The sequence below is a fragment of the Anabrus simplex genome, chromosome 11, assembly GCF_040414725.1.
Source record: "Anabrus simplex isolate iqAnaSimp1 chromosome 11, ASM4041472v1, whole genome shotgun sequence".
NCBI classification, from domain to species: domain Eukaryota; kingdom Metazoa; phylum Arthropoda; class Insecta; order Orthoptera; family Tettigoniidae; genus Anabrus; species Anabrus simplex.
Window position 1 is genome coordinate 71621152 of NC_090275.1, and position 144179 is coordinate 71765330.

General features: G+C 39.9%; 1 protein-coding gene across 3 annotated transcripts; it reads left to right on the plus strand.

Annotated features, from left to right (window-relative positions):
* Positions 1-7683: 7683 nt before the first annotated feature.
* On the plus strand, positions 7684-96430 carry LOC136883523 (myosin-11). 3 transcript variants are annotated; one of them, XM_067155887.2, is made up of 5 exons: positions 7684-8870; positions 27375-27807; positions 38255-38432; positions 57384-57559; positions 95491-96430. In XM_067155887.2, the coding sequence occupies exons 1-5, from the start codon at positions 7898-7900 to the stop codon at positions 96113-96115; spliced, it is 2385 nt and encodes a 794-aa protein (XP_067011988.2). In that variant the 5' UTR covers positions 7684-7897; the 3' UTR covers positions 96116-96430. The 3 variants fall into 3 exon arrangements, with proteins under 3 accessions (XP_067011988.2, XP_067011990.2, XP_067011989.2); XM_067155889.2 differs by having other exon boundaries at positions 38276-38432; XM_067155888.2 differs by lacking the exon at positions 95491-96430 and adding an exon at positions 84352-85217.
* Positions 96431-144179: the final 47749 nt, after the last annotated feature.

Genomic DNA, 144179 nt, shown 5'->3' on the forward strand with positions numbered 1-144179 from the left:
ACTATTAATTTAGACAGAATATAATTGATACTGTGATATTCCGTCAGTGTCTATGTGCTTCAAAGTGTCGAGTGATTTAGATGGAAGTGTATTTTACAATAATCTGCGCTTTGCCTTCGGAAATGTTTGGCTGGATCTTGGAGTATAACAAAACTTATAAGTGTGACAGATTGAGCAATCTTTATACTGTTGTCTGTCTGTCAAGTCATCAGCCCAGAGGCTGGTTGTACACAGAAGAAATAGTGCCTTAGAGGGATTAGCTGGGTTTGTAACGTAGGGTTACTAACAACACCTTCCGATTAACGATAATTGATACTGTGATATTCCGTCAGTGTCTATGTGCTTCAAAGTGTCGAGTGATTTAGATGGAAGTGTATTTTACAATAATCTGCGCTTTGCCTTCGGAAATGTTTGGCTGGATCTTGGAGTATAACAAAACTTATAAGTGTGACAGATTGAGCAATCTTTATACTGTTGTCTGTCTGTCAAGTCATCAGCCCAGAGGCTGGTTGTACACAGAAGAAATAGTGCCTTAGAGGGATTAGCTGGGTTTGTAACGTAGGGTTACTAACAACACCTTCCGATTAACGCTGTGGTTATCTGTTATCAAGCAGACAGCGCCGAACTGAAGCTCGCCCATGTGATTGTTTAGGCAATAGAGTTTTTGCACTCATGTTCTTTAATGGGTAAAAACCTATAATATCTTTAGTGTCTGAACGTTTCATTACTAAGGTTACTATCATTGTGTGAAGTGCTGCTATGCCATATGTCAGCATTATGTTAATATTACCAGGTCCGTTACTTGGGTTAACATAATCATTTCGGGTGTACATGAGCTGAGTGACTCAGACGGTTAAGGCGCTAGCCTTCTGACCCCAAGTTGGCAGATTCGATGCTGGCTCAGTCCGGAGGTATTTGAAGGTCCTCAAATACGTCGGCCTCGTGTCGGTAGATTTACTAGCACGTAAAAGAACTATTGCAGGACTCAATTCCGGCACTCAGACGCCTCTAAAAACCGTAAACAAATGTAGTTAGTGGGACTTAAAGGCAATAACATTATTATTTCGGGTGTACTTTCCTTTCATTCGTTGCTGAATTTAAGAAATTGTCCACCACTTCAAAACGAAGGCAACAAATTATGTTTCATAGTTCTCATGAGAACGAATAAATCGAGGAATTTCGCAACTTAATTTATTTTGAAACATTCAAAATGATGTTAGAAATATCATTTAATAGTTCTATCATGCATTTTCATCTATCCAGCGAAGGGAAATCTAAGAGAAAACGTAATTTGACGAATTGAATTTTCTAAATAATCAGCTTGTTGGTCTCTTTTTTAATAGAATATAATATGTGGTTCTAGTTAATTATATGTGGTGCGTACTTGTTCGCGAAGCGTTTTCGTGCGTGTAAAAGTGATTTTCACTAAGATGTTACATTTATCATGTTAAATTACCGTCGTTTATATAATATGCACGTGATATTTTCGTGTTAGCCCATATCAGCAATCCGGCTACTTCGGCCGCCATGTTTTTCTTATATTACGGTCTGAGGATTGGAGTCGGTCTTGGTGATTCTAGTTGATTATATGTGGTGCATACTTGTTGGCGAAGCGTTTCCATACGTGTAAAAGTGATTTTCCCTATGATGTTACATTTATCATATTAAATTACCGCCGTTTATGTAATATGTACATGATATTTTCGTGTTAGCCAATACCAGCAATCCGGCTACTTGCGCCGCCATGTTTTTTATATTACGGTCTGATGATTGGAGTCGGTCTTGGTTATTATTATTATTTCGTATGGCAAAACAAGGATACATTATAAATACATATTTCTTAAATAAGTATGTGATTTACAGGCCAGCATTCAAAACTTAATGTCCATACTTTTCAGCCAGTCCACTGCTTCTGTAAAGGCACTATGTAATTCTTGAACAGATCCCTATAATTTTCTTTTTGGGCAGTCCATAACAACGTGCTGGATGGTCTGAGGCACATTATCACAGTCGCAGAATGGGTCTTCAGATTTTCCCCACTTGTGAAGCCAGAATTTACACCTTCCATGGTTTGTCCTGATTCTGTTTAGAGATGTCCATTCCCTTCTCGGTAAATTGAAACCAGGAGGAGCTCTACAAGGATGGTGGATTAAACCCAGGTGGTCAGGATTTGAGGAGGTCCATTCATCACGCCAGATCTCATCAGCATCAAAATGTGTTTCCAGGAGCTTCTCGCCTAACTTCCATGATGGGTTTCCGGACTTTAATCTCTTCGGTTTCTGAGGGTTTCAGTCCTGATGTAAGGGCAGTTGAGGATTACTGCGATATTTCTGCCATTCTCTTACAAGAGCCAGTTCTCTTCGTATGTGATGAGGGTGGATGTTGGATAAAACAGGTAACCATTTTAGGGGTGTCGATTTGATAGTGCCTGAAATTGTCCTCATGGTATCATTTAGTTGTGTATCAACTTTTGAAGTATATACACTGTTAAGCCACACAGGGCAGCAGTATTATGCAACTGGATAGATCAAGGCAAGAGCTGATGTCCGTAGTACCGTCGCGTTTGCTCCCCATACTGTTTCACTGAGCTTGTGTAATATGTTGTTCCTTGTTTTTATCTTGGCTGCAGTGTTAGAGAGGTGTTGCTTGTATGAAAGTGTCCGATCCATTGTGACGACCAGATACTTTGAATATGGGTTATACTTAAGTTTTTGGTGTTTGAATTCGACTTGAGGTACATAGTTGGCTTTTTGATTGTCTAGATGGAAGCAGCTTACTTCAGTTTTCTTCAAGTTAGGTTTGAGTCGCCATGTACTGAAATATTTGTTCAGGTTATGGATATCCTTTGTGAGTATAGTTTCTGCTGTTCTGAAGTCACTCGATTGGGCAGCCAGAGCTATGTCATCTGCATATATGAATTTCCTGGAAGTAGTTTCTGGAAGATCTGCAGTATAGATGCTGAACAGTAGAGGAGCAAGAACTGATCCTTGGGGTAAACCATCGTTTAGTATATAGGGCTTACTCTTATTGCCGTTTAAATGTATTTCGAACGCTCTATTGCATAGCATGTTGTTCAGCAGTGTTGCAAGATTCTTACAGGGAATGATCTTCAAGAATTTCAAAATCATCCCTTGTCGCCATACTGTGTCATAAGCTGATGCCAAGTCCACAAAAACAGCGATGGTCTTCTTCTTGTCTTGAAATCCGTTCTCAATGTGGCTGGTGAGTGCCAAGACCTGGTCACAGCAGCTTTGGTTAGGTCGGAATCCTGCTTATACAGTTGGTATGTGTTGGAAGGCTACGGTTGAGATTCTGTTGTAAATCATTCTCTCCATTAACTTGTAGCAAATACTTAACAGTGCTATTGGCCTGAAATCTTCAGGACTATCTCCACTTTTTCCGGGCTTTAGAATGGCAACTATTTTAGTTCTCTCAAGCAAGGATGGAAGCTTATCACTTCTTAAGATGTCATTAAAGAACATAAGTAACCAGTGTAGAGTTCTAGGTCCACAATGTTTCAGGAATTCTGGATATATCCCATCCACTCCTGCTGCTTTGCCTGGTATTATTTCTTTTAGAGCTGTTGAGATTTCTGCAGTTGTGAATTCTCCTGAGAACTGGGGGGTTGATTCAGTCGGGGATATCCTTGTTTTTAGCTCTTTCTTGAGTTCTTGATTCATCTTTATTGACATTTTCTGGTATTTTGGATAGTTTAATGATTCTTTTAGCTACATCTACTGGAGATACCTCTGAGCTCTTATTAATCTATTTGGGAGTACAACTACCAAGTTTTCTAAGAAGAGTCCATGCTTTTCTCCTCGAGTGTTGGAAATTCATGCTTGCTGTCATTGAGTTCCATTTGTCTTTTCTGACAGAATCTAGGCAGAGCAATAGTTCATCAGCGACTTCTGTTCTGTTGCTGATTTGGTATTCTTTGTACAGCTCATCACATCTTCTATTCCATCAGACCGTAATGCTACTATCGATTGGGAGAAAAATGGCGACTTCGTAGGCGAGCGCTTGAGACATGTGTTTGGTTCATATCTGTGTTTACATTCTCTTAAAGAGTGTTTTTTTGATCGAGTTATTGAAGTATAAAGTATATGTTAGGTAAAATAGTAATCTATAGCGGTTTATTAGTATGGTGTTTTGTTAGGAGTTTATATGATGGTATTTTATGTATAATAGTGTTTATATTGCCGTGCGGTTACATTTCAGAAAATGGGTCGTTTCTGCTGCGTTCGTGGTTGTAGATCTAATTATACCGTTGCTGAAGCTTTTAAATTTACTGAAGATAGATCTATACAGGAGAAATGGATAAGGAATATTCACCAGGAAAATTTGGAAATGAAAGACCAAACTATCGTAGGTTATGTGTGTACCCAAAATTTGTGGTTAGAGAAGATATCTTTCCAACCGATAATGGTGAGCCTATTCGTTTTTGTTTTCTTATTCAGTCGGAGTAATTTCGTGTAAGTTGCCGATAAGTATTGGTTTCTATGTAGAATATAAGTGTGTGAGTGTATTTATATGTGGTAGCGGTCACTAGGATCTGTAGTTATACGCAGTCATGTGTGCATATGTTTGTTTTGATCGTGTTGTGAACCGGATTTAAATCGAACTATGTCAATGCCTCTCATACATTTATTCTTAAGTTATATAAGGAATAAAACATTAAGAGAGAAGTGGATTAGGAACATACATCGTGAATATTTCTACAAAACAGTAGTGTAATAGGTCATTTGAGAGTAAGTCTGAGATTAGGGAAGAGTAATTTTTCTAATTCTAAATCGTGGACCTATTCGTATTCCTCGAAAAAGCAAATCATTTAGATAGATGATAACTGATATGGTGGTGTTCCTTCAGTGTGTATGTGCTTCAAAGTGTCGCGTGATTTAGATGCAATTGTATTGTGAAAGAATCTGTGCTTGCCTGCGGGAACGTTTGGATAGATCCTGGTGTATAACAAAACTTATAGTGTAACAGATGGAGCAATCTGTACACGGTTACACAGGAGAAATAGTGACTTGCAGGGATTAGCTTCGTTTGTAACTCAGGGATTTTATTGTACCAATACCTTCCGATTCATGCTGAGGATATCTGTTATCAAGCAGTCTACACCAAACTGAAGCTCGTCCATGCAGGTTAAAGACATCATTGTTTAGAGTCAATAGAGTTGTTTTACTCATGTTCTTCAATGGGGAAAATCCTATTATATATTTAGTGTCTGAACGTTTCATTGCTAAGTTTACCATCATGGTTGGAAGTGCTACTATAACATATGCCAACACATGATTTAAGAGTTTCCAGTAAGAAAGGCTTAACATCACCGGGGCTGTTCATTGGGCTGGATTAACCATTTCGGGTGTACTTCATTTTCATCGAGTGCTGAGCATTAGAAATTGTCCACCACTTTGAAACTAAGGCAACACGTTATGTTTCGTAGTTCTCATGAGAGCGAATAAATCGAGGAATTTCGCACCTTAAATTATTTTTAAACATTCAAAATGCTGTTATAAATCTCATTTTAACAGTTTTATGATGTATTTCCATCTATCCAGCGAAGTGTAATCTATTAGAAAACGTTATTTGACTAAGTGAAATTTCGAAATGATCAGCTTGTTGTTCTCTTTTGCTGTGGGGCTGTCCATCTATTCTAGCAGAATATGTGTGGTTCTAGTTGATTATATGTGATGAGTACTTGTTCGCGAAGCGTTTTCATTGGTGCGACAGTGATTTTCCCTATGATGTTGCATTTATCATGTTAAATTACCTACCACTGTTTGCAAAATATGTACGAGATTTTTTCGTTATTTCTGGCGGATTGAACCCGATATTGTGTTGCTCTTTCAGTGGCATCAACACAAGTAATTTAATGTAACGCCGGGCTGAGTGTCTCAGACGGTTGAAGCTCTGGCCTTCTGACCCCAACTTGGCGGGGTTGATCCCGGCTCACTCCGGTAGTATTTGAAGGTGCTCAAATACGTCAGCCTCGTGTCGGTAAATTTACTGGCAGGTAAAACAACTCCTGCGGGACTAAATTCCGACATCTCAGAAAATCGTGAGTTGGTTTATGGTCGAAATGAAGTGTTTGCGTGCTACCCTAACCTTCAGTCGGCAGGTACTGTGCCCACGACGTCCACCATCTTGGTTTGGCTATTACGGTCTGGTATATTGTAGTAGGTCTTGTACTAACAAAAGAAGACTATCTAATACAAGAGATCAGAAATAAACTCCTTCTACCTTCAACGGACGCGTTTAAGCAAACATTAAGAAGACGAGAACAAAAAAGAATTGATATTTGGTGGGAATTTTACAGCACTGACGCGATGACGAAAAGGGACTGGACCCAGTCAAACTACGAGTTGAGACATGTGGTCACCAGTTTTGCATATCATGGTTTCCATCGTGCAGTCTGCATCAATAAGCGATTTCATGAACCGTGTGATTCGTGTATATGTGAACTGTGTGGTGAAAGTTGTGGAGGATACCACTAGCGGTTTTGCAGAAAGAGATCAAAATTATTGTGTGACTACGTTAAACAAACGTAATACACATTGTGTGCACTTCTAAATTATTATTATTCTGTGACAGGAAGTTTGCTATCTTGACAGATAATGAATTCTCTGGAAATCTATAGTATCTTTGGCTTGTAAAGCTTCTTTGATGTATTATCCAGTACACTGCCTGCTCGATCTGCATCCGATGGCTGCTTATACTGTCTGCTCATTACAACATTTTAACATGGCACTAAATGAAACACTCCGTTTACAAATACCCACCGAAGGTGGCAGCACCAACCGGCTCCTGAACTGTCGGAATGAAATAGCGGGAAATAGGGTAGTACTGTATTTGTAGAATTCTGTAATCCGGTATTTTAATGTCCACCGATGTTGCTAACGTTATCCATAAGCAAAATACAAAACTTTCTGCCTCAGGATCGCCTCCCGGACTTGACGAAACAGAACCAGTGATGCCCGCTGAGTATGTACTTAATTTGCTGAAAGATGTTCGTGAGTCCCCTGAGTCGGTGTGTGTCACTTTGGAAACTGCTTCCCATGCATTAGTGTGTGATTATTTAGTGCGTGTAATCGAAGAAAAAACAATGCAGCACGTGCTTGAGTAACGTTTCCCCGTTGATGAACTTAATCAGACAGTCGGATAGAGGAGGACTGCGCTATCCCCAGCAACGATTTATGGGGCTACAGAAATTTGTTGAGGCGGCTCTACCGTACTGCAAGAAATCTGCAGGTCTGCTCCAGACTATAAAAAACTATGTTCTACCCTGTTTGTGCCAATGCAAGATTTTAAAGGGTTTCAGTAACAGTAAGCACCAGGAACTTGTGTCAGAAACTGTGGTGGCCAAATTCGTGAAACCTCTGCCTGGTCATATAGAGAAGTACCATACAGACAAAGTTTCCAGGTTTTCTTGTTCGTCGAAATCTCTTTCCCGAAAAGTCCTGAAGCTAGCACTCCCTAGAGCACCACTTTATGCGTATAATTCTTGAATTTTTCTGTTCCTTTCAGTTTTTATATTTTGCTTGTTTGCTTATCTAGCTGTATTCACGCGATAACTGGGTGAGTCTGGTGCTGCGATCTAGCGGCAGATTGTTTGTAAGTCGTATTACACGTTTGAATATGGAATGAGCAGGCAGTATAAGCAGCCATCGGATACAGATCGAGCAGGCAGTGATCCAGTATATTTTCGGCGTGCGATTGTCTTTTCCAGTCTTTTTCAAACTATATACAAATCTACAGGCATGAGTTTTGTTAGTATGTATGTCACGTAATCACACTAGCGGTAAACGAAGATAGTTTCGAATCATTTATTTAGATTTTCTAAATCTGTAGTGCGTAAAGGCTAAAAGTGACTATCTGCAAATGTAAGACCTAACCTATGTCAAGTAATAATTGTCAAACAAATATCAGGGAACTTGATAAAGACTTCATCGACTGCGAAAAATATTTGAATAGGGTCCTAAAACGGAGAATAGACAAGCCGCGTCCGTCTACTAATAAATATAAGAAAAATGATAACCAGGGAAGAGCAGTTAAAGTTTTTCTTACTGGGCCATCTTCGAGGCCACACTCTTCTTCAGCCGGATTGAAGGTTGGTACTGTCAGTGAAATTCCAAGCAGTGAGAGAGTTATACATAAGGAGATCATGGCAAACAACAAAGCTACAGTAGAAGTTACAGTAAAGTCTAAACAGAAGGGCAAACAACGTACAAGGTCTCTCAGTTCAGGAAGGGCTGATTCAAAAGGTGAAAAAAACAATGAAGCATCTAAACAAACTAACCTGGTCGACCCGAGTCGAGTATTTCAGAAGTCAAACCGAAGTAAAACGCCACCCATCAAACATCTACCATGGTCAGAAGTGTTAAAAGAAAATACAAATCCTAAGTCCCAAGAAATTGCAGTGAAGGTTAAATGCCATGATTCTCAAGATCCAGCACGTCATGTTAAAAGTCACCATGGAAATAAAGAATCAGTTCGATCAAAACCTGTTTTAAAATCTAGAACACAAACGCTAGAACAGCACCGTAAGAAGTATATCGACAGCCTTGAAACTAAACATGTGAACTCTAAGGAGACAACAATCAGCGGAGAGAGTTCAGGCTTCAGTTCAAGTATGGACGAAGTTGAATGTGTTGATAAAGGTGTCCAGTGTTGGATGCCTCCTTCCAGTGCATTAAATGGAGATTCCACTACAACTGTTTCATCATCTAAAATTGCCGAAGAAGTAAATGTGAAGATACCAGACTTGGGTCCTGGTGCTACTAGTCTAATGATTGATACATTCTCTATGTTTAATCCTGTACGAACTCTGAACTTCTTAATTAAAGAACTTCATGGATTTGTAAAGAAGAGTAAGTATCATCTATCTAGAAAATAGAGTAGCTTATAGTCTGTTAGTTTTGTCTTATTGTGATCCCCAACACAGCTTGTAATGTAATATGATAAGTTATTTGTATGATCAGTTCACCACGGTAATCACATATTGTGTCATACAGAGGAAAAGCAATGGATTTACGGTACATTTCTTTATAATATTTTCACATTATAAAATTCATATTATTTTTAATTTTGTTTGAAATTATATTGGTAGTCTTGTTTGCAGCTCTCATTGTGTTTTATTACTACTGCTATTACTACTACATATATGCATTCAACAGAGTCTTCTGCTATAACATGGATTCAAACCCGGCAGAGGTAGTCGGATTTTTGAAGGGCGGAAAAAAGTCCATTCGACACTCCATGTCATACGATGTCGGCATGTAAAAGATCTCTAGTGACACATTTGGTGTTTACCTGACAAAATTAATTAAATCTCAGCCATAGACGCCCAAGTGAGTTCCGGTTTACTCGGTCTGCCATCTAGTGGGCCTAGAGTAAAATGGAACGTCGAAATTGACGAGCAGACAGCCAGATGGCGTCAAATTGAAATGTCTGCACATGGTAGCTGAGGCCATACGATTATTATTATTATTATTATTATTATTATTATTATTATTATTATTACATGGTAATTGCAGCCTATGGCCTGCACTGTCATCTTATAATTTACACTTTTAACCTTACAAACCAAATGCTGCTGCGAAGGAATTATTTGAACAACTGCATTTTGTAGTGTTTTCTCCTGAGCATATGGAGTTGTTTAATTAGGTACTGTACTCACGATGTGTGCTCAGGGTTGCAGTGTTGGTCTTAAGAGAGCCGGCCTGAGTGGCTCAGACGGTTAAGGCGCTGGCCTTCTGACCCCAACTTGGCAGGTTCGATCCTGGCTCAGTCCGATGGTGTTTGAAGGTGCTCAGATACGTCAGCCTCGTGTCTGTAGATTTACTGGCACGTAAAAAAAACTCCTGCGGGACTAAATTCCGGCACCTCGGCGTCTCCGAAAACCATAAAAGAGTAGTTAGTGGGACGTAAAACAAATAACATTATTATTATTATTATTATTATTATTACTATTATTATTATTATTATTATTATTATTGTCTTAAGAGTGTTTATATGCAACAGATCCATTTTGTTGGAACAGCCTTTCAGGACAAAATTCTGACATTCAGTATGTTTCACAAGATGTGTAGAATTTGAAGGGATCTTGAACACATTATTATCATGGGACTAGGATTAGCATTTTCAAATGCAGGACACTTTTTCAGAAAATGCTGGACTTTTGATTAAGAGAAACGGTACAAATTATATAGGCTAATACAGTAGACTCTCAATTATCCACTGTAATTGGTTAAGAAACAACAGATAATAAAAAAACCATGTATAAATCGCAAATGAGCAGAAAATAATGTGTAAGAAGGCATTTGTTGCACAAAAATTCTGTAAAGTTTAATCATTTGATTTAGAGAAACATTTATATTATCGATTCTAATTCAAATAAAGTTACAGAAGATCTACACTACTTACGGTCATCTCATGCAGTGTGGTATTCAAAGTGTGGTACGCATGCCGCTAGGGGTATGCAGGGTCGTCTCAAGGGGTCCGCAAATTTATTGTAACTTTTAACTGATCTCAGTGAGCAGTTCAGAAAAGAGTTGATCCTGCTCAGTTTCGATAAAATCCTGTTTTGTTGTAGTGTTTTTATCTACCACTACACAGGGTCCCCTTTCTGAACTCTAAAATATGTCAGTTTGTACCTCCTGATTACTTATGCTGCATTGTTTTTTTTTTTTAATTGTTTGTATCAAAATCCACTCATTCACTTCAGTTTTCTCAGTAACAGTGTATACAGTACAAGAGTATTTGTTTCATTAATAATAATACTCGTGTTTATATCATTGCTAGGAAATGAAAACCTGGTAATTCCACTCATGAAAAAAAAACATGTTTCTCCATCTCTCTTGTGAAGGCTTGCTGCGTTGCCTGAGAAGGGAACAGAAAACTCCAGTGGTCGAATAACTGGGTTGTCATTAAGCGATGAAAATGCCAAAAACAGTTCTCCGGCCATTGCTGACTGCTCACTTTTGAGCTTCTTCTGTAAACTTTACTCCGAAGGAGTTACGAAGTTCCTTTTTCCGAGCGACAGTTAGGCTATATATACAATATACTATTGTTATAATTGGAGAACAGGGCGGTGTAGCAACTTAGCTGTTTGCCTTTCATCCCAGTGACTGTGATTTGATTTCTGGTGTTGCTGGGGTGGGATTTTGAATCCCGTGGTGTCAGGAAGGGCATGCAACTTTAAATCCCTGGCCACAACTTTTTTCCCACCTCAGTGCGTGCAGGGATCCTGAGCAAGCAGGACAAGCTGTGAAAGATGATTATTATAGTTAATGTTATTTGGCATTCAGCGAGAATAATTTATTTCTGGTATAATCGCAGTATACTCGTACCTCGGGGGTATGAAGGGAAAACAATTGGATTTTCAGGGTACGCCAACCAAAAAGTTTTGAATACCACTGATCTGATCTAATCTATGCACAGTGCTCACAGTTTCTCTTCATACAATCAGTTAATGTCATTAAACTCAATTTAAATATCTTGGAGAAGTAAGAACACATGACCTAAATGGAAAGAATCTCAATTCAAACAAGAACAAATAGATTAGCTAAAGCATAAAAATTAACATGGGATATCTACAAAAAGAAATGTCTATCAATAAATGCAAAAATAAACACTACAACACAGTTATAAAACCGGAAGCTACATATGCAGCAGAAACACTTTTTCACCTGAATAAACAATCAAAGACTGGCAGACTTCAGAAAATTGAAAGGAGGATTGGAAGAACCTGCATCAACAAAAATTACCAGAGAGATGGACAGTGGCGGATAATGTGTAACAAAGTCGTGTACGAAGAACTAGAACTTATTACGGATACTATGCGTAAGAGGAGACTGGGATTCTTTAGACATATCATGAGGATGCAGGATTCGAGACTTCTGAAACAACTAGTACAACACAATCTCATCTCAAAAAGTACCACAACAGGATTAAATGGATCAGAGAAGTAAGAGAGGATGTGAAGGAAATAGGCCTTGCAACAGAAGACACCACAAATAAGATAAAATTGAATACAAAACTCAAGAATACAAACCTCCGCTTTACCCTTTCACGAAACAAACCAACAACACGCATATTTTCAACTGGGGAAAGGGCACGAAGATCGGAGAGTCTGAAGTACTGGGAGGACCGCAAAGCCTGAACAATCCCTTCAAAGAGACCTGAACGATGGACTGACTAATGTGATCCTGTGTGGTCATAAAAGAATAATAATAATTAAAAAATAATATAAACATCTTTTCTTTTCTTCTCAGGTGCCAATAATAATAATAATAATAATAATAATAATAATAATAATAATAATAATAATAATAATAATAATTGTACAATCCCAGCTACCAGAGGTTTTATGCTGGATGCCCTTCCTACTGCAACCCTCCCCATTTATGTAAGCTTGGGACTGGCTCTGTGATAGACTGGATTGTCTACCCTTGGTGGCTGGATTCACTGCTGTTGTCAGTGTGTAAATAAAGTTTTTTGGGGCCTTAAATCTGTGTTCAGGCACTACCTTCAGTAGTCCCCTCATTCGCAGTAGAAATGCTGCGGCTTTACCTTAATTAAGTCCACAGCTGCTTCCTTCCAACTCCTGGGCCTTTCCTATCCCATCGTCACCATAAGACCTATCTGTGTTGGTACGACTTAAAGCCACTAGCGAAAAAAAGCATTTGCAGTAGAGAAGCCCGAGAGTAGACAGGATTAACCGAGCTTTCACCAAAAATGTTTCTGAAATAATAAAAGCAAAATACTATCTTATTTGAATTTAATATACTAGTGAAAGGCACATGCAAGGCTAGTCTGTATAGTGAAGACAGTAAGTTGTTTTTTTTTGTCAAAGCACCAGGGCAATACTGGGGTAAACGAAGTGAGCTCAACCTCAGTTCCTCTTTACTCGAGCATCAGTTACTAACTGATGTTGATCACTGAATGATAAAACCTTGTTAGGATATGTAGCCATTGTGTGTATCCTAGGAGAACATTATCACATCTTATCTGTGGTTCTTGAAGATCATTTGTCTTCCCCCTCCCCCCATCCCGTGGGATTAATGCATAGGATATCTGATACACTCATGTCTTTCAATTCTTTCAGCATTTTCTACATGTCCTCTGGGTATTCTGCAAAGAGCATATTATCTACAAATTTCAGGTGCAGAGTATTCTGCGGCAAAGAAACAAAGCAAAAACAGGTGTTCAGAGAACATTTTGGCTGTGCCGCCCATGTAGTACTCAAGAACCTCATTTATCTGGATTAAGTGGGACTAGAAGTGATCCGGTTTATTGAAAATCCAGATAATCCAGAAAAATTAGAAAACGAAGACAGTAACTTACAGGTTATATAATCTATTAACATAAGTTGTACAGTAATACATTTTTTCAATTGTACAAAAAAATATAAGAACACTTTTCTTACATTTACGATTCTGTTTTATGCACTAAAATAATGTATGAGTTTTTTCCTGTTGTATAGCGTTTGCACGCAGGATGATCACGAAGATATTTTACTAACAGCAGTTCTGCCGGTGTGTTTTCAGTCTGGGATTCTAAATAGGCCATCAGTTTGTCCAGCTGCATTGTTGCCTCTCCATGAGTCATTGTTTCTTCTGATGGAGTGCCGGTTTCATTTTCGAATTCATCAGTGAATTAGTAGTGCATTGCATTCAGAAGAGCATGGGTTCGAATTCCACCTCGGCCGTCCTGGGAATGGTTTTCTACGATTTCCCATTCTGAATTCCAGGTGAATGCCGGGACGGTACCTTCGATAGACCGTGGCCGAATTACTTCCAATTCCTGTCCTTAACTATCCTCGGCGGAAAAGACAGTCGAGAAGAGTCGACCCAGTAAAAGAAATACAGTACCAATAAAAATAAATTTTTATTATTTTCGATCCGGTTCTTGTGTACTGTTTTCTTTACTTTTTTAATAAATTATCTTCCACCTAATTAATACATAGTTTGTCATCGAATAGTACTAGCTTCGGCTGTTCGTTGCTGCCATCCTCAGCTATTCATACATTATTAGAAGGGCACAGTATCATTGAAATCAAATGGGGTTGAATCCTTTAAGTTCAAATTACAAAATGCCAAAACAAATACACATTTAACACTTGGAGTAACGGTTTTCTGGATTTGAGTTCCAAAATGAGACTGTAGTTGGTCACAAAATTCATGTAACTTGATATTCAGAAAATTCAGTGTACCTCCTCTCCTGTCTCCTTTGCTATGCCATAAGAAGTTCAAAGCTACTGTCGTTACTGACAGCTGTATGCTTTTTAAAACATTGGGATCATGATCATTTCACAGTTCCAGTTTCCTGGGTACTGTTAATGAGCCTCCTCCATTCCATTCATGTAAGTCTTCTCCACGACGTCTGCTATTGTTGATCCCCGTCTTTGATGTCGATCTTAACAATATCCGTCCAACGGGTTCTAGTCCTTCCCACCATTCTTCTTCCTGTCACCTCTCTCTCTAGGTTCAGCCTGGCCATTCTTTCTGGTTCCATCCTCATCATATGTCCGAAGCACCGTAGTCTGGAATTGCTGACTCGATCTGGTAGCATTGTCTTTATACCACTTCTCTTTCGCACCTCCTGATTCCTTATCTTGTCCAATTTGATTTTTTGTATAGTGGACCTCGGGAACTTCATCTCTGAAGCCTGTAGCCTTGACAAGTCTCGCGAGGTTAGGGTGCATGTCTCAATACCATATGTCTATATTGGTACAAAGTAGCTGTTGAACACGGTTAATTTTGCCTTCTTTGGAACTTTGGTATCCCAAAGAAGCGTCCTCACTTGTTGGTAGAAACAGGAGCTCTTTTGAACCATGTTGTTTATCTCCTTTGTGACTAGGCCATCGCTAGAGATTATGTTGCCGAGATAGCTTTCTACACATTTCAGCAGTTGATCTGCTAGTGTGATCTTTGCTGAATGACCCTCTCTGCTCACTACCATCACTACAGTCTTAGTCATGCTGATCTTGAGGTTGAATGCTTCGAACTTGTCTTTCCAAACATTTAATTGATTGAACCTCCACCTCTGACTCTCCCCAGATCACATCATCATCTGCAAAGACCATGGCTTTTAATTCACCTAATGATGTTTCTTTGATGGTTTTCATTATTTCATCCATCACAGTGGTGAACAGTAGTGGTGACAGTGCACTTCCCTGTTGTACTTCACTCTAGGTCTGGAACCAGAATGAATAACCACTGCCAACTCTCACACAGCTTGTACAGTCCTCATATAATATACAAATTTTCCTCACCAATCCTTCAGGCACATTTCTCTTTCTTAGACAATCCCAGATCTTTTCTCTTTTGTCACGCTGCCATATGCTTTCTTGACATCCAAGAAAACCATGAAGAGATCCTGGCCTTTCTCCCAGTGTTTTTCTATCAACATTCGGATGCTGAAAATTAGGGCCGTTGTTGACCTATTAGCTCTGAAGCCATATTGCTCTTCTTCTAGTTGCTCCTCTAAAATGATCCTCAGTCTACATTTAATGACTTTTTTCTGGATTTTCAGTCCATGTGATAGGAGAATTATTCCTCTGTAGTTTGTACATTATAGCCTTTTTCCTTTCTTGTATAGTGGAATGACTACACCCTTGTTCCAGTCTGCAGGTATCTTATCGTCATTCCAGACTGCACCGAGTACTCTAGGCAACCACTGTAGGCCTTGTATCCCTGTTGCTTTGATCGCATCAGCGCTAACATCATCATATCCTGGTGATTTTCCAGTGGGCATTTTCTTTAAGGCTGTTATCAGAGGTTCTTCGGTGTATTCTTCCACGACTGATTGTGTGTTCTTCTCTTCTGTTGTCCCATTTAGCAGATTCTCAAACTGATTCCTCAAGACCTCCCTGATACCACTCTCTTTCCTGATCACATTTCCATAGCTATCTTCAAGACCCTTTATGGTATCCATTGGTTTTCTTCTTTGTTTGACCACTTTGTACAGCAACTTCATGTTTCCTTTGCTGTCTTCCTCCAGTTTCTGAGTGAAGTCATCCCAACATTTCAACTTTTCCTCCTCAATTATTCTTTTGGCTTTCAGTTTCTTATCAAGGTACACTTGTTCAAGGATTCTGATCTTCACCTCATCCCGTACATCCTGTGACTTTAGTTTTTCACAGTCCTTTTCTCTCCTAGCCAAATTTCTATGCTCTATGGCTGTTTTCACCTTTGTGTTCCACCAGGGTGTTTCCTTCTCTCGTACTTTTGCGCTTTTCTTCCCACACACCTCAATGGCTTTCTTCGGTACAACGTTCTTCAGTCTGGTCCATTCTTCTCCGATCTTCATTTCATCAGTTGGTAGCTGTCTTTTTATCCGATCTTGATACTCAGTTCTCTTTTCCTTGTCAAGGAAGTCCCATACTTTGATTTTTGAATGCCTCCTTGTTGTTACCTTAGGTACCTGGATGTCTTTCAGGTCTGCCACTAAGAGCCGGTGGTCGCTTTTAAGGTTCTCGCTGGGAATTGCCTTGACATCTGTTATAAGACTTTTCCTCTAATCTGTAATGACATAATCAATAACAGACTTGTCTTGTCCGTTCCAACTATACCTAGTAATTTTGTGAGAGACTCTTTTCTTGAACCAGCTATTTTTCACCATCAGACCATTCCTCATGCAGAATTCAAGGAGATGCTCTCCCTCTAAATATCGATTGCCATAGCCATGTGGTACCAACACCCTCCCATAACCATTCCTTAAAGTCCCAATCTGAGCATTCAAGTCTCCAATTATCACTGCCTTCTCGCCATCAATGGTCTGTTCTAGGTTCTCCAGGAATTTGTCCTTATCGTTCTGGCTGCAACCAGTCTGAGGTGCATACACCTGTACCAGTGTCCACTTTTCTTTCCCTAGATGTATTGTTGCTTTCATTCTCATTGACATCTCAGTAATACTCTCGAAGTCTTTTGACACAATCAACCCAACTCCATTCCTCATTTGCTTATTGTTACCATGCCAGTAAGGGGTATAGTTTTTCCTGAGTTCTTTTTACCCTTTACCTTTCCATTTGATCTCACTCAGGCCAAGGATAGATATTGGTCTCCTTTCCATGTGATCTAATTCCTCACACTTTCCAGTTAGACGAATTATGTTCATAGTCCCTATTCAAGTTTGTGGTCTTTTCTGTGATGTATGCATCATCACATGGCCCATCTGTTATTTTTCGGTATGAGGCTCTTTCTATTCTACAACTACAGTTTTATTCTTTATACTGATTAAGTGTCGATTTTGAATGCAGCTACACTGAATTATTTTTAAATATCAAGTTATATGAATTCTGTGACCATCTGTAGCCTCATTTTGGAACCCAAATCCACAAGACCGTTACTCCACGTGTTAAATGTTTGAACTATTTTAAATGGGTATATATATGTGTATTTGTTTTTGTGTTTTGTAATTTTAACTTACGGGATTCAGTCCAATTTGATTTTAATTGATACTGTCCTTTTAATAATTTATTGTGAATAGCTGATGGCTGCAATGAACAGCTGAAACTAGTACTATTCAGTGATATAAACTATATTAGGTGGAAGAATGAATTAAAATTTGTAAAAAGAAAGGTAAATCATTTCCATGCCTAGCAATGAAATTTATTGCATACACTTACTGTTATCCCTCGTTATAACACCTTCATTTATTCAGAGTGTAGTTGGCACAATAAAGAGGGTGGCATTAAATCAAGGTCATGTTTTAAAGCATTAATTTGATTGACTTATGCTACATTGTGATACACAGTGCAAGGATTTTCTGGAGCATTAGTATATAATTCTACATTAATGTAGTGTATGTAGGTACTTTGTATTCGTACAATACCGTGACAGATGATACATGCAAATTTTATACTCTGCATCAAGAAACGCCTATCTTCCCGTGTGAGCGAGCATTACCTCCAGTTCCTTGGCCACATTTTAAGACGAGACGGAGAGAACTTGGAAAACAAGGCAAAATTGAAGGCAGTAGACCTCGAGGAAGAACAGCAAGCAGATGGATATATCAGGCGAAGAAAATCACTGAGCTACCACTTCAGATTATATTAACGAAATGTGAAAACCGCTCGGGATGGAGACATCTTGTCAAGGTTGCAACACGGAAATGATTGAGTTATGAGGTCACAACGCTCAGTAATGAGCACGACGACTAATGATGATGATCATATACACAGTAAAGTACATTTATTCTTGTTTGAAAAATGATTTGAATGGAGTATGCAGTCTTATTCTTATTCTTCTTCCACCGCTTTTCCCACTCCTGTGGGGTGACGGGTGCAAACTTTTGTTGCACATGTGCATTTGCCCCTGTTTTACGGCCGGATGCCTTTCCTGACTCCAACCCTATGTGGAGGGATACAATTACTATTGCGTGTTTCTGTGGGTGGTGGTGTGTTGTCTGAATCTGAAGAGGAGAGTGTTCGGACAAACACAAACACCCAGTCCCCGAGCCATAAGAATTAATCAGACATAATGAAAATCCCCAACCCAGCTGGGAATCGAACCTGGAACCTTCTGAACTGAAGGCCTCAATGCTGACCATTCAGCCAAGGAGTCAGACTCGGTGGAGTATGCAGTACATATCTGATGTACATACAGCACTGTACCTGGACATTAAATCCTTTTGAAAATGAATCAGTTTTGGATTGAACTTCACAGATCTCACTGTGAGCTGAATGAATGGCAATGAGGTGATTGTACGTTTCAATTGAGAAATAATTCTGTTCAATATAACCCGTCATACGTGTACTGTTATCCTTGTTATAACACCATCGTTTGTTCAGTGTGTGGTCGGCCCAATAAAGAGGGTGGCATTAAATCAAGGTCATGTTTTAAAACAGTAATTTGATTGACTTATGCTTCAGCTTCTGTAGTAGTGATCTTCTCATGTACCATTTCAGATATATCTTCACTTTCATTTTCACTGTCACTTTAAATTTCTGATGGTTTCACTAATTAAACAATGTCATCAGTGGAAAGATGCTGAAACACTGGCTATCGTTGTTCTGCTCACATTAATAAGAAATTAAAATAAAGGTCCACTTATTCAGTACCATTTAATATGATATCAAATCACTTATACAATGGGACCGGTTTTGACCCCATTATGGATCATCTTCAGCCATGTACTAAAATTGATAATTATATAGTGCAAATAAATCAAATTAACACTGTAAAAATATTCTGTACATATTACAAATACGAAAGAGGCAAAAATCTCTCATATAATACTATAATTGGTGGATTTAAAGTCCACTAGTCGAATTTTATCATGTGCGACATTGCCATTGGTATTAATCTAAAATGAACAGTTAAAATACTAAAATTGGACCTGAGCTCTTACACATACAGTATTAAAATGGAGCTGAGCTGTTACACTGGTGTTGAAAATTAAAATAACCATCTTGTGTGCCTAGTTGGTAAAAGTCTGCCTTGCTGAGTAACATGTATTGTACATATATCGTACGAGTTGTTCTGCTGTGAGACTTATTTGCATTGCGAAGACGGTCAAGAGTTTCCTCTAACGCTTGGACCGATTAGTCTTCCTCAGATGAATCAGCTCCGGTAGTGATTCAAGATCCGGGAGATAGTGGGTCTGAATCCCACTGTCGGCAGCCCTGAAGATGGTTTTCCGTGGTTTCCCATTTTCACACCTTAATTAAGGCCACGGCCGCTTCCTTCCCATTCCTAGGCCTTTTCCTGTCCCATCGTCGCTATAAGACGTATCTGTGTCAGTGCGACGTAAAGCTAGTAGCAAAGTGATTCAAGTGTGAGTATAGCAGTTCCTTCTTGTTGTTTCTGTAACTTTTCCCCATGCAACTTTGATGTAGAACGTTCTGAGAACTAACAGCAGGATACTGTTCTTCATAAGCATATTCTCAGAAACAGTCCATGGTGATAAGCCGTGAGGAAATTTCTATTATGTGCCATGATCATTCCTTCAGAGCATGTACAGTAAATCCCTTGTGCTACATCACTCGAGATAATGAGCCACCAGTGAGGGTTGGTAGCATCCATCTTGCTTCTTTGGAGGACTGTGTGTACACACGATCATTTTGCTTGTTAAACGACTCTTCCACAGTGAATATTTTTTCATCTGTGAATAGGATGTCACGATACTGGCTCTCCCCATACGTCGTTAACAAAATCTGGGATCGAACCTGGTGTAGTCTCCTTTAATTTTTCAGATAACAATTGCCATGTGTATCTTTTATTTGCACAAACACGTAAATCATCCTTCAAAATACATGACATAGTTTGTGGAGATATATACATTTCACGGGACAAAATTGTTTGTTTACACAAAGGACTACGTCAAATCCTTGCACAAACAGCATTCACAACTTCTTTTCTGCGTACACACCTAGGACGGCCCAGTCTGATGTGATCAACAGTTGCACCCGTTTGTTTAAACCATGCTATTGTCCGAAACACAATTCGTTCATTGATACCAAGAGGTCTCAGCATAGAAAAAATTTCCTTGGCTCGCTTTCCACAACGAAATAACGCCAATACAGAGATACGATTCTCATACACTCTCCACTCAATCTTTCACTGCTGCCTGCTGTCGGCACACTGCAAGCTGGTTGCTACGGACCTTGTGGACGACGGCACAGAGCGTTGCCATGTTTCTTCATTTTCAATTACCATATTATAGAGTGCGTTTAGATTTTACTGACAGAACTTACAGCATTACTGTGTAAAAAGTACAGATTAGAAAAGGAAAATGAAAACTATAGGTATGAAAACCATGTATTCATACTAAGAATGTCCATCTTGTCCATACATCTATTGCATCATGCAGTGGCTACAATAGTCTTCAAGGCTCTTTTTAATCTGTCAGTATTAGCATGGGTGATGTGCATAAAAGTGAAGTGTTTACTCGGAGTTCCTATTTGCTGGTGTAAGAGGGAAACACTCAAGTGATAAATGGTATGCATAACGTCTTGCTGCGCTGCTGGAGTCTTTACTCAATGTTCCGAGTGTGAACTGACGCTCACTGACACACAGCTTGTGGGAATTTATTTGCAGTGAGGTAGGTCACAACAGTGGGTTATGATTTCCAGAATAATTTGAGTGTCACCACGGAGCATGACAGTGCTGAATTTCAGGTAGGTTTCGCAGATATACACAACCCATCCTATTTTTGAAATCTTATCTACCAGATGTTCAGTCAAAGAAGGCAGCGGCATTGCAGGTGATCATCCAGGGAACAAGGAATACATTAGGCATCGAATTATCTGAAGGCGAAGTGTCAAAAATAATTCAAAACATGAAAAGCCAAATTAGTATAAACAGCCTTGAACAGAACAGGAAACAAACCAGTCCACCTAAAATCACAGGAAAAGAATTACTGGATATAATGGAGAGCGATTCAATTCCATCGAAAAACAGATTGCAAGTTAAGAAAAATGTCATGAAACAAAATAATTCTACAAAAATTAAAATATATATAATTACTGTACAACATGAATTATAATTGCATTTGTGAATATTTCTAATAATATTGCAGAAGGCAAATCAGCAGTGGTGGTTTCTTGATCAACACATGACCTAGGTACATCGGTAAGTCTTCCACCAAAACCACCCCTAGAAATCTGTAGTAACGCACCTACAACACACCCAGGGTCTGGCTCCATGGCTAAATGGTTAGCGTGCTGGCCCTTGGTCACAGGGGTCCCGCGTTCGATTCCTGGCAGGGTCGGGAATTTTAACCATAATAGGTTAATTCCACTGGCACGGGGGTTGGGTGTATGTGTCTTCATAATTTCATCCTCATCATGACACGCAGGTCGACTATGAGCGTAAAATCAAAAGACCTACGTGTGGCAAGCTAAACTTGTCCTCGGACACTTCTGGCACTGAAAGCCATACACTATTTCATTTCAACACCCAGGAACAGGAAGGAGGGGAAAAAAATGGGTGCGGAAATGTCATTTGCAGAGTTGCGAAAACGAGTGCTAATAAAATAGTTCCGAGTTTTGAATTGAAAGAAGATAAATTATTGTAGGAAATGGAGAAAAGCGAGCAGAGAAAAATGTAGTGACAAAATATTAAATGTGTTCAAACAACATTCAAATATGTATTTGTGTTATTTTTCAAATTCATTGATTTTATGTTTCCCTTTCTGAGTGAAGGTCCTATAGTCCTGGCAGGTTTTATTTTTGGCAGTAGATTAAATGGTGGAATTCTGCTCTGTTCTCCACTTTTCTTCCGTGTCAGTATAAGTAAAAAAAAAATAGCTAGTTTTCTGGACAGGGATTAGTAATTTTAAATGTAACAGCATTAAATGTAAATTACTAAAAACCAATGTATTTCAGAAAATAGTTTTTTCAGTAATGGTTTTCGCCTGCTCACTTTAAAAATAAAAAGGAAAGATTTGTATTATTAGGACCCAGATATAGAATCAAGAAATCTTAAGCCTTGGCACAAAAAATAGTTTGTCACTTGTTAAGAGCATGGTTTGAAGGCCATAATTATATGTATAACAAAATACTTCACCACAAATGCAAGACTAATATAGGATTTAAAATGAGATGACTGAGCTTTGTATTATAATTAACAAAAAATTATTAAAAGGAACACATTCGGCAAGTACTTAAGTAAGATTACAATCCTTGTAGTAGCCTTGCCATTTCATCCCTTCGGTGTTGTTCTCTCTCTCTCTCTCTCTTTTTTCTTCTGGCCATCATCAAATTGTAAAACCTCTTCATCTGCATTCACAATTTCGAGAATTTCGTGACCTTCGTCCCCGAGATATTTTGCAGAAATAAACACTAAAATAACTAAAGGTACTTTCTCCGTGGCTATCATATTTTATTCTGAAATATTGGAAAGCGTTGTTTTACCTATCTGAAACATCTATTATCACCCTCTCTTTTGTTATATAGTTATTGTAGGGTGTTTATTCTGCGGTTTCAGGATTTCGGTACGGGAACATAAGCCATGGTGCAATGTATAACCTGCATCCCCAAGAAGGGCATTTGCACGATTGACTGTCATTACTTTGCAAGCATCAAAGTTTCATCAGATTTGGGAATTGTGCACTGAACCAGGCGAAGTGACGTCCACACTAGTAAACTCTTCATTCACATTGCAAGTGGCTTGAACATTTATGCTGGGTACCCCTTTCCTAAAGGAACAAGGAAATCATCTTCGTATTTTTGAATTTGTAAAAAGCTTGTGATACAGTTAAGAGAAAACATGTATGGGAATGCCTAGTGAAAAGGAATGTACCAAAATCATTAACTAACAAGATAAAAATGTTATATCATGAGAGTAAAAGCAGTGTACAAGTAGGGAGTGGTGACTGAAACATTTTATACCAAAAAAAGGTCTCAAGCAAGGAAGTGCACTGTCGCCATTATTGTTTATTATATTGAAGGATGAAATCATAAAACATGTAAAACAGAGTATCAGTAGTGAGAAGTGAATGCTTTGGTATTTGCAGATGATGTGGTGATTTAGGGAAAGGGAGAAAATTACAAAGGAGACGGGACATTTGGAATGAAAATCTGAAGGAGTTTGTAATGGTAATTAGTAAAAATAAAACTGTAGTCATGCACTGTGGAAAAGGGAAGAAGAGAACCCAAGTGAACATAGATAGAGAACGGTTAGAGAATGTAGAACAGTTTACATATCTGGGTAGTATTATTAATGGGAGAAATGAAATCAACCCTGAAATTAATAACAGACTAAGTAAAGGTACACCATTTTATCAAGTCAGAGAGCTTTTGTGGGATGACAAAGTACCCAAGAGAATGAAATTAACATGATATAAACAGTATTTCATACCAATTGTAACATACGGACTAGAAACACTGGTAACTAATAAGAGACAAGATAGTAAGATCCAAGCAGTAGAAATGAAATTTTTAAGAACATTGATTCAAAAGACAAGAGATAGAATTCAAAATATTAAAATCAGAGAAGAGCTAAATATAGAACCGTTAGTACAGAAGATACAGAAAGCAAGACTGAGATGGTTTGGACATGTAAAAAGAATGAAAAAAGAACAGGTAGCAAGGAGGGAATTGGAAAGAGACCAGTTGGAAGGCTGAGAAGAAGGTGGATGGATCAGATTTGGAAAGATATTAGAGAAGCTCGATTGGATGAGGCGGAATGGAGCAGGAAAGGTGGAAGGAGAGAAAGGACTGGAGGAGGCTTGTTAACCACACCCGGGCGACTGGAGTGGGACATTGATGATGATGATGATGACCACTTTCCTAGTAATGTATTCATCACCATGCTGATGTGGCTTTTTTTATATATATGATAGTGTGTACAGTCAACAGCCCCTATAGCAGGAGGAGAATTATACCTTTCCTGCCACTGAATTTTGGCAGGCTGTAGAGCTTGGATTGTCACTGGAAACTTTATCCAGAAATTAACTTTTTCTTTAGTTGCAATCAAAACTTAGGAAATTGTATGGAATACTGTACTTTGATTAATAACTAAATCTTCAGCCATGCCACTCTGAAAACCAGGATCGCCATCGTAGCGCAAGGAAAAACCTTATCTTTTCTTCATTGCTAAGAGTACCACCTCTCTTTTCATCATTTTCGTCCAGAAAATACTGTGCCATTCATTTCACGTTTTCCTTTTCAAACCTATAAAGTTCTTTATAATTAAGGATATCAGAGTCTCGGCAAGGTTTATAGGTCTTCCTTCTTCCTGGAACATTGCTGTGCGCGTAGCCCTTATAATTCTTCATGAGTCAACTGCAAAGGTAACTCGCTGATTTCTGAGTATAAACTATCGCCACTCGATTTTATGCATACCACTCTGGAGCAAGCACTCCCGGATATGAGTGTCTGCTTGCCCCTGCTCCACTGGGTGATGTCACACACTGAGTGTTGAATGAGTGGACTTCTCACTCGTTCTTATGCATGCGACTGTGAGTTAAAACTCCAAAAACGCGAGTGGAAAGTACTTAGTTGTCTTTATGCGTATCACACAATGTCTCCTGTTGCGTACTGTTTTCGCAAGCACTGACCACAAGGTGAAAATCAAAGGATAGAAACTGGACTGCCAGATGGTCAATCTGCAATGGAAGTGAAGTCAGGTACATCACAGCAATTCTTAGAGATCTTGGCCTTGAGTGCTGGGGCAGAGTCCTGTTGAAAACTCCAATTCTGTCCCATGAACAAAGTTTGATTTAAAGACATTACAGCAGGACATAGCACTGTGTTTTGATACACTTCAGAGGAAGCTTTGTCACCTTCCTCACAAAAGTGAATGTCCAAACACCATCGTCATCAAATGATCAGTGATGCTAAATGATGAGCTCTCTGACATTTTGGCATCACCTGACAAGCTGTGACTGCGTCTGACAAGGAGAGGCCAGACCTTGCATCCAACCGATTTCAATGAGCTTCAATGTACCTGTTGGGGGACACTGAACAGTAACTCGTATATAAGGATTTAGGTCAGTACGGTTTCGTTTTAGAAAAAGATGACGTCAAACGTAATGACGCAGGATCTGCTTCGGACCAAGTGGAGGTGATAGATTTAGGAAAAGGCTAGGAAAGCAACAGATAGGGAATCTGCCACCTGGGCGACTGCCCTAAATGCAGATCAGTATTGATTGATTGATTGATTGATTGATTAAACATGTCAGGTCTGCAACCTAATAATTTCTGAAAAATTGATGAATCCCCGATTCCAGTGTAATGTATATATACTGTACTTCGAGGGCTGCACCGTAGTCAACCGGAGTGGTGGCCAAGTGGTCATTGTACTTGTCTTAAAACCATAAAGACTTGAGTTTGAGTCTCATTGCAGCTATATTTCTTGTAAAAAATAAATTAATATTTGAGGGAATGTGAAGATAAAAATCGGAGCAAAAATATTATGCAATTTGCAGTACACTTTATTTTCTGCTTGAAATTAATATAGGCGTAAACATCTTCACAGTTGCTGCTGTCTCTCTCTCTCTCTCTCTCTCTCTCTCTCTCTCTCTCTCTCTCTCTCTGTGTGTTAATTTGAGATAGGAAATATAGTCTCCAAGTATATTGTATAGGCCTATGCGTTGTATTGGAATCGGGGATCCATCAATTTTTTGGAAATTATTGGGTTGCGGACTTTTCACGTTTAAGTAAAATGTGTTCACCTTTTAGTGTTCTATCACCTCCACTTGGTCCGCAGTGGATCCTGCGACAAGACATTTGACCTCTTCCCCCCCCCCCCGCAAACGAAAGCGTATTGACCTCAACTCTTATACACAAGTTAATGTTGAGTACCCCCCAACAGGTACATTGAAGCTCTTTGGAATCGGCTGGACACAAGGTCTGGCCCCTCCTTGTAAGGCATAGACATGATCATTTTGACAGTTAAAATGATGGCAGAAACTTTCTCATCGGTATATAGAATTTTCCAATAACAGTTTTGTGTGAGCTTAGCATTTGACCTGCCTCTGGTTCTTCAGTTGTAATGTTAGAAAGTGTCCAGGACTGTGATAAAGTGCTTTGAGACCAAGATCACGTATCAGCACCATGGATATTGTTCATCTCGAAACGTTCATCTGTCATGCCATTATCTTTTGTTTTTGCATTGGATTCTTCGTTTCATGTTGATGAGCTGTGGTGTTCTATCAGACCCTGGATGGGCCAGGTGAAGGCACGCAGACATACTCCCCAATTGTACCAAAGCATTCAGTTGTTTGTTAGACAAACAGTCTGCTTATGCCGTCCGGCTTCATGGCTAAATGGTTAGCGTGCTGGCCTTTGGTCACAGGGGTCCCGGGTTTGATTCCCGGCAGGGTCGGGAATTTTAACCACCATTGGTTAATTCCGCTGCCACAAGGGCTGGGACATGTCCTGGGACACTCCCGGCACTAAAAGCCATACGCCATTTCATTTTTTTCTGCTTATGCCTTCAAATGTGTCTGAAGGCTGTCTTCCTACCTTGTACATCATTATTACCACTGAACAAGTGGCCACGCAGTTTAGGTCACGTAGCTGTCAGCTTGCTTTCAGGAGATAGTGGGTTTGAACCCCACTTTCGGTAGCTCTGAATGTGGTTTTCCGTTGTTTCCCATTTTCACACCAGGCTAATGCTTTCATAAACACCCCAATTCATAATTAAGAGGCAGTGGATGCTACTGAATCACTTTGAAGGTTAATGCACACTTCATGCCACCAGATGGTGTCATGGAAAAAATGGGGGAACTTGATGGGTAATTTGTAGCAGCATTTATGGCCTTATTATTTACTGTAATGAAGATATGTATATATTTATATTCTTGTAATTTCTTTATAATGTTTTCATTTTATGATAGTTTTTCTGAAGTAAATACTGCTTCTTTTTTTCCCCCTCATATTCCCAACCGTAAATGAAGGTTAAACTTTTTTGTCCCAACAGCTAATGATAAGAACTTAAGAAGAATCATCATGGATATGGAAAAGGCTCTACTTCGTATCCCTCCAGATCAGCATGGCGGAGATTTTCCTCTGAATTTTATACCATGTCCTGTGTCAGATCCAGACACAATGAAAACATCTGAAACTACAGGTCACACACTAAAGCATGCTGTGCCTCTCACTACTGAATCTTTTGCACGGACATTGGCTTCGGTGCCTGCCCTGGCACTTAGGGTGGACTCCAGTCTTCTTTCAAATTTCGACAATCGCAGTGGCAAGACATCTGTGTCCCTTGGAGCAGCTGTCCATTCAGATAACAGTGCTGTAGTATTCCAGAAGCAATTAGAAGAAAGTTGCATGAAGTTGGAAACCATGTGCCAAGAGATGGAGACCAACAATACCGAACTTCGTAATCAGAGGGACAAACTTGAGGAGTAAGTTATTAAAACATGACTTTATATCTTACTAGGTGTTGAACCCATCCTTGACGGACAGTTATTTTATATATGCAGGATTACATTTTTGTTGACCATTTATTGACCATTCTACACATAATTCAATTAGGTCAGATTACAACAGAAAGATACATTTACAGGGTGCTCAAAAAATGTGAACTGGGTATATCAGTGGCCATGCTGATAAATGATTTAAAAGAAATAATTCAGTATCTCAACCATTGTTATAGATATGGATACCCATAGGGAACCTGAAATATTTGTCTCGAATGAGTAAATTTATAATACCGATATAATGGGTCCATTATTGGACATTATACATTTTTCAGCTAACTCATTCCTTGTCGCCAGTGTTTTGCCCCAGTGTGCTAAGTTCGGCTCATCATTTGGTATATAGCACACCTATCAGGACACATGGCTAGTGCATAACATGGAGGCTACTACTAAAATATTTTCATTCCTCCCCTGAATGGGGAGGTAGGTCTCCTAGACGGTAACGCTGTCTCCCAGGCCGGGAGATTTGTGACGGTGAAGGAGATGCTCGGAGAAGGTGACGGGGTTGGCAGTGATGGCTTATACTAAGAACTGTCCCGGCATTTGCCTTAGTGCAGGAGAATGGAAAATCATTCTCAGGACAGCTGACGGTTGGGACCAGGCGAATGCAGAGGCGTAGAGCCGCGGTCAACCCTCCTCTGCTCGGTTAGCTGGTCGGAGTGCAGAGCTGTTGGACCACGGACCAGCCATGGCCACTTGTGGGCCAAGACCCACTCTGCATCCACCGACCCCGTAGAGGGTACTGCGTAGTGTACTTGAAGCCACCGGCAGTGCCAATGCAGTATGAGAAACTTTGTCTCATTTTCAAAATTTGATGCCTGCCTGGTCATCAGATGATATAGATGTTGATTCCCATAGGGAACCTGGAATATTTGTCCGGAATGAGTAAATTTATAATACCAATATAATTGGTCCATTATTGGACTTTATAACTTTTTCAACTAGCAACCAGATATGAGTTAGCTGGAAAATGTATAATGTCCAATAATGGACCAATTACATTGGTATCTCACACCGTTATGAATTTATCAGCTGCTGAAGTTAGTCAATCAGATCACTTTTGCCGGTGAATTCAAATGGGCTTTGCGCGGCACTGTTGCTAAATTTGTACGTGGTTTAAGACCAGCATGAGAGTACCAGTTGAAGAATGAAACTTTGCCAGGGGAGGGGTTTGAATACAGACTTCAGAGTTGACTGGATCGCGCCAAAGCATCTACGCAACAGTGACAATGGCTGAAACCAACGGTGTGTTTGTGTCTGAATCTGATTTCTCGGGATGGCTCTCGAGCTGCTCTTTCTTTTTTTTTTTTTTTGCCATTTTGCTTTACGTTGCACTGGCACAGATAGGTCTTATGGCGACGATGGGCCTAGGAATGGTAAGGAAGCAGCCGTGGCCTTAATTAAGGTACAGCCCCAGCATTTGCCTGGTGTGAAAATGGGAAACCACGGAAAACCACATTCAGGGCTGCCGACAGTGGGATTCGAACCCACTATCTCCCGGATGCAACGAGCCGCTCTTAAGTCACGAGCGGAATTAGTAACGGTGCCAGAGAAAGCCCAGTCGAATTCGTCTGCAAAGCAATCTGATTGCCTAACTTCAGCAGCTGATATAATTTATAATGATGCAAGAGATCATATTATTTCTTTCACATTATTTTATCAGCATGACCAACCCTCTAAAACTCATATACCCGGTTCACATTTCCAACCACCCTATATGCTCATCTATGGTTCTTACCTAGTATTTATGATTGCTACAGTAATTAGCTCATGTTGTCTTTCAAGTAGCTAGTAATATTTTCATTTGATGACCACAGAACACTTCTGAATATTAAATCTACTGTAACTGTGAAAAGAATTTCAGAAATGTGTATTTGTTAATATTTGGGAGGATTCTGTACCAAATACAATATAGTAATATTAAAAATGAAGTTAGCACATCTTGTTATCTTTGAATTGAGGCTTTCATCTCTGCCCTCCTTCCTTTTCACACTGCAAAATTCCAGTTTTAAACCTAAACATTAAATATTCTTAAAAAATGACAGGCAGATGTATAAAACCTTTAAAGTGTTGCCAGGATGATCACTATAGCAGCTAGTTATCAGCTCTTATGTCAACTTCACACAACTGACACTGATGTATTGGAAAAGAGATATACAGTGAAATATCCGTACGATTACCAATACAACGATCACCTCTGTAACGATAAAATATTCAAGTCCTGGCATTAATTCCATTAATTCAATAAAATCAACTCCATTAACGGAGATGGGGACACTTCTTTATGTGCGGGGCTTGCACTTTCTCCATCTGCCGTCCACGAATTGTAGCAACAATTTTTGGAAAATAAATAAATAATAATAATAATGTTAAAATTCACCCTGATTTAAACTTTTGATAATGCTGAATCTTTCTATTAACGAGCTTGATAGCTGCAGTCGCTTAAGTGTGGGCAGTATCCAGTATTCGGGAGATAGTGGGTTTGAACCCCACTCTCGGTAGCCATGTAGATGGTTTACTGTGGCTACCCATTTTCACACCAGGCAAATGCGGGGGCTGTACCTTAAGGCCACGGCCACTTCCTTCCCACTCCTAGCCCATTCCTGTTCTATCGTCACCATAAGACCTATCTGCGCCGGTGCGACGTAAAGAAACATGTAAAAAAAAGTTCTATTACAATTGCTTTCTCAGACACCACGGACATGATTTCCTCCCGGTATTACGAGAACATAAAACGCGAGTCAGGAAAGTATGTCACCATCATTAGAAAAGCAGGAATAACTCCCTTAATATCTGCCCTATCAAAAAGAGTAAAATGACTCTAGTTTTTCCCGTTACCCACCTTGAAGTGACGTGCACAAGAAGTCCCATGGGACTTGGACTAAAAGTCCAATTTTTTGTAATCATCTGCGTTACATCTGCCTCCATAGCGTAACGGTTAGTGTTAATAGCTACCATCCTCGGGGGGGGGGGGCTGGTTTCGATTCCCGGTACTGCGAGGAATGTAAAAATGGTAGGAGGACTGGTATGTGGTTGAAATAGTACACGCAGCTCACCTCTTGGAGGTGTGCCTGAAAAGAGTTGCACCACCTCGGTATGAGGTAGCGAGTTTTTGAATTTGTGTAATTATCGGTTTTTCGATAAATACATACATATTATAATAATATTTGTGATATACGTCATCTTCAGTACGGAACCAAAATGAGGATAGTTACTTGTAACTGAAATACATACATGGCATAAAGAAACGGAAATAACATAAACGTTTGTTATATAAAATCTTTTGATAGACCTAATGTTAACAAAAATATTTGAGAATAATCTTCTTATAAATGCCAACACCATGTGACTACCATGACATTGTATGCACCTGATAACACAATCCTAAGTGAGTAAATTCCAAATACATAGTTTGGTTGAAATAAGTCCAGCAGTTATCCAGTTTAGGAATATACAAACAGATAGATAACCAGATGGACTGACACCAAAGGGAAAAGTTCTACATCATGTTTCCTTGGTGTTCTGTAATATTAGGTGGGGTTAATTTTCAAGCTAAGGAAAATGTTATGCATCCTCTGATTTTCTCCTGTTATGTATCCTTCAGATAACTGTAGGTCTGCGAGGGTGTCAGTCACTTACTGCAGAGCATGAAGTCCATAGAAAATAGTAATTTTCTTTGTCATATGAAGAGTGGAATCTATAAACTTGACCATATTAATGGTCTATATTGGTCCATATCGACTCTTCCAGTGATAAACTTATTGCATTGGAAAAGCAGGAGATAAAGAATCTGCCTTGTCAGTACGATTAATTTATGTTTTTCTCTCGTTTAAGGCCATTAGAGACCATGTCAAGTAACTATAACACATTTCTGGAAGCGATTTTTGCAGCCTCCTCAAAAACACTTCTGAAAAAAGGTGCTCGTTCTAAATGGGAATATCCTAAGATGAAGCGAATCTACGAGAGACCGCCCCAAGGAAGAAAATTAACAATTTACATTTACAACCAAAAAAGGAATTGAACATTTTACATTTTAACACAATTTAAGAAAACAAAAGAAAAGGGAACTGCCTCTTAACAAACATGATGTGACTCGCCGCAAGTGCTAAGTCATTTTAAGTAAAATTTGACGACTGAGAGAAAAGCGGATAAGCTCCGGCATTAAAGAGAAATTAAACTGAACACTACATTTGAAGATTACTACCAGAAAAATGAAAAAACAAAGTGCTTACCTTATAGGGGGGGCCAAGAGACCCATCACCTGGAGAAGGCAACCTCTCCCTTTGGTGGTCAAACAATCAAGATGGCTTGGATGCGCTCGGCTCTCGCCAAGAACTCCTCTGCCGGAAATGGTGAAATCATGAAACAAACAATGAGCTCCCCATATTTCTCGCGTTTGCCTATTGCAAATAGTCTTATTGTGGCCAGTGAGGGCCGAGAAAAACAACGCTTACAAAATACCTCGTGTAGCATTGAGAAATTTCCAAACTGATGCAGCCGGAAATCCCTCGAAGCATCCTACCTGATCTGGCACGTGTGCCACTGTATGTCCCACAAGTTTTTCATCTTACCTTTAACGTTCCTAAGACCAAATAACATTTTTTCACAATAATTAAATAATTTTGAATTAATGTCACAACCAAATAATACTAGATATCTTAACACACAGAAAATATTTAAAAAACAACCAATAAATAAACACATGAACATACAAAATTCCCCACAGGTTTTCAAAGTTCAAACAAATATTGTACAATCACTACAGATTGATTGATTTATTGAGAATGGAAGCCTATTGATTCGATGAGCATGGTCACTACAGTGTTAATTAAGGTACAATTCCAGCATTTGTTAGGTGTGAAAATGAAAAAAGCATGGAGAACAGTCTTCGGATCTGCCGGCATGACAGTGGGATTCCATCCCTTGAATGCAAGCTCATAGCTATGTGACCCAATCCATGCTACAAACATGCCCATCAATGAATAAAGAAACTAATGATATATTATGAAAATTATCGTTACATAAAATTTAATATTTTGTTGAATTGAATGAGAATACCTAAATAAATTTAAGATCTTCCAGTTTTTGTTCATTTTCTTCCTTAAATGATCACACACTATTTTTTATTCATTGATATGGTGAATTAGGGTACAATACTTCTTTAAATTGTAAGGAAAAACAAAAGATGGTGTTATATTGTTTTATTCCTTGAACTGACCTCACTCATGAAGGGAATGGATGATTTTCCTGAAACATGTATGATAAAATAAATAATTTTCTACCATTATAAGGTGTATTGACAAGGTGGATTCAACATAAATAACTATTTTAAATAGTTTAGTTCACACGACCATTAACATGAAACCAGGCCTCATCCAAAAAGACCACAAACCTACTACGCTGGCGTAGCAGGGGGAGAGGTGATACTCCCACGTGGCGTGTCCCAGGTGGCGGATAGGGGGGTCCTAACCGGCTTGCCGGCGGACTTGAGGGAAATAAAATACCTCTCGCGGACCAAACACCCAACCCCCTGCGGGTGGGGGACGCAGACAAATACACCCACGGTATCCCCTGCCTGTCGTAAGGGGCGACCAAAGGATGATTGTCTTGGAACATGAAACTACTTGTGATTAGTACCACCACGCGGAGAATACCATGGGTCGCTTTTACTTGCGCGTAGTACCACTATATTAGGTACCGAATAGGTTTGTGATTAGTAGCACACAGGAGCACCATGTGGTCGGCTTTTGCAGTACCTGTGATTATTACCACCATATGAGCAGGACTATGGGATGATAGCTACCATGGTTCTGCCTTGCCTATGATTAGTACCCACTATATGAGGAACACCACGGGATAGGGGAAGGTCCCTGTGGTTAGTACTCTTACGTGATGAACACCATAGGTTTGCGTTGCCCATAAATGGCGCCGCAAAGTGAGAAAAACCATAGGTCTGTATTATATGTCGCATTTCATAACCTCTGAGTAGTACCATAATGTGTGTAATACCGCGAGTCTCTGCTACTTTTGATTCGTACTGCATTTTGACATATACCATGGTTCTACTTTCCTAGCGATAATTACCTTTATGAGGAGATGATAACTTGGATTTTAGACTCCCTTTAGACTGCAAGCATCATCGATTCAGTGTAATGCTCTAGCAGCAGTCCCTTGGTCAGTAATCCCATTGTTTTCCGTCAGTTCCTGTGAATGTAACGCATTGCGGGTCGCATCCACTGATTGTTTTAAATTCATGTCCATCCATTCATTCTTCGTCTCATTTCGTATCATTAGGGGCCGATGACCTCGATGTTAGGCCGCTTTAAACACCATGCATCATCATCATCCAAAAAGAACACAAGCTGTGGGTTGAATAAACGATCATTCAATGATGCAAGATACCACTCGCAATATCTCACTTGTGGCTGGATCAGCAGGTTTTAAACGATGGGCCCATGTAAACTTGTACGGTTTGATGTCTAACAGCTTTGTAGCTCTGTGCGAAGAAGAAACCGAAACCCCTACTTGTGTTTATTTAGCGAGTGATTTATTCTGTGACTGTTCAAGATTCGCATTGGTATCATCTACCTTTTCCTCTGTTAAAACTGCTCGTGTGTGCACATGTGTTTTATTGAGCACTGAGCCAGTAGTTTCAAATTACAATTACGTGAATGTGTGCTCTTGAAGGTGGCACTTTAGCAGGAAATTGCTGAACAAATGCATCGCATACCCATTGAGCCGACTCGTACTTAAAATTACTTTTCCGTACAAAAATATGGTTTTGCAATGATAACTGTCTCGCCATGTTAACGGCTGAGATTCAGATTGGCAAGGTCAAGAACTATGCGCGCGTCTCCCATACAGCTGCTTAGTGTTATAGCAGAAAAAACGTTTCTGCCATTGGGCCCTTGGTGTTGTGAAGTTGCTGCAATGAATTAATTGCATTATTTGCATGCACTCTTATCTGACTTAAAATCAAAACATGCCTCAGAAATAAAAGTGAAAGTCTTTTAAATATACTCAATGAATTATGATGACAAATTTGAAATCCTTGTTCTTTAAAAGACCTTTAGCCATGATTCCGTCTTCACCTTTCCTTTCAGAAATATTCTCTAAATGCACCACTAGGCATTCCCAGTCTTTGACAACTGCATGCAAAGCATTTAATTTGCTTGCTGCCCATCTAACTTGGTGTAAGTACTCCAATTTAGATATTACATATTCCAGCAACACCAGCGTTAAATAGCTTCAGAGTTCGCAGGCTTTGATGTCTGATGCTACATTACCAATTTTCCATAAACACACATGAATAAAAACAACCATATTTAAAAACTGCAAACCTTTCAATACCAAGAGGCTGTAATTAAATTAAAAGTTTAAATATTGTTTGGTGAAAATACAAGAATTGATAAACATGTCATTCCGTATGTTCTAAATGCAAAGAATGAATTCCATGGGAATTTATCAGCACTGCTTTGACGGCAATAGTTGAAGAACGGCTAGTCACGGGAAGGAATGCGGTAATGTAGTTATTTGTTGAAATATTTAACGTAGTAGTTCTCTGCATTTCTCGACAACTCTGGTCTGATCTTTGTACTCGGCTACCGATAGCTGGTCATCCATAATGGAACTCGATGTGTTTCGATATGTCCACATGAAATGTTACTTGTTTGACGGGTTTCAACAATATCTCCCATAACCGTTAGGCAGCTCCCACGCAGAACTGAAACGTCCAGTTCCAAGGTACGAAGAGCAATTTCAGAATTCAAGACTCTGCCAAGAGCACTGAAAATGTTTATTGCACATATTAGAATATATGAGCTACAGAAAAAAGGAAAAAAAGAGTGAAACACCACACGACTTGTTACTTTGTAAAGTGATGGGAATGTACATGTACATTTCAAAAAATAAATTTTCAAAACCGAATTTGAAAATTAAGGCGCCAGGTAAAAATTTTGAGGCGCCATGGCGACTGGGCGCTCGGTATCTTTCGACCCCTGCCAATAACGGACCAACTATATGGCTATTATGACTTGATTTGTCACTTATTTATTCCTTTCTATTACTTACATTGATGAAACTAAACAACAAGTTCCAAGACAGCACTAGTTATAACTAGGGGGCGGATTTCTATGACAAGTCATATTTTTTCCCTTAACATTATATCTTATAGTCTTGTATTTTCAACACGTTTCCAAGCATGATAATCAAAATTAAACAGGTTTTATTGGGCATATAAATGCATATTCAAGCTTTCTTAAGTTTTATGGCATATTTTGAACAAAATAACATTATAACGGCATATTTTGGTAATTTTCGTTTGAATTTTGTTTTATAAAAATCGGAATAAGCTCTAGAAATTCTTTTTCAGGATAGACTGGAATATACTACTGAAGAACCATTCTAAAGTAGTGTATGGCATGTTTCTAACAGGTAGGAGCTATTGTTTGCTAGCTGGGTCAATTTCTGGAAACCGGGCTATTGTTTACATGGAAGCAGAGGTAATTCTGCAGTTATTTGTCATTCTTATCTCTCTCCTTCGCCCTTCCCTCTTCCACCTTCAACACACTGAATGACCTTGGTCATTAGGGAGCTTCAGTCATTCAGTTCCTTTCAATATGCCTAAAACGAAAGTCTTAATTTGTGGGAAGTTGCGAAGTTTTGTTCACGAGTTCGGTGAAAACATATTCAGTACGGATGGAGTGATATTATATTATTCTGTAAATTGTGAGAGGTAAAAAGTTACTGCCAAAAACGCTTCTCTGTGCAACAACACTGTAATACTGTAAAACATAAGAATTGTGTAACTAGATATTCTGCACTTGAAAATAGGCAACGTCTGCTATTTGAAACCCCAACATCAAGTTCACAGTGTTCACAATCTTCACAAGATCTCTGCAAGATAATGGTTTACTCTAATATTCCTTTAAAGAAACTTAACAGCCGAAGTTTCAGACAATTTCTTGATAAATATACAAAGCATCCTGTTCCCAATGAATCTACTCTCAGAATGGACTATCTGCCCCCTTGTTATGAAGAGATGTTGGATATAATAAAGCGTGGCGTGGAAGACAGTAAGATATGGGTTTCAATAGATGAGACCACAGATGTGGATGGAAGATATGTAGCAAATGTGATCGTTGGCACGTGAAGGAAGACCGGTCTCGAGATACATTCCTCCTGACATGTTAAGTGCTAGAGAAGACAAACCATTCCACCATTGCAGTTCTCTTTGACAATTCCATGAATCTGTTGTGGCCAAATGGGTCAAAGAGAGAGCACATTTTTCTATTTGTAACTGATGCTGTTCCGTATATGGTGAAGGCAGCCAAGGGACTTAAAATGCTACACCCGAAAATGATACATGTGACATGTCTTGCACATGCCTTGCATAGGGTAGCTGAAGAAGTTAGAAGTAACTACCCTGAAGTTGATAAATTAATATCGAACTGTAAGAAATTGTTTGTCAAAGCTCCACTTCGTGTTCAGAAATTTTAAGAAGCACCTTCACTACCCCTACCTCCCAAGCTAGTTATAACGTGATGGGGGGGCTTGGCTGGATGCCGCAGTGTACTATTGCAACAACTTAGATGTCATGGAGAAGATCGTGAAGTCTTTTGATCCTGCAGAATCGTCCTCCATAAAAACCACTCAAGATTTATTTTCAAGCACTACATTAAAAGCGGACCTGGCTTACATAAAGTCCAATTTTAATTCTTTATCTGGAGCAGTCATGCAACTGGAAGTTTCAGGTGCAGAACTAAGCTTGATGTTGTAAAGTGCACTGAACAGGAATTAAAGCATGCGAAAGGAACAATAGCATCTAGGGTGTGTAGAAAATTAGAAAATGTACTGGAAAAAAATAGCGGGATAATGGAGACTAGATCAGGTATGAAAGTTTCATTCAAATAGCATATGTTTTGTGTATAAATTAAAACTGATTGAATACTGAACAGTGAAAGTAACTGTAGTGTTTGTCTTCCACAGAGTCCGTCCTTGCCTAGGAGTATGCAGTGTAACCTTAACGAGTTCATGAAATATTCATCATTTTAGTTGATTTTGGGTTAAAGATTACAAGGAATTAAAACTTTTTTAACCCTAAATTAATTGCAGCCTGTAGCAATCGTAATTAATGTGTTTCTGTGTAATGTAGATGCTATTCATTAAGTCATATTTTTATGTTTTTTAGGTCATAAATGCATACATATTTCATACATTTTTAGGTCATAGAAATCCGCCCCCTAGTTATAACCATGGAAAACATTATTGTTTTGGTTGTAAAATTGCATCTTAGTAAGTAGTGTATGTTATAGAAATGTATATTTGTGAATATTGGAAACTAAAAAGTGTGTCAGATCTTAATTTTACATAGGTATTGTGAACACTTTTCCAGAGAATTAAAACTAAAAAATCAAGAACTTGATGCTTGGCTGGCTAAAGAACGGGATTACATGCAGACAATATCCACTTTACGTACAAACCTTGAGAGCTCTGGACGTGCGATGGCTGAACTTACAAGTCTGACTGCTCAGCTCCGTGAAGAAAACAAGGTAAATATGAATAGTTGGGATTTTACAGTCTTTTATTATTTTCTTTCTTACTAATTACAGAAATGGTGACATTGTCCAAAAAGCTGGAATAAAGAGATCCATAATGAGGTTGTTATACTATTAAAACTCCCACACACCGCAGTATGTGAGTACTGCCTTCATCAGAAGCAAGAAGCAGCTGATATAATAAAACAAATAGAATGTACAGTCAGATGTTATTATTTTAGATGCTATGTCTTCTTCCTGCTTGTGGCACTACTGTGACATTTGATTTGTCACTTATTTATTCCTTTCTATTACTTCCATTGATCAAACTAAATAACAAGTTCCAAGGCAGCACTAGTTATAACCATGGAGAACATTATTGCTTTACTTGTAAAATTGCATCTTTCTGCTTGTGGCACTACTGTGACATTTGATTTGTCACTTATTTATTCCTTTCTATTACTTATATTGATCAAACTAAATAACAAGTTCCAAGACAGCTCATTGTTATTGTTGTTTGAAAAGCAGTGAATAAGAGTTAAATAATTTTTCTCATCTTCTGTATTGTGTAAAGTGTTTTAGAAAACATTCTTAAGTTGAGCGTGATCTAAAATATACCTAATACAGCTTACTGATGATATCTAGTGTTAAGTGATGTGAAAATGCCAGGACACTGTTTTGTTCTTAGCTGCAAATCGGGTCATAACAAGGAGAAACAGGAAAAGTGACATTTCCTTTTACTACCAAAAGATTAAGAATATGTTTTTTAAGTGATCAAAAATCTATACCATATCAAAATTCGCTTGTAACCAAAAGAACCAACCCATAATTAGTGTCACATGTGGATTAGGCTGCGGAAATGAACATGTGCTGGATATAATTCCAAAACTTATATTTTGCTACATAAGATGTCTGTTTTTCTTTCAAAACAAACAACTGAAGAAGGAAGTTCAAGCCAATAAATGCTCTAAAGCAACCCAAAAGCTCTCCAAGTTTTCCATTTTACTGCTTATTATCACCCAAGAGTGTGTACCGTGGTGACTCTGCAGACTCTTTGATTATCTGTCAGTTACCTCATAAACTTGTACATTTCATTTACATATGTGGGATTATTGTAATGTTATAATGCCATACGATAAATACATAAATATGGGAAAGCCGGGCTGAGTGGCTCAGGCAGTTGAGCGCTGGCCTTCTGACCCCGACTTGGCAGGTTCTATCCTAGCTCAGTCCAGTGGTATTTGAAGGTGCCTCGTGTCAGTAGATTTACTTCCACATAAAAGAACTCCTGTGGTACAAAATTCCGGCACCTCGGTGTCTCCAAAATCCTTCAGAAGTAGTTAGTGGAATGTAAAAAACTATAAATTTATTGTTAAATTTTATAAGATAAGGAGTAAAAATATATCAATAAATTATGCATGCATGTTCTTAGCACATTTTATGTGCTTGCTGGTAGGATGATAAGCCCTGCCCTAGTTTAAAAGCAAGTTTTTATTATGTTGTGACTCTGTGGTGACCATGATCATTAAGGCATCAAAGCTTTAATCATAGTGTCCGTATTCTGGGAAGTCAGGGGGAAAAAAATTTGGTCAGTGAAATAGACAAAAATCTGGAAAGTCAGGGAAATCTTCCCCAATGGTGGATTTGAGGGAATATTTTCAGGCTCTAGTCTGTTGTAACCCAGGCTGTTGTAGCATTTCTTTTTCAAGTATTTTTCACAAGAAGTGCGTAACAATTCTACAATTTTTGTTGTGCCCTAGTGTCATTTCTTTCAACCATTTTTATGTTATTCTTTTTTATTTCAGTTCTAGGATGCTTTCTTGAAACTCATGACAATGGTTAACAAGCAGTGTACATTTAATAAACGTCAGCTAGACAGTAAAGTGTTTCCTGAACTGAGTGGTTGGTTGAACATATTGGTAAATTATGCAACTTGAGCATATTGTAAAGTGTGTTGTAAATCATTCACACTTAGTAATATGGTCAAACAAGCAGTCACTTCATGCTAAAGCACCTACTCATATAAAATACATGAAAGCTAAGTCTTCCCAGCCAACAATGTCTTTCTTTGCAAAGACTAGCACTACATCCACAGGTACAAAGGAATTAGCAGTGCCAGGAACATGTCAAAGGAGTTTAAAGACGTGCAGTGTGAATAAAGATGTTTTATCGGCTGAAGCCATATGGGCTCTCCAGGTTGTCACTGGAAAGATGTTCTCAACTCTTGTGATGAAACCTCCGCAGCATTCAAAACAATGTTCCCAAACAGGAAAATTGCTCAAAACGTTACTATGGGCAAGACTTCCTATGTTACAAATAATGGATTAGCCTCATATATTAAAGAAAATTTGCAAAATGACTTAAAACAGTGCTCTGACTATGTTTGTTTTGATGAATCATTAGACAGATTTGTCCAAAGAGGACAAATGGACTTGTGCGTATGGTTTAGGGATGTAAATCTTCAAAAGTTGCAACAAGGTATTGGAATAGTGTATTTTTAGGCAGGGCAACTGTGGATCACTTATTAGATGGATTTATACATGGACTGTCCTTACCTTTAGGCAATATTTTGCAAGTCTCAATGGATGGGCCGAATGTTAACCTCAGTCTTATTTAAAAACTTGAAAATAAGGTGGTGTGATGGCCTTGGGCTGTTTTTCCTGATTTGGGCTCGGACCATTAGTTCTGGTTGATGGCCCAATGAATGCAGGTGTTTACTGTGGCAAAATTTTGGAATCGGACCTTTTCTCTATGAACATGATAATGCTCCTGTCCACAAAGTAAGGACTATTGCGTTGTGGTTCGAAGAAAATCAGGTTAGATGTGCTGGACTGGTCTGCTCAAAGCCCCACCTGAACCCCATCGAACATCTTTGGGATGAACTGGAGCGTTGGCTACGTGCCAGGTCAATTCCCTCAGCAACCTGGCAACAACTATTCACCATGCTTCAGGAAGAACGGACACTAATTCCACCTTCAGTGCATCAGAACTTTATTGAAAGCCTTCCGCAAAGATTAAACTTAGTAATAGTAGGAGTAGGAAAAGGAAGTCTTACACATTGTTAGTTACATGGCTGGCATCTTTAGAACGAACAAGAAGGGGTATCCGGGGAATTTTGTTCACATAGTGTAACTTCATTTCATTAGCACAGGTAGGCTTACATATATTTCTGTCAGTCAGTTTGTTGCTGAAGTTGCTTTCACTGGGAACTGCAAATTATTTACTTTTGTCTTATGTTATTCATTTTTGATAAAGAAACTCTGTCGTGAGTTGATTCGAGGATAAATTGTGACAAAGACATAAACTCCAAGGAAACAAGGACATTTTAATGTATTTATTGACCATGCAAGTGGCTGCATGGTTTGGGTTGCATAGGTGTCAGCTTACATTCAGGAGATAGTGGGTTCAAATCCCATTGTCGGCAGCCCTGAAGATGGTTTACTGTGGTTTCCCATTTTCACACCAGGCAAATGCTGGGGCTGTACCTTATGTAAAGCTGCTTCTTTCCCACTCATAGCCTTTTCCTATCCCTTCGTCGCCATAAGACTTATCTGTGTTGCTGCGATGTAAAGCAAATTGTTAAAAATACTATTAAAAAAAACATGTATTTACTTAAATGCGCTGTAACCGACAACTTCACATCTCATTTATTACTTATATTTGTAATTAGCTGTCAGCGATTCTAGTACCCCATAACAGTAGGAAAACACAAAACAACCTGTCGGCACTTTCTCTACTAGTAATCATGCTTATAATGTTCATAGAAAGGAAAACTTCACTTTGATGATTGTTTATTATTATTTCCCCCATAAGGACAAAGTATTACAAAAAAAAAATGTCTTTGAAAGTCATTGGTAAAAATTAATAAAATATCTTGGATAGAAAAATTTGAAAGGTCTGAAATAAATAAGGAAATACAAAATGACAGAAATATAAGGATGTCAAATGCTATAGAAATGCAGACGTGCAAACTCTCCCAATTTAAGAGGGAGACTCACGATTTTTCATCCTTCCTCTTACTTTCCTTATCGCGGAGACTGATCACCCAAGCAAATTCAGTATTCTTATATTGCTTAAATAGTTCCACACTTTACCCCTGTTCTATCGATACGGTAGCTGAAAAAAATTGATCTTTGATGGGCATTAATAGGTGTTTTTAAATATAACAGATATTAAAAACTCTCTAAGGCGATGCGTACAATTTTAGCGGCTCCTTATAGGAATACAAAGAGTGGGACAATTTAAAAATTTACATTACATTTAAATTTACGAAATTTATAAATAATAAAAGCCCCAGCATTTGCCTGGTGTGAAAATGGGAAACCACGGAAAACCATCTTCAGGGCTGCTGACAGTGGGATTCGAACCCACTATCTCCCAGATGCAAGCTCACAGCTCCGTGCTCCTAACCACACAGCCAACTCGCCCGGTATCGTCTCATTAGTACCTAATAGCATTCTTCTTCTTTTTCTACCGCTTTTCCCACACCTGTGGGGTCGCGGGTGCAAACTGTGTCGCACATGGCGATTTGGTCCTGTTTTACGGCCGGATGCCCTTCCTGACGCCAACTCTATATGGAGGGATGTAACCATAATTGCGTGTTTCTGTGGTGGTTGGTAGTGTGTTGATATGGAGAGGAACTCTTGGGACAAACACAAACCCAGTCCCCGAGCCAGAAGAATTAATTAGAGACGATTAAAATCCCTGACCCGGCCGGGAATCGAAACCAGGACCCTCTGAACCGAAGGCCTCAACGCTGACCATTCAGCCAATGAGCCAGACAATAATGTGCACTAATAATAATGATGTTATTGGCGTTACGTGCCACTAACTACTTTTACCGTTTTCGGAGACGCTGAGGTGCCGGAATTTAGTAATGCACTAGATCTTTTATGTGTCAGTAGATCTACCGACACGAGGCTGGCGTATTTGAGAACCTTCAAATACCACCAGACTGAACCAGGACAACTTGGAATCAGAAGGACAACAGTCTGAACTACTCAGCCCGGCACACCTTATTAGTGCAATTGCATCAATGTACTTGAAGATATGTGCAAATCATGCTGTAAGAAAGTGAATGGAAACAGATTTGATCATAGATCGGTCTATAACAGGCTGGCTATTTTAAAGCTTTGTAAATTGATATGCCAGTGTTTCTTTTTTCTTTTACAATAAAATAAAGGACCTAATAGGTCTAATTAATCAGTAGTATTGTTATTTCTATGTGCTTTTAATTATTTTAATTATCTCCTGTCTATTATTCCCGTTTCGGGCACTGTTTTACATTAATGCATTGCGGTAGTGTAGTGACGTAAGATGGCAGCAACCCCACGCTTCCGGCTTCGGAATAGTGCTGCTCATTGCCAGTCTAGATCTACAGGGTGGCGCACGAAATGTCATACACTGGAAATTGTTTATAGAAAATGTAATATACAACATATTGAATACAAGATGGCGTTACACCATTCACTGACATGTGCATGGTTAGTCCGTGTGCAGGACATGTTCAATATGTCCACCTTATCGGTGTTACAACAGCTTTGAGATGAACCTGCATGTTCGCGATCACTCTACGACACAAGTCCTCACTCAACCCTCGGAAGAAAGTCACAGTGGCCGCTTGCAATTGCTGTACATTTTCTAGTTTATGGCGGTAGATTGTCTCCTTCAAATATCCCCACAGGAAGAAGTCGCAGGGATTGAGATCGGGGCTATGCGGTGGCCAGATTGAGCCGCTCTGAAAACGCTCGGGATATTGATGAGACATCACAGGGGGCCCGAAATGTTCATTCAGGAAGTCCAGAACATTTGTCGTTTTGTATGGAAACACGTCAAGGTTAGACTGCAGTATTCTCTGAATTGACGAACGAGAGATGCCCAGCTGAACACATGCATTTCTGGTGGATTTGGAGGGGCTCCGAGCCATAGCCGCTCTCACAGCAGCAACATTCTTCTCCAGCGAGCGGACCGGCTTGAGGCGGGGCCATTTTCTCTCCAGTATGTTGCCTTCTGTTTCAAATTGCTTGGCCAATCTGTATACCGTCTGCCGGCAAGGAGCCCACCGAGTACGGAAATGAACACGAAACCTTTCCTGGCTCCGAGCTACGCTCTTGATTCAGCATAAAACAACACTATCTTCGCCTTCCGTTCACGAGTTAATCTCCCTTTGTCCGCCATGCTGTATAACTGGCAGCCGGTACGCATGTGCGACATGTGGTGCTGCCTGTCGGATCACGCATGAAATAAGGTTTCTGTTCACGAAAGGACATGGTTGTGAGCCCAGGTTTACACATTTTATAAAACATTTCCGATGTATGACATTTCGTATGACCACCCTGTATGTGTCTGTGGCACCATCAAAAACATAATCCAACAACTGCATGCACCTGTGAGTTGTCACTATGCAGTTCTCCTACCACAGCGATGGCAGTATCGATACATAACAATAGTGTTGCCACCTTTCGTGCAAAATGTGTTTGGCTTGTGTTCGGTTTCATTTGACTGTCTCTTATATGTTGACCAGGTAAGAAATTGGCCCCTTTTCATTATCCATGTTTCTTTCTCATTTAAGTTATGTGCAATGATTTTTCCAAATTATTTCAATTATTATTACTAATTTCAGTCTGAGAATATCATTTGGGCAGCTTCTGTAAGGACAAAATCCTCCTTGGTGTTCACCAAGTTGTGGTTCCAGAGTGTTTTTGATCCTGCGAAAGAACATTTTGTATGCGCAGATCAGAAGGGTTATTCCTCTGTAAATCTGGGGTGGTTTTTTTCTCCTTTTTAAAAACAATGGATAGATTATTCCCGTCGTCCCAGGGCCCCAGAATTTCCTCCGTGATCTACAATTTTACTAGATGTTGATGGAAATTTTTGATTGCAGGTTTTGTGGCGTTTTTCCCAGATTTCTGCAAAGACTAGGTCTTCTCCAGATGCCCTGTAATTTTTTTGTTCTTTTAATTGCAAGTTCTACTTCATTGATGGTTGGAGGATCTATTAGATCAGGGGTGATTAAAGTGGGTAGTATAATAATAATAATAATAATAATAATAATAATAATAATAATAATAATTTCGTGTGGCTATTTCTAGCTGGGTGCAACCCTTGTAAGGCAGAACCCTGATGAGGGTAGGCAGCATCTGCCATGTGCAGGTAACTGCGTGTTACTGTGGAGGAGGATAGTGTTATGTGAGGTGTGTGAGTTGTAGGGATGTTGGGGACAGCAGAAACACCCAGTCTCCAAGCCAAGGGAATTAACCATTTATGGTTAAAATCTCCGACCCGGCCGGGAATCAAACCTGGGACCCCTGTGACCAAAGGCCAGCACGCTAACCATTTAGCCATGGAGCCGGACATTAAAATGGGTGTGTCAGTGTTTATCTGAAACGTTCCTAGTGGGTCAATGCAATTTGGAAGTTTGTTGAATGTGTCTGCAATGATCTCAACATTTGAAGAATATTTACCTCATTATACTACTTTATCACATCATTGTTTCACTCTTTTCATGATTTACTTACAATGCTAAAAATACTGCTCATATTTGATGTTTAAAACACATCCTTCAACTTGCTGAACTACAAGTGAATAGTGCTGACTGTTGTTCAACACCTCAAATAACTTAGCACTCTTCAAAAACTCTGAACAAAATTTCTTGCAAATTGTGTATTGGTTGGTGGAAAAACACATTTCTTGTCTATACATTGAATCATCAATACGGTAAATGAAATTTATAAATAATAATAAGAGCCGAAAACGGTACTAGTGTAATCTATTTACAATAAATTGTGTATTGGTTGGTGGAAAAACACATTTCTTGTCTATACAAATGTGGTGGGGCTGTACCTTAATTAAGGCCACGGCTGCTTCCTTCCCATTCCTAGACCTTTCCTATCCCATCGTCGCCATAAGACCTATCTGTGTCGGTGCGACATAAAGCAAAATAGCAACAAACAAAAAAAATACAATAAACATATGTGTCCATTGAGTTTAGATCTAAAGCATGTGAGCTTAGCCTTCAAAACAAATTTGTTTCATACAGCTGAGCTGTGACTTCATTAGGTATGTTCTGTTTCAAGACTGAGCTTAAACCATTACATATATTGGTCTGAAATACATCTCAGGAAGTTTGCTCACGTGAACAACATCTTTTGTAGGAACATAGGCCTACAGATTTCCCCTATTTTAAAAATAAATGAAAGGATAAGAATGTTCTTCTGTACAACTACTTCCTTACAAGTATCACATTGTAGAGAATTGAAAAAACATCTCTACCACAAATTCTGAGATATACAGTATTCAAACAATATTCTATTATAATAAACCTAACACCTATTTCGATTTATGCAAGATTATTACTCCTTCCACTCTAATTTTAACAGTATTTTTGACATCTTTACAACATATCTTTAAAGATGTGTGTTAGTTGATGTATTTAGTTTTAGTAACTAGAGGCTATTATTGCTGTATATTATTTGCTAGTGCTTCATTGAGTTTTGTCAGATTTTACCACATGGGATTGTAGATAAAGGGTACAGATCTTTGCATATTATTATGAGGGTATTTAAGGGTTGTAGTAAGTATGTAAAGGAGAGGGCATATAAATCTCTTGTAAGACCCCAACTAGAGTATGGTTCCAGTGTATGGGACACTCACCAGAATTGCTTGATTCAAGAACTGGAAAAAGTCCAAAGGAAAGCAGCTCGATTTGTTCTGGGTGTTTTTCAACAAAAGAGTAGTGTTACAAAAATGTTGCAAAGTTTGTGCTGGGAAAACTTAGAAGATAGAAGACGAACTGTTTGACTAGTGGTATGTTCTGAGCAGTCAGTGGAGAGATGACGTGGGAGGCCATCAGTAGACGAATAATTTTGAGTGAGTAGTGTCTTCAAAAGTAGGAAAGACCACAATATGAAGAAAAGTTGGAATTTAAGAGGACAAAATGGGGCAAATATTTCTTTATAAGTGGGGGAGTTAGGGACTGGAATAACTTTTTTTTTTTTGCTAGGGGCTTTACGTCGCACCGACACAGATAGGTCTTATGGCGACGATGGGATAGGAAAGGCCTAGGAGTTGGAAGGAAGCGGCCGTGGCCTTAATTAAGGTACAGCCGCAGCATTTGTCTGGTGTGAAAATGGGAAACCACGGAAAACCATCTTCAGGGCTGCCGATAGTGGGATTGGAACCTACTATCTCCCGGATGCAAGCTCACAGCCGCGCGCCTCTACGTGCACGGCCAACTCGCTCGGTCTGGAATAACTTACCAAGGGAGGTGTTCAATACCAGTTTCTTTGCAATCATATAAAAAGAGGGTAGGAAAACAGCAGATAAGGAATCTGCCACGTGGCTAAGGTAAGGGTGTATTCTGCCCAAAGGCAGGTCCGAACCTCTGCAGAGGTGTGCCTGAGCCGGAGTTTACGTTCGGTAGGGTGGCCAGTTCCTTTCCCATTCAAATCTTAACCACGCCCAATGTTGCTTAACTTCAGAGATCTCATGGGATCCAGTGTTTCAACACGGCTACGGCCGATGGCTGCCACCTGAGCGACTGCCCTAAATGCAGATCAGTAGTGATTGATTGACCGAGACTACTATTATTCAATTACTAACATAATCAAAAAACAAAATCTTAACCTATAACAAGTGTTGTACCAACATTTCTATTACTATTACTATTATCGTTGTTATTGTTGTTGTTGTTGTTACTACTACGCCGCACTCAATCACAAGGGGGCTAACGCCAACAAATATACATTGGAAGGAAGTGATCTCTGTCTCCTACATAATTAGGCATCTTTAATAGTTGATTTAATTGCATTAATAACTAGATAACAAGTGTACATGAGAAGATGTAAGCCACTTACCGGTGTATTGAAATTCAAATTCCTTCCTTTTTTACTTCATGAATACGAAAAACCACACCCCAACACTATGCAGGTATTTCACCATTCTGCCACACAGTAGTTTGCTGAATAATTAATGCAGAATATACATAAAAACAGCATAAACCAAAACTGCACATAACACGGTAACACACATGTTTGCAGTAGGTATGTGGTGACGTAAGATGGTGGCGGCTGCAAGTTTCTGGCTTTACTAGCACCAATGCTACGAAATAGAGCGCTGCCAGTCTGTGTCTGTGGATGGTGCGCAGACTGGTCTAGTGTGTTCGTCCAGGTGTAGAAATGGAGGCAAGCAAAGAAGAGCAGAGAAGTGTGGTTAGTTTTCTGGTGGCTGAGGGTACTGGAGTACGCAAAACTCATCATTGCATATCTGCTGCGTATGGCGAACACTGCATGTCCATGACGAGTGTGCACGAGTGGCATAAGAGATTCCGGGAAGGACGCACATCACTGCAAGACGATGCGTGCCCAGGACAGGCACTTTGAGCCGTTACTCCTGATGTAATAGGGTGGATTGATGACCTTATCTGGGTAAACTGAAAAATCACAGAGGAAGAAATTCATGTTCAGGTCGGCATTAGCCATGGCCTCGTTCATGCCATTATGAAAGATAATTTGCATTTTTGCAAAATTTGTGTGCAGTGGGTTCCGCATCAGGGGCTGCCTGGCCGAGACAGTAAAGGCGCGCTCGGTTCGCCCGGAAGGACGTGGGTTCGAATCCTCGTTAGGAAGTCGTAAAAGTTAAGAAACGAGATTTCCACTCCCGGAGGTGCACATGGTCCTGAGGTTCACTCAGCCTACACCAAAAATGAGTACCAGGTTAATTCCTGGGGGCAAAGGCGGCCGGGCGTAGAGCTAACCACTCTATCCCATCAAGTGCTGTGGTTATGGATAGTGGAAGCCTTTACCTTCATGGGTCTTCATGGGCTGTACGGAGATGACTTTGCTTTGCTTTGTTTTGCGTTCCACATCAACTGATGGAGGGACAAAAGATTGACAAAATGGCACCGTGACTGAGTAATCTGCAGCAGTACCACGAGGAAGAGTGTGCGTTTCTGTCCTGTATCTTTGCCACCATTTTGAGCCCGAGAGCAAACTGTGAAGCCAACAATGGAAACATCGCAATTCTCCACTGTCAAAGTAATCCAAATATGTGTACACAAGTTCTGGTAAAATCATGATGACCTTCTTCTTTGACTGTAGGGGCCCTCCGCTTGTCGATTTCCTCGAGCGAGGAACCATAATCATTGCACAGCGCTATGAAGACATTTTGCAGGAACTGCGATGCGCCGTAAAGTTAAAACGACCTGGAATGCTGTTGGGCGGAGTCTTCCTCTTGCACAATACTGCTTGGCCCCATACTTCCGATCTGGCTAAGACTACGCTTCAGCGATTTGGTGGGGAAACACTTCAACATCCTCCGTACAACCCGGCTCTTTCACTTTGTAATTTTCACATTTTGGAGACCTGAAGAAAGACATTCATGGACGTCGGTTTTATTTGAACGAGAAAGTGCAAGAGTGGTTGCGGTTGTGGATCCATCAGCGACCTACCTCTTTCTACAAAACTGGAATTGATGTCTCATCTCCCAGTGGGATAAATGTATTAACGCTTTTGGTAATTACTTTTGAATAAAACCATTCCATGGTCACATTGTAGCAGGTATTCGATTTTCATTTGACTGCCCCTTATATAATAAGAAATGCCTGTCAGCAGACACTAAAGTCCAAGTCTATAAAACCGTAACTCTTCCGGAAGCCACTAGCGCTTGTGAAACCGTGTTCCAAATTAAAAACGAAACAAGAACTGGTCAGCTCCTCAAAACTGAAAGAAGATTCATCGGAACTTGCATAGATAAGAAATACCAACTGAAGGAGTCTTCAGAATCCTTCCTAATAAAACGGTCTATCGAGAGATTGACACAATCGCCAGCACAATGAAGAATATCTTGTATTTCTTTTACATCTTGCGACTGCCAGGAAACTGGATTTTATGACAATTAGTGATGAGAAGTCTTGGAAAGAAGATAGGAGGACAGTGGGTCCACGAAATTCAGCAAGATACCAGAGCAGTTGGATGCGAGATAGCGGATGCAGAGAACAAAAATAAAATTAACTCCCTTCTTAAAACTCATAAATTTTCAGCAGAAATGATACATAGAAGGGCTGTAACGATTTCAGATGAATTGAGAAAATTATGATCGGAACGAATGGAGAAGTACTGGGTAGATCACTGGAACCAAACATACAACCTTCAAAGAGGAAGTGAACGGAAAGACTGAAGTGGTCCAATGTGGCCAATAAAGTTATTTTATTATTATTATTATTATTATTATTAATATTGTTATGGGGTTACCCGTGGACCAGCAGAGGTGAAAGAAGGTGCCGGGGTGAATGGGTCTAACTACAAAATCAAAGTTAATTTAAAACTTTAACAAAGGTTATATTTTTTGAATTTCAACAATCAACAACAAAACTTTAACAACTTTTCACTTAGTGAGATAACGATGACATAGCAATTTAGAACAAGACTTAGAAAAATTCAAGATTTCAACACTTTAACACACTTGGGCTATAAGCTCCTAATTTTACAATTTCTGAGCTTCCAGCTCCAACTTTACCGAAGAGCATAAATTTACAAAAGGGCAGAAATCCCCTACTACCTGGAGCACTTGCTCCGTAGTTTACAATATAAAGCCTTCTAGAGGCACTTTTGCAGTACTTAAAAAAAAAAAAAAAACCTAATGTGCTCTCCGTTTTCCCAGCCTATTCAAGGCGATATCAGAAAATTACAATCATTTGCCATCAAGGCACAACTTACAAATTAAAACAGGAGTATCTAGTGCCCAACCTATTGGGCCGTAGCGGAAAGGAACAGGTTAAGTAAATGGCCCAAAACACAATTTGAATGGAGGCGTGAACTTGCACTCCTAAATATGCTTTCTTAAAACCTAAAAGGCACTAGGACGATGAAACAGGGGCTATTCCCAAACTATGGAGGTGACTCGTATAAGAAAGAAATTTAAGACATTACGGAAAGGAAGAAAACCAGTTACAAAATGTAGTCACCTCAAACCAAAATGAAAGGGAGCTCGAGAGGGTGCATCACTCTCTATCCCCAATTAGCAGTTAAAGATTTTATGAAGTTTTTACATAAGCCGGCAGAAAATTACATTTGTAGAAAAGTAGGTTACATGGTTAAAGTTTCGGACCTTTCCCTCAGGTTAAACTGCGGAGCTAGCAAGAAATAAAGATGTTAACTGGCCATTACCTTGCTGAAGAACTGCTGCCTGATGAAAGAGGCGCCTCCCACCTCCTGCTTGACGCACATGCACACACAGTTAGATGTTGATCAAATGGCCAAGGGACGTGAAAATCCGCGGTTTATAAACCCTCGGGGAAAGTTTGAGTCCTTTCATGAATAATCAAGACACACCCACAGAATTTTATTTAAAAGTGGCCCTTAGAATCGAAGAAGAAATACAGGATTGGTTGGAAATTAATTACAAAAATTAGGTATTGGCTGGATTCAAAACTGGCGGAAAGAAAAGATAAAATATTGCCAACCCAAAAATAAATGAACATCAATTAGTAAAAAAACTTATGAATACAAAACTTCTTCAAAAAAGTTCTTTCACTTCGCACCAGGGTGTATGATCATAGTTTTCTAGCAGTGACATCTATGAGATAATGTCCAAACTTCTTGATGAATGGAAAACAAAACAAGTTGAAATTCACACAGTACTGGAAACTTCACAATAACAAAATTACGGTAGTGACATCTTCTGAGAAAAGGTTTAAATAGGTTTAGTTTCAAGTTCAGTATTTCTCCTGTAGAGTTCTTTTAGGCGCAAGATTTAAATGTGCGGCATAGAGGTGTACCTCCCGGTAAAATTATTATTATTATTGTTATTATTATTATTAATATTATTATTATTATTAGATGCGAAAAAGACCAGAAAACTGATCACGCAAAGCTCACTTAGAAGTTGTGCTTTTCCTTCTTTGCCAGGCAGCCTTCAGTTTTTCTCTCATCGTGGTTCTTCGTTCTTCTGTCCACTTAGCTCCTGTCTTCTTCTTGTGGTTTCTCTCTGACTCTACTTCCCACTTGTTGATTTTCGTTGTGTAGCAGGTTCGGTTAGCGATGTCGGCCACTTTGATTCCAGGTCTTGGCGGATTTCCATTGTCCACCTATTTGTTTTGATGTTTATTATTATTATTATTATTATTATTATTATTATTATTATTATTATTATTATTACTACCGTGGTTTGGTGGATTAGCAGAGGTGAAAGAAGGTGTTGGGGTGAATGCGTCTAACTGCTTTGTCAAGAAAGAATTTAAACTGAAATGGAAGGTTATATTTTCTCTAAGCAACAAGTTAACAATTTCTCACTTAGTGAGTTGACAAGAACAATTTAAAAACAAGACTAGAATAATCCAAGATAGCAAATCTTCAGCAAACTTGGGCTACCAGCCCTTAGTTTTACAACCTTTGAGCTTCCAGAACAAAATTTTCAGAGGAGCATAAATTTACAAACGGGCAGAAATCCCCTAGTACCGGGAACATCAGCTCCGTAATTAACAAATGTCAAGCCTCTTAGAGGCACTTTTATACGCATAAAAGAGCTGACCCACTCTCAATTTCCTGGGCCTATCAAAGGCCACAACAGACTTTACCATTAACTGCCCTCAAGGCACACTTACAAAGAAACAGGGGTATCTTGTACCCAACCTACTGGGCCTTAGCAGAAAAGAACAGGTTAAGTAAATGGCCCCAAAATACCAAGCTGAATGGAGGCGTGTACTTGCACTCCTACATGAAACTTTTTTTTAAACCTAAGAGGCACTAGGCCAATGAAACAGGGGCTATTCCCAAACTATGGAGGTGACTCGTATACTGAATAAATTTAACACATTAAGAAAGAGTAGAAAATCGGTTACAAAAACGTAGTCACCTCAAATCAAAATGAAGGGGAGCTTGAGAGGGTAAAGCACTCTCTATCCCCGAATTACAGTTAAAGATATATGAAGTTTTACAAAAGTGACGGAGAATTACATGTTTGAAGATAGGTTACATAGTAAAGGTTTCGGACCTTCCCCGCGGGTTAAACTGCTGAGCTAGCAAGAAATAAAGATGTTAAGCGGCCATTACCTTACTGAAGAACTGCTGCCGGAAGAAAGAGGCGCTTCCTGCCTCCTGCTACATGTCCATACACTAAGTTAAATGTTGATGATGTGACCGAGAGACAAGAAAATCAGCAGTTTTTATACCCTCGGGGAAGATTCGAGACCTTTCATGTATAATTTAGACACACCCACAGGCGTTTATTGGCTAAAATACACAGTCGCACACAAAATCGAAGAAGAAAGACACGATTGGTCAAAAATTAATTACAGAAATAATTGATTGGCTAACTTCAAAACTGGCGGAAAGAAAAGATTAATATGGCCAACCCACAAATGAAAGAACGAAATTTAGTAATAAGGAAACTTATGAGTACAAAATATCTTGAAAAAAGTTCCTTCACTTTGCACCAGGGTGCATGATCATAGTTTTTTTGGCAGAGACATCTATAAGAGAATGTCCACACTTCTTGATCAAATGGAAAACAGAAAAAGTTGAAATCCACGCAGTATTGACAACTTCGTAATCACAAAATTTATGGTAGTGACATCTTCTGAGAAACTTATGAGTTGATCCAGTTTTTAACGTTCAGAGTTTCTCCAGTAGAGGAGGACTTTAAGGCGGAAAATTCAAATGTGCGGCGTAGAGGTGTACCAGCCGGTACAATTAGTAGTAGTAGTAGTAGTAGTAGTAGTAGTAGTAGTAGTAGTAGTAGTAGTAGTAATTCTTTACTTTCACCCTTTAATATATTATCCACATTTATTGGAAAAGAAAAGTTTGAGACATCTTGTTCAGTGAAGTAACTTGGAATGGGTAAATAAGAGTAGGAGATAGTGAACAATTCAAGACTGAGTACATTAACATGTTTAAAAATGGGGATAAAACATGTGTAAAACAATACAGGCCTATCACAAATGTGTCTCAAATACCGAAACTGTTTGAAGATTTAATAACTGATAGAATAACATCTCTTTTCAAACAAATAGTGATAGAAGAGCAACATGGATTTGTTTCTGGACGCTCAACCTGTACTAATCTCATTCTATGTTATCAATTTGTTGTTGACGCTATGGAAAATTATGGATAGGTTGACTGCTTATTTACAGAAGACCAGTGGTGGTGGTGTTGGTGATTATTGTTTCAAGAAGAAGTACATATGCGCAGCAACCATCCACTCTTAATGTTAATCAGAGAAAAAAGTGGAAGAGGGCTGACCTGTCGAAGAATGAATGTATCAGAAAAAAAAAGGCCAGTATCACTCAGTGCTTCACGACTCACCAGCGAGTTTCATATCGGAAGCTCATATAAAATTTAAGAACACGTTCACTGCAGGTCCTTTATACCACTCCGAAAACCATATTAGTCTTTAAACCGTTATCACCAGGGAGCTAAAATTATAATTATTTTAAACAAGGCCTACCGCAAACTACTACTACCTTTACTTCTTCTTCTTTTTCTTGGTCTTTTCCCCCAATTTATTAAGGTCGGTACTTCATGAGGATTTGGCCCACTTTTATGGCTGAATGCCGTATTTTAACACTATCTACAAGAAAATCATGTACGTATTTACTCTTTTTCATTCACTACCACTTTTAACACTTGTGGACCCCCAAGCATAATGGGTGGAGTCCCCGTTTGCACTTTACGCACTGTAAATGGGATCTCTTTACTGCTCCACCATCTTTCTGGCTACATACGGCACATCGTTTTAGGTTATGTCCCGGAAGTTTTTCCAGTAGTGCTCCAGGAGGACTTGGATCTGTCAGATGTTGTGCTGGAGATAAGAGGTTCTTTTATGTCATCCACTCATTTTCGAGTTCAAGAATAATGGAAGATGTAAATTTTAATCTCGTCATTTTCTTGGTTTTCCTTATAGATAATATATGCATTCAGAACCATTCTCACAAAAATTGAAAAGACAACCTTCTTCCAAAACTTGAGTGTCCGGCTCTTATCTAGGTAAGTGTATAGTATCATATCCAAATCATCAACACCCCCGATAAATTTGTTATACTGGTGTATAATTGTTGGTTTCATTACCTCCTTAGGAAGTCTGTTCTTTCTTGGCTTGGTGGTAGTTTTGCTTTCAGCAATGGAATGTGTAGATAAGAGGAAAACTGGATGTTTTTTAGATCTTTTTTCTCCCAGTAGCCAGCTAGCAAGCTAGCAGGACCTCGTCTTTTCTAAAGTACCTAGTCTCACCAATGGCAAATCTACCTTTCAGTTCTGAAGGGATATCCTTCCTGTTTTGCCGGAGAGTACCTGTGAAGTATGTGCCCTTAGAAAACAATTGCTGGGCCAGACTAATCGTAGTCAAGAAATTGTCAATTACCACATGATAGTCCTTCATTAGGTAGTTGCCTATTGCCAGTAATTTAGTCACAACAAGAAACACTAGTCCCTGTTTCTGTATGTTTCTCCTATCGACATTGCTCTTTGCTCCACGGTAGCAGAAGAAACCCAAACAATAATGTGATATAGTGTCGTACAACATCCAGAATTTTATCCCCCATTTGTGATGTTTTTTGTTTGGAAGATACTGCAACAAAGGAGAATGACATTTTGTTCCAACAAGTGACTCGTTTATGCTAAGGTGTTGGCGGGGAGTGTAATGGTGTCTGAACAAATTGTTGGTGTGATCCACAAGAGGACTGAAGCGAGCACATGGGTCATATTTCTCATGGCCTGGTGGAAACAACGAATCATTATTCACACGGTGGAAGAATTTCAGTATTAGCTGGAATCTATGCCTGGAGAACATCTTTGAAAACTATGGGATGACTCGAGAATCAGTGTTCTAGTATGAAGATATTGTCGGTCTGCATGTAATTCCCTTCTCTAACAATACAGCGATAAAACCTTTTTATTTCCTTTAGAGTAACAGGCTGCCACTGCTTTATGCAGGAATTCGACTTCAATTGTTGTGCTGACCTCAAGAATTGAGTAGCATATCTACTAGTTTGTCACCATTAGCTGCCACAGAGCCTGAGCAAAGAAGAGATAAAAATACTAAATAGCTTTGGCGTTGCAAGGTGGGACATGCTTTGGACCTGGATTTTCCAAGTAGACAGGTGCAGAGTGATAACGAGTATCACTTCGTACAAAAACCTCCCAAAACAGACCTTTGAGGAGCTTTATTGCTATTACCATCATCATCATCCTCATTCTCGGGACCGTCATTTGCTCCATCACTAAGTTCGGAATCTTCCAAGCTCTCAGATACATTCGCAGCACTTACTTGTGCGGTTCCCATCATAACCTCACTACTGTCACTGTCCGAGTCGTCATTCTCAGAATCACTCCTATTAAAGGGTGAAGTGTTCAAATACTCCACTAACTCATCGTTCGTGAACATATCACCGTCAACACCATGGCTTGCTGCCATTTTCACTAGCTACTCAGGGACACTTCATAAAATATTCACCAAGTTCAAGTACTCATAAAGCCCGAACAGGCAAACATAGTGACAATCTGCATGCTATAATGAAAATTCTGTGCTTTTATTATCCTACAACAACCAGTTTTTCCACCCATCAACGAAACCATACTCAGTAATTAGTGTTTATTAAGGCAGTAGCGAGAAGAGCGCTCCTGGCAATTTTAGCGGGAGTCGGGAGGAGCACGATTGTGCTCCTCGGCACTCTAAGGGTTAAAGTATGTGTTCTGACTCATTTTACTGGTTCATTCGAGGTGGCCATAATGAATTAATAGTTGTGCTCACGATTCCTGCTGTCTTATAGCCCGTAAACACACATCTCGTTATATTACCCCGGTTTAGGGTGAGGGTCCAATGTCTTTCAGAATTGTAGTAAATGTGAAGGGATGCATAAAACTGGATCACAAGGGGCTGGTGGACCACCCAATATGTATGGTATGTGTGTGTTATAATGCTAAGAAGTGGAGTAACATTGTTGTGGGATTATAATCTTTGTTTGTTATTTTGCAGTCCTTGTCATCTGTACGTGAAATGCAGTACAAAATGAACCAGCAGCTTCAGGAAAGTCAGCGCACCAATGAGCAATTACAGAAAGAAATTCAACTATTGCAGTTGGAGAAAGAGAAGCTAGTCATCATAAACCAGGGCAAGGATAACGAGTTGGAGCGCTTCAAGAAGGAAGTGAAGTAAGTATTGTATGCCGTCACATTTATAAAAATAACTGAAAGTAATTTAGGTCCTTCTTATTCTTCTTCTTCTTCTTCTTCTTCCTCATCGGCTGTATTTGCATCTTTCAATTAAGCACTCCCAAATTTGTTTTGGATCAGTATGCTCAGTTCATAAACTGAATGTTATTCTCTTTCTACAGCCAGATCTTTTGGCAACCCTTCTTCACATAGATCATCTCTAAGTCACCTTTGGCCTTCCTCTAGGAGGTGGGATTCATCTAGTCTCTTATGACCATCCCAGCGAAACTGCTTCTCTTCAAGTTTCTCTCTGATAGGACTGACCTTAAATATTCCTTGCAGGTGTTCATTCGCACCTGATCAATCATTGTGATGTCTGCTGTAGGATACTGTTTTAAACTACTTTAGGACTAATTTCTACAATAAAACCTCAGTAAGAGAATGGGCCAGTTGCAGAAATGGTATGTCTACCCCCTGTGGGTGGGGGGCACAAATGAAGAATACTCCCATGGTATCCCCTGTCTGTCGTAAGAGGCAACTAAAAGGGGCGACCCAGGGATGATTGTATTAGAACCATGAAACTACTTGTGATTAGTACCATCATGCAGAGTTACTCCATTTTAACATTGCAAATCATATTGTCATAATTTTTAATGTGTGTATTATTCCTATGTTTTAAATATTGTTATCACTGAAATTAGATTTACATTCAATGTAATGAAATTTGTAACAACAATCCAAATATGACAAACCTTGAGACTATTGTATAAGCTGATGATGCTTGTGAATAAAGCGAAAAAATGTCCCGGTAAATTAGTGTTGTAACATTACGACCTTGCAACACAAACTAATTTGTATTGAAAAGGTGGATCAAAACAACCAACAAATTGTTAGTATATCCCCTGTCTGTCGTAAGAGGCATCTAAAAGGGGCCCCAGGGGCTATTAACTTGGGAGCGTGGGTTGGCGACCACGGGGCCCTTAGCTAAGACCTGTCATTGCTTCCACTTACTTGTGCCAGGCTCCTCACTCTCATCTATCCTGTCCAACCTCCTTAGTCAATTGTTCTTTTCCGACCCCAATGGTATTACAGCATTCGAGGCCTGGGGAGTCTTTCATTTTCACGCCATTTGTGGGTGGCCCTCATTCAGTTACGCTATTTAGATTACACTCACCATAACAGCACTATAATCAAAGCTACCCTTCTATGTACGGTAACGTGTCACTTTAGTCTTGATAATGTTATGAGATTTTATTTCCACCGAAAGCGATGTTCTTATCTGTTGACAAGTCGTGCTCATGTTTCACCATTTTGTAAGGTGTAGGAAGACGACAGCTGACTAACGTTTGTTACATGCACCGACAAATTTCATTGATTGCGACAAGCAAAGAGTTGCATGGAAGATACTATTTCAATTTTTGAACAATATTGAAACTTTAAACTATGTCTAGCTAAACACTGGCTGAACCTTGTTTGTGCAATGGATCATCGTCACGTAACTTAGACGTTGTTTAGGTAGACGTTGCCTAAGGTTTAAAACTACTCATCGTTTCTGCAGTTGGCCCACGGTCCAAGGGACCACATGAATACCGCATATTAAGTGGGAGAAACTAAGCAATATAATTACATAATTTGTATGTTTCTCATTGTAGATCATCATCATCATTTTCATTTCTCCTTGTCTAGCTCCTGGCAGGTCGGGCTGTTGATGGTACGTCTCCACCATTGCCTCTCCTTCCACCACTCCTCTTCAGTTATTATATTCCAGTCTAGTCGTCTTTTTCTTATACTGTTCTTGACATTGTCTGTCTTGCTCTGGGCCTCCCTCTTGTCCTCTTTCCCTCTATCTAAGCCTCCAACACTTGTTTTGTTATCCTTCCCTCCTCCATCCTTATAACATGTCCAAACAGTCTCAATTTATTTTTCTCCTTCCTATCACTCACTTTTTCTACATCTCTTTCCTAACCTCATAATTTCTTACTCTGTCTCTTCTTGTCTTCCTTACCATACTCCTCAAGAACTTCATTTCATCTTCATCTCTGTTTAGGGGTATTGTACATTTTGTACATTATCTCCTTACATTTCATAGGAACTTCTCTGTTCCACACCAAGTTTCTTACATTCTGGGAGAATGTATTTCACACTTGTACCCCTCTGTTGATCTCCTTATCCAACCTTGCGTCTTGCATTATTTCACTACTCAAATATTTGAAGCATTCAGCAACCTCAAGATTTTGTCCTCTTGTACTAATGATTCCTTTTCCTTCTCTTTCTCCTCTTGTGATCACCTGTGTTTTACTCTTCTCCACACTGATTTTCATGTCATATTTCTCAATATTGTACTTTAAAGCCTCGACGGTAGAAGTCCGTTATAGCGAAAATTCATAACATCGAAACATTTACTCGCTGTAACGGATTGTCATTATATCTGATTTTTTTGTAAAAGTCTGGGAAAACCCCATACACATTAAAATTGGTATGAAATGGCAATCAGTTTGTTCAAAACTTGCGTTTTAGCGGATTATATCCGCAGTGCAGCTGGTTTGTTTGTTTGTTTGTTTGTTTGTTTGTTTGTTTGTTATTTTTTGAAATCTGATACAACGTGAAAGAACTGCTATCAGCCTCGTTATTTACGCATTTATTATGAAAACTTGTTATCCTCTTTCATTTTGAATTTTCTTATAGAGAACAGCAGTCGACGGGCATTGCTAATCGACTCCAACATCACCTTCAAATGTCGAGCAGAGAGCTCGCAAGTGTGCGTAACGAGAAAATGATACGATACCGAAGATTAGCGATCGCATGTTGTGACAAATGTTTGTTTTCTTATTCAAACAGCATCACCTAACCCAACCTAACTGTACTACATGTATCATGAAAACATATTCCAAGCGCCAGTAGAGAAATTATAACATTCTCGCTATAAATTTACATGGGCATAGCCTCTCCGAAATTTAACCAGACACAAGAAAATATAAAGTAATCTCTGAAATCAGTGATGTGCTCTGCCATATCTTGAGTTGTATTGAATTCTTGCTTAATTTCAGTGTAGAGTATTAAAATTAAAGGATCGTTTACTTAGCCTTTAGTTCTAACGAGTTAACAACTGCTATCGACAACGTTATTTACGTATTTGTTACGAAAACATGTTCTCTTCCTTCATTTCTAATTTTCTTTACAGAACAGCAGTTGACGGGTATTGCCCATAGACTCTGATTAACTCCGGCATCGCCTTCGAATGTCGATGAGAACGCTTGCCAGTGCACATAGTGAGAAAACGATACCAAAGGTCGCATTTTGTGGCAAACACTTCAGTTTCCTTATTCAGACAGCGTCACCTAACCTAACTTAACCCCATATGTACCATGAAAACTTACATCAAGCGCCATTAAAAGTGATAACCTTCTTGCTATAAATTTAGATGGAAATAGCCTTACTGAGAAAATATAATCCAACCTAAGAAATCAGTGATGCGCTCGGCCATATCTTGAGGTATATTGCATTCTTACTTAATTTCAGTGTAGAGTATTAAAATTAAGTGATTGTTTACTTAGCCTTTGTTTCTAACGAGTTAATGACTGCTGTATTAAAGAAACTATTATAGTTTTATTTTGAGTCCACCTTGTCAATACACCTTATAATGATAGAAAATTATTAATTTAACATACATGGTTCGGGAAAATCATCCTTTTTTTTAGATCTTCAAGTTTATCTTCTTTTTTTTTTTCTTTCTCTTCCTTAAGTGATCAAACACTAGTTTGTATAATGGGTTCTCTTCTATACTTCTTTCATTTAAACTTGATTCAAGGTCATTTTTTGTGCAAGATAAATTTCTAAACTTTCCAAAACATTCATGAATTTCCCCTCTTTGGCCGAATGTATTAATTCCATGTCATTAGAAATGTCTGTAAATTTATGATTCTTGTAAGCGATTCTTATAAATCATAAATTTACGGACATTTCTAATGACATGGATTTAATACAATCGGCCAAAAAGGAAAATTTCATGAATGTTTTGAAAAGTTTCGAAATGTATCTTGTACAAAAAAAATGACCTTAAATCAAGTTTAATTGAAAGAAGTACAGAAGAGAACCCATTATACCTACAAACTTGCGTTTGATCATTTAAGGAAGAGAAAGAAAAAAAAGAAGAAAGACTTGAAGATATTAAAAATTTATTTAGGTATTCTCATTCAGTTCAAGAAAATATTAAATTTTGTGTAATGATCATTTTCATAATATTTCATTAGTTCTTTATTCATTGATATGGTGAAATCAGGATCTTTAAATTGTAAGAAAAAACAAAAGATAGTGTTATGTTTTATTCCTTGAACTGACATCACTGATGAAGGGAATGGATGATTTTCCCGAAAACATGTATGTTAAATTAATATTTTTCTATCCTTATAAGGTGTATTGACAAGGTGGACTAAAAATAAAACTATTATAGTTTCTTTAATAGATTCAGAAAAGTCAATACAGGATCAAATAAAATACCTATTATGGTTAAGTTTATCAACAGTTAACAACTGCTATCGACCACGTTATTTACGTATTTGTTATGAAAACATGTTCTCTTCTTTCATTTCTAATTTTATTTACGGAACAGCAGTCTATTATTACAGTCTATTATTACTAATCGATTCCGATCGACTCCAACATTGCATTCAAATGTCAACGAGAGAGCTCGCAAGTGTACATAGTGAGAAAACGTACTGAAGGTCACATTTTGTGGCAAATGCTTCAGTTTTCTTATTCAAACAGCGTCACCTAACCTAACTTAACCACGTATGTACCATGAAAATAATTATATGGCAAGCGCCAGTAGAAAAGTGATAACCTTCTTGCTATAAATTTAGATGGGAATAACCATACTGAAATTTAATCAGATGCGAGAAAATATAAAACTAACCTCTGAAATCAGTGATGCACTCTGCCATATCTTGTGGTGCATCCCATTCTTACTTATTTGCAGTATTTAGCATTAAAATTAAGCGATCGTTTACTTCAGTTTTTATTTTTAAGAGTTAACAACTGCTATTGGTCACGTTATTTATTATGCAAACATATTCTCCTCTTTCATTTCCATTTTTCTTTACGGAACAGCAGTCGATGGGTTATTACTAATCAACTCTGGCATAGCCTTCGAATGTCGATGAGAGAACTCGCTAGGGGACATAGCGAGGAAACGATACCAAAGATGATCGATTGCATGCAATATAATCGCTGGGTGCATGAATGTCGGTAACAGAAAAAATCACGTTGGGTGCCATGTGCCGCCATATGGCGTCACGGTGGTCTTCAAATTTGAGATGGCGTGACGTCATATGGCGGCACACCGTTCTTGAAATCAGAGTTGGCATGACGCCATATGGCAGCACAGTAGAGTTTCAGGCGATGCGCCGTAGATAATTAGATGTGACATCTGTGCGCGTAAAATTGGTACTACGTGAAGAGCAAACTTCCGGGTCTATTCCAGCTATGTATTTTTCTTGTGTGTCACCATGTGGCGCCACAGTATTCTTCCGAAGTCACTGACTGGCCAGTGGTCATTGTCACAGATGAAAGCGCGCCAGGCATTGTTTATTCGTCGTTTACATATGTATTATCACTCAGTTTGTATAGTTGTGCAAAAATATAAAAGATGGAAGATATTGGTAATTAGCTTAGTAGAAATGATAAGCGACTTAGTGAAGTGGATATTTGTGAATTACTGATGGATTCTGATGGAGAGGAAGATGTAAGTGTTGATGGCAGTGAATATAACGCTAGTGTTAATGAGTGCAGTGACAGTGACAACACGACGATGTATTGAGTGATGCGGAAGACGATGGCGATACTGATAGCGATATAGGTGGGGATGGTGCCGATGCAAATGGTGCAGACAATCATGTGAACAATGATGTCTGGGGTCCTTGTGTAGGGGCACAGCAAGACATTCCGTTCACAAGCCAGGAACATCTAAATCTTCAAATTGATACTTCTACAGCCACACCATATGAGTTTTACCGACTGTTCCTAACAGACGAAGTTCTTGATATGATGGTACTACAAACTAATATCAATGCAAATCAAACACTAGCGTCTATGCATATTAAGCGGTCTAGTCGTTTGAAGGAGTGGGTAGATACTACAAAGGAGGAAATGAAAGGTTTTATAGGTTTGAGATTGTGGATGGGTCTTGTAAGAATGCCTTCATTATCAAATTACTGGAGCCAGTTTTCTGTATATGGAAATAGTGTAGCTGGTAAGGCAATGCCAAGAAATCGTTTTCAGTTACTACTTCGATTCTGGCACTTTGGTCCCAACGATGCTTCAGCTGGAAAGTTGCACAAGATTCAGCCACTGTTAGATGTAATGCATGTGAACTTCAAGAGTGTCAAAACTCCAGGTGAAAACCTCGTAGTTGATGAATCAATGATTCCGTGGAGGGGTCTTTTATCATTCCGGCAATTTATGCCTGGTAAGGCACACAGGTACGGTGTTAAACAATTTAAGCTGTGCGACGACACGGGCTACACCTACAAAACTAAAGTGTACGCTGGTAAAGGTACCTTGAATGCTCAGTATACACTGAGTATGGCTGAGTTGCAATGCAAATTACGGACCCGTATCTGGACAGTGGTCACTTTCTCTGCACCGACAATTATTACTCGTCAATTGAGTTAGCTGAGGTGCTACTGGATCGAAAGACACATTTTATTGGCACACTTAGGAAAAATCAAAAAGGTTTACCAAAGGATGTTGTAAATGCAAAGCTTAAAGAACTCATTGCAATGGAGAATGGAAATGGATTGACAGTGATGAAGTGGAGAGATCAGAGGGACGTGCTGATTATGTCAACCAAATGTTCTAATGATGAAATTGCTACGGGCAAAAAGAACAGAAAACGCAAAGATGTGGTTAAACCGAAAATGGTAATAATGTACAATAAACTGAAAGGAGGAATAGATATTGCAGACACTTTCTTCGTATCACACTGCAATGAGGAAAACCATCCGATGGTACCACAAATTTGCAGATGACATTCTTTTTGTACTACCGTTGTAAATGCACTGCTTCTGTACAATAAGACGCGGGTTACTGGACATTGGAAAATGTCTCTTACGGAGTTTCGAAGGAACGTGGTCAACACTCTACTTTGTCTAACTAACGACCCTGTTAGACGTACTCCTTTAGAGAGAGAATCACTACCTTGGGGAAGCCAACAAGACGGAAGGACAGAAAAGCACCAGGTAAGTGTTATCAAGTTCAACATTATTGCACTTCTGAAGGATGTCAATACTATTTATAAAAAAATTTATTTCTTCCTTTCAATATTGCAGGAAAGCTCGAGGTCGGTGTCGAAGCTGCTATCAGCAACTATGCAAGGTCATGGGCAGAAAGGCTGCTGCTTCTGTCCCAAAAAGGGTGTCAACTGTCTGCACAACCTGTCCTGACACACCTTTCCTTTGTCTGAAGTGCTTTGAATCATTTCACAACAAAGAGTGACTGAAGTGGAGAATGGAAATGGATTGACATGGAGAATGGACCGAATGTAACCGAAGGATAATGCACAGTTTAATATAGAAATTTTGAAGGGACAGAAAAAAACTGATGTTATAACGGAGTTCTCGTTATATGCCGTACTCATTATGGGGGACTTCTACTGTAGTTGGATTTGCACTTCTGTGTTGTTGACTCCCCATATCACTAAGTCATTCCCTCCATATGTTGCCTTCGTTTCCTTTAGAATTTCATCCATAACCATTATAAATATATATGGAGACATTTCACTTCCCTGTGTTGGTTTCTAAACCAATCTGTTCTCCCCACTCGAGTCTTGGACACAACTGGAACAGTTTTTATACATTGCTTTCACTAATTCTCTTGATTGCTTTCAAGATCCTCTTCTTTCCAGGGTTTCCCCACACCTTTTCTCCATTAAGACTATCATACGCTTTCACTAAATCAAGGAATATCATCACCATATCTTTTCCATATTCCCACTGTTTTTCCAGCAATAATCTATGGCAAGTATAGGGTCTGTTGTAGACCTGCCCTGTCAAAAGTCATACTGCTATTCTTCTAAATTTCTTTCCACCCTTCCTCTCATCCTCCTTTCTGTTATTATCTCCAATATTTTGGCTACTACCCCATGTGGGTGGGGGATACAGACAAGAATAAACCCACGGTATCCCCTACCTGTCATAAGAGGGGACTAAAAGGGGTGACCAAGGGATGATGGATTTAGAACCATGAGATTACCTGTGATTAGTACCATTACACGAGGAACACCCTGGGTCAGCTTTACTTGTGATTAGTACCACTATGTGAGGAACACCATGGGGCTGTGATTAGTATCGTTCGGGGAGGACTACTATGGGTTTACATTACCTATGATTAGTACCACTATGTGGGAACACCATGGGTCTGTGTTACCTGTGAATAGTACCATTATGTGAAGAACACCTTGGGTCTGCGTTACCTATGAGTAGTACCATTGTGTGAAGAGCACCATGGGTCTGTGTTATCTGTGAGTAGTACCACTGTGTGAGAAACACCATGGGTCTGCGTTACCTGTGAATAGTACCATTATGTGAGGAACATCATGGGTATGCGTTACCTGTGAGTAGTACCATTATGTAAGAAACACCATAGGTCTATATTACCTGTGATTAGTACCACTATGTGAGGAACACCACGGGTCTGGGTGTTGCCCGTGATTAATACCATTGTGTGAGGAACAAACTGAGAGTGGCATGGCCATCTTTACATCGCAACAGTGCAAGCTGTACAGATCTGATAATGCTGAAACCTACCACGGACGTAGACAACAGTGCCATCTAGCGGCTGGTAGGCACACCGTGCCATAGAGCCAACCAAAACACAATTATAGCAAAATTGCAGATACTTATTAAATTGCCTATGTAGGTCTGCTTTTTGTATTATAATAAAGCTTTCGAAAAAGTTTGTCATGATTGCCTCATCCAAATACTCAGGAAGGAGATCTTGGTTGTGAAGGATATTTGAATCATAAGCAGTATTTATGACAATCAACCTGCTATCAAAAAGGAAGGTAGGGAGTTCTCTGAAGAGGTGGTAATAAAACGTGGCATTAGACAGGATTGTGTCCTATCTCCTGCGTGTTTAACCAATGCTCAGAGGAAATAATACAAGCAGCTTTAGTGGAAGAAACAGCAGGAATTAAAGTTAATGGGAAAACAATCGACAACTTAAGATTTGCAGATTGACCAACCGAGTCGAGGAGGCAAGTGACCAATGTAAGTAAGACACATTTTATGGTAGTATCCCGAATACAACACCAAGACAGCTTGATGATCAATGGAGAGACAGTACAGCAAGTGACAAAATACAAGTATTTAGAAACAAATGTGAACTAGAACATTGACTACTGAGGAAATAAAGTCCAGGATCGGCCAAGCCAAAATGCATTCAGGAAAATAAGGAGAGTGCTATGTAGAAGAGAACTTAATTTACATCTAAAAATTAGATTCTGAGATGTTACATCTTCTCCACCTTGTTCTGTGGAGTTGAAACCTGGACCATAAAGAAAAGAGAAATGGACAGATTAGAGGCTTCTGAATTATGGACGTACAGAAGGATACTGCGGTTGATTTAGACAGGTAAGGTCACAAACGATGAGTTAATGAGGCGAATAGAAAAGAGAAAGGAAATAATAAATACTGTCAAAATCAGAAAGCTCCAGTATTTCGGTCATGTGATGCGAGGAGAGAAATATCATCTACTGCAGATGGTCATTCAAGGGAAGATACAAGGCAAAAGAAGACCAGGAAGAAGATGCATTTCTTGGATTGAGAATCTGAAAACTTGATTCAACTGCTCCACTATTGAGCTGTTTCGCGCTGCATCATCTAAAGCAAGAATCTCTATGATGTCAGCTGACCTTCTGAGAGGGGATGGCACTTGAAAAAGAAAAGACAGAAGAAGAAGAAGAAGCGGTAATTTTAATAATTTTTATTAATTTGGGGGGGAAGTCCAAAATTCCTTATCTTCATCATTGAAGATCTGTGGGTACAATCATAAGCTTTTTTTTTTTTTTTTTTGTAGTTTTCAAAGGTTACAACAACTTGTTGTTTTTTGCTCCTTTTGTAGACATCTATTACAAAATTTAAAGTGATTTTCTGTTCCGGGTATCTTCTCCAGCGTCTAAATCCTCCTCGATATGCTCTCAGTTCCAGTTCAAGTTGATCTTCACAACGATTGTATAGAATTCTTGAGATGATTTTACATGTGCAGTTCAAAAAGAAAATTCCTCTATAGTTGTTTGGATTTGACTTTCCTCCTTTTTTTGTGCGATGTATGTGTACCCTGCGTAGTTCTATATCATCCGAATTGAGGAGAAGGAGAAAACGTGCGGACCCGGGCCTGATTAGTAATTGCATATAATCAAGGAGATTAACATATTTATTCAAGATGCGGTTCCCTTCTTGGGTTTTCCTTTGATTAGTTAGCATGTGCAGAGTAATGTGAACATACATACATATTTTCGAAGCTTAAGGCAACCTCAGGCTGTAGAACAGGTACATAATCCTGGGACTCAAGCCTGAAATAAATTGATATTAAAATTTACAATAAATCCATGGAACTCTCTTTCAATTCTCGAACCATGCCTCCAGTTCTTTCATAGTCCTCCCACTAAGAATGGACCCTGATCTAATTTATTATACCTAAGATACGTTACTAGAACATACAATTGCTAATTTTCTCTACAATCACACAAATCGTAATGAGACTGAAACGTCAACCAAAAGGGGAGGCTCACAGTATATAATATACGTGCCTTAAACAACTAAATAAAACCAAGAATATACCGGTGTTTGCAACAAGAGAACTGGCACTGACCAGACATTACTTCAAATTTACATTAGGTAAGAAATAGGATAGATATGAAACACTAATTTACAATTTTAAACCCCTAGGTCGCCAGACTGCAACTCCAACAGATCTAGGGTAAGATAAAAACCTACTCGCCACACGGCCAATTTAACTGAGAATAAGGTAAGCTGCAATCCAACGTCTTTCACAACCAGCCACAAAGACGGCAGCTGAATTGTAAGTGCCTGAACATATACCTTAACACTAGAACCGTGGCTGGGTCATTTGTGACCCAGCTGTTAGTTCTTTCTTCCCTATCTTCTTTGTGTCTCTACCTGGAGTGCTAGACTTTTATGACTTTTCATAAATAAGGGTCTTTAACAACCACATATAAGTTCAGTTACTGGGGAGCAAACTCCTGTTTTAAAAAATCCAGATTTACCTAGAACGTAGGGATCACGGCTCGTACCTTCAGATTCGTCATTAGAAGATGATGATGTCATGCCATTAGAAGCTGTAGCAAATCCTGATAGAGCAGTTATGCATTTATAAACTCCCATTTTGTAATTTATGGACTATACTTTAGATTCCTTGCAAATTTCAGCCTAGAAGTATTTAGTTCACAGTTTCTTTATCACTGTGATATTTATGTTCGGGCTATTAGGTTTCTAAATATTAATTTTGGGTGGAAAATACTTAGACAAACTTTGTCTTTGTATCTAATCAGGTTTTGCAGTACCAGAGACTTCTTGCGGTCGTCACAGGGGGTGTGGCCGGGAGCACTGCTCAGTTTCATCGGGAGAGGAGGCCATCGCTAACGATCAAGGCATTGTACAATTTGACGACAACAGAGAGGATGCACCATCAATGAAACGAGGGAGGTTTTGTGTTGAGAGCCTGATTCGGCTTGTACGGAAATTGTATCTGCAGATGCCACGACCTGGAGAAAGTTGGGGTAATCGGTAATGTTACAGCTGGTAGACGTGGAGCTCAAAATGTGTTCAGAGATCAGGCTGGACCTAATGCACATGCTAAACGTAATGTGAATGAGACTTGCATAAGTGCTTGGCGACTTATGATCACAGACAAGATTTTGAAACATATTTTGACATGTATTGAGACAGAGGCACCGAGCTCGATAGCTGCACAGTCGCTTAAGTGCGGCCAGTATCCAGTAATTGGGAGATCGTGGGTTCGAGCCCCACTGTCGGCAGCCCTGAAGATGGTTTTCCGTGGTTTCCCATTTTCACACCAGGCAAATGCTGGGGCTGTACCTTAATTAAGGCCACGGCCGCTTCCTTCCACTTCCTAGGCCTTTCCCATCCCATCGTCGGCATAAGACATATCTGTGTCGGTTGCGACGTAAAACAAATAGCAAAAAAAAAAAAAAAAAAGGAGACAGACACATCGTGTAGTGGTGTTGATTGGTGTCTAAAGATTGAGGAGATGGAAGCCTTATTGGAAAATTAACAATGGCTCATGATAGATTCAGAGAAATAATGCGTTTCTTGAGATTTGACGTTAAAACTACAAGGTCAGAAATACTAAAACAAGACAAATTTGCATTGGTATCAGAAATCGGGTATGCCTTCATTGCAAATACCCAATGTAGCTATGGTGGATATATAACTGTTGACGAGCAGCTCTTCCCTTCTAAATGCCGTTGTAAATTTACGCAGTTTATGGCCTGAAAACCAGACAAATATGAGCAGAATTATTGGATGGCGGTAGACAGAGACTCCAAATATGTCGTGAATGCTTTTCCGTATCTCATCTCGGAAATGATAATGCTAGGCCAAATATCGAACGCCTTGGTGATTTTGTAATAAAGAAGTTGATGGAACCATATATGAAGAAGGGAAGAAATGTCACATATGACAAATTATTCACCTCCTTATCTCTCTCCGAAACATTGAAATTAAATGCAACAAGACTTGTCGGTACCTTGAACAGAGCTCGCAGGGAAGTACCAGTATGTGTGAAAAAGGCAAAACACAATTTGCACAGCACAGTGCTGCTGAAAAAACATGACACATCTTGACAATCTATCAGCGAAAGAGCAAAAAAAAAAGTATTCGTTCTCATCACTATGCACCCTGATGTGAAAATAGAGCCTGGTAACAAAAAGAAGAGGCCAGACAGTCACATTTTACAAGGGCACAAAATATGGAGTAGATGTGATTGATCACAGGGCTCGAAAATACTCAACCAAGGCACCATCCGGACGCTGGCCAGTTCTTACATTCTACAACTTGCTGGATTTGGCAGGAATAAATTCCTGGGTAGTGTACAACTCACTGAATGAAAAGAAACTGAAACACAGGGACTTTATTCTGCAGTTGGGTGAGAAATATGCATCAACTAGGATTGCAAATGCCCGCACCATTATTCCAGGCGAGATTCCTGAGAGACAGGGAAAGCGCACACGTGGTCAGGTAAAGTCCATTTACTAAGGAAACAAATCGTTTGTGAAGTGCCGTTTCTGCAAATATTCTTTTTGCAGGAAGTGTACAGCTAAGGAGTATTATGTATGCTTAACGTGTGTCGTGTGAAATGCCATTCCTGCACAGAAACAATCTGCAGCATACTGTACATCATTGACATTCGCCAGTTAAGTTACACAATTGCCTAAATGTTCCTTATTTGTATTCTTAATATTCTAAAATTCAAACAAATTATCTAGCGTGTGCACCGGTATATTCTTTAGTTACCAAATCACCATCCATTCATTAATAATCACAAAAAAGAGTGGTGGGTCGTAAGTGTCGCAGCCGCAGTTTTAGAGGGTATACATATTGGCGCGGTTCTAGTGTTGAAAGGCACTACAATACAATCCAAAACATTTCACAGAATAGGATTTCAATATCCTCCCTTCGTCGCCCCCCGCCCAAGTCAACTCCTTACCTCCTACCACGAACTGTCAAGGGTTCAAAAGGCGTGCAGGACCAGCCCAGTCTCTCTAAGCACGAGGTAATCGCCGGCATGCTGGTTGCAATCCAAGTCCCTCGTCTGGAGCTCCGCGCAGCTGAGGAGAGCCAGACGAGGAGGGAGGGGGTACGATAGCTTATTGGCTAAGAAGGAAGGCAAGGCACGGCACCATGGAAACCACCGGTAAGCGAGTGACGTAGGGAAAGCAGTCGCGCAACGCAAGGGCGAAGGGAGAACACACAAATTTTAAACCCCGTCCAGAGGGGATGTTAAGAAAGAAAACTTAATAACAATCTTAATAACTCGAAAACATAGGAAATCTCTAGGGCAGTTAGCGCCAAACCTAGCACATATGAAATAAGAATGTAAATGTTAAAATAGCTGGAAAATAGGCAACGCGTAGTCTGGAAGTGGGGAACTTTGCCATGAACTCACGACACAGTATATATTGTAGTTGTAGTCCTATGTTCTGTTAGTTCTTCTTTGTTCCAGATTGAAATTTGGAATATGTTTCTTATAAACTTTTTGTATTTTTTCTATTGTGTTGAAGGATCATATTTTTGTAGTTGTCTGCTAAATATTTTGTAGTAATTTCTTAAGTTTGTTTTCTTGCTATTTATTTTTGTCATTAGAAATATATCTTTTTGGTATTCACATTTGCCTCTCACCCAGAGGCCCCGGGTTCGATTCCCGGCCAGGTCAGGGATTTTTACCTGATCCTGAGGGCTGGTTTGGGTCCACTCAGCCTACGTGATTAGAATTGAGAAGCTATCTGGCGGTGGGATAGTGGCCCCTGTCTAGAAAGCCAAGAATAACGGCCGAGAGGGTTCGTCGTGCTGACCACATGACACCTCGTAATCTGCAGGCCTTCAGGCTGAGCAGCGGCCGCTTGGTAGGCCAAGGCCTTTCAAGGGCTGTAGTGCCATGGGATTTGGTTTGCTCTTAACATTTAGCCCCCCCCTCATTACTTTTTGTGTTATTTTTGTTTTGTGAGTTCCAAGTGTGGTTCTTCCGTTTTTTGACTCTGATACCTTAACCAGGCTTGATGTCAGTCTTCCACTGTTTTATCATATTCTTGGTTCCACCAGTGGTGTTTTTTACTTGGATTTGTGGGGCTGCTTGTTCAGCTATTTGTTTCAATTGGGGGAATTATTTTCTCTAGATCATCTGTTATTTTTATATTCCTAGTTCGTTCTTCATATTCCTTGTTATTTATCACTTTGAGGGTCGAGGGTTCTCTTCTTTATAGGGCGGGATTTTTTCTTTGTCAGTGGGGTGAACGAAATTTTTTTTAAATTGAGTAATAATCTGATCCGCTAACTGTCCCTCTCAGTAGTTTCACTTTGCAGATTTCCCTGTGGTAATTCTTATCCATACAAACATCCAGTTGCCATTCTCCTTTCTGCCAGTCTGGGTGTTACAGTAAAATTAAATTCTTTCAAGGTCCACCTATTCAATACAATGACGTTTTATTGTATACAGTTGATTGCTGTGATATAAAATTCTTAAAGTTCCGGCTGTTTGTTACATAGTTCAGCCTGTGTACATCCAGGATAAGTGAATTTGTGCTGTTGTATGCTATCTATGTGAGTGACATTTATTCCTTTGATATTAGGTGGTTCCAGAGAAGTTTACTTTGATCACGTAAGATCGTGATATAAATAAAGATGAATTCCCACTTCAGTTTAAACCTTGAGCAGCATATTAAATGTGTTGTTACACAGACGGAGACTCCAGTTAAAATTTTGATGTGATTTTTATATACACACTAGCTGATGTACCCCTGCTTCGCTACGGAATTCTAAATTTTATACAGAATTCTAGGTTAGGTAGTGTAAACGTGGTGAGCAAGATTGTATTAAGTTGCATAGCTCTTAAAGTTGCCCTAGAAGCACGACGGGCACATCACCAATGTCTTTTCTCATATGAAGACTGGGTTAGGGAATATTCATTGTAATGGCAGGCCAGCTTGCCTACCGTCAGTCACAATCAGGTTGGGGAGTTTTCATTATAATGGCAGACGCTCACTCTCCGCTTGCCTGTATAGATTCTCAGAAAGACTCTCTCAGTGGTTTTCCCAACTGAAATGAACATGGGTCATTACAATGACATCAGTAAGAATGGCGCGATTAAAAGCTATGCCTTCATATGAAATACTCGATCAAATGAAAAACCACAAATTTTCTCACTTTTAACGAACAGTACTATGCTAATACCAATATAAATGGTCCGTTATTGGACATTATAAATTTTCCAGCTAACTCATTCTTGGCTGCCAGCGTTTCGCCCTCGTGTGCTAGGGTGGGCTGATCAGTTGGTACCTAGCACACATAACAATACGCTGGCTAGTGCATACCGTGGAGGCCACTGCGTAGGCTAACTGGAGCCACCGGCAGTGCCAATGCACTAAGAGACTTTGTCTCATTATCAAAAATTGATGCCTGCCTGGCCATCAGATGATATAGATGTTGATTCCCATAGGGAATCTGAAATATTTGTCCTGAATGAGTAAATTTATAATACCAATATAAATGGTCCGTTATTGGACATTATAAATTTTCCAGCTAACTCATTCTTGGCTGCCAGCGTTTCGCCCTCATGTGCTAGGGTGGGCTCATCAGTTGGTACCTAGCACACCTACCAATACGCTGGCTAGTGCATACCGTGGAGGCCACTGCGTAGGCTAACTGGAGCCACCGGCAGTGCTAATGCACTAAGAGACTTTGTCTCATTATCAAAAATTGATGCCTGCCTGGCCATCAGATGATATAGATGTTGATTCCCATAGGGAATCTGAAATATTTGTCCTGAATGAGTAAATTTATAATACCAATATAAATGGTCCGTTATTGGACATTATAAATTTTCCAGCTAACTCATTCTTGGCTGCCAGCGTTTCGCCCTCGTGTGCTAGGGTGGGCTCATCAGTTGGTACCTAGCACACCTACCAATACGCTGGCTAGTGTATACCGTGGAGGCCACTGCGTAGGCTAACTGGAGCCACCGGCAGTGCCAATGCACTAAGAGACTTTGTCTCATTATCAAAAATTGATGCCTGCCTGGCCATCAGATGATATAGATGTTGATTCCCATAGGGAATCTGAAATATTTGTCCTGAATGAGTAAATTTATAATACCAATATAAATGGTCCGTTATTGGACATTATAAATTTTCCAGCTAACTCATTCCTGGCTGCCAGCGTTTCGCCCTCGTGTGCTAGGGTGGGCTCATCAGTTGGTACCTAGCACACCATTTATATTGGTATTATAAATTTACTCATTCAGGACAAATATTTCAGATTCCCTATGGGAATCAACATCTATATCAGTACTATGCTGCCGAACTAACAGTCCAAAGCTACAGAGCTGGAATGACCAAGACGCAGACATCCGTGAACAATCTTCGTCCTTTTTTCGGCGGGGGGTCAAATAGTGGATAGTCCCAGGGCAAAAACTATGCCCGTTTACTTATCTGTTTCCTGGGAGTACCCGATGAGTCGGAAAATCTCAATTCACTACACTGGCGGGGGAAAGAACTGTCTGACGTGGAGGCAATTTTTCCTCCAAGCCAGAGAAGAAACCACATCTTCGCTGCTAACTTGGAAGATAATTAATGTAGATTTAAATAAGTGAAGAGGAAGAAGCTTTTCCTGAGAAACAGCTCTCTTCTGGGTTGAATTTTGAGTTATCTAGTGAATTGTGGTACTATAATTTGGAATAGGGCTAAATTGTAATTCCAGACCAGTTCATACTACTACTCCTACTACTACTAACTGAGCCTCTGACTTAAGTGCGCACACTGCTCATTCAAAACAGCGCGTCAGAGTAGGTATCGAATAGCTGGCATACTATGATGAACCAGTGTGTTACGTACCAGCATTATCAGAAAATGTATGAACCAGAGGATTGGCATGATAAAGAAGAAAGTTATCTAACTCCTCAGCTATTTCCCGCCAATATTCAGTTAGTCTGTTATACTCAGTACGCAGCAGTAATCCCATCTATCGGAGTTGAGCGGCAGCATAAGAGACAAAGAACATCACAACAAACAACGGTCAGTGTAATGTTATTGTTGATCTATGTTACGCGCTTTCGATATTGTAGGCCGTCACATTATTAATTGTCTTCCGGTTCTGAAATACCACTGTTATCATAGTCGGTACGGTAAAACTGAATAAAACATAAATGATCGGAAATTATATTCTCTGTAACTTTTGTTATGTAGTACTTTTCCATAGGACCAAGAACATAGGTATTTAAAAATTAAATTTTAGGTGCCTTCCCCTAAACTACCATTTCACCCCGGATAAATAACATTGTCTATAGCTTAAACTGTAGTTTCTTATTCCCCGACTCTATATACCGATTTTCATTAAATTCTGTTTACCCATTTTGTCGGGGCTCGGCGTTGGTATGGACTTAGCAACAAAAATCCAAATTCATGAATATCTGTGTTATCATAGCCGGTACGGTAAAAATGCATAAGACGTAAATGATCAGAAATTTAATTATATATAACTTTAGTTATGTAGTATTTATCAATATGACCATTAATAATATAAATATTTGAGAATTGAATTTTAGGCCTTCCCCTAAACTACCATTTCACTCAGTGTGAATAAAATAATTTATAGCCTAGATTGTAGCGGTTCACCCCCCCGACTCTACATACCGATTTTCATTAAATTCTCTTAAGCCTTTTTCTCGTGATGCGTGTACATACATACATACATACAGACAGACAGACAGAAATTACGGAAAAGTAAAAACTGCATTTTCTTGTTACTATGGACATGATCGATACAGAAATACCATTCTTTTCAAATTCTGAGCAATGTACAGACAAAACTCTTATTTTATATATATAGATTTCAAAACATTAGGTGAATATGTTTTATAATGTCTGGTATGTGAATGTTAATTTGGTAGATCGGGTCCCAATGGTCGTACATCATACCTTGACACCTTAGCAGGGTATGTCAAATCGAAGTTATACTCCAACTGCAGGCATAGCCTTTAGCGATCCATTTCATCTGTACCGGGCAAGTTGGCCGTGGTGTTAGGGGCGTTAACCGGGCGAGTTGGCCGTGCGCGTAGAGGCGCGCGGCTGTGTGCTTGCATCCGGGAGATAGTAGGTTCGAATCCCACTATCGTCAGCCCTGAAGATGGTTTTCCGTGGTTTCCCATTTTCACACCAGGCAAATGCTGGGGCTGTACCTTAATTAAGGCCACGGCCGCTTCCTTCCAACTCCTAGGCCTTTCCCATCCCATCGTCGCCATAAGACCTATCTGTGTCGGTGCGACGTAAAGCCCCTAGCAAAAAAAAAGTTAGGGGCGTACAGCTGTGAGCTTGCATCTGGGAGATAGTGGGTCCAAACCCCACTGGCGACAACCCTGAAGATGGTTTTCTGTGGTTTCCCATTTTCACACCAGGCAAATGCTGGGGCTGTACCTTATTAAGGCTGCGGCCGCTTCCTTCCCACTCGTAGACCTTTCCTATCTCATCGTCGCCATAAGACCTATCTGTGTCGGTGCACCGTAAAGCAAATTGTAAAAATATATATATAAACAAAATTTCATCCGTCAAAAGTTTGAGTTTTCCTAGTTGTATGACTGAATTTATATTATGTGTTGGTATGTTAAAAAAAAAAAGGTTCCTAGAAGGAAACCATAATTTAATTTCATCAATTTCAAATGTTAACATTTAAGCTCTTTAAGTCTTTAGGCTTTTCGAATCGTGAAATTACCAGCGTTTCACTCCAGTGTAGCAGTGGGCTCATCAGTTGGAATGCTACACCTTTCCAAGATGCTGGCACTGAGTCTACATTTTGATCTTCTGTCAGTCTTGGGTATTTTCAGATGTTCTGATACATCTAAGTTATCTTGCAAGTGACTGCTCACCATATCCAACTGCAGTCTTCCTTGGCATTGGCCAGATAGTGGATTTTTCCTTAAAAAGATTTCCTTCCATGTTTGACTTTCAAAGGAGTCAACCTTGTATGGTGCAAGCTTCGAATTACAACTACGGTTGTTAACTGTAGAGGTTGTCGTGTATGTGGTCCACGAAACATTTTATTTTGCTGCAGTTCACTGGCAAGCTGGTGACGTACCCCCTATCTGTCACCTCGGACGTGCCATGTTGGAGTATCAGCTCTCTACCTGCTATGACAGCATTGTGGGTTCATGGTCACTATCATCTACTGCATTATACCATTTATTATTGTATATAGAAATACATGCTGATTAACTTCTCTTCAGCTAACAAGTGTGGAGGTTTTAAATTCCCAGTGTATTTCTTTTTTAATAAGAAACTCTAGATTTAAACCAGGATGAATAGAAATGTCTCTAGTGTAAGTAATCGGTCTGAATTACCAAGGGGGATCAAATATAAATCGGAATTTTAAAAAAAATTCTTTTATTGAAAAACTCAAGGCAATTACAATTTATTTTTCCACATAGTTTCCTGCTTTGGAAATGCATTTGTCCGAGCATATAGGCAGCTTTTTGATGCCCTCATCGTAAAAAGATTAGCGTCATGTCACTAGCCAGTTGCGCACGAAGTCTTCCACACTCGTCATCTTCAAATCGTTGCCTTCCTAGAGCTTCTTTAAGCGGTTTGAACAGATGGAAATCGCAGGGCGATAAGTCTGGGCTGTAAGGAGGATGATCAAGTGTAGCCCAGTGCATTTCCTGTAGCTTGGAGACAGTTAGAGCTGCAGTATGGGACCGCGCATTGTCGTGGAGGAGGATGACCTGTTGAATTGGTTGGTCTCGTCTTTTGCGGCGATATGCAACCCTCGCCTGGTTCAACGGCTCGCAGTAGTAAGTAGCATTGATTGTGCGTCCCTTATGCAAAAAATCAATCAGCAAAATGCCTTGCCGATTGAAGAAAATGGTTGCTAGAACCTTGCCAGCTGACAGTAGAGTCTTGGCTTTCACTGGTGCTGCCTCCCCTTTCCTCCGCCACTCCTCACTGGCTTGTTTGGATTTGGGAGTGTAGTAGTGGACCCATGTTTCGTCGCAGGTGATGATCCGACTCAAAAATGCATCACCTTCTTCTGCAAACCTTGCTGTAAGCCTCTGACAGACCTCCAAACGTCTCAACTTCAGATTTTCGGTCAAAAGGCGAGGGACCCATCTGGATCACACTGTTCAGAACTGTAGGTTGTTTGTGATGGTTGCTTGACAGCTCCCATAACTGATTCAGGCTTGTTCTGCAATTTCTGATATTCTCGCCCGTCGATCGCCATCAGTAATGCCTTTAACCGCACAAATGTTTTTGTTTGTAATGCTGGTCCGAGGGCGGTGATTGTGTTGCTGATTTTTCCACACATTCTCATCCTTCCTTGAACTCTTTATGCCAGGCAAACACACGCGTCCTTGACAATGTTTGATCACCGAACTGTGCAGTCAATCTCTGGCAAATTTCCGCCGCTGTAACTCCTTCACGAGCAAGAAATTTAATAATTATGCATTGCGCAGTGGAGAGGTGCACCTGTTGTTGCGATATCGTGAGCATTACTGAGGAAATGGCGGGAAATATCTAACAGCACGCTCTCCCCACTCCTAACGGTCCCGCCTAAGCATAGCAGAAGCGTGGGGCCAGTCCTACAAACCGTTGATGTTCAGGAACAAAAATCGACAAACTGTTGATGTTCAGGAACAAAAATCGCGTTTATATTTGATCGAACTTCGTACATGTGAACAGGCACGGCGTGAATGTGCTCTGCCACCTGCAGCGCTGCTGTTGAGCTAAAGCCAAGTAGGCACGCGTTTGTCGGTTTACAGCAGAAATGTGGAAACACTTTTCAAATCTATTTCGGTATCCGTAAATATGTGAAATATCTGGCGTTAAATTTTTGTGAACTGAACGGCGAAAGATATTAAGTATTTTAGAAGTAGGATATATACTTTGGCATATGTTTCAAATTAATTCTGCATGTGAATATGCCTACAACTTGCTGTGTTCCGAGTTTCAGTCTGGTTACAATAAACGGTAGAATGAAAAATGACGTTTCTTTTCACTCCCAAAAAGATCTACTGTATTCTCCAAGATGACAAAATTGTTAGTACCAGTAAAGCTCAGGAAGAAATTTGTAGCAAGCTTACCTTTGATTAGCCACCATTATCCAGTTGGGAAGTGGAACCATGTTTTTTCAGCAATTCAAAAACCAGTGTGATTCTTCACTTCTGTTGATATATTATTAATAGTGCAAGCAAAGTGACCAACTGTGCAGTCCGAGGCCAGAATTCAAATCTCCCTCAGTCAGTACACTGAAGCTACCAGCTACTAGCATTGCATATCATATTTTCAAGAAATGTTATTTAAATTTTAACATTGAAGAAATTTTTTTTTGCAAGAAGTGATGGACAATTTTATGTAAATAATGTTTATATTCTATATTTAGTGTATTCTGAAACAGTTCTTAAAGGACATGGGTTCTTCCATTTTTAAATTACTAGACAGCAACAATGAGCATTGTAATCTGTTACGAGACGTTATGGCTGAAGAAGTCTCAAACGAGACTAAACGTGTTCCAAAGTATGTTTAATCAATTTTTGTATTAAATAGTTTTCACTTGTAAAGTGAAGTGTATTGATTTTATGCAATATGTGTCGGTTAGCTGCAAAACATTTCAGAGGAGGCAGAACACAGTCCATTTTCAGTTCTAAAATGTCTACAAGAACATAGCAAATCATCCAGCTATCACATTTGACCATCAAATGAATTGTTATTGATGTTGTCATGCGGAGGAAGTTGTGAGAAATCTTTGAATATTAGGAGCATTATGAGGAGAAATATTTCAAGAACGCCTGGATAGTTTACCTTTAATTACTGTTTCTCATGGACTAGATTGCTGAACATGATCAGGATCAAGATTTGGTTTTAAAAATCAATTTTCCACTACATAAGATGCCAATCTTATTTCTGAATAAAGGAAGTACCAGTAACGAAAGAAATGCAAGCTTGTTCGATCGCAAAAGATTCCCAGAAAATGTCCACAATATTCACTTAACTGTCTTCTGGCTCTTTTTGTTACTCCCTCTTTTGATGGTGGCTTGGGGGCCGATGACCTTAGATGTTAGGCCCTTTTAAACAACAAGCATAATCATCATCGATGTTGGCTTATTTTGTTTAACCTGTGATGTGCTCCTTTTCATTATAATCCTGATTCTGTTAAACAGAACTTGTGTTAGAAAGCGCGTGCAAGAATTTCTTCCGCCATTCCATTGGATGAAAGATAGGAAAGAGTGTGAAACTAAAATTTTATCTGATCGAACGGGCATACAGATCTTTCTGGATACATTTCATCAGTTCTTTCAAAATTTCATAATTCAGTTTGGCAACTGGAATGCCTTTTCAAGATGTATATTCATCACTTCTGCAGGGTCATAATTTTGTTCAAACCCACTTATAGCTGCACTGTGGCCTCGGGGACACACCACTCACCCGCCAACAAGCCAGTCTCTTTGACCAGCCGCTGCTCCACTTTCTTGTACTCTGCTGACCTTGCTTCCCAACCTTTGTGGGCAGTCGAGCTGTTGTGCCATGGATAGAAAGCCTGCGGTGCTCTTCTGTTGTACATGTGTAAGGGAAGAAATAGTCATCATTTGAAAAGAAGAGTTGCAACGAGTTAATGAGATTCAAAATCAACTTTCAACGTATAAGGTTATGTTCAATTCATATAGTACACATCGAAGAGATGTTAGGTATAGAACAAAACTGGCCAAATGGACAGCAGTGGAATTTGAACCCACAACCATCCAGAATTGTGGCTTAAATCCCATCCAACCAAACAAAATTGCAAGACTGCAAATTAGGGCAAACATTTGTTTATAGGAAGATGAATTAGGAATAATTAACCAAGGGGGATATTCGTTCAAACTTCTTTGAAATCATTTAAGAGAAGATAAGGCAAACCGCTGATAGGGAATTTACCTCCCGCGTGCGTAACATCCTAAATGCTGATTACAAAGTATACGGGGCAAACAAAACGTTTCCGTTCGACAACCGTACAATCCTGAATCACCGTGAGCATTGGGGCACTCATCCCATTGACGCACTGGGTTGAAGATCCCTGTGTGGTAAAACACTGTGGCCTGCTGCGAGAAGAAGTCCGTAACCGCCTGCTGCATATCCTTGTCCGACAGGAAGCGTCAACTCTGACTGTGATGTCAAGATCTATTACTAGCGCACAAATGGTTAGCCGCCGGTCGGTCCAAATCGCCACGTCCACCACCTGCTTCTTGTTCTCCATAATGGACGAGGCTGGCCTCCCAGTCTTAATTACAATTTATTAAAATTCGTATCCACCTTATTCAATACCAAAAATGTTGTTAAGATGAAATTACAACATGTATATTTATTTTATCAGGACTAGTTTCGACGCTTTATATTGCGTCATCATCAGCTGATATACACTGGAAACATTGGCAAACATATATAAGTTTATCTATGTCACACACATTATAAAAACTATGATAAAGATTTAAAAACTATATTATAATTATACTATTTCCGAGTCCATTATTTTAGCAATCCAAAGTTTAATAATTGCAATTATTAAACTTTGGATTGCTAAAATCTGATGCAGTTTGGTTTAAATAATCATTAAAATTAAACAAAACTAATAATAAAATCACGATCTTCTTAAAAACATTCACTTTGACGTTTTCTAAAAAATGTTTTTGTAGAAACATATTAAAACCATTCAATAAAGTCCTCAGGCTATTGCCATGTAGTGAACATAATGTCGCAGAATAAGGTTAAACAATCTTCTTAAATGACATTGACACTGTTTGACACTTCAAAATCTTTTAAAACCATATTAAAATTATTCTGTGAAATCTTCAAAATGTTGAAATGTGGCGATCGTGAAAAGGGGCGGACTCAGAAGCCGGTGCTTTATGAAGTTACCAATTATTTCATTCTCAGTTCAATGCGGACCTGAAATAATATGAATATGTTAACCTTCACTTTAACTGAAAAAGTGTAAACTTTACATCTTATAACATGTGACTCACCTCGTGAGATCGCTGTCCTTGCAAAGCATCGTGTAGCTAAGTGAACCTTGTTGTGTCAGCAATCCAGTGTCCAAGGTTGGTTTTGGGTCAAAGAGGGGAACTAGGGGAAGGAGGGAGGAGCAACTGAGGGGCGGCAACCTGTTGGAGCTCCGGAGGGCGTGATCGTGGAAGGCAGTATGTAAAGCTACTGCGCATAATATGAAAAACCGTCTTATTGTCCGGTATATGTATATTTTTAAACAACTCAATAAGAAAATCAAAAAGAATATTTGTTTTTCCGGAAATTTCATTTAAATTAAAATTTGGATTAAAATACTGATCTAAATGTATATAACAGCCCTCCGTAACATCCAGTAAATTACCTTTCCCTAAGCTTTCCAAAATTTCAATGTCTTGTTCTATAGAAGTGAATTTATGTTTTAGATCATGTACATGCTGGCCTACCGCTGAAAATCTGTTATATTTTATTGCATTGACGTGTTCTGTGTATCTAATTTTAAAACTGCGTCCTGTTTGGCCTAGATATGTACTATCACAGTCATTGCATTTAAATCTGTATACTCCCGATTTGGTATACGGGTTCGACCTATTAACCGAAGTTGCATTGTGCAATACTATAGTATTATTATTATCAGTGTGAAATGAAATTTCCATGTTAAGTTTTTGAAAATATTAGTAAACTTATAAATATCTTTGTTATAAGTAAAAGTTGCAAATGTCTTATGATTGGGTTTGTCCTTGACCAAAGCAGTTTGCAATCGGAATTTAAACTTGTTAATAATACGTTCTACAAAAACATTTTTTAGAAAACGTCAAACAAAGTGAATGTTTTTAAGAAGATCGTGATTTTTTTATTAGTTTTGTTTAATTTTAATGATTATTTAAACCAGATTGCATCAGATTTTAGCAATCCAAAGTTTAATAATTGCAAGTCTTGGACAATATGGACTCGGAAATAGTATAATTATAATATGGTTTTTAAATCTTTATCATAGTTTTTATAATGTGTGTGACGTAGATAAACTTATATATGTTTGCCAATGTTTCCAGTGTATATCAGCTGATGATGACGCAATATAAAGCGTCGAAATTAGTCCTGATAAAATAAATATACATGTTGTAATTTCATCTTAACAACATTTTTGGTATTGAATAAGGTGGATACGAATTTTAATAAATTGTAATCTTGGTTCAATACGGACGAATAATGAAATTTATATACTTAACTCCCAGTCTTAATGTCGAAATACGACCCGCACTGAACTTGGTGCACCATTCCACAACAATGGTTTTCGTTCTCCAATGGATACCCACCGGTGTTTGTCCTTCGGCAGCCAAGAACAGAATTACAAGATATTTAATTTTTCCTTTGTAAAGAACAGAATAACAACACATTGGTCCTGTTTGGACTCATTTGGTAATAACATCACCATAGGTCACCTGGCCGCATTTAACGCACGCTCCTTGGCACGACACGATTGCCACACTAATCTCTTTGCCTGCATGTCCGTGCTTATATACCCGCATCATAGTCGTGCTACGTTGCATGTCCACTGCAGCAACGCCCTCAAACGGAAACTTTTTGATCATCCCTTATTTGGTCGGTCTTGCTCAGTTGATAAGAGAATCAAAATCGGAAGGTCATGGGTTCCACTGGTGTCTGGTTTTTTGCCATTTTTGTTCTGTTGTTAACATCTCTTCAGTATCTATTGAACACTAAATATGTTGAAAGTTTATTTCGAGTACAATGCGGCTGTAAGAATTAAACATTCATTGAGTTAAAAGATGCTAAATTACTTAAATAATATTAGTGAGGCAGCTCAGGTTGTTCTTTCGTTTTATGTTGATGCATGAGAATGTTTGCGCGCTTTGGGCCAGCAAAGGGGCCACAGTGCAGCTGTAATTCAAGACCTTGAATTATTATTTCCATTCCATTTTAAATATTTTCTAAGTTAAACTGTACTGTCGAAGTGTTAAACGATGACAAACTTCTGTTGTAGAGACATCAGGGTGCTGGTTGTGGAGCAGTTGACCTCATTGAAGACATCCATCCAACAAGATATGCCCGAATCTTTCTCCAGCCTTTCATTCCTCACAAGTAATTTCACCGATATTGATTCCATCCCCTCTGATGCACCACATGTGATAACCTCTCGACGACCTGTCTGTTCTTCCCCCAATTCTAGCAAAAGTTCCTTCGCCAATGTGAACTCTTCATGGGAGATGTTAAGTTCCATTCCTCCACTGAATTGCGACCATTCTGCGCCAGCAATTCTTCTTCTCTCGGCTGTCAAAGAGAAAGAAAGTTTCAAAAGCCTAGAGGTAGACTCAGCAGAAATAACAGAGGTGTCCGATCAAGATGATTCTGGTAGTAATGAACACACTGTTGTTGCACAGACTAAACAAACCGGGGAAGATAAAAATGAGCTGGAATTGCTGTTCGATGAAGTGGGGAAGCAGACGAAATTAAGTTCGACCATTATTTCAGTCCTTAGTCCACCTCATCAGTTTAGTCTAAAGGAGCCTGAAGGTATCTCGCAATACAATGAATCACAATTAAATTCTCCATTACATTCAGCTATTCTCTCTGTAAATAAGGCCGAGAGTTAGTTAGACAAGGAAGAGAAGGATGATTGTTCTGCCTTAGGATGAAAAGACCAACAGTTTTTTATTACCTACAAAGTATGCTTTTATAAATTCATATGATGAAAGTATTATCAAACGTAAGATTTAAATTTATATATTTTACCATTTTGAAATTAAGTTTTTAAAAGAGATTTTGTTTTGTTTGTTGTACAGTGTGTAATCGTGCCTTATAAAATTGCATGTTACTGTGATAGAAAAATTGTAAAATAAATGCATTGTGTTCTTCAAAAGCTGTATCCCTTACAAATTCTTTCTTTATGTACATTCTTTCATACTTACTTACATTTATACATCCATAAATACATCTTTGTAACCGAGCGAGTCGGCTGTGCGATTAGGAGTGCGCAGCTGTGAGCTTACTTGCGGGAGATAGTGGGTTCAAACCCCACTGTCAGCAACGCTGAAGATGCTTTTCCGTGATTTCCCATTTTCACACCAGCCAAATGCTAGCGCTGTACCTTATTTAAAGCCATACCCCCTGTGGGTGGGGGACGCAGACGAAGAATTCACCCATGGTATCCCCTGCCTGTTGTAAGAGGTAACTAAAAAGGGCGACCAAGGGATGACCAAATTAGAACCATGAAACTACTTGTGATTAGTACCACCACGCGGGGAACACCATGGGTTGCTTTTACTTGCGTGTAGTACCACTATGTTGGGTACCAAATAGGTTTGTGAATAGTAGCAAACGAGAGCGCGATGGCTTTTACAGTACCTGTGATCAGTAGCACTATCTGAGCAACACCTTGGAATGATGGAACCCATGGTTCTGGCTTGCCTATGATTAGTACCAACTATATTAGGAACACCACGGGATAGTACAAGTCTCTGTGGTTAGTACCCTTATGTGATGAATACCATAGGTTTGCGTTGCCTGTAAATGGCGCCCCAATGTGCAAAACAGCATAGGTCTGTAATACATGCGCGAATTTCATTACCTGTGAGTAGTACCATAATGTGTGGAATACTGCGAGTCTACGCTACTCTTCATTAGTACTGCAACATGACAAATACCATGGTTATACTTTCCTAGCGATAAGTACCATTGCGAGGGGCCAGTGACTTGGATTTCAGACCCCTTTTGACTTCAGGTATCATCAATTCAGTATTGCGCTATAGAAGTAGTCCCTTGGTCAGTAATACTATTGTTCTAAGCCAGCCTCTGTGCATGTGAGACAATGTGGGTCGGTTACACTGATCGTTTTAAATTCATATCCATCCATCTATTCATTCTTCGTCCTCACATTTTGACTTGTGGTCAGTGGATGTTTTGGGGCTTTTAATTTGTCATTTTATTTTATCTCATTTCATACCATTAGGGGCCGATGACCTAGATGTTAGGCCCCTTTAAATAACAAGCATCATCATCATCATTTAAAGCCACGACTGCTTCCTTCCCACTCCTAGGCCTTTCCTATCCCATCGCCGCCATAAGACCTATCTGTGTCCGTGCAACGTAAAGCAAATTATTAAAAAAAGAAAATCCTTATTTCCAATATAAATAGTCCATTATTGGAAATTATAAATTTTCCAGGTAACTCCTTCTTGTTTACCAGAGTTTCGCTTCAGTCTGCCAACTTGGGCTAATCAGTTGGTAACCGGCACATCTACCACGACACATGGCCAGTGGAGGCCACTGCATAGGCTCCTTGGAGCCACAGGCATTGTCATTGCACTATGAAAGACTTGGTATATTTACAAAAATTGATGCCTGCTAGGTTATCAGATGATTTAATCTGATGATCATCTGATCTTTTCTGTCGTTCCTCATCTGTAAATATCCTTTTCATTGTATGTCATTAGTCTGTTTATGGTTTAAATTTTATTTTTTTGTTTTTCAGTTTCTTTAAATTTTTATTTTGTTTTGCAAATTGTCTAAGAGTTATTTCTAGTTCCTCCATCATCGTTGTCGTCATCATCATCGTTGTCTTTGACCATCTCCAGTAGCCTGGGTGTGGTACACGAGCCCCCTCCATCTCTGTCCATGAACCACTGTTCTCTCATGATATTCTCCCAATCGTACTCCCTCTTCTCGACATCTTTCTTCACCAGATTGGTCCATGTTTCTCTAGGTCTGCCCACTGGTCTATTTCCTTTTACTTCTCTTTCATATTCTCTTCCTGCAGTCCTGCTTGCAGTCATTCTACTTACATGGCCAAAACACTTCAGTCCTGCTTTCTGGATCCTCTGCAGCAGGGAGTCTCCTATTCTCACCTCCTCATGGACTTTATCATTCCTGAACTTGTCCTTCCTAGTCTTCTGTATCATGGTGCACAGGAATTTCATTTCTGCAGCTTGGAGTTTTGAATTTTCTTGTCTCGTTAACTCGGGGCCCGTGGTGTAGGGGTTGCGTGCCTGCCTCTTACCCGGAGGCCTCAGGTTCGATTCCCGGCCAGGTCAGGGATTTTTACCTGGACCTGAGGGCTGGTTCGAGGTCCACTCAGCCTAAGTGATTAGAATTGAGGAGCTATCTGACGGTGAGATAGCGGCCCAGGTCTAGAAAGCCAAGAATAACGGCTGAGAGGATTCATCGTGCTGACCACACGACACCTCGTAATCTGCAGGCCTTCGGGCTGAGGAGTGGTCGCTTGGTAGGCTAAGGCCCTTCAAGGGCTGTAGTGCCTTGGGGTTCGGTTTGGTTTGGTTAACTCTGTAGATTCCAAGCTATGCGTGAGGGTGGGTGTGTAATATGATATCCTCTCTAATTTTCTTAAACCATCCTACTTGTTGCTTCAGATTCCAGAGTTTCTCTATACTTTTTCTTGGTGATTATGGTTTCTGGTGTCCTCATAATGTGACCAAAAAAAAAGAGATCCTCTTCTTCTGTATAGTATGTGTGATGTGTTCTAGTTCTCTGTACGCTACTTCATTTGGCACTACCCACCATTATGCATCTTTTTGATATTTTTAATTTATGCACGTGCTAGTTATTCTTCTCTATGCTTTTAGGATTTTGTCGATTCTGTGTCTCTGAGTGAATTAAATGTTTCTCTTCTGTATGTCACCTCTGGTTAAACGACTATCCTGTAATGTTTTAATTTTGTTTTGATCGACAGACTTATTTTATTGTACGTAGAGCATGTTCATTTTTGAGGTTTTAATCATTTTATCAGTTCTTTCTTGCCATGCAGGTTTCTCGTCCAAGTTGTATGTCATAATTTCTCCTAGGTATTTAAATTGTATCACAATTTTTACTTTCCTCTTATTTATTGTTATGTGGTTTATTACTAGTGGATGTGCTATCATTAGCTCAGGCTTTTCAAATGATATTTGGAGTCCTTTTTTTTTTTGTGCTCTGTCTGATAGTTTTGTTATTTGATTTCTGGCTTCTTGAGTGTTGTTAGCTAGTAACAATAAGTCGTCTGTGAATACCAAGCAATTTAAGTTTATTGGATCTTTCTTTGTTCCAGTTTTAATGTTCTTAGGATTTCCCTTGTACCATTCCTTCATCACATATTCTAGAGCACAGTTGAAAAGTAATGGTGATAAACCATCTCCCTGTCTTAAACCTGTTTTAATCGTAAATGGCTCAGATATTTCTCCTCTGAATTTTACTTTAGATTTGGTGTTTGTTAGGGTTAATTTGATCATTTCTATTAACTTAGGATGAATTCCAAAATTCCTTAGTATCTTCTTCATTGAAGTTCTGTGGATTCAATCATGAGTCTTTTTGAAGTCTACAAAGGTTACAGCCTATTTTTGCCATCTGTTGTCAACATCCATTACTAATTGTAAGGTGATTTATCTGTTCTGGGCAGCTTGTCCAGGGCCTAAATCCTCATTGGAATTCTCCTAGTTTGAGTTCAAGTTGATTTTCGCGATGATTGTATAGAATTCTCGACATGTGCAATCCATAAGGAAAATTTCTCTATAGTTATCTGGATTTGATTTTTCTCCTTTTATGTGTTGGATATATTATAGCTGTAGTCCAATGTTCTGGTAGTTCTTCTTTGTTCCAGATTTTCACTATGCATTTATGTTAATGATATTTTCACTGGTTTTGCTGTGTATTTCCACAAATGTTTGATCTTATCCACTTGCTTTAGTTTTGAGCTCTCTCAAAGCATTGCAGACTTCATGGATTGTGGGTGGGTTTATATTTTCTGCTGGTATTTAAATTGGGGTTTCCGTGATTATTTGAAGACATTCTTGGGGATCTTTGCAAGTTAGTAATTTCTTAAATATTTCTGCTAAACTTTCTGTATTTTTTCTATTGCTGTGGGCCATCTTATTATTTTTATCTTTTAACATTAATGTTAGAGGATCATATCTTTGTAGTTTTCTGCTAAATATTTTGTAGTAATTTAAGTGTTTTCTCGCTATTTATTTCTATCATTAGAAGTTTATCTTTTTGGTATTGGCATTTAACCCTCCTAATTATTTTTTGGGTTATCTTTGTTTTGTGGGTTCCAAGTGTGATTCTTCTGTTTTTTTATTCTATGCATGATGTCTATCTTCCACTGTTTTATCACATTCATCATTCCACCAGTGGTGTTTTTTCCTTGGATTTATTGGGGCTGCTTGTTCAGCTATTTGTTTTAATTTGGGAATTATTTCTTCTAACTCATCAATTATTTTTATATTCCTAGTTTGTTCTTTGTAATTCTTTTCTTTGTCAGTGGGGTGAATTTAATTTTTTTTTTTATCAAGTAATAATCTGATCCGGTATCTGTCCCTCTCAGGAGTTTCACTTTGCATGCAGATTTCCCTGTGGTAATTCTTATCCATACAAACACGATCCAGTTGCCATTCTCCTTTGTGCCGGTGTGGGTGTTTTCAAGTTTTCACCTTATTTGTTCTTCTCTTGAAGTACTATGTTGACTCTGAGATCATGTCATGGTTTCTGCAGAATTCCACTCGTCTTATGCCATTCCTGTTTGTTCTTATTTGTGCTGTCCAGCTCCATGGCTAAATGGTTAGCATACTGGCCTTTGCTCACAGGAGTCCCGGGTTCGATTCCCGGCAGGGTCAGGAATTTTAACCACGAGAATTTCTTATTGTATGTATTCTACTTGCAGCGTTTATAGTTAGTGTTGAGAGCCTGGGACATTGTACTTTAAATTCTATTATGGACTCTTGGTTATTTTGAGATTGACTACGAATCCCACTCCGAATTGTGGACATTGCTTCATTACTCTTTTTACTGATATTCCCTTGTAAATTATATATCCTTGTGATTCTCTTGGTTCCTCATCAGTGTTTCTCATTTCTTGAACTAGCGAGCTTGATAGCTGCAGTCGCCTAAGTGCGGCCAGTATCCAGTATTTGGGAGATAGTGGGTTCGAAGCCCACTGTCGGCAGCCCTGAAGATGGTTTTCGATTTTCACACCAGGCAATTGCTGGGGCTGTACTTTAATTAAGGCCACGGCTGCTTTCTTCTCACCCCTAGCCGCTTCCTGCCCCATCGTCGCCATAAGACCTGTCTGTGTTGCTGCAACATAAAGCAAATTGTAAAAAAAAAAAAAAAAAATCGTATAGTACAATTGAAGGAGCCTCCATGGCTCAGACGGCAGCGCGTCAGCCTCTCACCGCTGGATACCGTGGTTCAAATCCCAGTCACTCCATGGGAGATTTGTGCTTGACAAAGCAGAGGCGGGACAGGTTTTTCTCCAGGTACTCCGGTTTTCCCTGTCATCTTTCATTCCAGCAACACTCTCCATCCTCATTTAATAGCCTATATCTGGTTCATTCATCACATCCCTGACCTGGTCAAAGACTGCAAAACAGGTTGTAGGTTTTTATTTTCAGTACAATTGAAGAGATGTTAAATATAGAACAAAAATGGCCACAAAAATGGCCCACTAGACAGTAGTGAGATTCAAACCCACAGCCATCCAGACTTGTAGCTTAAATCCTTTCCAACAAACAAAATTTCAACACTCCAGTTTAGGGCAAATATTTATTTATAGGATGAGTATGTATGTTGGGTATTCAGCCCGAAGGATGAGGAATTGAAATAATTAACCAAGGGAGATATTCAGTAGTTTTCAAACCTTTGAGAAGATAAGGGATTCTGCCATCCGGGTGACAACTTAAGTGCAGATTGATTGATTGATTGATTGATTGATTGATTGATTGATTGATTGATTGATATGACCTCGGCCACCATTGCTCAGGTGATAAGATCGTCTGACACGAAATTGGAAGCTCATGGGTTCCACTGGTGTTTGTTGGTTGCCCACTTTTGTTCTGTACTTAACATCTCTTCAATATGTACTGAACATGATCTAATACTTTACAAAGGAAAAATTTAAATGTATCCTCCTAATTCGGTACAAAACATAATTCCATCATTGGATGGAACAATAAAATTCAAACATGTTTTGACTCGTTTGAATCATCTTCAGTGAAATAAAGGGGGGGGGGGGGGAGGGGGTTAAATCTTTCAGACCCAGTGTCCATGATCATGTACACAGCTTTCTGCATTCTTTTTCTAATGCTTCAAGTCTACGTACAACTTTTGAAACGGCTTGTCCATGTTCATGCACTTCCCTGCTTCTGCTTTTGGTAACTTAGTACCATCTATCGGGGACTAATGAAAGTTGAGGAATAAATGAGCATTAGCTTGCAACCATGGCTGAGAATTCATCAGGTAAGACCTTTATATTTCTCGATTTTATTAGTAAATTAACATTGTTGTATGGTTTAGAACTACTAATATTTAAAGTAAATTGCACATACCATGATTAGATGGGAATAGTTTGACTGGGTAACCTTCCATTGATGTGTCATCTGTGTATAAAATAGTATGTACATGATCATGTCCATCCAGTCTCAAGGTTTGTTTACATAAGGGATGTATAACCTCAATTACTTTTCACTTCAAGAAGTATACATTGACAGTATAATTGACTTTTATAAGCATGATATAAAATAAAGTGATTGCTGTAACTGCCTGTAACAATAATTATTACATATTAGGTCTAGATACTAGTGAATACATTTGAAATTTTTAACATGGCAGGATTTCTCGTGGGTCTAGTGAAGTAAATTATATCAATCTGAATAGCCTATAACTGTTTTATTTTCTTATTCAGGATATAATTACAAAGTTTTATTTCTTTTAGGTCCATCTGACACAAGTGACAAATGCTTGGATGCATCTCAGATACTGGATTCGTTGGAAGCAGGTGATGTATCTGATGTGGAGGACTTCCTCAGTGATGAGGAAAATGTAATTCATCATGATAAGAATATTAGACCCTCGCTGAGAACTGGAGCCGACTATCAACAGAAAACTCGGTACCTATCAGGTGATGAAGGGAGAGAAGGTGAAGAGGATGAAATTTCGACCCAAGGATTGGTTCAAGAAACCTATGCAAATTTTATCACTGAGAAGAAGAACAAAAGGTGGTGTCGAACGTCATTAGTTATTCCTGACCTTGAATGGGAGGCTGCAGAAGGGAACTGTGATGAAGTGCTAGTACCTGTAAATTATTTCCTTAGGTATATCAAACTGTCTGATTTCGATGTTTGCAGAGTGTACTAATATTTATGCTCTGCAGAACATCGTAACCAACTTCAAACCAGCTACAAGCCATGAGATTCAGGTTCTATTTGCTCTGTATATTGCCGTTGGCTGCTTGCAGTTTCCTAGAGTGAGACTTTTCTAGGACTGTGCACTAGGAATATCAATGTTTCTAGATAACATGACTCATGACAGATTCTCCAGTTGCACAACAACTTGCATATCGTGAACAATTTAGATATACCTGACGATTGCAGTGATAAACTGTTCAAGGTACGCCCTCTTTACAACACTGTATGTGATCGCTGCTTGCAGTTACAACTAGAAGAAAACTTCTGTATCGATGAGCAAATGGTTCTCTTCAGAGGACATTTTTCATTGAAACAGTACGTCAAGGGTAAGCCCTACCCTTGGGGGATCAACATTTTTGTTCTGTATGGCAAAAGTGGTTTTAGCGTAAGTTTTCTTACTATATCAGGGCAGCACAACGGAACTAAATCAAGATAATGTAAAGCAGTTAGGACTAGGGGCAGCCGTGGTACTCCATCTGTCAAATCAAATTCACAAGCGTGGTCACAAATTATTTTTTGATAACTTCTTTTGAACTTACAACTTGTTCCGCATTCTAAGAAGTAACAACATACTGACAGCAGGTACATGCCGAATAAACAGGTTTGCTAGTCCACCTGTAATATCAGACAGTGATGCAAAGAAGAAAGGAAGAGGTTCCAGTGATCAGCTTGTTAGTAATGATGATGTGGTGATGGTCAAGTGGATGGACAATCCTTCTGTTGTACTTGCATACAATTTTGTTGGTATCGGGACAGAAGATACAGTTCTACAATGGGATTCAAAAACAAGCAAGTATGTTGACGTTACACTCCCTGAAATTGTGAAACTACATAATCATGGAATGGGTACACTAGATCTCCTTGATTAACTAATCAGTCTCTACCGAATTTATATCAGGTCAAGAAAGTGGTTTCTGAGAATGTTTTTTCATGCTGTGGATTTAATTCTGTGTAACAGCTGCATTGAATATCGGAGAGACTGTGAGTTATCTGGTGTACCTAAAAAGCAAGTTATGGATCCGCTTCACTTCCGCATGCGAATTGCAGAGAGCCTTCTGAAGGTTGGTAAAGCGATATATACAAAAATTCGTGAAAGACGATCGCTTGAACAAGAAGTAGAGGCAGCACCAACACAGAGAAGAAGAGGTGAGATACGTCCCACAGTGGAGTTTCAATAGGATCTAACTGATCCTATGCCTCAGCACAATCAACAGAAAGAGGCAGGAAGGTGTAAGAAGCGGGGCTGTACTGGGAGATTGCATTTCCCTTGTGACAAATGCAATGTACATCTGTGCCTCAACAAGGACCGTAATTGTTTCAGTGGATTTCATAGGATGTAAGAAAATAATGGGGCAAGTAATTAATGATGCCTATGTTGGAGATGTGCAATAGCATTTGTAATGCCATTTCTAGTTATCTTATGACGATCTATTGTACAAAATGTAAATTACATTCAAGTGGCTGAACAAAAGCAATAGCCCCTCGTAGTGTGGTTTGTACATGAACACAGAGAAGAAGAGGTGAGATACGTCCCACAGTGGAGTTTCAATAGGATCTACTGTGTGTCAGTAAAAATAATATATTTCTTTTTTTATGTTTGCTAATGTTTATGGACCCCTTAAGAAGCCAGTGACTCTCAAAAAAAAAAAAAAAATTATGTTGGTGGGAAAAAATTCAGGTCTGAAAGGGTTAAAGTAATCTACATAATACAAGCTAAAAATGTGCTGTACATATAACGAAGGAACAAATGAAAAACAAAAGAGACAGACAGAAATAAAAACAATAACAATATACAATATTTACAACACTAGATGGAGCAAAAAATAATTCACTGAGACAAATTCAGCAATAAAAGGTTAATATAAAACATAATTAAATCCAAAAAATGTGCTAAACCTAAGAAAAGAAAAGAAAAGAAAACAAATGATACAAACGGAAACAAAACAATAAGTGCTAATAGTGAGGTTGCGGCCCTCTTAGACTAAATTTTTTTTAGTTTGGTAACAATTCAAAAACAGGACGAAATCACTGTATTGAAATTCAGGCTGACAGTCTGTCTTTGTAGAAACACCATCCCACAAATGGCTAGGAGGGGAGTAAGAAAGCTTGAGAAACCAAGTTTGAGAGGAGACAATGTGCCAGGTGAAATGTATGTGATAAGTAATGGAAAAACGTTGATGTATTTAAAATTTTAGAACTGCAGCATTCTCAATTTCTTCTCAATTTAGCGGTCCCATTCTCGAAGATTATTTCCAGTGTTGGCTAGGTGTGTTTGCCTTATTTTAAATGGTTGGGAGGGCAGCGACAAAATTGAGAAGCTGTGTTAGAGAAGTAACAGGTGCATGGTAAACTGTAAGTGACAATAGTGGAAACCGTCAATGAAGTTCCAATCTGTAATGTTGCTCAGACGAGTCGAAACATGTTTGAATTTTATTGCTCTATCTAATGATGGAAGTATGTTTTGTATTGAATTAGGAGGATACATTAAAATTTTTCCTTTGTAAAGTGAAAAATGTCAATACGGAATGATTCTAATATCTTGTAATGATCTAATACATTAAAAAGTTTATTTCGAGTACCATGTGGTTGTAAAAATTAAATATTCATTGAGTTAATGAAAATTTGATGATGGCTAAATTATATTACTAACGTAACTTTGCCTTTTCTTCCGTTTTATATTGATGCATGAGAATGTTTGCGCATTGGGCCTTTAAAGGGGCCATGGTGCAGCTGTAAGTGGGCCTGAATAAAACAAGACTTTGAATTATTATTTTCATTCCATTTTAAAGATGTTCCAAGAGAGAGAGAGAGAGAGAGAATACATTTATTTCTGCTTCCCCCATTTGGAGGTTGCCAAAAAGACAAAGCTTACATGAAAATTTGATTAATAACTACAAGGTTTGTTTATAATGTGTACTATCATAGTGTTAAACCATTACAAACTTCTGTTGTAGAGACATCAAGGTGCTGGTTGCGGAGCAGTTGACCTCACTGAAGACATCCATTCGAGAAGATATGCCCAAGTCTCTCACCACCATGTCAGGCCTCACAGATAATTTCACAGATGTTGATTCCTTGCCGTCTGATGCTACGAATGTCATGACAACCCCACGACGACCTGTCTGTTCTTCCCCCAATTCTAGCAAAAGTTCCTTGGCTACTGTGAACGCTTCGTGGCAGATGTTAAGTTCTATTGTTGTATCGCATCGCGAACACTCTGCACCAGAAATTCTTGTTATCTCGCCTGTCAAAGGGAAAGAAAGTTTCAAAAGCGTAGAGTTAGACTCAGCGGAAATAACAGAGGTGTCCGATCAAGATGATACTGTTAGTAATGATCGCACCGTTGTTGCACAGACTAAACAAACACGGGAACTCAAAAATGAGCTGAAATTGTTGTTCGACGAAGTGAGAAAGCACACAAAATTAAGTTCAACCAATATTTCAGTCCCTAGTCCACCTCATCAGTTTAGTCTAATGGAACCTGAAGGTATCTCACAATGGACTGAATCTCAGTTAAATTCTCCATTACATTCAGCCGTTCTCTCTGTAAGTGAGGCAGAAAGTAAGCCAGAGAAGTAAGAGAAGGATGATTGTTCTGTCTCGGAATGAAAAGACGAACAGGTTTTTTTGACTATGTTCAAAGTATGTTTTTAGAAATTCATATGATGAAAGTATTTAACAGGCTTTTTGACTAGATACAAAGTATGTTTTTATAAATTCATATGATGAAAGTATTCTCAAATGTAAGATTTAAATTTATGTATTTTACCATTTTAAAATTATTAAGATTTTAAAAGAGATTTTGTTGTAATTTTTATACAGAATTTAATCAGACCTTATAAAAATGCATTTTGCTGTGATAGAAAATTTATGGAATAAATGCGATGTGTCCTTGATAAACTGTACCTCTTACAAATTCCTTCTTTACGTACAGTCTTTCATACTTACTTCTATTTATCCATACATACATCTTTGTTACCGAGTGAATTGGCTCTGCAATTAGGGTCGCGCAGCTGTGAGCTTGCATTTGGGAGGTAGTGGGTTCGAATCCCACTATCGGAGCCTTGAAGATGGTCTGCTATAGTTTCCCATTTTCACACCAGGCTGTACCTTAATTAAGTCCACGGTTGCTACCGTCCCAATCCTAGCACTTTCCCACCCTTCCATCGCCAAACACCTTTGATGTCTTAGCGTGACACTAAACAAGTAGCAAAAAGAAATCTTTGCTGTAGACTGTGATGCCTTTCAGTGGTCAGTCTGTAAGCCTCTGCGAATTTACTAAATGTCTGCGCAATCCCGTGTTTGTGACTAGTTCTGTGGCCATGTTTAGTTCTATACCTCTTACCTTTAAATCATCAGAAATTGAGTCTAACCATCGTTGTCTTAGTCTCCCTCTACTTTTCTTACCCTCCATGACTGAGTCCATTTTTCTCTATCCTCTTCCATTCACCTCACATGACTCCCACCACCAAAACTTGTTTATGTGTACATCTTTATCCATCAAATTCATTCATAAATTAGCCTTTATCTCCCCATTCTATGTACCCTCATGACATTGTTCCCTTCTCTTCATACCAACAATCATTCTTACTACTTTCATGTCTGACACTTCTAATTTATGAATAAGATATCCTGAGTTTACCCAACTTCCACTCTCATACAGCAATGTGGGCCTGAAAACAAACCGCTGTAAATATAGAAAATACACATCCTAAATACTCGTGGTGATACCGGCAAATTGATGGCTTGAAAAATCACCTTGGCTTCCGCCATTAATTATGGTCGCACTACAAGTGACTTGGCAACCACCATATCTGACGGGTCTCTATTGAAATAACAAAAATGTCAAGTGGTGGAACCGTAGTGGCTTCACGTGAAGTCACATTTGTGCGCTCACAAAATGTTCAGAGCAGACTTTCACCTTGAGAAGCATTTGGAGAACGTGACATTGCATTCATTACAAATGTTCGCTCTATCTAAATCATGAATAAACGTCTTTGGTATGTATTCAGAATATGTAACCACTATTGAAGGATGTATACTGAATCACCACGCTGTATGAATGTGTTTGTTTTTGCATTGTACTGATGTGACTGTAGAATACTCCAACCAGTGGATTGCTTCTCTCTTTCTGACATTGAAGGCATTTTATACCTACTGTCGGGTATTTATCAGGGCCACTCCCTTTGTTGCTAAATGGAGATAATTCTTCAAATTTATATCATCCAAACTCGTTATTGTACTTTTACTATGTACATGCACTGACAAAATAAAAATCGCATACCAAGAAGTAATTGCCGATTTGCTGGAAACTTTGGGCACATAGTCAAATGATTATTGTAGTAATATTATTAGTTTAATGGTCTGGCCACGAGAGGCCTTGAATCTGCTCTCATCTGTGGCCTGTAAAAGGTCTCACACAGGCTACTCAAACATAGTGGACTGTGACATAGTGACATAATATGGGCTTTTGGGCTTATGCTGTGTCGAGAAAACAAGGTGAAACTCTTTACTTCCTCGTGAACAGCCGAGATTTTCTTATGATGATGCAGGCCATGAAAGCATCAATGTTAACATAGTGAACTGTTGGCGACCGTTCATCATGCATCTACAATGGAATCGGAGAGAATTTACCTAGTTTACAGTGTTTGAGAGGGGACGCATTATTGGAATGTACGAGGCTGGATGTATAACAAATAAATTGACAACACACTATATTGTCACCTACCCACTGTTGCGTCCATTTTGTAATGGCGTCAGGAGCGAAAAACCTGGACTGCTGCAGCTGGAACAGGGTTGTCTTTAGTGCCAAATTCAGGTTCTCTGTGTGCTCTGAAGACAGCCACACTATATTGTATTGAAAAGGTGGACCCTCTTGTCAATTTATTTCTTGTAATTGTACTTCAGTACTTCAGTATGGAACAAAAAATGAAATTTATAGCTTATAACTAGGCTGGATGATTATATCAGTGAATTGCCAATCACCTATGCCATTCTGACCAGACTGTTAAGAGTGTGAGAGGACCAGTGAATGCGTAAGGGCACGTGCGCATGGGGACTGGGTTCAGGAAACCCTTGATTGACTACAAAGAGAGACTATTGTTGAGTCCTTGGAGAACCATATACAGATCCAACTGGTTCCTCGTGCAGCCTCCAGGACAGGTAGCACCATCATTACAGGACCCTTTATTGGCCCAAACCATTTTCAGGCGATTTGCTGAAGGGAATTTAGTCTCACATTACATGTCTTGCCATTGTCACCTACTCACTGTTGCGTCTGTTTTATAATGACTTCAGAGGCGAAAAACCTGGACAGCTGGAACTGGGTTGTCTTTAGTGCTTTATCCAGGTTCTCTTTTTGTGCTCTGAAAACAGCCACATTCTTGTCTGGAGACAGCGTGGTACGCGCCTCAATCTTGTGTTTTCTGTGGCATAATACATCCGTTCCACTGCTGGTGTGATAGTCTGGAGTCATGATATATGAAAGGCGGTCATCTGTAATAGCGATTTGAAGGTCAATAACGGCACAGCCATATGGCAGGACATCCTTTGGCCACGTGTTGCCACTCGTGGGAGGGCTTTCAGATGATTTATTCCAGGAGGATGATATTCAGCCACACACAGCAAGGATGCTACAGGAATGCCTCTTCAATGTTATCGCACTGCCATGGCCTACCTGATCCCCAGATTTGTCACCATTCGAACTGCCTCAGACCCCCTGGGATGCCAACTTTACAAGATCTACTGTTGCATGTTATAAATCTCATTCCGTATTGACGGTTATCACTTTACAAATAAGTATTTTCATGATACTCCTTTTCAATACAAAACAACCATCTATATTAGATGGGACGATATCTATACGTGTTTCAGCCTAATCTAAAGGCCATCCTCAGTAGAAGCTCAATATTACATTTATACAAACAAATTTAAAAAACACTGATAAAGTGTGTGGAATTAAAATAAGAATCCTCTCGTCTGAAAACTCGTTTGATTGACATAAAACTTGCTAATCTTGAGACGACTTGGAGCCAACACGAGACTTTTAATCTCGTTATTTTACTTTTACTATGTAGAGAGGGAGGGAGTAAAGGGGGCGGACCAAGCGAGTTGGCCATGTGGTTAGGGGTGCGCAGCTGTGATCTTGCATTCAGGAGATAGTGGGTTCGAACCCCACTGTCGGCAGCCCTGAAGATATTTTTCCGTGGTTTCCCATTTTCGCACCAGGCAAATGCTGGGGCTGTACCTTAATTAAGGTCACCGCCACTTCCTTCCCACTCCTAGCCCTTTCCTGTCCCATCGTCACCATAAGACCTATCTGTGTTGGTGCACGTAAAGCCAGTTATAAAAAAATAAAAACTAAGTGGATGGTACTAATGCGAGACAAGACAAGTTGGGGAACGGTTTATTTCTTGTTTCCGTTTTTTTATTACTTTGATTAACTTGTCAAATAAAAGTTCCGTTTTTCAGAAATCTCATTTACTTCCAATATATTTTTTCAATATTTTCGAGAACATGTTTATCCAAAGATTCAACCCTACCAGGAATCTTAACAAGATTTATGAAAAATGGAACATCTTATTTGACGAATTAATTGAAGTCATCAAAAAAACAGAAAACAATAAATAAACCTCTCAGTTCGAGCGTTCAGTCAATACACAGAGAACCAGTCGCAATCTAACAAGGCTGCAGATCAGCCTGAAAACTTCCAGCGGAGAGTAAGTTGTTAGCTAACTTCCACATTCCTCTTGAGGTTCTTTCTCTCTAGTTTGTAATTTAATTCAGATATTTTCTTTGTTTTTAGATCTCACACGTTTTACGTGTTACGTGCAGTTGTCATTAGCAAGATCTCCATATTTAAAAGGTTCAGTGAAGTTGAAGTTCACCACAACATAAAATTAGACTGATCCACACTAGGAGGATGTTTATCCTAATTTAAATATCTTTTATGCACCTTGTTATTTGTGACACATAGTTTGGTTCTTACTACATCATGACCTTGTGTATCAACACATCAAAAGACAATTTTAAGACTATTGAATAGCCTGCCAGTAATCGTGATGTTTTAGGAATTGATAAATGCACTTTCTATTCATATTTTAATTTGCTGTTTCGTTCTAGATTTTAATGAGTCATGTACTAGTTTCTCCATGGATTTTAATTCCATTGTTCTCTTTTAATAATTCAGTGTAAATGGTTTAGTACTGATGGTATTTAGTTGAAGATGTGTCAGCCAGTGTATTATGTATGTATGAAAGCTTTACTGCTTGGAAGCATATGTGACATCTCTAAATTCACATAGAATCTCTAAAGGATATGGAATTCATTCAAGAGTGGTCATAGGAATTATTAAAGATTTTCTCAGCATTCTACATCTTCTTCATCTTCATCCATTCCCTTTTCCAGATTCTCTCTGGGTAGGGTAGTGTACCAAAGCCCTCCACCTTACTCGATCTTTCCACCATTTTTGCTCTGGCCAGTTAAATCTGCTATGGTAATGGAATAAACCATACAGCCAGTATCTCCACGCAGTGTGTTGGGTGGCGGTAAATAGCCTGACCCACTATAAGGACCAGCGGCTAAGGGCGGAGGAGTCCTTATAGAAGGGAAATGGGCCCTCAGTGGAGGAAATGCCACTGAAACCCCATATCATCTGTAGCGTCTGTACTCCAGAGGAGCGGCTACAAAAGGCATCTGTTCTCCATGTTAGGAGCGGCCTACAAGTTTCGGCTTGCAGTAGCTCTAAAATGCCTTTGGGAGTGGCAAACCCATCATAAAGCCTATATCATGACAAGTGTATCATCGTCTCTATTTTAATGAAATTGATTAAACTTCTAATTTAAGATATTACTAGCATGTGCCAACAACTTTTCTCGCATTTATTAATTCAACCATTACCGAGCTTGATAGCTGCAGTCGCTTAAGTGCGGCCAGTATCCAGTAATCGGGAGATAGTGGGTTCGAGCCCCACTGTCGGCAGCACTGAAGATGGTTTTCCATGGTTTCCCATTTTCACACCAAGCAAATGCCGGGGTTGTACCTTAATTAAGGCCATGGCCGCTTCCTTCCAATTCCTAGGCCGTTCCAATCCCATCGTCGCCGTAAGACCTATCTGTGTCGGTGCGACGTAAAGCAAATAGCAAAAAAATAATTCAGCCTTTAGATATTTTTTAAACCATTTATTTAAAAGCAAAAGAGCGTCAGGCATATATATGTTAACTGCATGAATTACATTATTTTTAATTATATTTTACTTTCCAGGCTTAAGATACCAGGTTGGTGGGTGGTACAAATAATATTAAATCCATGTTGCATAACAAACAAACTCATTTTTCCTTATAGAGCTTCCAGATAAACTTTATTAAGTGTCTTTCCATTTGAAGTTGAGATGTATAGTGTGTTTGCCTTTTCAACTCTTGAACAACCCACGTACATTTGACCATGGACGAAGCACCATTTCCGAAGACTGAGTTCTACAACTTGAAGCGATTGTCCTTGTGCCTTGTTGATGCATATAGCAATACTCAAAGAAACGGGGAACTGCAGACATCTAAATTGAATGGTATATCCAAAGTGGTGATTTCAGTCTTAGGAATGACTACTACATCGCCCACAGCATGTCTGGTCACGATGGTGTCTTCAGTAATATTCGGCATCAATTTCTTGACTGAGAGTTGTGTTCTGTTGCAAAGGGAAGGAGGATTCTTATTCCTGAGAAGGATAATCTGTGCCGCAATCATCTGCTCCAAGATGTTCGAGGGTACTCCAGGTGATTCCAAGTCTTTCAAAAGCTGTTGTGTAGTTAACAGCCTCATCTGTATTACATGTCTTGTTGATAGACTTGTACATTTGCTGAACACCGAGTAATTCTTTTAAAAGCTGCTTGTTGATGATGTTCACAGTTTCATTTCTTGGAGCAAGAATTGCTCTTTGACACAGCCATCCATGAAAATTTTAAGTGAATGAAATGAATATCGGTTAAATATTGATCTTTACCCATAAATGAATTATTGAAAGCTAATAACATAATTAATGAAGGCATGTAAAAAGATTCATCTAAGAATATGCCTCTGTTAACAATTTCAAATCTCGGCTTGCCATAGATTTGGCTGCGCATTGCACACATACACCCAGACAAACATTTCCAAATATTACCTACTGATTATGGCACCTCGTGTCGGAGACCGAAAATGGTTTCCTACGCCATGGACTTAAAATGGCTCCTTGACTTGTATTGCCTGTCTTATGTACGTTGCCTAGCGACAGTGAATCTATGCATTTAATCCTGGTGACTGCATGGTGGAATATTATTATAAATATACATAGGCAAGTCAAAATAAGTATCTGCAATTTTGCTCTAATTGTTTTTAGATTGGCTCTATGGCGGCGTGTGCTCACCAGCCGCTAGATGGCAACGTTGTCTACGTTGTTTCAGCATTATCAGATCAGTACAGTATGCGCTGTTGCGATGTAAAGGTGGCCGCACCACTCTCTGTTTGCACCAATGAAGAACAGTGTTCCTTAATCCTTTTTTTGTGGTCTCAGGGTGTACCTTGTCTTGTTTAGTCCTCAGCTCGAAGGCTGGTTGGATCATCAATAGTTCCGCCAACAGCTGTCATAAATGGCCTAGGCATCACTGAAGAGGCGTACTAGGGAAATGAGGAGTGATGTAGTTTCCCGTTGCTTTCCTCACCGAGCCAGAAGTTGCTGTTACATATCAGTCTGCCAAGCCCGCTGAAATGCATGCAACCGGGCGAGTTGGCCGTGCGCGTAGAGGCGCGCGGCTGTGAGCTTGCATCCGGGAGATAGTAGGTTCGAATCCCACTATCGGCAGCCCTGAAAATGGTTTTCCGTGGTTTCCCATTTTCACACCAGGCAAATGCTGGGGCTGTACCTTAATTAAGGCCACGGCCGCTTCCTTCCAACTCCTAGGCCTTTCCTATCCCATCGTCGCCATAAGACCTATCTGTGTCGGTGCGACGTAAAGCCCATAGCAAAAAAAAAAAAAAAAAAAAAGAAATGCATGCACCAACTGACCCTATGAGCAACATTTTCACACCATTCATAGCAGGGACTGGCTGCAGAAGGAATGGCATTATTAGCATCACTCATACCTCAGTCACTTTCATTTTGTCAAAGCCAAGGATAAAGCTGAGACAGATCTATGAAAGTAACAAAATTGCTCTAGCCCATACCAGAAGACATAGTGCACTGTAAACACTAGGTCCCGCCAGCAAAGTCATCAGGGTGTACCAGGAACAGAAATTCACAGAAGACTTTCAGCACAATATGGGGACAATGTTTTGCCACAGCAAAGTGTTTACCAGTGGATTGGACAGTTCAAATGGGGTCCCACGAGCGTGAAGGATGAGGAAAGATCTGGGTGTCCGTCTGCAGCCCTAACTGACGCCAATATTGAACAAGTGCGTGATATGATCCTGAATAACAGATGAGACTGTTGATGACATGGCAAACCATATGTACATTAGCCATGGCTATGCATATGAAATCATGCATAACAGGCTTAACTTTCACAAAGTCTATTCGAGATGGGTTCCAAAACAACTGAATGAAGAGCAGAAGCACAATCTGTGAGAATCTGTCAGCACCTACTGGGCCGTCATGCTAACGAAGGTGAAGCGTTTCTGAAACGGATCACCACTGGAGATGAAACATGGGTTCAATCACTTTGAACCAGAGAGTAAACGTCAGAGCATGGAATGGAAGCATCCCGGATACCCAGTCAAAAACAATTTCAAGAGTTAACTTTCTTCGGTAAAAGTGATGCTTACAGTGTTTTGGGACTCTCAAAGCCCAATCCTGGAACATTACCACGAAAAGGGGAAAACAGCAAACAGTGAACGGTACAGTGATACGCTGGTAAGCAAGTTGAAACCTGCAATTCACAACAAACGCAGAGGTCGATTGTCTTTTGTTGCATGATATTGCACGTCCACATACCGCCGCCCACACTGCTCAAGCTCTTCAGATGCTGCGTTTCGAGGTGTTGAAGCATCCTGCGTACAGTTCCGATCTCGCCCTGTTGGATTACCACCTGTTTGGTCCACTTAAAAATGCTCTAAGAGGCCGTTGATTCAGCTCCAATCAACAGGTGAAGGAAACAGTGCATACATGGCTTGCTGCGCAACCAAAAACCTGTTTTGCAGAGTGTATCAGAAAGCTTGTGAAATGGTGAACCATATGCATTGAAAAGCATTTTGTTGAAAAATTATATCAATAAAAAGTGTGTACTTTTTTTGTAAAAAATTATAAAAATTTATTGCAGATACTTATTGACTTGCCCTTGTATTTCTGTTGATTTTTCAAGAAATGCAAGATTTTCCCTGTACTATTGAGATGATTTGGAAAATTTTGGTACAAACCGCACCTTTTAAATCCCCCTGGTTTAAGAGCTTGAGTTTTATGAAACATACACCTTAGCGTTTTATATACATAGATTTCCAATTGTAATATTTTTTATTATTTATTCTGAAGAAGTTTGTGGTTGATACAGCAGAAAAAGTATGTGGACGACAGAGTCAAATAAGAAAACCTAAAGAAACTGCCTGGTGGAATGATAATATTAACCCTCAAATGGTGAAACGATGATACATCGACTGTTTCGCAGCCTATCGTTAGGCACGCTCTTATTATGCGTAGTAACACACAAATGTGCTCTATGTAGTATCATTTTAAACAGCAGATTACAGTCTCTCTTTTGACTAGTGGCTAGGCTCGCTACCTTGACTGCGCAGTACAGTATGGCACCTTGTCGCGTGGCGTTGTTTTTACCAGCTATTTTGCTGAAATGGCGAGTAATTTAGGTTCAAGTTCCATTCGGAAGATGTTGGATGAAACAACGAGTGACGTGAATGATATGAGTGATAATGACAGTGACACTGATGTTATGAGTGACAGATCACTGACAGACTTCTCATTTGGTTCACGTAGCGATGCGGATTTTGTTTCTGATGAAGATGAATTAGAAGGTAATAATGATAGCTCAGACAATAATGAGAATTCAGACAGTGATTACAATAATAAGCCTAGGCCTAGGAATATTATACCGCAAAATCCATGTGTTACGGTCTACTCACCAGAGCCCCCCAAAACCATTGAAGCCAACTTTACTGTCTGGAATCCTGGCATCAGAAACTGTCCCCCGAGAAATAGTGCCCCTTTGAGTTATTTAAATTTATTTTTGACTACAGCCTTTTGGCAAGTACTTACCAGGAAAAATCTCAGCTAATCAGAACCAGAAACACAATGCCAGGTCAAAAAAATGGGTACCTCTAACTGTTGCAGATGTGAGAAAATTTATTGGTTTGATAATAAACATGGGCATTATTATAAAAAAGAATGTCAGGCATTATTGGGATGTGAGGGAGTCACAGCAAGTTCCATTTTTTAGTTCTGTGATGCCTGCAAACAAGTTTTTTCTCATTAGTTCCTATCTTCATCTGTCTTCTGCAAATCCTGTCAGTCAAGGTGCACCTGGTTACGATCCCTGGCTAAAAATTAGGTACTTATTAGAACTACTGAATTCAGCTTTTACTAGGCATTTTGTACCTTCTCAGAACATGTGTATTGATGAATCACTTATCAGTACCTCCCCAAAAAAAAAACCAGCACAAGCAGTATGGATTGAAAAAGTTTGAGTCTTGCGACAGTAAAACTAACTATGTACTGCATGTGGAACTATATAGTGGCAGGGATTATTTACCTGTATGATCTGGTGGAAATGCAAATCCAAGGAAGGAGAGGCCGTGGACGACCACGATTGAGATGGAAGGATACCATCCAACGCAGCATTATAGAAAGAAACCTGGACTGGGACACAGTGTTGGAGGAGGAGTGGTGGAAAGACCGAAGAAAGTGGAGAGGAACCATATTTGCCCCTACCCGGCTACAGCTGGATAAAGGGAAATGATTAATGATATGATCTGGTGGTCCAAATACCTTATTTACTGAACGTGTTGACGTGGAAGTAATGGAGAAGAGCAACTTACTGGACAAAGGACAGACCAATTGTATACCAAAGTGCCCCTAATGAAGAGTCTGATAGCTTGGAACACATACTTGATTGGTACTATATATGAAAATTCCAAGCATCTTCCAGTACAGATAAAAACAGCAGTATTTCAGGCAAGAGGAGCTTTTCCTGGTGAAATACAAGCAAAGAGCAGGGAGAAAACCAGTCTTCCTCCTAACAACTGCGTGCCGTGCAGAAGATGGATTGGTACGAAGTAAGAGAGGGTTAGAGGCAGTGAAGCCTCTACTTATCAATCACTAATACCAGGATATGGGAGGTGTAGATGTCAACGACAAGTGCGTTTATCATACAACTTGCAATAGAAGTACACACAAGTACTGGAAGAAAATCTTTTTCAGTTTGATTGACCTGCCACTGTTCAATGCTTTTGTTCTGTACAGCTTGAACACTTTCAAGCCAACAACAAGAAAATATTTCATTAGTATTGTTGAATGTCTATCAACTTCAGCTGACCATATTCCTCCACAAATCCCAGGCCCTGCTGGAGATGGAGGCCCTGCACACAAGCTTGACAAACTTCCTGGAAAGCTGAAACGTTTCTGCATAATCTGTGAACCTACAAAAAATAAAAGGGGAAGGACCCGGTATTGGTGCCCGGATTGTAACTGTGCGGTTCACAGGGAGTGTTACCACAATTTACAGCACTTTTGGAGGCCTGAAAGGAGAGAAAGAGAAAGGAGAGCGCAGTCTAGTTCTGGTAGCTCCTCTGAGTGACTTTGCGGAGGCATTCTAGTGCTTGTGTATATATCATCTAAAATATTATATTGTTTTGAAGTGCATGATATTGTGATCAACATTGTGATTTGACTTTCTTGGGTAAGTCAGTATTTCAGTGTCTGATATGGGTGCAAACATTTTGACAATAACATTTTGGAACACTTTTCCGGAAACTCAGGATGGCTGTAAATATATAATGAAAGGTACGAAACAAAAATATTTTTATTTCAATAGCCTATGATATTAGGATTTAATAAAATGTATTACACTGCATGCTTTTCTTTTAAAACCTATTTTTAAGAAATTTTTACCAAAAGTATACGAAAATCGTGTGACCGTAACAGTCGTATAAAAAGACCATTTGAAGGTTAAAAAGGCCATTAATGACAGAAACTTTATATCAAGCAAGAACTGGGGGAGATAAACATGAAATAGAGGAGAAGCTGCCACTTTACAGAAAGAAAAAATTACAGGTCAAACAGTTGGTTGTAACCGAAAAGCAGAAATGCAAGGAAGATCTGGCTACCAAACTAACGCAGGATGGAAATAAAAAAAACTCTTATACAGTATTGTTAAGAATAGAAGAACTCAACATGAATCTATCCCATCTGTAGAACTACCTACTGGTAAGGTGACTAGGGATAAGACCAAAATATTACAGGAGTTCCAAAGGCACACCTTCTCATTCCACCATGGTGTCTCCTTTTCTGTAACTCTCGTCGATTAATATTTCATTGTACTATCATAAATATGATGATGTGGATATTTTCAGCTAGAGTAAGAAATAACTATTTTTCGTTCAGGACCACTATGGCAGCTTATGCTGCCATTCCCATGGATAAATAAAATTTGTGAAATTTCATACTGCCAGCCACAAATGGTGTAATATTCTCATTTCATGGTCCAGGTACTGTAGCTCTTCAATAATTGGTTTAATTTTAAACAATGATATTGCTCTCAGAGTATGAATTATTTGATGAGGATTAGTCAAATATGAATGAGACTTCTTTTTTAACTTTTCAGTAAATTAATGTACAGTTGACTCTGGTTAATTCGACATTGGATAATTAGAATAAAAGTGTATTCCCCTTTAAAGTATCATTTTAATCAATGCCAAAAAAAAAAAAAATCAGATTTAATTCAAATTTTCAGAACTTAAATTTGGATAATGAAGTCGGGATTTAATCGCAAGTTACAGTAGTTTTGTAACGATTCCACGGATTGAAGCCTTCAAAGAATTACCAAGAATTATTTATATTTATTATAGCTTCCTGGTTATGGTCAGGCAGTCGCTATTGTTAGCAGACTTATGCCCGGTTTCTGGAATGTGAGATATCGAACCTATAGCGGTATCGAATGGTTATCTTGTGTTTTGGGCACGCGTTGCAATATAAGATACGCTTGTCGGTTTGATAAATCGCCTGCTAACGTGGAGGGCTCTGAGCAGGAGATATCCATTTGGTAACTTGGAGCATGTGTGCGCAGTACTTCAGAATCGGCAGCTAATATTACGTTTGTTAAAATTTTCCACGGCTTTCTCATCTTCCGACGAAGAAATTGTAGAAATGGTCAACGTTCTAGAACGACCACAATTATATCATCATCGGCCTAATGTTCTAATGAAGTATAGTGAAAGTGAATTCATAGACAGATTCAGGCTAAACAAATATACTGGCATACGTTTGGTTGAGGTTATAGGCGACAGTTTTAAAAGTCCCCTATTTACGTTGATGAGTACATCTGAACACTGTCCTCTTTTATCATGCATTTCTCCTGTATTTCTTCTTCTTGGGCTTTTTTTCTACCAGAGAGAAACGTCACACGTATACTGTAGTATCTGAGAATGTTTACATGTAAGAATTTTAAACCATATCTATATCCACACAGTTTTAAAAGTCCCCTATTTACATTGATGAGTACAGGGGAGCAAACTTTTTGCCAAACAGCTGCGATTTCAAGATATTCCGTTCACTGTAGTGATTCTCTCGCAGACGGTGGCGCAGCTGGTATCTCTAGTGTATTATTTACCAACTCCTGTTTCAGAACCGTTGCCTATGCTATAATACAAGGCTTTGAAATGCACTTGTGGAAACGGGCGGCATCTTAGCTTACCATTCAGCCGCGAGGATCGCGTTCTTGCCCCCTTGTGTTCAAATGGTCGTGTATGTCAATAAGAATACACTAGAGCAGGGATGGCAAACCTTTACCGACTAGTGTGTCAGTTAAGGTTCTGTTTATTGCTTTTGACTGTTTAGTGTGCCATCGGGTTATTCTCCTTTAAAATCATCATGAACCCCCTCATTTTATTTCATTTAGGTATTAGATTGCATTACATATAAATCCATTCGACTGAATGTTTAATTATTTTATCCTGCAAACACCACCGAAAATTACGTTTTAAAAACATATAAATTGTAAGAATAAGGTATATTTTTGCTTTAACTGAATAAAATTTGTAAAAATATGGCCATAGAATTAATTGAGACATAGGCCCTATTTCTTTATTAAAGCGTAATGTTAAAATATGCCATGCTGCTTGAATTCCGACCTATTTATTTCTTTCTTAATCTGTTTACCCTCTGTTGGTTTTCCCTCGGACTCGGCGAGAAATCTCACCTCTACCGTCTCGAGGGCAGTGCCCTGGAGCATGAGACTTTGGGTCAGGGGATACAGCTGGAGAGGAGGACAAGTACCTCGCCCAGGTGACCCCACCTGCTATCCTGAACAGGAGCCTTGTGAGGAATGGAAAGATTGGAAGGGATAGACAAGGAAGAGGGAAGGAAGCGGCCATGGCTTTAAGTTATGTATCATCCCGGTATTTGCCTGGAGAAGTGGCAAATTACGGGAAACCACTTCGAGGATGGCTGAAGTGGGAATCGAACCGCCCTTTACTCAGTTGACCTCCCGAGGCTGAGTGGACCCTGTTACAGCCCTCGTACCACTTTTCAAATTTCGTGGCAGAGCTGGAAATCGAATCTGTCCTTCCGGGGATGGCATCTAATCACACTAACCACTACACCACAGAGGTGGCTCCGATCTATTTATTGCATGTTAAAACAGTAAAAGATGTTAGTATATTGTCTGTCGTGTTCGGTGTCATAGGTTTGCCATCCCTGCACTAGAGGTAGAAGCGGCGCCACCCTCCGTGAGAGAATCACTGTAGCGAGCGGAGCATGTTGAAATCTCCTCTTGTCTTTCCTACCACTTCTCCCTAGTCACTCTTGCCCAGTCCTCTCCTCTTCTCTGTACACACTCTTCCACTCCTTTTATCCACCTGTCTCTAGGTCTTCCTATTGGTTGTTCACCTGTTATCTCCATTTCGTGCATCCTCCTCGATATCCTTTCCTCTGTCATTCTCTTCACGTGTCCATATCATCTAAGTCTAGATGCCTCTATCCTATTCTGTAGTGGCTCTTCTTTTACTATATCTCGTACCTTCTCATTTCTCATCTTATCCCATCTTGTCACTCCTATCCTGCTTCTCAGAAATTTCATTTCACTTGCCTGTATTCTATTCACGACTCTCTGCCTCATTACCCAAGTCTCAGCTGCATACATCAGAATAGGTATATAGTACATCCTGTATATCACCCTTTTGCTTCTCTGAGGGACATCCTTGCTCCAAACCAGGCTTCTGACACTTCTCAGGAATGCTCCTGCTTGTCTTTCACGCTCGATTATTTCCTTATCATTTCTTCCACTTTCCTCTATGGTACTTCCTAAGTACTTGAAACTCTCTACCTTCCTAAGCTGTTCCCTTCCAAGATATGGTTTTAAATTCTTTGGGCTTATGGCCCGATGTTACAGAGGCTAAGCCTATACTATGGAGGTGATTAGATGAAAGAATTTTATTTTTTAAAGTTACGAGATAGATTTTAAAGTTTATAAAATCATTGTCACCTCAATGCCAAGTTGAAGAGGAATACAAGAGGGTCCCAGGCATCTGGGAGACTGATTACCTCGGATCGAGTAGGCGTATTTCAGTCGCCTTGACAAAGAATACTGCAATGTATTCGAAACGTAGGCAAACTGTACGTAATGTACAGGAAACAACAACATGGTTCAACCCGGAAAATAAACCAAATAATTCTACACACTGTGTGGAAGCTTCACCTCTAAGATACACTAAACCTCTTGACTGGGACGATAAAAAGACAACATGGCCCGAAATGTCCCAGCTTTTATAGCGGAGAGGAAGGTTCCAGATTTCTCTGGACCGAATCCCTGACACACCCCCAATTTCCATTGGACAATCAAATAAATATCAAAATTTTCTTATTGGTGAATGAAATAACTGTACAAAATTCCCTATTGGCTACAATATTGAGTTGGTGGGAAGAGAGAGAAGTGTTGATAACTTTAGAATACCAAAAACAATGTACAAACAATTCAGTTTTACCAACTAATGACTACACAGTTTCTCTTGAAATTTAATTGTCCATCCTCTCATCAGAGGGAGCACCTAGGTTGACAGTAGAGATCTCTGTCAAAAAACGTTCAAACTACTTCTACCACATAGTTTAAAGTACAAGTTGCAGATGGCCTTCTAAAAGACACTTAATTTAAATGCAAGGAGTGGGTGTACCTCCGGTACAGACCTCCACCCCCAAACGTCCTTCCACGGTTGACATAGTTTTGAAGTTTTACATTTTAGAAAATTTTGAATTTGAAGAGTGAAGTCAGAAAGTTTCTTGATGGAGAGTTCATTTGTAAGTTACTACACCGCAAATAAGTCTTGAAGTGTTTATAATCTTGTACAAGTCCGGTAAGTACTCTCCAAGTTTGACGGCAAGAGAGGCCGCCACTGCTGATACCAGGGTAGCTGCCCCCGGACCCCGCAAGTACCCTCACATACACTTCTCTCACTACCTTTAGAGGGGTAGCCATGATGATGGTCGCCACGGACCGACTATTGAAGATCTGCCCGCTGATGAAGTGGGCGGTTGTAGAATCGCACCTCAGCCCTTGCCATTAATGATGGTGCCAGGTTTGCCATTGTGAATGAGACTGGACCAGAGCGGGGTTAACCCTTACCCCGTGCCAGCATCACTCGCCAGTTGTTGTGACACGGCCTCAGATGACAATTAAGGCACTGAAACAATAATTTTCTGGGAGACAGTGACTGTTTTTATGGAGAGAGTTGTTTTATATTTGTGTTGGTGGCGCAATTAAGGCGGGCGGGATCGAGGATGAGTGTGTGGAATGCAGGCTCGGTTTTGGAGGCAGGGGCGAGGTAATGGCAGACGAAAAACGGAAGAAAAACAGAATATTTCTAAAGGGGAATGTTTGTACAACAGAGTATCTTAGATACCGTATTTACGCGAATAATACCTGCACATTAAAAAAATATGGGGCACGAAACTGGGGTGCGGGTTTTATTTGCGTCAATGTTGGCATTTTTCAAAATCAGCCTTCCTAAATTTAGGGTGCGGGATTACCCGCACATTTAAAAAAAATTGAGGCACGAAATTGGGATGCGGTTTTTTTTTGCGCCAAAGTTGGCATTTCTTTTTTTCAAAATAAGCTTACCTAAAGTTATCGTGCGGGGATTATTCGCGTAAATACGGTATATTTTGATCAGGGCAGAAGACCTTATCTTTCAAGTGGCATACTGAAATTTAAGATTTTAAACAGTTAAGGAAAGAAATATAATTACATTCTCAATGCCATGACGTGGTGGCCTACACAGATAAACAGAGGTACATTTTTAAATAGCCCAGGGCCCCCAAACACCTTAATCCGGCACTGCTAAGTTGGCATACTGTATTTGGTACTTGAAGGTGCTCAAATATGCCACCTTTTTTGTCAGTACTGCAGATTTACCTACCCGTAAAGGAATACCAGCGGGATAATACTCCGGCACCTCAGCTTCTCCTAAAACCGTAAAAAGTAGTTGGTGAAACGAAAATACAAGAACACTATTTACTATTAAACGGTATCCTACAGAGCACATTACCCGCCATTTTGAAAATAAATATATAGAGAACAACGATGATACAAAACGCTTGCTCTCCAGCGCCACACCTACAATGTTTTGAATTTCCTAGTAACCTCTTACCCTCTGCCTACGTTACGAAGTTAAGGACTTTCAGTTCTATATAACCGCTACTACTTAGCGAGTTGGCTACGTTGTTCGCGGCATATAGCTCTTACCTTGCATTCGGGATATAGTGCGTTCGAATCTCACTGTTGAAAATACCACTGACCCAACCTGGACAATGAGGACGAAGTACGGTGATATCAAAAGAGCTACAAAATTCAAGTACCTAGGAGAGATTTTGACTCCAAACATGAATTAGAAAGCAGCAATTCAAGAACGTGCAAGAAAGATGGAAACTGCATTTAGATTATATCAGAACACCTACAAATCTAAGTCACTCTCCTACCAGGCCAAATTCAAGTACTACAGCATGATAATCAAACCTGAATGTTTATAGCAGCTGAGACAATAACCACGAAGGGATTCTCAGCTTTGGAAAAGAAAGAAAGAAAGGAGGTTCCTTAGAAAGATTCTTGGACTCAGACAGGTTTACGTTTCGCATGAGACCAAACCAAGAACTATACCAACAATTTGAAAACATCACCACCACAATGAAAAAGAGGAGATTGACGTTCTACGGACATATTAAAAGGATGGGATCGGAGAGACTCGCCAACAGGATCCCCACCTTCCAGGTGAACAGGAAGACACAAGTCCCATGGGTAAAAGAAGTCCACCGAGATTTAGAAAAATGTGGGATCACGGCAGAAGATATAACAAACAGAAAATTCTTCAGGCAAAGAGTTGCGGAGGTGAAGGACCTAGCGAATGGGAAAACGAAGAAGAATAGAGTATTCTCGGCAGAAGAACGAGCACGAGCAAGCCAACGGAAGAAGGAATACTGGCGAAAGAGGAAGGAGTATGAACTTGAGAAAGCAATGGAAGTTGCGTAATCGCAGCCCATAGATGGCTGAAACGAAAATAATAATAATAATGATGATGTCGCCGGGCTGAGTGGCGCTCAGACGGTTGAGGTCCTGGCCTTCTGGCTCCAACTTGGCAGGTTCGATCCGGACTCAGTTCGGTAGTATTTGAAGGCGCTCAAATCCGTCAGCCTTGTATCGGTAGATTTAATGGGACGTAAAAGAACTCCTGCGGGACAACATTCCGGTACCTCGCCGTCTCCGAAAAAGTAGTCAGTGGGATGTAAAACCAATATTAATAACATTTACAAAGAATAAGTGTTCTAGAGCTATGGAGTGCAAGGTTTGAAGTGAACGATGGTGTAATAAAGTATCCCATAATAATAATAATAATAATAATAATAATAATAATAATAATAATAATAAATCAGAACAAGAAGTTGTAAAAATTGTTTAAAAAGAGAAGAGATCTTCTTGTGTTAATGATCTTAAATCATATATATATTTGAATAATTCACTTCTATATGTTTGGACGAAGATTCTGGTAATGCCGATTATTTTTATTTGCCTTAAGTTGCACCCACTCAGAAACGTCTTATGGCTAGTGTGGGATAGGACAAGGCTAGGACTACGAAGGAAGTGGCAGTGACCTTAAGGTACAGCAGCCCCCGCATTTACCTATGTGAAAATGGTAGGGCCTAACCACGGAAACCTTCACCTATAATCCAAGATGAACACTACAAAAATTCACTATATACCACATCACAAACAACCATTCGCGCTTTACTCTGTGTTCATGCTGGCCAACCTAAATATTTTTTTTTGCGGCTATCGGAACACACTGCCTGCTGTCATTTCTTGATGGATACAGTACTTTTGCATCCATCTCTTGGCACAGGCCAGAGTAAAGTGTAGCTTCCACCAAAGTCCCAGTCTCATTCATGGCTGTGACAATATAAAAGTTGCTGGGGTATGGGTAGTGCTGAGTAATGACATTCAGAGCACGACTAATGCATCTGAGTGTTATGAAAGGTGCTGCTCATAGGGTCAGTCGTGCTGCAATAGTACTTTCTGACACAGTGAGGAAAGCAATGGTAAACTACCTCACTCCTCATCTTGCCTAGTATGCCTCATGTTGGTGCTGCCATTGGTTTTTGGGGTTTCCTTACAACCGCATAACCTTTGGTGGTGCTATTTGAGGATCCAACCAGCCTCTGGGCTGATGACCTAACAGACAGACAGATCGGAACACATACTCTACACGTACCATCAATGAATTGCTCGAAAAAACTGTATATACGCCGAAACCCAAGACTAAAGTATATTCTTCTATATTACAATTGTTTTCATATACTGGCTCTATTAAAACTAACATTACCTTATCCAAGCTAGCTGGCCTGCCGCCGTAAATTGCTGTCGGGGTGGGCCTACAGCTCCGCACCGCTCCCAGGACAAGGAAGCTTCAAGTGCATGCGTCACCCAAGCGACCTTAAATTTCACTGGGGGTAGGTCTCTTTTGCGCCGGCAAGGAAACCCAGCTCGCTGGAGAAGCTGAACTGCGGTAGTGCGGGTGTATTGTCGACACAGCTGTACTTGGCTTGGCTTAGCTTAGATGTTTGCAATTTTTTAAACACTATACAAAGCATTCTAAGGAATAATTAGAAAATGATCAAACAAAGTTATTTGCCCCAGCAGCTGGGGTAGATGGGGTTCAGTGCACGCCACTGTCAACAGCCACTCTATAGTCCTCTTTCTAGCTCGTTGATTTTTACCTACTGCAGCGTCACATGGTCAGCTGTGTGCTGAACACCGCCAACACGTTTTCCTTCGTTAATAAGAAAATAGTTGCAAGACATTTATTAGTTCTATTAGCGCTTCGTTTTATATCATGATTCCAGATTAGAAAATATGCCTTTCGCCTGACGTAGGATGTGTTAAAACTTTTGATAACCTTCACCCAGCACGAAGCGGTGTGGACAGGATGACTGCGATCGCCGCGACATCTTCAGCTGTGTGATGGCGGTAAGGGACGTGTCTTTGAACAGCTGCTTTCTAGCCGTGCACTTATAAAACTCACCGTGATAAAGACGTGTAATCACATTTCCTTGCTTTATAATGTACAACAAATTTGGTCTAAATTATGCACGGTAATCAAATGCTATAAAAATCGCGTTTTGTGTGAGGGGAGGAGAGTAGGATACATGGGATACAACTAATTTTACTTTCTTTTTACCGTACCAATTGGCATACTGTACAGAAAAACGTCAATATAGGCTATATGTACAGTACCGGTATTTAATAACATTTTTTTTTTTTTTTTGCTAGTTGCTTTACGTCGCACCGACTCAGATAGGTCTTATGGCGACGGTGGGACAGGGAAGGGCTAGGAGTGGGAAGGAAGCGGCCGTGGCCTTAATTAAGGTACAGCCCCAGCATTTGCCTGGTGTGAAAATTGGAAACCACGGAAAACCATTTTCAGGGCTGCCGACAGTGGGGTTCGAACCTACTATCTCCCGAATACTGGATACTGGCCGCACTTAAGCGACTGCAGCTATCGAGCTCGGTTTTTAATAACATTCATTAAAATGAGAACACTTCAGAAACACGTCCATATAAGCTAGATGTACAGTATTTAATAATACAATTCGTTGAAATAAATAAATGGCGTGTGGCTTTCGGAGTGGCCTGGTGCAGGTCTTTCGATTTGACTCCTGGAAGGCGACCTGCGCGTCCTTGAGAATGAATCCCTAACTGTCATGAATTCTAATGCTCAAGATAGCACACACACCCAGACCCCGAACCATCGAAATTGAGCAATGGAGGTTAAAATCCCCAACCCGACCGAGAATCGAATCCGGCACCCTTTGAACCAAAGGCCAGCACGCTAACCATTTAACCATGAAGCCGGATATTCATTGAAATCAGCATTCTGCACAAAAACACGTCAATTTAAGCTAAGTAGATGTACAGTGGTTAATAACATTTATTGAAATAATCACACTGCGGGAAAATACCCCGTCTGGGTGGGGGCGGTAGAATAACACTCACGGTATCTCCTGCCTGTCGTAAGAGGCCTCTAAAATGGGGCATCAGTGGCTCTTAACTTGGAAGCCTGGGTTGGCGAGCACGGGCCCCTTAGCCGAATCCTGGCATTGCTTCCACTCACTTGTGATAGACTACATTGACAATTTCCTGTACAGTGTGGTGACTTGAATTAATGTGTTGATTTCAATTAATGTTATGAAATACCATACATACAACCTACACTGACATTTTTCAGTACAGTGTACTGATTTCGGTGAATGTTATTCAATACTGTACATATAGCCTACATTGGCATTTCTCTGCACAGGTGGTGGTTGTGATTATTGTTTTAAGAGGAAGTACAATTAGGCAACTACCGGTATCCTCTATTGACACTAATCAGAGGGGGAAAAAATGGAAGAGATCCGACACTTCGAAAAATGAAGGTATCGGGCAAAGAAAGACACGGGCGACGAAGGGTGTGAACATAAAAGACTTCCTAGGCTTCGCAGCATAATACAGTCTGGGTTGAAAGAGAACAACAGTTGACCAAGCGAGGTCAGATACGATGGAGACCAAGCTCTGTAGCTACAGTCGCTTAAGTGCGGCCAGTATCCAGTGTTCGGGAGATAGTGGGTTCGAACCCGACTATCGGCAGCGCTGAAGACGGCTTTCCGTGGTTTCCCATTTTCACACCAGGCAAATGATGGAGCTGTACCTTAATTAATGCCACGACCGCTTCTTTCCCACTCCTAGCCCTTTCCTATCCCATCGTCCCCATAAGACCTACCTGTGTCAATGCGACGTAAAGCAACTTGTAAAAAAATACGAGAGTACGATAGATGAAAGTGAGGAGCCTAGCACAAGTGGGCTGGAGGCAATGCCAGGATTCGGCTAAGAGCCCGTGGTCGCCAACCCAGGCTCCCAAGTTAAGAGCCACTAGTGCCCCCCTTTAGTGGCCTCTTACGACAGGCAGGAGATACCGTGGGTGTTATTCTACCGGCCCCACCCACAGGGGGTATATTCCCGCAAAGTGTGATTATTTCAATAAATATTATTAAACACTGTACATCTAGCTTAAATTGACGTGTTTCTGTGCAGTTGTCTGATTTCAGTGAATGTCTGGCTCCATGGTTAAATGGTTAGCGTGATGGACTTTGGTTCAAAGGATCCCGTGGTTCGATTCCCGGTCGGTTTGGGAATTTTAACCTTCATTGGTTAATTCCGATATCATTAGAATTAGTGATTGGTAGGGTTCCGTTCTTACGGTCGCGCACGTTGTCTCGCAGGCGTCAAATCGAAACCTGCATCTGGCCTCTCCGAAGGCCACAAGTCATTTATTTATTTATTTATTTATTTATTTATTTATTTATTTATTTATTTCAATGAATTGTATTATTAAATACTGTACCGTACATCTAGCTTACATGGACGTTTTTCTGTACAGTGTTCTCATTTTATTGAATGTTATTAAATACCGGCACTGTACATATAGCCTGTATTTACGTTTTTCTGTACAGAATGCTGATTGGTACAAAGAAAATAACATTAGTTGTATCCCATTTGTACTAATCTTCTCCCCTTACACAAAATATGTGGACTAATTAAAAAAAAAGGTACGGTACCGTACCGGTATAAAAAATATATTTTGTACAATCAAGTGTTCCGAACACGATTTTTATAAAATTTGATTACCGCGCATAATTTAGACCAAATTTGTTGTATAAAGCAAGGAAATATGTGATTACGCATCTTTATCACGATGAATTTTATAAGTGCACGCTAGAAAGCAGCTGTTCAAAGACACGTCCCTTACCGCCATTACACAGCTGAAGATGAAAAGGTGAACCGCAAGATGTCGCGGCGATCGCAGCCGTCCTGCAAGGTCTGTCTAAGGAGGTCAAGTCACGAATGCTTCTTATGGAGCCGCCATATTGGGTCTTTAAGCGAGCGTAACCAAAGGCAAGTGCATTCGAATTTAAAGGATTTCGGTGCCGTACATTGAAAAAAAAAAAAACCCAACTATTTTTCATAAATAATTTAATTGGGCATCTACTGTTCATGTATATATAACTGTATAGCACTTAAATGATATTAATACATCCACAGCTATTTGAATAGGAAGAGCCTGATTTTTTTTTTTAGAAACAAGAATCAACAGAAAAGCTCATGTCCTACTCTTTTACTTCCGTACAACTTTGTCTTACTGTGTTTCTTGTTAATATCATCTGTCAAATACGTAATCTTATTGACAGAAACATAGAAATCTGTACAGTACCTGGGTCATGTTGTGATTACCGGTACATGACATACTGAACTTGAAGTACTGTACTTAAAGTACTAAAAGACAGTTGTAATAAAGTACCTTCAGCGTTTTCTTTATTAAGAAAGTAATTACCGATACTGCGTTTCTAAAAGGTTACCCCAGTATGTTGACAAACACTGAATGCCTCATGAGTTGAGTGTACTAAATTATGTATGGTAACTGTTGTTATCCATTCATGTGGTATGTCTTTGGGTTCGAAGGCAAAAATACTCTGCACATGTGCAACAAGAGTGATGTTCTTAGCTACTCGTAACTAGTTTATTGATAACCCATGCAGCTATATAGTACCAGGTGTTGGTGGTGATTATTGTTTTAAGAGGAAGTACAACTGGGCAACCATTCTCTATAAACAATAAAATCAGAAGAAAACAAATGGAAGGGGTCCAACACTTCGAAAAATGAAGGTATCGGCAAAAGAAAGATGAAGGCCACAAAGTGCGTGGAAATGAAAAACTTCCTAGGCCTCGAATGCGCTAATGCCGTCGCGGTCGGAAAAGAACAAGTGTTGACCAGGGGAGGTCGGATGGGTTAGAATAGGTGAGAGCCTGACACAAGTAAGTGAAAGCAATGTAAAGACTCAGCTAAGGGCCTCGTAGTCACAACCCAAATGGATTTCCCCCTGTAGTTGGGGCAATAGAATAACACCCACGGTATCCCCTGCCTGTCATAAGAGGTGACTGAAAGGGGCGTCAGGAACTCCTAACTAGGGAGCGTGGGTTGGCGACCACGGAGCTCTTAACTGAGTCCTAACATTCATGCATATAATAATAATAATAATAATAATAATAATAATAATAATAATAATAATAATAATAATAATAATAATAATAATAATAATAATTGTTAAGAAAATAAAAGCCATTGGTAGACACGATTCCTTAAGAAATAGAAATTCAGTCACTATTGAGTTAACGTAGGTTAGGCTATTTTAGAGATTACATTAGGATATTATGTTAGGCTACGGTACATTAAATTACAGTAGTTGGTTAGTGCGAGTGTTGTGATCTTTAAGTATTTGTCCAGCCATATAATGTGTTCTATAGAGCAGGGGTGGCCACTAACCTTACTTCTGGGAGCCGCAAATTTAGGAGACAAAAAATTGGGAGCATGTTTAGAAAAGAGTTTATAAAATGAAGACAAGTTTTTCATTTTATAACCAATGAAGGAACATTTATTTTCTACACTACACAGAACATTATTTTTCAGGTGCACATCAAGGAATGAGATTTCACTTTTGGGAAGTGCTTTCTTTTTAGTGTTAATTTTTGCTGTTAGTTTTTTGAAATCTGGCTGATAATTGGTAAGCGCAGTTCGCACAAGTTCACTTAAATGTTCATCAGTTCGTTCAGATCGATATGTAGATTTAATTAATGTAATCGTTGAGTACAGTGATTCACACACATAAGTAGTCCCAAAGATTGAGATTAGTCTTTTGGCACACTGTTTCGTTAGTGTGTATTTTTCTTCTGGATCATTCTTCCAAAATTCTATGGTAGAAATGCCACCTCGAGTCCTTTTAGTCCTTCGACCTCTTGCAGTTCTTGTAGCTCCAACTCTACAGCTGCTGTATCCTTTGTTATTGGTGATGTAACAGAACTGCCATCGCCCACAACATCAACAGAAAGAGGATTTTCCAGGAATGAAAATGAAGGTTTCAGTGATCTCAAATCATTAAATCTGCCATTGATTTCTTCAGCAAGGCCAGACATTTTACTCATGTAATCTTCAGTTTCCACCTGAACGTCAGGAAGGCTTTCAGTAATTTTCTTCAAACATTTGAAGTGAGAAAATGTTTTAGTCTGAAGGTCTTTCCCAAAAATCTTTAACTTACTATGCAAGCTAAATACAGTCTGGGCCAATTCAGAAATATCTTTACAAGGAAGATATTGCTTTGAGCGGGAGTGTGTGTCAGTGAGCCAGTGTTGTGAGGTGAGGCCAGTCGCGTTCACGTATAGGCAGTAGCGAGTGTCGATACTGTACTGAAACAGCACACAACAGCACACAGAAAAGTATCGACACTCGCTACAGCCTATACGTGAACCACTGATCTCTATACATGGATCGCTGATGGCAGGTCTCCGCAGCAGGAGAAAGTACACCAAGTTGAGCGCGCGGTTCGCCATGTTGGCGTACCCAACCTATAGAGCTTTCCTTATGGGGAAGCAATGATAATATAGTCAATTTTAAGTCGCAATTAATGGCGCATTGGAATAATTAAAAATCTAGAGACATGTTCACTCAAAGCATAAGGACATTGGGATCACTGACACGTCATTCCGAGGTCAGTAAATCTCCGGGATAGCAATAAACATGAGTGTATAATAACGGCCGACAAATATTAACTTAGGTGCTGAATGCATGCAATTAGCGATCGGTAACACAATACGAGTGAAAACCAGTTTCTGGAAACATTGCTGTAAATTGTATACATGTATGCCACGAAATTATGCATTCTTAAAATGATGTACCTATAAACGTAGCTCAATATACAGGCCTAGATTCGACATATCGTAATCGGTGCTTGATAATGAATTTCTATTTCCTGTTTCCATGAAATAACGCGCATATTATCAAATTAAAATATCATTGAAGCAAATGTACACATTTATAAAACCAGCAAATATTCAAAACTTGTCAATATATCACATTACCTGCAGCTTAATTTACTATTACAGACCTCTTTAATTAAATTCAGCTAGCAAAGCGATAGAGAAATATGTAACACCAGTTAAAAGAGTCCCAAATACCATGAATAGTATAATGGGATAGCCCCAAACATCCACCACACTTTCCCTTCTCCCACCACTCCAGTGTCTGAAACCCATAATTATTACTGATGTAAATAAGGTCTAGAATTCTTCCAGACTTCATTTTCCAAGATTGTTATAAGGTCACGTCAATTATTTCATCGAAACCGTCAGTTTAATTATGAGAAAAAATATAAGTAAATCTTTACTTGCAGTTAATGTTCAGTAAAATTGAAAACAGTTGGCTGTACATCACTTCTAAGGTGTACAGTTTGTCCATTTCTATCAAAACAGTCTTCCTCTAAGTGATCCGAGCAGAGAACAGCTGTTTTAGAAGGCTCCCAATTCTCCCGCCTAATACTCCTAATCGATGATCTTAGATGTTCGGGTCTCGAGAAAGGAAACCTACAAAAATTAATTGCCATTTTGCTCCCGGAATATGCGAAATCATCATCATCATTTGTTTACCCTCCAGGTTCGGCTTTTCCCTCGGACTCAGCGAGGGATCCCACCTCTACCGCCTCAAGGGCAGTGTCCTGGAGCTTCAGACTCTTGGTCGTGGGATACAACTGGGGAGAATGACCAGTACCTCGCCCAGGCGACCTCACCTGCTATGCTGAACAGGGGCCTTGTGGAGGGATGGGAAGATTGGAAGGGACAGACAAGGAAGAGCGAAGGAAGCGGCCGTGGCCTTAAGTTAGGTACCATCCCGGCATTCGCCTGGAGGAGAAGTGGGAAACCACGGAAAACCACTTCGAGGATGGCTGAGGTGGGAATCGAACCCACCTCTACTCAGTTGACCTCCCGAGGCTGAGTGGACCCCGTTCCAGCCCTCGTACCACTTTTTCAAATTTCGTGGCAGAGCCGGGAATCGAACCCGGACCTCCGGCGGTGGCAGCTAATCACGCTAACCACTACACCACAGAAGCGGACAATATGCGAAATAAGATACAATAAACCTAAAACTCAAAACACTACCCTAGGAAGATTCTTATGTACAGTATAAAACTCCCCGAGCCGGGCTGAGTGGCTCAGACGGTTAAGGCGCTGGCCTTCTAACCCCAACTTGGCAGGTTCGATCCTGGCTCAGTCCGGTGGTATTTGAAGTTGCTCAAATACGACAGCCCCGTGTCGGTAGATTTACTGGCACATAAAAGAACTCCTGCGGGACTAAATTCCGGCACCTCGGCGTCTCCGAAGACCTTAAAAAGTAGTTAGTGGGACGTAAAGCAAATAACATTATTATTAAAACTCCCCGATGAAATGATTTCTCCTTCTGCTGATCGGTTCTGTTTGTACATCCATAAGCTGAATACTGCGGTATATTAATACCCCGTAGAATGTTTCTTCGTTCATATTTCAGATAAACACATACATATTTAAATTGAATTTTGTAATCCACAAGTATACTACAAGGCAACGAACCTAAATTCGTAAAATACACTACTATTTACTTTGCAATAACACAGCACAGAACACCCGTGGAACTACAATCAAGAGACCTGGCGTCACTGAACTAAGCATAAACAAAGCAAGCGCGCTCCTCGTGGTCTACTGCACCGTGCGCTTGCTGCCATCTTACTACGCCAGTCATCTTCTATTCGGCTTACTGCTACCCAAGCTGCCAGCAATCCATGTATAGAGATCAGTGACGTGAACTCAACTGGCTTCACCTCACGACACTGGTTCACTGACACATTCTCCCGCTCAAAGCACTTTCAAATGGAAGGCGCCGGAACTATCTTCACCTCCCATGTCTTACCACTGACCTATAGCGCTAATAACGTTAAGCCACAGATCACTGCTACTGACTGCCGCCAGACGAGATATATCGTTAGATTCCATTAATTATATCATTTAATTTTACTCTAAGGTTGGTGTCAAGAACCGCACAAGACTGACTCAAGAGCCGCATGCGGCTCGCGAGCCTCGTTGTGGCCAGCCCTGCTACAGAGCATATAAGATGAATGAAATATAGCTGTAAATAATAACTACAGTACCGTATAAGACTGCTATTAACAATTATTGGTGTAATGATTGCGAGCGGACACAAATTGTTTGATTGAAGAGATAGGCCAGCGAAATTAACCAATTAGGTTAAAATTCCTGACCGTGCCGGGAATCGAACCCGGGACCCCTATGACCAAAGGCCAGCACGCTAACCATTTAGCCATGGAGTCGGACACATGAAAAGGAAATTTCATAAACATCAATAGTACTAGTACACATTTTCCGTTACTTTTCTTGCTTGTTTTGAAAGACAATTCTCTTTCTTTAGGAAGGTTTCCTATCATATGTCAAGGACTTGGGTGGATTAGGGACGTTGAAAATTGTTGGGATGGAATTCCACTTGAGTAGTTTCCGTCCTTCTGCCCTCTTTAGTTTAAATTGCGATTCTTCAAAATTATGCTAGAAGAAAATACATAGTAAGACCTATAAATATAAAACATCGTTCATATAAACATATCATTATTCAGGAATAATACGAGTGTATAACTTCACTCTAACCGCGCACAAGACGGAATTATTTGTAGATTGTCATTTGTCACGCCTACAGTTTTGTACCCACTGAGCTTCCCTTTGCTTATCGCTCGGGAAGCGAAACACTCTAATTCCCTCAGTTGTCTTATTTTGACAATTTGGTGCGGCACAGTATCCCATTTTCCTTCAAAAATACAAGTAATAACTCACATCATTACATCGGGCATGCCCACATAACGATATTTAAGACCCAATATGGCCGCCAACGCTTCTGGTAGCGTGACCAGACCTCCCTAGGCAGACCTCGCCGTGCTGTTCACAACCGCACGCCACAACACTTCGTCACACCACGGCCGACTGAACACTCGCTACGCTCGTAGTTAGAGCGACGCATCAAGTTGGCTGTGCTTTTACTGCTCGTAGTTCTCGGTAATGCCGCTAGATAGCGTACACAGTTCAAGAGAATTGTAAAATTTTGAGGATGAGCATGTTTATACTTGCGAGGAAAATGGACGGTAGAAGACCTGAAATTTTTTTAAGTAATGCAAATAATTCTTATATTACTCAACATGAGAAAAGTTCTGCGTCCATTTCTAATCTATACATTAAAAAAAATTATGAAAACTAAAGTCAGTCAGTCTGGCCATTCTATCCAGTCAATTTCCTTCATTTTTTAAAAAACTGAAAGGTATTCATGCACAGATTTGTCATCGGGTACTAAAAATCATTTAACTTCCACCTTCCTCAAATTATTTGATTTTTCAATTTTTTTGTCTCCTTGAAGCAATAATATCTTTGGTTCTATTTGAGGTACGGAGTTTGTTTTGGCCTAAGAACACTCAGTGGATCAAGCTCTTTCATTTCAGCTCTTAACTATTCAGATTGCTTGATTCGGAGGAAAGTTATGAGTGCACATTCAATTTGACGTCTCATTTGTTCAACATTTTTTCTCATTGAAGCAATCATATCTTTCGTTCTAATTGAGGTACGCAGTTCGTTTTGGTCTAAAAACACTCAGTGAATCAAGCGTTTTCTTTTGAGGTAATAACTACTTTTTTAATTATTTATTGATAAATAGGGTTCCAGAGAGCAAGAGCTCTGTTGGTAGATTCTGAGAAAAGTTATGAGTACATTTGTCTCCATGACGAATATATTTGAAGCGACTTTTTAACAGTTCGGCGCGTAGTGTTGTTCCAAAGAACGTTTAATTAAATTTCTTTGTGTAATGTACTTTCAGTTGTTTTGTTGACATAATATTACATTCTATTATCGGTACCGGTACCACAGCAGATCATGTGCTTTATTTCATTAACTCGAAACTTTGCAAATACACTGACTGACAGAGCAAATGCAACACCAAGAAGGAGTGGTCAGAACTTTATGCCAATTGCAGGGTAGACTGACGTCACTGAGGTATGCTCATGATGTGAAATGCGCCGCTGTGCTGCGCACGTAGCGAACGATAAATGGGACACGGCGTTGGCGAATGGCCCACTTCGTACCGTGATTTCTCAGCCGACAGTCATTGTAGAACGTGTTGTCGTGTGCCACAGGACACGTGTATAGCTAAGAATGCCAGGCCGCCGTCAACGGAGGCATTTCCAGCAGACAGACGACTTTACGAGGGGTATGGTGATCGGGCTGAGAAGGGCAGGTTGGTCGCTTCGTCAAATCGCAGCCGATACCCATAGAGATGTGTCCACGGTGCAGCGCCTGTGGCGAAGATGGTTGGCGCAGGGACATGTGGCACGTGCGAGGGGTCCAGGCGCAGCCCGAGTGACGTCAGCACGCGAGGATCGGCGCATCCGCCGCCAAGCGGTGGCAGCCCCGCACGCCACGTCAACCGCCATTCTTCAGCATGTGCAAGACACCATGGCTGTTCCAATATCGACCAGAACAATTTCCCGTCGATTGGTTGAAGGAGGCCTGCACTCCCGGCGTCCGCTCAGAAGACTACCATTGACTCCACAGCATAGACGTGCACGCCTGGCATGGTGCCGGGCTAGAGCGACTTGGATGAGGGAATGGCGGAACGTCGTGTTCTCCGATGAGTCACGCTTCTGTTCTGTCAGTGATAGTCACCGCAGACGAGTGTGGCGTCGGCGTGGAGAAAGGTCAAATCCGGCAGTAACTGTGGAGCGCCCTACCGCTAGACAACGCGGCATCATGGTTTGGGGCGCTATTGCGTATGATTCCACGTCACCTCTAGTGCGTATTCAAGGCACGTTAAATGCCCACCGCTACGTGCAGCATGTGCTGCGGCCGGTGGCACTCCCGTACCTTCAGGGGCTGCCCAATGCTCTGTTTCAGCAGGATAATGCCCGCCCACACACTGCTCGCATCTCCCAACAGGCTCTACGAGGTGTACAGATGCTTCCGTGGCCAGCGTACTCTCCGGATCTCTCAATAATCGAACACGTGTGGGATCTCATTGGACGCCGTTTGCAAACTCTGCCCCAGCCTCGTACGGACGACCAACTGTGGCAAATGGTTGACAGAGAATGGAGAACCATCCCTCAGGACACCATCCGCACTCTTATTGACTCTGTACCTCGACGTGTTTCTGCGTGCATCGCCGCTCGCGGTGGTCCTACGTCCTACTGAGTCGATGCCGTGCGCATTGTGTAACCTGCATATCGGTTTGAAATAAACATCAATCATTCTTCCGTGCCGACTCTGTTTTTTCCCCAACTTTCATCCCTTTCGAACCACTCCTTCTTGGTGTTGCATTTGCTCTGTCAGTCAGTGTACATCCGTGAGGATAGTAACGAACAACACCATACTTTGTACATCGCGGGCGGAGCCAGCGGGAAACTGATAGAAAGAAAATTAATAACTACATTGGTTGACAGTGGAGGACTACAACAACAAAAAAGGGTAAAATTTCGTAATGGGAAAATCAAATTATCATAAAATATGTCTTATAGGTATGTCATGGCCATCCATAAACGGTATAATGAACAGGGGCCTTGCAGGGGGATCGGAAGATTGGAGGGGAGAGACAAGAAAGAGAGAAGGAAGCTACCGTGGCCTTAAGTTAGGAGAAGTGGGAAGCCGCGGAAAACCACTTCGAGGATGGCTGAGGAGGGAATCGAACCCCCCTCTACTCAGTTGACCTCCCGATACTGAGTGGACCCCGTCCCAGCCCTCATACCACTTTTCAGATTTCGTGGCAGAGCCGGGAATCGAACCCGGTCCTCCGGGGGTGACAGCTAATCACGCAAACAACTTCACGACAAAGGCGGACTCTATAAATTTCAATTTCGAAAATGATTGCTCGGCCGAGGAAACAGAACAGGAAGGGTTAAAAAAAAAAGATAACGCGCAGTGCATAGGTCTGGAACATTTGCATCTATGACACAACTTATCTACTACTAATAAAGTCAGCTATAGAGGTTCTCAAGGCGTTTCTTCCCCCCCCCCCCCCCCCCCAGTGTTTCTGGAAACTTCTACCTGGCCTGGGAATTCACTAGATAAATCTCCCTCATATCCTTTTTGTAAAGCTGCTACGTTATGAATCGCTTTGTCAGAAAGATAATTTAGAAACTTTGATTAATTCATTTGGAAGAAATAGTTAACATTATCCATACCCTCAAATCTGTTTCAATTGAGCTAAAATATTGTCCAAACAAACATTAAAAACCGTGGTTCTGAAATATTGTTTTTGATCTGGTAGCCGCTCGTCCTGACACAATTAATCACATGTGCTTTCACATTTCCAATCTTTTTATTTTCAAATTTCAGTTAAATACCGCATCTCCTTGCCAAATATTAGATTTCTGAATACCGAGCGAGTGGCTCCGTAGTTTGAGTTACGTAGTTGTTAGCTTGCATTTGGGAGATAGTGGGTTCGAACCCCCCACTGTTGACAGCAGTGAAGATGGGTTTCCGTGGTTTCCCATTTTCATACCATGCAAATGCTGGGGATGTGCCTTAATTAAGGTCACGGTTGCTTCCTTTCCACTCGTAGCCTTTCTAGCTGATAACTGCGTGACCCAAACCGTGCTGCCACTAACTCGGTAGGTAATTTATATAACATGTTTTTACGGCCGGATGCCATTCCTGATAGGAACCTCAGTTAAGGGGCTAATGAAGATAAAATGAATGGTGGTGCATGACATTGAGTTAAGATCTCGAAGGAATCGGCATGGTCAATGAATTGGAACTGTCCCTTACGTGGAAATGGAAAACCGCAGAAAACCATTCTCAGGACAGACGACGATGGGGTTCGAACCGACGCGTCTCCGGAATGCAGAGCTTGGCTCTATAACCGTAGAGCGTTAACACGTGTGGTCACTCCGCTTGGTACGTCTAACATAAAATACAGTCTTTTTTTTTTTTTTTTTTTTTTTAGTTTAAGTTCGTACAGTAAAACTTAAAACTACAGCACAGTATTAGTGTAGTACTCACCAGACTTCTTCATTTAGGAATAATTTTTATTTCCTTCCGTCTTTCTTTCTTTCTTTCTTTCTTTCTTTCTTTCTTTCTTTCTTTCGTGCCAGGCTGAGTGGCTGGCCTTCTGACCCCAACTTGGCAGGTTCGATCATGGCTCAGTCCGGTGGTATTTGAAGGTGGTTCAAATACGTCACCCTCGCGTCAGTAGATTTACTGAAACGTAAAAGAACTCCTGCGGGACTAAATTCCGACACCTCGACGTCTCCGAAAACCGTAAAAGTAGTTAGTGGGACGTAAAGCAAATAACATTATTATTATTATTATTTCTTTCTTTCTTTCTTTCTTTCTTTCTTTCTTTCTTTCTTTCTTTCTTTCTTTCTTAATCTGTTTACACTCGGACTTAGCGAGGGATCCCACCTCTACCGCCTCAAGGGCAGTGTCCTGGAGCCCGAGACATTGCGTCGGGGTATACAACTGGGGAAGAGGACCAGTACCTCGCCCAGGTGGTCTCACCTGCTATGCTGAACAGGGGTCTTGTGGGTGATGGGAACATTGGAAGGGATAGACAAGGAAGAGGGAAGGAAGCGGCCGTGGTCCTAAGTTTGGTACCATCCTGACTTTTGCCTGGAGAAGTTGGGAGCTACAGAAAACCATTTCGAGGATGGCTGGGATGGAATCGAACCCCGCTCTACTCAGTTGACCTCCCCACGCTGAATGGAACCCGTTCCAGTCCTCATACCACTTTTCAAATTTCGTGGCAGAGCCGGGAATCGAACCCGGCCTGCAGGGGTGGCAACTCTTCACACTAACCACTACACCACAGAGGCGGACTCATTTAGGAACAATAATGAGTAATTTTTGTCCGTCTTCTCCTGCTTGCCCAATACACACTTTCTAAATTACGTTCTAGTTTCATAATTTGCTTCTCATTTCCATTGCACTTTCCCCTAGCTGTGTTGAAAATGTTCACCACTCTGATGGCTTCTAAAGTAAGTAAAGTAAAGTAAAGTAAAGTAAAGTAAAGTAAAGTAAAGTAAAGTAAAGTAAGAATTAAAGCAGGGAGAGAGACAGGAAATAAATAATAAAATAGAGGGAAAGGAGAAAAGATAGATAAAAATAAAGAAATAAAAATATAAGCAAGAACGAAAGAATTAAAGGAAAAAGAATGAGAATGAAGCCGGCCCCTCGGTGTAGAAGCCCCGGGTTCAATTCCCGGTTTGAGGTTCTCTGAGCCTACGTGATTACTGATTACAATTGAGGAGCTATCTGACGGTGAGATAGCGGCGCTGGTCTAGAAAGCCAAGAATAACAGCGAAGAGGATTCGTCGTGCTGACCACACGACACTTCGTAATCTGCAGGCCTTCGGGCTGAGCAGCGGTCGCTTGGTAGGCCATGGCCCTTCAGAGCTGTTGTGCCATGGGGTTTGTTTTGTTTTTTGAATGTGAATGAAAATAAGAAATGAAGAAAGAAAGAAAGAAAGAAAGAAAGAAAGAAAGAAAGAAAGAAAGAAAAGGAGTGTGATAATAATAATAATAATAATAATCATAATAATAATAATAATAATAATAATAAATAATGATCTGATGGCGTGTGGCATCCGAAGAGACCTGCTGCGTGTCTTACGAGTTGACGCCGCATAGGCGACTTGCGTGTGTATGGGAATTGGGCCCTACCAATGATGAATTCTAATGCTGAAGACAGCACACACACTCAACCCCTGAGCCGTTGGAATTAACCAATGAGGGTTAAAATCCCCGACGCGGTGGGGAATCAGACCCGGGACCCCCTGGAGGAGAGACCAGCATGCTAACCATTTAGTCATTGAGCCGGACATTGAGGTAAAGAAAATAAGAATGAAGGGATAGAAGAAGGAAAAATCAAAGAATTGTTTCTACTAGTCAACAATCAGATTCGAGAGGAGTGCATCAGATGTAGGCAAATCCTATTGTATTAAGCGTATTGAATGTTTCTTTGAACTTTTCTTCTTTCTTGCTTCTTTCTTAATCTGTTTACTCTCCAGGGTTGGTTTTTCCTGCGGACTTAGCGAGGGATCCCACCTCTGTCGCCTCAAGGGCATTGTTCAGGAGCGTGAGACTTTGGGTCGGGGATTCAACTGGAAAGGAGGACCTGTACCTCCCCCAGGCGGCCATGACCTAAGTTAGGTACTATCTGGACATTTGTCTAGAAAAGAAGTGGGAAACCACGGAAAACCACTTCGAAGATGACTGAGGTGTGAATCGACGCTCCATCTACTCAGTTGACCTCCCGAGGCTGAGTGGACCCCGTTCCAGCCCTCGTACTACTTTTCGAATTTCGTGGCAGAGCCGGGAATCGAACGTGGGCCTCCGGGGGGTGGCAGCTAATCACACTAACTACTACACCACAGAGGCTGATTTGAACTTTTCTTAAAAACAATAGTGTCCGCAGAATGTTAGGGTTTTGACGTGCCGAAAGACAACATCGCATTAAAAGCCCACAAATATCACCAACTTCAGTCGGAATCAAGTCCAGTGTTTTGAGAACGGATGGACGATGATGAACCGATGGCATCGCTGATGTCAGCTTAGTAAAAATGTATTTTAATGTATTTTAATGTATTGTAATAATCACTTACGGTCTACCAATTAAAATAATTTATTTTGTTAAATTTATAATAACTCTTTAGAGGGAAATATAAAAAGCATTCACTCACCTGTTTGCTACAAACGTCACAGAATATCATTTTACTGCTATCCGATTGCTAAATGTGCTGGCCTTTGGCCTTCATCATTAGTAGGGCCCCATCCTCATAGACGCGCAGGTCGCTTATACGGTGTCAACCCGAAAGAACTGCACCAGGCCTCTTCCGAGTCCACACGCGATTATTATTATTATTATTATTATTATTATTATTATTATTATTATTATTATTATTATTATTATTATTATTATTATTATTATTATTATTACCATCCTCTAAACTTTTATTAAAGACAACTTGGAAGCTGACATAGGAGATCAATGGATACTCGTGAACCGAGCTCGATAGCTGCAGTCGCTTAAGTGCGGCCATTATCCAGCATTCGGGAGATAGTGGGTTCGAAGCCCACTGTCGGCAGTCCTCAAAATGGTTTTCTGTGGTCTCCCACTTTCACACCAAGCAAATCCCGGGGCTGTACTTTAATTAAGGCCACGGCCGCTTCCTTTCCACTTCTAGCCCTTTCCTGTCCCATCGTCGCCGTAAGACCTGTCTGAGTCGGAGCGACGTAAAGCAGCTTGTAAAAAAAAAGGCTCTCGTGACAGACTGTGGGCGTATTTACCTCCGAGAGGATTTTAAGGACTTCGGATAATGTGGTTTACAGCTTCCCGCTTTTAAGATTTTGTTTGAGAAGTATTTTAAGAATATACTGTTCAATGTACTGAAAAGGAGTCCGTAAATATTTTAGTTCCACGGAATAAATTAAATAAAACACTTTTAATCGATTAAGGGATAAGATATAGGGATTATAGGAATATAGGAAAATGTAGGTTGTAACGTCAATGTAGGCATTTTTCGGCCCTATAGGACGACTGTTTTAATCCTGATAAATACATGAAGTGTGTAAATAGAACTTCGTTTTAAGTTATGTCTTCAGGAACAAAGAAGGTTTTTGCCTAAAATCCGAGGTCTATAGTTACGGAAGTAGAGGGAGATAGGAACTTACTAGGAAATCGAATTTAGCAAACAATTCAGCAAAGGATAACATAATTAACAGTTATATGAACTTTAGTAAAAATTGGAAGGTTATGTAGTATAGGCAGTTATGGTAGAAACCGGTTCCAGGAAAGGTATTTCAGGAATCATAAATGATCAAGGGGATTATAAATATTACAGAAGGCAGAAGTAGTTAGTCAGAATTGTGTAAAGGCACTTCGACATAAGATAATGTCCATGTAGAGGAGGTTACTAATCGTTGCGAAATTTAAAAAAACTTAAAAATACTGTGATAATAAATATATTTTCAAAAAGATACAAAAGTTGAATGCTAAAGAAGCAGCTGAAATTGGTAAGATTTATGGGGATATAGTAAAGGCAATGAGCTACGGTGTAGTGCTGTATATCAATTACTTATCTAATCATGGGCGCCTATAGGATAGTTTGTAGGGGGTAATATTTTTAATATTTTGGAAGATGAATGGCGGCTTGTATTCCACAGTAGAATACCACACACGGTATCCCCTACCACTTCCCCGTAATACCGATTTTTAAATAATTTTCTTGAAAGAAAACACCTGACACTATATTAGATTTTTCCCTTTGTCTGAGAGCTAGGGCGGTTGGGGGGGGGGGGCGTCCTCACCTTGCCCCCGAGCATGGGCGCCCATGTAGCTAATTACTGTTTGCCTGAAAGAGCTATACCAGAATTGAATGGCGAGTTGCTATAGTAACCCCTCTGTACAAAGGAAATGGCAATATATATAAAAGCGGATAATCACATGGCAGTAAGCTTGAAATGTGTTGCTTCTAAGCTCTGGAAAAAACTTCTTTCTCATTATATTAGACAAGTTTGCGAAATTACTGATTACTTTGATAGAAGGCAGTTAGAGTTTAGGAAATATTATTCCTGTGTGTCTTAGTTTGCGGGATTACAGCAAGGCTTTGATAGCGTAGATCATTGAAAACTACTGACGAAAATGAGGGCTATTGGACTAGACAAAAGAGTAATTAAATGGGTGGCTAAATTTATAGAAAAAAGATCTCAGAGCATTAGAGTAGGAGAAGCTTTGCTTCATCCTGCAGTGATAAAGAGAGGGGTTCAACAAGGCAGTATTATTGGACCTTGAGTAAAGAACTGGCATCACAGTTAAGGATTTTTGCAGATGATGTTATAGTGTATAGTTACAAATAAATTACAGGCTTGTGAGCGACTGCAGAAAGATCTTGACAATGTTATGAGATGGACAGCAGGCGATGGTAGAATGGTAGACGGGGTGAAAACTCGGTTTTAATTAGGGCCTACTGTTTTTATGGGATGAAAGTACTTCATCCAAGGCCAACTAGATATACAGGCCATAAGGCTCCCCCTCCACTTCGGGCGCTACGTCACACGAGCCGCCAGCCGCTTCACTTCTCGCCAGTGACTTGTAGGCTGATCTGAACCTCGTAGCAGTGGGGCTACCGATGGTGTTGAATGATTTAAACGCGTGTGAACATTCTGAATTAAGGCCACGTCCTACCCTGGACCAAAAGGTGTTGTACCAGAAACTTTTAGAGCTACAAAATGTAAACCTGTATACTAATGATTTTACATGAGGATTCTCAGAGAAAAATTCTGATTTCGCTTGTCAACAATGTTCTGGAAAACGAAAACATGTTTAAACATGCAGTGATTAAATAAATAGTTTTAAACATTTCGTTGACAAATGTATATACATCCTTTGTATTATATTATTGAATAACAATAGAAAAGTTACCGTAGACAAACTCATGGCTGAGAAGAAGAAATCCTCAGGAAAATAAAAATGTATAAACTGAGACCTTAGGAATTGTTAGGTAAGTTTTAAATTGCAGCTTAATTTCTAAGAAAGGTTTCAGACTATTGTTGTGAATTGCCATCATGCATTTTCCTAGTAAGATTAAAACTTTTTGTATACGTATTATGCGTTCTGATCTTTTACAAGATACCGTGTTGAGTTACAAGTGACAGATGTCAGCATAATTTTACGTAAAGAAATGTACATATACTGCCCTGCCAGTTTTCTCCCCGCATAAAACTCGTGTAGTATACAAGCCTAAGTAAAGCCACAATTGAAGGAGTGTTCAATTTTATCGTTAAGGTTGAATAAATGAACAATATCATGGTGGAAGTGAGAGCGGGCCCTTCACTGCCATGCTGAACGCCAGTCACTCGCGTGACGTCACGGTCCGAGCCTTGTGGCCTGTCTATCTAGTGCGGCCTTGCTTCATCGGGATCGTTGTAAGTTCCTAGGTGGTCATAAATAAGAAAAACAACGAACCTACTACGCTGGCGTAGCAGGGAGGAGAGGTGATACTCCCACGTGGCGCGTCCCAGGTGGCGGATAGAGGGATCCTAACCGGCTTGCCGGCGGACTTGAGGGGACTAAAATACCTCCCGCGGACCAAACACACAACCCCCTGTGGGTGGGGGCTGCAGACGATAATACACCTACGGTATCCCCTGCCTATCGTAAGAGGCGACTAAAAGGGGTGACGAAGGGATAATTGTATTAGAACCATGAAACTTCTGTGTGATTAGTACCACCGTGGGGAACACCATGGGTCGCTTTTACTTGCGCGTAGTCCTACTATGTTAGGTACCAAATAGGTTTGTGATTAGTTGCACTATATGAGCGACACCATGGTTCTGGTTTGCCTATGATTAGTACCCACTATATGTGGAACACCACGGGATAGTGCGGGTCCCTGTGGTTAGTACACGAATGTGAAGAACACTATAGGTTTGCGTTGCCTGTAAATGGCTCCGCAATGTGCGAAACACAATAGGTCTGTATTCCATGTGCGAATTTCATTACCTGTGAGTAGTACCATAATGTGTGGAATACCGCGAGTCTACGCTAATTTTGATTAGTACCTAGCGATAAGTACCATCGATTCAGTATCGTGCTATAGAAGCAATCCCTTGGTCAGTAATACTATTATTTTACGCCAGCTTCTGTGCAGGTGAGGCGCTGTGGATTTGTCATTTCATTTCGTCTCATTTTGTACCATTAGGGGCCGATGACCTAGATGTTATCAAAGCAAGCATAGCAAAGTCATCTCCGTACAGGCCATGAAGGCCCTTGGAGGGGTGGTAAAGGCTTCCACTATCCGTAACCTCGGCACTTGATGGGGTAGAGTGGTTAGCTCTACGCCCGGCCGCCTTTGCCCCCAGGAATTAACCTGGTACTCATTTTTAGTGTAGGCTGAGTGAACCTCAGGGCCATGTGCACCTCCGGAAGTGGAAGTCTCCTTTCTTAATTTTTACGACTTCCTGACGGGGATTCGAACCCACGTCCTTCCGGGAGAACCGAACACGCCTTTACCGCCTCGGCCAAGCAGCCCCTGACCTAGATGTTAGGCCCCTTTAAACAACAAGAATCATCATTATCATCATCATCATCATCACCATCATCAAATAAGAAAAAATCATCATTAACGAGTTTGTAAATAAAGATTACAGATTTATTTATTTATTTATTTATTTATTTATTTATTTATTTATTTATTTATTTATTTATTTATTTATTTATTTATTTATTTATTTATTTATTTATTTATTTATTTATGTACTTTTTTTACTTTAACAGTGGTCAAGCTATGGCTCGTTGTCCTCTCTTACACTTAACATGTAAAATGCAAGATAATATATAAAAGAAATGTACTGTTCTGTTATATAATCAACGATAAATACGCTAAATAAAAGATTTGAAGAACATATAATGAAGAAAGCAAAGCTCAACAAATAAAATAAAATAAAAAGAAATCCGGAGCATAAAAGTAAAAAAAAAGAAAGAGAAAAAGATATGACGAAAAAGAAGCATGCAAACTGAAAAATATAAGCAATGCATAAACAGAACACAATACATAATATTGAATTAATGGAAATACAAGTATGGCATTAAGCAGTGATCTTCGTACATGAGTTAAAAGCTAATTAACTTACATGTTCATTTACACTATAATAATAATAATAATAATAATAATAATAATAATAATAATAATAATAATAATAATAATAAAAAATTAAACAACAGTGTTCTTCAGCTGTACAATAAAATAGCAATGTTACTCATGTGTCACCAATCACGAAACACTCAGTGGTATTCAACCGGTAATCACTGCATGCAGTCTTAAATTTTGTTCTGACAGCAGCTGGAAATGAATTCCAAAGTCCTATTTAGGGGTTGTTGTAAGGGTGTAGAAGAGGGGTACATAAGTCACTCGTAAAACCCCCATTAGAGTATAGTTCCAGTGCATAGCATCCTCACCAGGATTACTTGATCGAGAACTGAAAAAGATCCAAAGGAAAGCAGCTCGATTTGTTCTGGGTGATTTCCGACTGACGAGCAGCGTTACGAAAATGTTGCAAAGTTTGGGCTGGGAAGACTTGGGAGTAAAGAAACGAGCTTATCGACTAAGCGGTATGTTCCGAGCTGTCAGTGGAGAGATGGCTTTGAATTATTTTATTAGAAGAATAAGCTTAAGTGAAGATTTTAGAAGTAGGAGAGGCCATAATGTGAAGATAATGTTGGAATTCAAGAGGACAGATCTCGGGAAAATACTACAGTAGTTTATAGAAAGAGGAATTAGGAATTTACCAAGAGAGATGTTTGATGATTAATAATGACTTTTTTATATCATTTAAGAAAAGACTAGGTAAAGAACCAATAGGGAATCTGTCACCACAGCGACAGCGCTAAATGTAAATCAGTGGTGGTTGATTGAAGATGAAACCGCTTTTAAGTGATCCCGTTGGTTGACAGTTCGCGAGGGGCTCTGCTACAAATACTATAGACTATACAGTAACACATCATTAATCTGGATAAGCTGAGGAGTCGCTGCTGGCGAGATCGATAAAAATTCAACGTATATACATAGATCTCTATTATAGACTGTTATGCCTTTCAGCGTTCAGTCTGCGAGCATCTGTGAATGTACTAATCGCCACCACAACCCTCTACTTGTAAGTAGTTCGGTGACTCGTTTAGTTCAATTCCTTTTATATTTAAATAGTTAGAAACTGAGTCTAACCATTGTCGTCTTGGTCTCCCTCTACTTCTCTTACCCTCCATAAGAGAGTCCATTATTCTCCTAGGTAACCTATCCTTCTCCATTTGCCTCACATGACCGTATGCGTACAGCTTCATCCATTGAGTTCCTTCATAACTTGGCCTTTATCTCCTCATTACGAGCTCCCTTCTGCCATTGTTCCCACCTATTTGTACCAGCAATAATTCTAGCTACGTTCATGTCTGTTACTTCTAGCTTAGGAATAAAATATCGTCAGTCCACCCAGCTTTCACTCCTGTAATGCAAAGTTGGTCTTAAAACGGATAGATGTAAAGATAGTTTCGTCCGGGATCTGACTTCCTTCTTACAGAATACTGCTGATCGCAACTGCAAGATCACTGCATTAGCTTTACTGCACCTTGAACCAATCTCATTATTATTATTACTATCCTGGGAGAACACATCCTAAATACTTGAAATTATCTATCTGTTCCAGCTTTCTATCCCCAATGTGACATTTAATTATCTTGTATTTCTTACCCGCTGACATTCATTTAGTCTTCGAAAGGCTCATTTTCATATCATACTCATTGTATATCAAACTCATTGCACCTATTTTCAGGTTCGAAGATATTACACTGCAGGCTTTCGACACAGTCTGTCATTAAGACGAAGTCGTCAGCATACGTCAAATTGCTTACTACATTGAATAAAATTACCTACATACGTGTTATACAATACATGTGCTTAGGAGGTAAAAAAAGTACATTTACACTAAAAGTTATACTTTTACAAGTTGCTTTACGTCGCATCGACAAAGATAGGTCTTATGGCGACGATGATATAGGAAAGGGATAGGAATGGAAAGGAAGAGTCGGTGGCCTTAAATAAGGTACAACCCCAGCCTGGTGTGAAAATGGGAAACCACGGAAAACCATTTTCAGGGCTGCCGACAGTGGAATTCGAACTCACTATCTCTCGAATGCTGGATACTGGCCGCGCTTAAGCGACTGCAGCTATCGAGCTCTGTGAAGAAAAAGGTAATACTGATATAAAATTAAGATATAGAAAAGTAATTATATAAAGACATTTGAAAAAAACTAAAATAATGGCAATTGATCCCCTTGTAATAAGCAGTGTTCTGATATGTGGGAAAGAAACAGACATTGTAAAACAATTTAAATACCTTGGAGAAACTATAACATACAATTTAAACGAAAAAAATTCTTGGATAGAGAGAACGAATAAATTATCCAGAACCCAAAAAGTAACCAGAAATACATACAACAAGAAATGTTTGTCAATAAATACAAAATTGAAACATTGTAAGACTGTAGTCCAACCTGAAATAACCTATGGAAGTGAAACATTATTTAAACTAAAACAAAAGAATAACATAGACACAATTTTAAAAATAGAAAGAATGGTAAGAACATGCATTAATAAGAAGTACCAACAAGAAGGAGAATGGTGTATCATCCGAAATGCAGCAGTATATCAGGAAATAGAACCTATAACGCATTTCATAAGAAAGAAGAGAATATCATTCTTTCGTCTTCTGTTGAGAACACCTCAAGACAGGTTAATACGCAGAATTTTGGAAAAGCTTTGGAAACAAAAACAACAACCTGTCTGAATAAAAGAAATAAAAGAAGACATGAAAGAATTAGACATAACATAAAGCATAAATCAAACAAAGTAAAACCGGGCGAGTTGGCCGTGCGTGTAGAGGCGCGCGGCTGTGAGCTTGCATCCGGGAGATAGTAGGTTCGAATCCCACTATCGGCAGCCCTGAAGATGGTTTTCCGTGGTTTCCATTTTCACACCAGGCAAATGCTGGGGCTGTACCTTAATTAAGGCCACGGCCGCTTCCTTCCAAATCCCAGGCCTTTCCTATTCCATCGTCGCCATAAGACCTATCTGTGTCGGTGCGACGTAAAGCCCCTAGCAAAAAAAAAAAGTAAATAAATTGCAGGATAGTAAAATTATATTCCTACCAAAATGTGATAAAAGAGAAACAACTAAAAGGGTATTTTCAGAAGAACGACAGCGAAGATCAGATAGAATGAAGTAATACTGGAAGAACAGAAAAGAAAAAAAAACCATAAAACAACATTGAAGACCGGACAGAAATTGACTACAGTGGTCCAATGCGGCCGTAAAAGCACAATAATAATAATAATAATAAAGACATAATCATACTGAATGTGCTTTGGCCTTTAATTTGGAGAATTTGGTGGAATACGGTGTCTATTCCTTTGATAACATGCATTTATCGTCTATGCATTATTGCATTATTATTTTATTTTTTTATTTTTTATTACTGTATTTTATTATCATTTTATTACATTATTATTTTGAACTGTAGCCAGCGTGTAGCGAGACGCACAAGTACAGCTATTTAAATATAATATATACTACTTTTGTTTGAAAAAACTGTTCATTCGTACATTTTTCTCCGCTACACAGAAACGTATAGAATCATGCAGAATCATGGATATGTTTTTGGGCTCAGAAGAAGAGAAAGCAGGTACAGATTCGGCGGTTGTTCGTCTCTTAGTAGCAAGGCGTTTGATAAACCCACAGGAGAGATAAACCGCAAAAAAAATGAGTTTAGCTACAAAAGAATGGCAAGGCTCAATAACTGTGATGAAATGAAAGACATTCTAGACCTCGTAAATATAATTATAAATCACTAGGCCTACTTTTATTAGCCAGCCCTGTGGTGTAGAGGTAGCGTTCCTGTCTCTTATTCCAAGGTCCTGGGTTCGTTTTACGGCCAGTCCAATGATTTCAATTCTGGACTGAGAAGTAGACCTGAGTTCACTTGATATGGGATTTCCTTAAGCTCTTAGTTACTGGAGTAAAGCGCACAGACCGGGCGAGTTGGCCGTGCGGTTAGGGTCGCTCAGCTGTGAGCTCACATCCGGGAGATAGTGGGTTCGAACCCCATTGTCGGCAGCCCTGAAGATGGTTTCCGTGGTTGCCCATTTTCACACCAGGAAAATGGGCCACGACCGCTTCCTTCCAACTCCTAGGCCTTTCCTCTCCCATCGTCGCCATAAGATCCGTGGCTCAGACGGCAGCGCGCCGGCCTCTCACTACTGGGCTCCGTGGTTCAAATCCCGACCACTCCATGTGAGATTTGTGCTGGACAAAGCGGAGGCGGGACAGCTTTTCGTCCGAGCACTCTGGTTTTCCCTGTCTTCTTTCATTCCAGCTACACTCTCCATTACCATTTCATTTCATCTGTCATTTATTAATCATTGCCCCAGAGGAGTGCGACAGGCTTCGGCAGCCGGCACAATTCCTATCCTCGCCGCTAGATGGGGCTTCATTCATTCCATTCCTGACCCGGTCGAATGACTGGAAACAGGCTGTGGATTTTCATTTTCAGTGATCCTATCGATAAATAATTCATTTGTATAGAATTATATTTTCGATCATTTATGTCTTATGCCTTTTTACCGTACCGGCTATGGTAACAGAGATATTCATGAATTTCGATTTTTGTTGCTAGGTCCGTATCAACGCTAAACCACGAGAAAATGAGTGAACAGAATTTAATGAAAATCGGTATGCAAAGTGTGGGACTAAGGTACTACAATCTAGGATATACATCATTTTTATTCACGCTGGATGAAATGGTAGTTAAGGGGAAGGCGCATAAAATTTAATTTTTGAATACTTAGGCCTATCTTATTATGCAATTTATAAAATGTTATTCATAACGTGTACACGACTTTATCTAGAATTATGTATACAATGTAGAATTCCGTAGCGAAGAACGGGTACAGCAGCTAGTTCCTTATAAAGTTTCGTGTTAATTATAATATTCTACTGCGTCTGATAGAGTGTGAACCTTAGACTTGTTTATTGCGTGTATCTGTGTAGAAATAAATTTCAAGGAACTATTATCGCTAGAGGGAGACAAAGGCTTATGAACTTGAAGGTGCATGTTTAGAGTTGAGCAATGGGGCTGCTTCAGTTCAGGGAAATTAGCACAGCCATTATCTTCCTCCTGTTGTGTGTGTCTTGGGCAAGAAACTAAGCCATATGTATTGGTGCACCGATAGCATCTGCGGCGGCACTTCACACAGTGCAGGGGCTAATTGGTGGGCCTGGTCAACGACCTAGAACTATGCTGTAGCCCGCAATTCTAAGAAACTATGCAGGTAAATCTACAGGTTGAAGCTTGTCAGAGCGACTTAATAAAAAAATATTTTTGTCGTTAAGTATTAGGCAACATTTAAACAAAACCTGTCTTGTACAGCAAGAGTTCTGGAACTTTTAAACTGGCAAACAGTACCATCAAATCAATATTAATCTTTTCGCCAACTAATACAGAAATATGAAATGTATAGTCACTCACAAAAAAAAAAAAAAAAAAAAAAAAAAACTGTATTTCTTTCCTAATCCGTTTACCCTCCAGGATTGGTTTTTCCTTCGGACTCAGAGAGGGATCCCGCCGTTCAAAGGCAGTGTCCTGGAGCGTGAGACTTTGGATCGGGGGATACAACTGGACAGGAGAACCAGTACCTCACCCAGGCGGCCTCACCTGCTGTGCTGAACAGGAGTCTTGTGGGGGGACGGGAAGATTGGAAGGGGGTAGAGAAGGAAGAGGGGAGGAAGTTAGGTACCATACCAGCATTTGCCTGGAGGAGAAGTTGGAAACCACGGAAAACAACTTCGAGGATGGCTAAGGTGGGAATCGAATCCCCCTCTACTCACTTGACCTCCCGAGGCTGAGTGGATCCCGTTCCAGCCCTTTCAAATTTCGTGGCAGAACCGAGAATCGAACCCGAGTCTCTGGGGGGGGGGGCAGCTAATCACACTAACTACTACACCACAGAGGAGGACTAAGATGAAAATGAGGAGACAATATGGTATGCTCCACGCATTTAATTTATTTTTACTTCATTTTTAATTATTATCAAATGTAATTCACCTTCCATGTAGACAAAAACCCTGTGGATATAAACAACAAACATTATATCTATAAATTCAGTTGTCTCTGAGAAAAGTTTATCTGTGAGGAACAATATCTTGCACTACTTTTTTTTTCTTTTTTTTTTTCTTTTTTTCTTTTTTTCTTTGAGTGCCTGCACACAAATCTTCAATATAAGTTGTTTTGTTCTTCGGCGTTCAGTCTTCAAGCCTCCGTGAATTAACTGACGCTTTCACAATCCACTATTAGCAAATAATTAAAAGCTGAATCTAGCTATCGTCAACTTAATCACCCTCTTCTTCTCTTACCCTCCATGACCAAGGCTATGAAATGAAATGAAATGGCGTATGGCTTTTAGTGCCGGGAGTGTCCGAGGACAGTTCGGCTCACCAGATGCAGGTCTTTTGATGTGACGGCCATAGGCGACCTGCGCCTCGTGATGAGGATGAAATGATGAAGACAACACACACACCCAGCCCCCATGCCAGCAAAATTAACCAATGATGGTTAAAATTACCGACCCTGCCGGGAATCAAACCCGGGGTCCCTGTGACCAAAGGCCAGCACGCTAACCATTTATCCAGGGAGCCGTACACCGAGGCTATTTTTATCCTAGTGAAATGAAATGTCGTATGGCTTTTAATGTCGGGATATCCCAGGACAGGTTCGGCTCCCCAAGTGCAGGTATTTTCTATTTGACTCCCGTAGGCGACCTGAGCGTAAGAATTAACTAATTAAGGTTAAAATCCCCGACCCGACCGGGAATCGAACCCGGGACCTTCTGAACTGAAGGCCAGTACGCTGACCGTTCAGCCAACGAGTCGGACTTTGTCCTAGTAGATAACCTATAATCTTCCATTTACGTCACATTATTTCAGTATCTAAGCTGGTGTATGACCCCACCATTTTATTCCTAACTTCCCCAACGTTCCCGTTCTGAGTACACTCTTGCCATTATTCCCATCTGTTTTTACAGAAATCATTCTCGCTACCTTCATGTTTTTTGTTTCTTTTGTTTTTACAATTTGCTTTACGTCGCACTGACACAGATACGTCTTATGGCGACGGAGGGATATGAAAGGGCTAAGAGTGGGAAGGAAGCGGCTGTGGCCTTAATTAGAATACAACCCCAGCATTTGCCTGATGTGGAACCATCTTCAGGGCTGTCGACAATGGGGTTCGAACCCACTATCTCCCGAATTCAAAATGACAGCCACTTGTTCGGTACCTACCAACTTATGGATAAGATATCCTGAGTCCACCCAGCTTTCACTCCCGTACACCTTAGTCGATCTGGAAACAGACCGATGTGAAGACTGTTTATCTAAGAACTCACTT

Coding starts and splice junctions, on each gene's coding strand:
- LOC136883523 (XM_067155887.2), top strand. CDS start 7,898: ATGTCAAGTAATAATTGTCAAACAAATATCAGGGAACTTGATAAAGAC. Junction 8,871..27,374: donor TCATGGATTTGTAAAGAAGA/GTAAGTATCATC, acceptor TTGTCCCAACAG/CTAATGATAAGAACTTAAGA. Junction 38,433..57,383: donor AGCTCCGTGAAGAAAACAAG/GTAAATATGAAT, acceptor GTTATTTTGCAG/TCCTTGTCATCTGTACGTGA.